Source organism: Pectinophora gossypiella, chromosome 27, assembly GCF_024362695.1.
Source record: "Pectinophora gossypiella chromosome 27, ilPecGoss1.1, whole genome shotgun sequence".
NCBI lineage: Eukaryota > Metazoa > Arthropoda > Insecta > Lepidoptera > Gelechiidae > Pectinophora > Pectinophora gossypiella.
The window spans coordinates 6,468,025-6,589,920 of record NC_065430.1 but is presented as its reverse complement, the minus strand read 5'-3'; the positions used below and the strand labels follow the sequence as shown (position 1 = coordinate 6,589,920).

Sequence of the window (121,896 nt, the reverse complement as noted above, 5' to 3'; positions counted from 1 at the left end):
GGACTTTTGCAATGAAGACTAAAGTCGCTCGAATTTGTGCAAATTTTTTTGACGTTTTTAATAAGTACCTAAGTATGTTGTTTTTTGGCAGCCTTTATTTCTTAAAAAGGATCGCTTCTGAGAATAAAGAAGTCTGTATAGGCTCACGTATGACGGAGTCTGAACCTCTTCTAAACCACTCCCGGTATCCTTAACGGGATGGGCAGAGCCATCTTCTTCTAACGTGTGGGTTGTGAGGTGAATCACCAGCCTGGTGTCACGGTTATTATTGAGCCGCCAAAGGCCCCTGACATGGCTCATGTAGCGACTACTTACTTACATCAGTATGTAGTAGCCTTCCGAAGCACGGATCGTTTTATTTTAGAACAATCAGGCGATCAGTCTGTAATGTCCTAACTAAACTAGGGATCACAAAAGTGTTTTTTGTGATATGTCCCAACCGAGATTCAAACCTGGGACCTCCGGTTCGTGAGCCCAACGCTCAACCACTAGGCCACAGAGGCCGTTAAGCCATAACACCGCAGTTACTTCTTGTTATCCTTGGGATGAAAACCGTACTCGCTTACATTCCTGACTCCAAAAACTAAAGATTAAAGTCAATCCTCGTTCTAACTTCTATTAACATTTAAACTACTTACCCACAAAAAGTAATTTGTGCTGAAAGAGCCTAGCAGTTTGCAAAGGCTTCCCTCCAAATCTTTCACTATCTTCGTTTCTTCCGACCTAGTGACGGATTTCTTTAGCGCCAATAATGAGAGGCGTCTGTCTTATCGTGGTAAAAAAAATATACTGAAGCGAACATGTAAAGTAGGTACTTCCTTTGTAGGTGGGTATTTAAGAAAAATAAAGAGCATACAAACAAAGGTAGGGTAGAACTACGTCTTGCACTTTCCTAGGCTTTCTTTTCTGTCACTCGCACGCGGTCTCACTCCCGCTAGCAAATGACGATTCTATGGAACTCAGAAGTTGATAAGTGTAGATAGCATTCGCTGTTTATTAGGCCCTCTGCCGAGGTTTTCCTTGCAGCTTCTTTTCCCCGGCTATACAGGTTGTGAGAAGCTGCAGTAGTTTTAGGCGGATGATTCGTTCGTTATGTAAAAATTGGCGATTCAAAGTGTAACTATTTTACCTACTGAATAAAGACAGTTTTGAATTTGAATTGGTTGAATCCCTCAATATAATTTGCAAAGCGCGCGCAGTTTCTATGTCGCGGGGGATGGTATTACTAATTTATTAGTTTAAGTTATGTAATAAGGCAGTGTGTTTAATGAGGGTCCGTCCAGGCTACGTTCCTCAAAAACAATATAGATGGCGCTGTAGAGATTTTCCTTCGTTTAACTTTCTAATTTCATGGATAACAGGATATATTATGCATCTTTTAAAATCTTTGTTTTGGGTATAGATGACAACCCCAGTTCTGTTTTATGCCCTCTTCCCGTAATTATTCTGATAAAAATAAAGAGAAGCAATATAGGAAGCAACATAATAAGATCTAAATATCAAACAATTATTTTATATATACTTCTACTACTACATTGTACATACATACATAAACAGCCTATATATGTCCCACTGCTGGGCACAGGCCTCCCCTCAATGAACCGGAGGGGGTATGGAGCATACTCCACCACGCTGCTCCAATGCCGGTGTGGTGCTATAACATTGTATTTTTGAATAATTATGTACCTACCAGAGTAATGAGAAAATAGGTAAATATTACGGTAAATCTCGACAATAGCGCCATCTATATTATTTTTGGGGAACATATTCAAATTCAAATATATCTTTATTCAGTAGGTAACATAGTTACACTTTGAATCGTCAATTTTTACATAACGAACGTCTCATCCGCCTAAAACTACTGCAGCTTCTCACAACCTGTATAGCCGGGGAAAAGAAGCTGCAAGAAAAACCTCGGCACAGGGCCCTAGACGTTCTTTAAAAAAAATAAAAATAAACATAAAATATTGATATACAATTGAGTAATTTAGCTGCCTAATATCAGTTCTCAGACAGTTAATCCCATGCATTCATATCTTCTAAATAATCACTAACTTTATAATAACCTTTTTTGTAAAGTTTTTGTTTAACTACTGTCTTAAAGCAGTTGAAAGGCAAATTCTGAATGTCAATGGGAATCTTATTGTAAAAACGTATACATTGCCCCTTAAAAGATTTAGTAATCTTATGTAATCGACTGACTTGTAAAGCAAGTTTATTTTTATTCCGGGTATTAACAATATGCCGATCGCTATTTTTTGCAAATAATCCTATATGTTTTTTTACATATATTAAGTTTTCAAAGATATATTGTGATGTAAAATATTAATTTCATATTTTCATAGACTGGAAAGTCCCTGTTATTGAAAGAAAACAAGAGTACTATTTAGAAATAGTATTTATTAATTAAGAGACCTAAATCTAGGAACATAAATAAGTCTTTGGTGCTATCATAAACCATATTCACAAACACGTGAGATTATACGACCCGACTGTCCTTAAAACGAAGAACCATCCTCATTATAAGCACAAAAAATACTTGAAAGACAACATATTTAGGAATAAAATAATATCAATGCTTCATTCACAACTTCTTATACAAACAGTATGTCAACTAGATACCCAAAAGATGATTATTTGGTTGGACTCTCTCACAAAGGTTGGTAGTATAATTGAATACGTATTATTCGATTTATTCGTCGCACGGTGAGCGACGTAAGGCTGTTAAGCTATTACTTTTATTAATTCTTCTTTTAAAATCTAGGTTTCTCCTAGCTGTCACACTGCATGTATATGCACCCCGACTCCTGCAGACGCCTCCTAATTTTATTTTAAGTTATACCCGTCATTTTCTTATCCGACGAAAAGGAAAGGGACGGATGAATGAAAACTGTTAATTTGAAAATGCATGAGTGAATTAATGAATAACCCGGGCGAATAAAATAGACATCTCGTTGATATATAACCCGTTCGACGTGTGGTGTTATCTTAATTCATCATCACCAGCCCATTAACGTCCCCACTGCTGGGGCACGGGCCTTCCCTATGGATGGATAGGGAGATCGGGCCTTAAACCACAACGCGGGTAAAGTGCGGATTGGTGGTTATTAACGACTGCTAATGCAGCTGGGAACCAACGGCTTAACGTGCCTTCCGAAGCACGGAGGAGCTCGAGATAAAAACTTTTTTTTGTGGTAACCCATCCTATTGCGAAAGTTGCTAACTTCAACAATCGCCGACCGAGCGCGTTTACCGCTGCGCCACCGAGCTCCTCAATTATGTCGGGTAATTTGGCCAATGTAAAATTTTAGCAGGGCTTTTTAAAATTGACGTGTGTTCCATAAATTTTATGCTTGTCGAATAAGAAAATGACAGGTATAACTTAAAATAAATTTAGGTGGTGTGTACTGGAATGAGCACCACTGTGCCCTTATCCTACCATTTGGACCTTTTGATAAACAGCCCTCAAATGTTCCGTCAAAGGAGTGCTGTCCGTCTCCATATGCAAAATTATTTCCAACGTACTCTCATCAATCAGCTTAATCACCCTTTTAAACTTCTTAACGTAGGGAGGTTTTGCAAATGAAATTCTTGAAACATTAACGGTTTCTAAGACAATGGTTTTGTTTTCGGGATCGAAACGGCCTTCTTCGAGGGAAGTGAGGCCGAAGTTGTGGCTGACGACGAACGCTAGATCATTTGAGCCCGGCTTGATGCGGAGGAAGCCACGCTCTTGGTGCATTGGGGTTTGCTTCTCAGGGTTGCGGGACGTTGAGACGAAGTTGAACATTGGCTGACCTGCAAGTTATCCATAATACTGATTTGTATTATTGTGCTTAATTACAAATTATTGTTTAACGTGTGTGAATGTTTTGGAATATAAAGCCATTTATTAGGTACCTAGTGTGGGATTTATTTAGACTCCTTAATTGAATTCATGCAAGGGTGGAAGGTAAGAGGGAAACCACTGCCCTATTTTTCCCTAAAAAGTAGCATGGAGAATGCTACACCAGGACGAAATATACGATCCCATCGACCCGATTATTTATTTATATTACTCTAGCCATACAAGCAGCCAATCAGCTCGCGACACCAAACACTTCAGGACCCCGATACCGACTCCGCCGGCGTGGTCGACGATTTCCCTCAATCAGCGGTTATCGCTAACGACACCCTGAGCCGAGCTTTGCGCCCGACAGGGCACCTTCAGGCCTGTTGTCTTAAATTTTGTACCGGGTGAGAGCCCATCAGCACTTCCCATTTGTCCGGCCAAAAATTAATGTAATTTGCGGCAAAACTACACTACCTACGTCACATAAAAAGAAAATGCTACTCTGACAAGAGTGTGGCTCTTAAATTAGTGATGTGGGTGAATCAAATTCATGTTTAACTTAGGTCTGTGGCCACTCATGCTAATAGCTGGATCTGTTTAACATACCCCCTGAGGTAATGGGAGAATTTCTTTTTTAGAATATAAAATAAAAATAGTTCTCAAGAACTTGTTACTAAATACATTACTAGGCCATTGCCAAGATGTCACAAAGTAATAAAATACCAATTTATTTTTTCCTTGTTATTTTTTATTTTCAAAATTTCATTGAAGAAAAACATAAATTGTACAGAAATAATTAACTTTTGTTCCTTGCAGTAACCTACAAAGTTCAGCGTCCAACTCACAACTAACAAAAAACAACCACTGCATTATCAAATCGAATAAGAAACCCAAATCAGCACATATAATAAGAAAAACTTATTAAAAAATAGTGAAACAAACTAAATCTCGTACCTATGCAAGCGAACTCCAGATCCTCATGATAATGGAAGTCAGGGATGTTGGGATACCTCCCCTGCCCATCCTTGGTGGTCCATCTACCGGCCAGCCACCCTAAAGGCTTCAGGGCATCATGAAGTGGGACCGACGGCATACCTTCCATTTTCGCCTAAAATATCTGTAAAATCACTTCAATTATTAAAAAAAATACCAGTACTCGAGTATTATGGAGCCGGTGCTGCTAAAAATTAACGGAATAGAGAAAGTTTTCGAATAAATTCCTTGGGAGAAAGCAAGAAATACTTGAAATATTTTATTTTGAGGTTATGTTTTCAAGTTGACATTGACGTTTTTTTGACGCATTTCAGGTTTGGATATTTGTGGTTTAGTCATTACCTGCCAGTTTTTAAGATTTTGTCCATTTAAAGAGTTTCGATTGTGAAATTATTTCATGATTCGGCATCAGATCGGAGGACTCCAGGGGACCAGGAGGCTCGTATTGCTCTATGTTCGACATTCAACCGCGGAGGTCCGGGTTGCTCTATGCATTCAACTGAACTTGGGAGTTATTTAACCGACTCCAATAAAGAGGAGGTTTTTAGTATTCTGTAACCATTACAACAGCTCAGGTGAAAATTGCACATTCATACATAAACAGCCTATATACGTCCCACTGCTGGGCACATGCCTCGCCTCAATTAACCTGAGAGGGTATGGAGCATACTCCACCACGCTGCTCCACTGCGGGTTGGTGGAGGTATTTGGGCTAGTAGCCGGGACCAACGGCTTAGCGTGCCTTCCGAAGCACGGAATCATCTTACTTTTTCGGACAATCAGGTGATTCAAGTCTGCAATATCCTTGCCAAACAAAGGACAGGCTCACAGTGATGTCGACAATGTCCCCACCGGTAATCATACCCGAACCTCCAGATCGTGCGCACAACGCTCTAACCACCAGACCACCGAGGCTGTTCGTGAAAACTACACTTAAGATAAATTAATAACTCTTTGGTGCAAGTCCGGTACGGTCACGAGCATTAATATGTATACACTTTGGTACCATGTCACATTAACTTTTTTAACAAATTGAACTGTAAGTCTCACTAAATGTCAAATATGTTAGTGCGACAGAGTCCTAAAGTGGGTATATTATATTGTTCATGACTGTACTGGGGTTCGAATGGGCGCGGCACTCATTGGCTGGCTTGTTTTAGGCTTAGATAGGATTTATTGAAACACCGACATATAATCAATTATTTATTGCTTTTAATTATCTCCAAAACCTTATTTACCTCTTAGATTCACATTTATATTAAAATTATGCGAAATCACATCAATATAATTAGTAATTACACTATTAAGGCATAAGAAAACAATTGGACTATTTGCAACCAACATTAGTGAGGACAATAACAAAAGTATAGTTAGTAACAATTCGAGAGATTTTATTTTTAATTTAACCGACTTCAAAAAAAGAAGGAGGTTCACAATTTGTCTGTATGTATAATATTTGTTTTATATATAAGTATATTTAAGTATATTTTGAAACTATTTTATTTTAAAGGGTAGTTCTTTGATCACCCATTACTGTGAACTCAAAAAGTATCGTAGAATCTATGTTCTTTTTTTTTTGCAAAGATTAAAACTTATGTATGTCACGAACTTACGTAAATTCTAACTGGATATTTAAAATAAGATCAAAAATTCCAGGATATTTTTGTGCTAACGATGATAAGATTGACTACCGGTGTCCGAAGAACTACCCTAAACAAAATGTAAGGGTGTGGATGAGTTTCAGAGCACGGCATAACAAAATATAATCAAGTATCAAGAAAACCAGCTACAGAGAGAACTTTGGAAAGAAAAAAGTAACAAAAGCCACTCAAAATTTCTGAGCTCAAAATTGGTATCTATAGACGGCGCCTCAACCTTAACTCGAGTCTACTCGAGTAAGACATGTCATTTTCGTATTATTATGTTGGCAATATGATATGCTCGGCTCCAGTGAGTAAAGTCCTCAAGTCGAGGGCGTAAATCTCAAATTTAAATACCGAAATTCTCAGAGTAGGCCGAGTCGAGAGTCGAGTGGAGGAAGAGTTGAGTGAACAAACGCCCGTACGGCTATCTGTACGTACATGTACGGTCACGAGCATTAATATGTATACACTTTGGTACCATGTCACATTAACTTTTTTGACAAATTGAACTGTAAGTCTCACTAAATGTCAAATATGTTAGTGCGACAGAGTCCTAAAGTGGGTACATTATATTGCTCATGACTGTACGGGGTGTAAGTGACATCGTAACGAATACTGAGTGATTGGTGGGTGATTCAGCTAATGATTCTTAGTTATATATAATAACAGGTGGAATTTTCCGTCCCAAAAGTATGAATTGATAATAATTTGAATCATCCCCGTCAGTATTTAGTAGGTACAGTGGCACTAACACCTTGTACGTGAAAACGTTCTTATAGCATTGGTATCAACACGTAGCATTAAGCACTAAATTATAGATATCTTTTGTATTCTAAACATCATTTTAATCCACGAAAATTTCATCTAAATAAGACACATTCACGTACTTATTATATTAGTTTTAAAATTTATACATTACACTATTATTTATTCTGTGACATTACCAAATTAACACTTGGTACCTACAGTCCGTTTCAAAAGTAAGCCGACCAAAATATTTTTTTTAAAGTAAACTTATTTTTTTTAAGAGTGTTTTGTTCATTTAGATCAGCAGCAATTCCTAAAGTGGGTTCCGCAGAACCCAAAATTGCGCACAGCTGGTCTTAATGTAAAATAGAGTGGGTGTTGAACAGGGGACAGCAGTTCTTATACAAAATGCCTATGCTCTTATGCCTTTCAAACCTTTCTTCTATTCCGTGGTTACGCCTACCAATTTGCTATTAGTGTACAACATTCCGATCGCGCATTTGCTCGTCGCATAGGGTTGCATGGTTTGGTTAGTATAAGAACCGCTTTTAATAGAAAACATTAGATGTCACATTTATGGACAAAAAGCAGTAGCCTGATTATGATTTCATCAGTCTTAAACATGTATTGTCAACGACACCACGATAACGATAACGGCAACATGTATTGCCTCCGATTTTAATATTTATTTATTATTATACCGTTTCGGCCTTTTTTGTTTTTAATAATATTTTTTCTATTTATCTTATTATTATTTTTTATATGTTATTGCACTAAGTAATTGTAAGCGGATTATAGCGCCGAGACAAACCCGTGAGGGGTTTAGCGGTGTTATTTTATTCTTTTTTGTAAATTTTTCGTTGTATTCAATAATTAAAATAAAAAATAAAAAAAAATACCGCACCAGTGTGGTGTCGTTTACATTTTTTTTAAGTAACCACAGCACTGCCAACTAGTGATCGACAATCGTTATGTTTTAATAATTAAAAAGTAATGTAGCTAAAATTTGGCGACCTTAAGGGATTCGCAAGACAAAATTAATCATACCGCAACTTCATAAAAAAGCAAAATAAAATAATTATAGGTAAGTACCCAATATTACACAACAACCATCTATTCATTATTTTCATCACATATTTTTTTAATCTCATTTGCAATGTTTGCTGTAATTTGTGAGAAATTAACATCATGATAGCATTAACATCATGATAGATTGCGTCAAAAGAGACATGAGCTCATTTGGGATTTACCACGAGGCATGGGAGGAGCTCGCCGATGATCGAGACCTGTGGAAGAAGCGTGTGCTCGGTGGACGCGACACTCATGACCACACCTGGTTTGACACACTGGCGAGCAGGAGAATCAAACGCCATCAAACCAACAACAATCCACCAGTTGGAGCCTTCTCCTGCAGAGTGTGCGGTAGAGTTTGCCGCTCTAGGGTTGGCTTGCACAGCCATGAAAGAAAGTGCATTTCTTCGAGGCAATGACGTCATAAATCGTCTAAAACAGACGTATAAGGCCAATGATGATGATGATGATGATAGCATTAGTTTGTTTTTGGTTTAGTACTTTGTCACCCTGTTTTGTATTAGAACTTCATTATTGTGGTGTGATTACTGATTACCTAAAAAAAAATTGTAAACGACACCACAGTGGTGTGTTTCGTAGTGACGTTGACAATACATGAGTCTTAAATCTTACATAATAACTTAATTTTCAAACGGACTCTAGGAATTTTACCCTTAGACGAAGTAATGAGGCTTTCTTGCAGTGATGCCGTACTCCTGTAGTGCGGGGACCAGGTCGTCCATTGTCATGACGTACTTCTTCTCCTTTGGTCCCTTTGGGTTTTTGGAGCTCTGGGTTATCTGACTTGACGTACGCATCTTGCAATGCTGCAGGGCATCGTTGGCTATGTCCGACAAGAACTTCTGGGAGGCGAGAGCTATGAGGCGAATGAGTCTGGAATATAGAAGGTAGCTGGTCGGTATTCATGCATGAAAAGAGAAGCTACAAATGGACGCTGTTAAACAATCACATATTCTCGCCTTATAGTGGAAACCATCTTATCGTGTGGGTTGTGAGGTGGAATACCAACCTCATCAACCCTGGTGTCAGGGCTATTACTGAGTCGCCAAAGGCCCCTGACATGGCTCATGTTACGACTACATACTTCAGTAACGGCCTTCCGAAACAAAAACCATGTAAGAAGCCTTTTTCCAGAAGGAAAATCACATTTGGATGTGACTTTTGCGACGATAGTTTCAATGTAGGTAAAATTGTGTAGTCTATTTTTACCCTGATTGAAATAAATTGTCAGAAATCAAGGAATTGAAATAAATTGTCAGAAGAGTTTATGGATTATGTTTATGATAATCCTTACGATTATCCGGCGCGGAAATATATCAGAGACGCTCAAAACCCTTTGGAATGTTACGACGAAGAACAATTTCAAAAACGCTTTCGATTTAGGAAAGATACCGTTGTTCATATGATATTGCCACTGATTGGATTGCAATCAAATGTAACCAACAAAGGGTTACCTTTACCACCCATATTGCAACTACTCATAGCGTTAAGATTTTATGCTACAGGAAACTTCCAGGTAAGTTAGCCATTCAAGCATTTATATAATTACTTATCTACAGTTATAAAAAATATTTACCAAACTATTTCTGTTTCAACAGATTGTTTGCGGAGACCTGCATAAGATCAGTCAGCCAGTTGTATCTAAAATCGTGGCTAAGCTATCGAAAATATTAGCAATGAAAGTAGTTGAGTTTATCAAGTTCCCTGGAGCACACGAGAGAGCCAACGTGAAGAGAGCATTTTACCAACGTGCTCAATTCCCAGGGGTAATCGGGTGCATTGACTGCACTCACGTACCAATTAAAAATCCGAGTCGGGAAAATGGAGAACTTTTCAGAAATAGAAAAGGTGAGTTCTCTATAAATGTACAACTAATATGCGGGCCACAAATGTTGATTTACGACATTGTGGCGAGGTGGCCAGGATCTGCCCATGATTCCCGCATATTCAGCAACAGCCGTTGTAGTATGCGCTTTGAAGAAGGGGATTTAGTAGGTGCTGGCATACTTTTAGGGGACAGTGGATATGCACAGTCATCTTACACGTATACTCCCGTGCTAAATCCACAAACACCAGATCAGGAGTGCTACAACAGATCCCATATCAGTACTAGAAATATTATAGAAAGGCTGAATGGTGTCCTGAAAAGAAGATTTGCTTGTTTAAGCAGGAAGCTTCAGAACAAAATAAAAAATGTCCCTAACATCATCGTGGCATGTGCTGTATTGCACAATATCAGTGTTAACACTAACCAAGAAATGCCAGAACCCTTGAGGTCAAGGATAGACCCACCAACACCTGTTCCAGACAATGAACGAGGTAGTATTATAAGAGCTAGTTTTATCGCAAGACATTTTAGTTAAGTATAATTTTGTTATGTTAGTTATGTTTCCTCAGCAAAAAGAACGCCTTTTGTACCACTTGCTTCTTGTATTTAAATAATAAAGAGTTACTGTATTGTATTATGTACTAGTTTAGTTTCTATCTAGATGTTAGATATGTATTAAATACCTATAATATTATGTTATAATTCATATAGAAAAAGTTCTTAGAAATATTCTTTAAGATTCCATTATTTGTATCATAGTTAAAATTAGTTATTGCTCCAAATACAAGGGATATGCTCAATAAAAAAAATGTAATAAAAACTATCAATTTATTTCTTTCTTTCCCTAGAAAGATGCAGCTCTGCTAGCTCTCGCTTAGCCCGGCTGCATAGCAGCAACTCCTGCGCACTTTCCTTTTCAAGGCGAGCTTTATGATATGTCTCCTCAGCTGCCTTTACGAGCCACTCCCGCTCTGCTATCCTCAATTTATGTAGCTCCTCCTCCCTGTCCACTATCACCTGATATCTATCCTTTCGCAAGGTGAACTCCTGATTAATTACATGAGCCCGAATGTTCTTTGAAGCTGAAACGTAACAAGAAGATATGTTAAAACGCACGAAAGTTCACAGGCTTAATAAACACAGTTACTTATAATAGAAATATTTTTTAACCGATTCTTTTTACTATGAAGTGAATACGTTTAACTGGCTAATATAAAAAAAGGTCACCACAAGTGCTGACAGATGGCCATCACATTCACAGATGTGAATGTAAACAAAAGATAAGAAAGCTGTAAAAACTTTTGTGGACGGAGTTGGGTCGCGCAAGATCAGCATGGGGTTTCTAGGAATTTGTTACCCAAAATACATTAGAAATTATTTTAGTTACTTATAAAGCAGATTTTGTTCAACAATATTGCTATAATAAGAATACCTTGAGTTTGAGAAGGTGCTCCATAATCATGTTCTCTCAATCCAGTTGATGGTCGACGAGGTAGCTCTACTTGTGCCACAGGAACAGACTCTACAAATAAAAAATTCCAAATATGTTACTTAAATAAGGTTACATAAGTGTTCATTAAACACACCTCTTTCTTAAAATCTTTAAAATCTTCACACTGGTTTAGATTACTTGTAATAATAATCAAGCCTATAGTTTTGTTTAAATGTACTAGATAATCAACTTAAGAAAATATCTAAGAAAATACCTTGAATTAGAGAAGGTGGGTCATAATCGGAGAGACGAGACCCGGCTGATGGACGATATTGATTATCCATTATTTCAATATCAACTTCCACAGGAATAGCTTCTGCAAAAAAGGCAAAACATAATGTATTCTGCAAAAAAAAAATATGTTGTTTATTGTGTTAGAAATGGCAAAAAATATAGCTTAACTATTATACTTTGTATTTGGGATGGTCCTTCGCCAGGTGAGGTATTAGCGGGTCAACTGTCAACTGTCATCACGCGCGGAAGTGCTGTTGAAGTTTAAGTGTTTTTCCAGACTAAAAGTGACTTTTTCGTTATAAAAATAGTGCTGAAGTGTAACTCTAGTTCGCGAACATCAGAACTAGTATTATCTCGCCAAATTGCACTCTGCATCGGACACAAACTAGTGAAATCTAAAATCAAATATCACTGTTAAATTAATATACCCTCAATTTTTTAATTTTTTTTTTTCGCGTCAACGGCATGTTATTGTGACAACTTGTGATAGTGTTACCATAATGAAATCCTGATTTCCACCAAAATTAGTCGAAATTATGACGGGAGGTGCACCTTCTGCTCAAAACAATTCGACTAGCGCAAACACAAGTCAGCGTATATTAACGCAACAAATATTCCACCCTGCCCTATTCATCAGGCAACAATCTTCACAGACGGAGTCCCCTGCAGGAAATGAAGACAAAAACAATGATGCATCACCAACTACATCACACAAACAAACTAGTCTCCAACTTAATCCGCCGTCATGGCAAAGAGTTCCGGGTCGCAATTATCCCAAACGCAAACGTGTAGCTACCTCACCACCTCAAATGGATACAGCCGACACATCTAACCGTTTTGATGGCCTCCCTGTTGATCAGCCAGAAGCCGACACGCCGTCCATCCCTAAGCCCATCAGCAAGCCTCCACCCATAGTCTTGTACGGTATAGAAGACGTGAATGAACTCTCATCACTCATTGAAACTGTCAGTGACAAGGACAACTTCAAGTTCAGGATTGTTAACAAAAATCTGCTGCGAATTCTCGTGAACACGGCTGAAGAATACAAAAAGATAATAACTCTTATTCGTGAGCGTGGAATAATTGGACATACCTTCACCCGCAAAGATGAAAAATGCTTCAGGATCGTAATTAAAAATCTGCACCATACCACTCCCCATAGCTCAATAGTGGAAGAGATTGAAGCTACTGGGAACAAGGTCCGAGGCGAAATCATAAATGCTCGCTATGGTCCAGACCGCAAGCCAACATCTACGTTCTTTGTCAACATTGAACCAAGTCCAAACAACAAACTGGTTAAGAGTATCAAATTCATTTTTCACCAGGCGATAAAAATAGAAGATCCCCGAAAGGCCAAGACTATAGTCCAGTGCCAGAGATGCCAACAATATGGCCATTCTAAAAACAACTGCATGCGCCCTTACCGCTGTGTCAAATGTGGAGAGAGTCACAAAACGTCAGATTGCGCCAAGAAAGATAGGAATACTCCAGCCAAATGTGCTTTGTGCTCGCTGGACCACCCAGCAAACTACAAAGGCTGTGAAGTCTATAAGGAAATACAAGCCAGAAAGAATCGCAACCTTCATCCAATAACGATCCAACCGCTCCAAGGTACCCACAAAGTTCCTGTACAGAACATCTCACCACCTCAACGCGTAGCCGACCGGAACCCCATCACCCAACACGCCAAATCCGACCACGTGACGTATGCTTCCGTAACCAAAGGACTCTCACAACAGCCTTTTAGTAATATTGAGTTAATATTACTAAAACAAAGTGAAAAAATCGACTACTTATTACAACAATTAGGAACACTCTTGAGTCTCCTGACAACACTCATCTCAAAGCAATCCCCATGACCTCACTACGAATAGCAACTTGGAACATCAATGGCCTTGCCTCAAACCTCCATGAACTCCAGATTTTCATAACCACCAACAAACTTGATATAGTTCTTATCTCAGAATCCCATGCCAATGCTAAGAACCCAATTAGTCTATCAGGTTTTTACATATACACCACCCCTCATCCTGATGGCACGTCTCATGCTGGTTCGGCAATTGTCATCAAAAGAAACATAGCCCACAGTGTACTAGAACCATACGCAACACCCCACATCCAAGCAACGACTATATTAGTTGAAGACACCGCCGGCCCTTTCAAGGTCTCGGCGATATACTGTCCACCGAGCTACAAGATTGATGAGATTAAATTCACCAAATACTTTAAATCTCTCGGCGACAAGTTCATCAGCGGCGGTGACTGGAACGCCAAAAACACAAGCTGGGGTTCCCGAATCTGTACTACTCGGGGCCGTCAACTTAAACAAAGCATTGATAAAAATTGCCTTTGTGCCATTTCGACTGGCGAAGCTACCCATTGGCCAACAGATGTCAATAAGCTACCCGATCTACTAGACTTCTTCATAACAAAAAACATAAGCAAGAAGTACGTACACATCGAAGTAAGCTATGACGGTTCCTCAGACCACACTCCCGTACTCCTTACTTTGAGCTCGACGGTTCTAGTACGTAAACGCAACATTGAACAACTTTTCAACCACAAGACAGACTGGAGCTCCTTCCGAGACTACTTGGACTCTCATCTGGATCTAACAATGCCAATGAAAACTCCAGGTGATGTTGAGCAAGCTAGTATATACATAACAAATCTTCTCCAGATCGCAGTGTGGGTTAGTACTCCAGAACTGAGTGCTCGGGAAACTACTACAACCGTGCCGGTAGAGATAAAAGAAAAACTTTTGGAGAAACGCAGGCTCAGACGTGTTTGGCAATCATCGCGCTACCCCAGAGACAAATCCAAACTTAATCAAGCTATCAAAGAGCTCAAACTATTACTCCGGGAGGCAGAAAATGACACCGTCAAGTCCATACTCGAACAAACCTCTACTTCTGGTAAAGGCGAATTCTCTCTATGGAAAACGGCTAAAAGCGGTGACAAGCCCCAACAAAGTTTTCCACCTATAAAAGCCGGTACGTCCTGGGCCCGCACGGATTTTGAGAAAGCTCAAGCATTCGGATCCCATCTTGCTAACGTATTCACGCCTAATAAATCAACAGAGCCCGATGTTGACCTAGATGCCATACTTAGCCAAGATTTACAACTATGCCTACCCGTAAAGCCGTGTTCGCCCTCGGAACTTGCCAGGATAATCTCTTCAATGGACTCGTATAAAGCACCAGGCTTTGATCTTATAACTCCAAAAGTATTGAAGGAAAGTACTAGAAAATGCCTTGTTTTCCTTACTACTCTAGTAAACGCAACCTTAAGGATCAACTATTTTCCAGCGATTTGGAAGGTATCTCAAATTATAATGATCCACAAGCCAGGGAAGCCTCCAAACGACGTCTCATCTTATAGGCCCATAAGCCTTACTCCGGTTCTGTCTAAACTATGGGAAAAAGTATTCTTGTCACGGCTAAAAGTCTACTTAGCAGAGACAGACATCATACCATCCCACCAATTCGGATTTCGTGAGAACCACTCCACAGTTGAGCAGGTCCACCGAGTCTACAACACCATTCGGCGGAGCTTCGAGGACAAAGAATATTGCTCAGCAGCCTTCCTGGACGTGCAGCAAGCATTTGACAAAGTGTGGCACAAAGGCCTGTTATGTAAAATCAAAACTCTACTTCCGCACGCTGTATTCCCTATTCTGCAGTGCTACCTTACAGATAGGATATTCCAAGTAAAGCATGGAGATGCTAGATCTGACTTTCACCATAGTCTTGCAGGAGTACCTCAAGGTTCGGTGCTTGGCCCAGTGTTGTACAATATCTTCACATGCGACATACCCCAATGCCCAGAAATCACAGTGGCCACCTTCGCTGATGACGCGGCATTCCTTGCCTGTAACAAAAATGCTACTACCGCATCCTCACAACTGCAAAAACAACTGGATGAGACACACAAATGGTTAAGGAAATGGCGCATCAAAGCTAGTGCCCCCAAATCCCACCACATAACATTTTCACTTAGACAGGGAGATTGTCCGGCTGTGAAACTTGGTCCTGACACTCTGCCTCACTCTTCTAGCGTTAAATACCTTGGTTTCCACTTAGACCGGCGGCTTACTTGGAAAATGCATATCAAAGCCAAAAGAGATGCAGTTAACAACAAATTCCGTAGCTTGCTGTGGTTGCTGGGGCGGCAGTCAGCTTTATCTTTGAACAATAAACTAATGATTTACACTGCAATATTGAAACCAATCTGGCTCTATGGAATCGCCCTATGGTCTACCGCCAGCAAATCCAATATACTAAGTCTGCAGAGGGTTCAGAACAATATCTTGAAGACTATATGCGCGGCGCCCTGGTTTATTCGAAACTCAGAGGTACATCAATACCTAGACATGCCAACGATCACAGAAGAAATTGAAAAGTACAACAAAAGGCATAAGGAACGGTTGAGTAACCATCCAAATCCCTTAGCAACTATGCTGTTGGAAGCTAGCAACAGGGTGAAGAGGCTCAAAAGGAAGGATGTTCTTGGGCGCTGAGTACTATGGAAGATGGTGGCATTGGTTGCTTTACTTCTAACTAATCAATTCACACACCAAATCTGATTAAAGTCTTGCGACTGATTGTAGATATTTAAAAGGAAAAAAAAAAAAAAAAAAAAAAAAAAAAAAAACTTCCACAGGAATAGCTTCTGCAAAAAAGGCAAAACATAATGTATTCTGCAAAAAAAAAATATGTTGTTTATTGTGTTAGAAATGGCAAAAAATATAGCTTAACTATTATACTTTGTATTTGGGATGGTCCTTCGCCAGGTGAGGTATTAGCGGGTGCTGCAGGGGCTGCAGGTGCAGGGAGATCGGGTACTGGGGCTAACATGTTGTGGTCCAACACCATATCTGGAATGAAAATGTTATCAATTGCTATAATTTTTACTTGCAAGAGCCACTCGGTGAAATTCTATTAACTTTCAACTGAACATAGAAAAGAAATATCAATAAAAACTATTTAGTAAGTGGAATAAGGTATGTATGTATATCCTGATAACTCACCACTATCACTATCAAACACGCCTTGTAGCTCTATATTTGTGGCATCCAAAAGAGCAGCATCAATAGCCTCCTGGGAGCCTTGAGAGGTACTAGCTGCATACAACCCACCTCCGGTCCTCATGCGTTCCCTTCCAAATTCAAATGAAAAAAAGAGAAGCTTAAAAATAACATTACTTACAGCATTGCACTGTGTTTTGTAACAATAGTAAATAATTAAATATTTACTTTTAAGAAAGTATATGATATTTTACCTTTTTTCTTGTGCTAGAAATTGTTTTCTTCTGGTTTTTAAATTGTCCCAACATTTTTTTAATTGTGCCTCTGTTCGCTAAAAGAAATCAAAGGTTTGTTTGTAAGTTTAATCAAAATCAGGAATGATATTAATATTATGTGCTACATTTAGGTACTTACTTTACTATTGGTCTCAATGGAGTTAAATTCTTGTGTAAGGCGTACCCAAGCCATTTTTTTTACATTTGCATTTCCAGCCCCAATAGTTGCAACAGAATTTAATTTATATTTCAAAACTAATTCCTGCAGACACACTTTTTCGTGTTCAGTAAAAGTTTGTCTTGTTGATCCGCTCGACATTTTGACTTGATAAACACTTTTACAAATCTAATAAACACTTTCACACTCCACAAAGTAGTTTGGGACGGATGATAACTTGCTCAGTGCAAAGTAGTCTGAAATTTGTGTTTGAAATAAACAAAGCCGGTACCGCGAAATCAACTGTCAAAGTCGATTTGACAATTTGTTTGACGTTTAAATGTTCCCATAAACTACAAACGTGACCACAGCCAACAGAATTCTATCATGCTGCCAACAAAATAATACGAAAACAATGACGTCATACCTCCACTCTTCCTCGCTGGAGGAAACCTCCGTTAAGGTTGAGGTGTCAACTAAGAATACCGATTTCAAGGAGATTTTGAGAATCCCTTAAGGTGGCCTTGGCTGAGGACCGAGTGAAGGCAGTTTTGAGTAAACATCTTAGAATACGGGTGTTAGACTTTAGAGCCCATTTTTTTTTGTTTCAATGTTATTTTTTTCAAGTTCCCCTTCAGCTCATCTACTCATAGTAACACAAACGAATGTTTACTGATTGCAGATATAACTCATAGAAAGAAAAAAAATAAATAAAAAAATAACATTTTGATACCCCAACTGGCTGCAGTGAAAATCAACGCCATAGCCTAGCCACAGCTAGACATTTGGCGAGCTGGAGTCATTTTGGCATTAATCATAATCATTATTAGGTAATTAAATAAACTCATTTATTAATAAAAATTTAGTCTAATTACACATAGATACAAAATGATAATACAATGATTTTTAAATTAATCCAACTACAATGAATTAACGTCTATGTGCACATGCGTCATGTTCAAATAATCCACCTTGTGTCATTCCCGGCTCAAAGGTGCCCATCTTTAGGTAATTTAATTAGAAATGATAATTAACTAAAAGCAGTGGAGGAGGCATTTACCAACTGGCAAACAGATAGTAGATTACAGAACAATAGAAAAATGCAAATATGTGACTGTTTAATGGAACATCTGATTAAAAATAATGTTAATTTATGTTTATCCAAATAATTATTTATCTTTTTTTTTTCTTATACCAACTTTCAGAGCATCTTCTTCTTATCCTTTTATCACCTGTTGGGATGTACGACTTGAATAACAGATCCATTCCTTGCTATCTTATTTTAACTTGTTCCCATGACATGCCGAGATTTTTAATTCCCGGTCAACCGAGCGTCACCAGATCTCAATGGGCCGGGAGGCAAAAGGGGGCCCTTTTGCTTACAGAATAAGGTGGAAATAAATCTGTCAGTATCTCACCTAGGATCCTGTGACTCGAACCCAGAAGAGTTCAAGTAGTGTGCCACAACAGAGTCGGGAATGGAAGGGTTGTAGTTTTCCAGCTGAAGGAGGAAGTCGCTGAGTGCGTGTCCAGCCAGACCGTCCTCGTCCATACTGCCCGCCGGGGAGCTCAACCGGCTCATCACCTGCCTGCAATCATCACACACTTCAAATGTACTTTTTCCTCCTTCTGGCTTCCGCGGTTAACGATGCGCCAATGACAAATCTTGGGTGATCTTGAGTCTTGAAAAATCTTTGACTTTATTTGGTATAATGGTATAAGTTTATGCATAACTACCTACACTTCACAAGTTTATTATACTTTCAACATCAGCTCATCTTTAACGAGTTTTCACTTACACATGTAAAAAAATGTGATTAGTGTAACTTCTAAAAGTTTTCCTAAAAAAATAACCACGGAAGAAAGTGCAACCTTTGTTAGTTTGTTGACACCTTGACAGCGTTACTATTGTTCATTTTAAGTTAAATGTTATTATTAGTTACTATGCTTACATTTATCTCACACGTAGCGTGAAGCAAACTCCTGTATTTCACTTCACTTATCAATTTTAGATTAATGGAAGTATTTCTATTGTTTGTTTTTAAAAAAATAACACGAGACTATACAAACATGCGAGTAACTGACTGACTTTACGACTACAATTGGTCTTTGACTATAATTATAATACAAATACAATAGTAGGTACCACAGCAACTTCAGTCAAAAGTACTTTTTAAACATACACACTAGTTATTTAAATAAGCAAAAGCGAGATAACGCTATATTGATTTCATCATTTTTGTTCCATCCTATTATTTAGTAGTGTTTTATTGCCATCGAAATAAACGCAATTACAATCTGCGTTTTCTTTTTACAAATGTAAAGCTAGCTTTTTAAATATAATATGATATAATTGAAAATCTGTTAAGCGTATAATAATGTAAAAAAGTAAATTAAATTAATTTTAAGCAGTGCTTTTAAAATTATAATTAAAATGAAGCAGATATATAAGTTGTCCATAATAAATAGTCAAACATAACATCAATACTCGGTTTAGTATTGATTTGTACAAACGAAACGCGACATTTGCACGTCATCTGTGTGTTGCCATTAAACAAACCCTACCCGTATTCTCAGTACTTTTTTAAGGGAACGAAGATATTTTGACCATAATTATTTAAACAAAAGTCTATTTATGTCATGAGATTTATTTTCTTAATTTAAATACATTTTTATGTCTCGGCAGCTATATAGTCTGTAGTCGGTATTGTTGTATGAATTGCAAATATATTTGAGCTATCTATTGTTATTTATTTCAATCAAGCTTGTTTTTGTTAGAAAATTGTTTGGTTATAATTTTAATAAATAATAAAAATATTTGATTTTTAAATAAATTAATCAAGTTTGGGGACAATACAATTATTTGTCTGGGCACCCTGGCCTCGTGGTGTTTTTGGCTATGTTGGCAACATTTGCCCCTTCCTTCCTTCTTTTGCGCCGCTCCTCCGGGCAGAACTGTGAGAACGTGATCGATCGAATTTCTAAAAAGGCACACTCCTTACCCCTGTGCTCCCGAGATCACGAAACAACCGCATATCTCCTGATAATAAAATCGGGAGTTCGTGTTTCGTGATTTTAATCATTCCGCGTGTGAACAAGTAGATTCCCTTAGCCGCGAGGCAATTACCCAGTGAAGAGCACACGTAATCGAACAAAATGCCGGAAAAAAATCTCGCTGATCCGGTCGCGTTCGCGAAGGATTTCCTCGCCGGTGGTATCTCGGCCGCCGTGTCCAAGACCGCGGTGGCTCCCATCGAGCGCGTGAAACTGCTTCTGCAGGTGCAGCACGTCAGCAAGCAGATCTCCGCGGACCAGCGCTACAAGGGTATCGTCGATGCCTTCGTCCGCATTCCCAAGGAGCAGGGCCCCCTGTCCTTCTGGCGTGGTAACCTCGCCAACGTCATCAGGTATTTCCCTACCCAGGCGCTCAACTTCGCCTTCAAGGACAAGTACAAGCAGGTGTTCCTCGGTGGCGTAGACAAGCACACGCAGTTCTGGCGCTACTTCGCTGGTAACTTGGCCTCGGGCGGCGCCGCCGGAGCCACCTCCCTCTGCTTCGTGTACCCACTCGACTTCGCCCGTACCCGCCTCGCCGCCGACGTCGGCAAGGGAGACGGCCAGCGCGAGTTCTCCGGACTGGGTAACTGCCTGTCCAAGATCTTCAAGACCGACGGCCTGATTGGTCTGTACAGAGGCTTCGGAGTGTCCGTGCAGGGTATCATTATCTACCGCGCGTCCTACTTCGGCTTCTACGACACAGCCCGCGGCATGTTGCCCGACGCCAAGAACACACCCCTGGTCATCAGCTGGGCCATCGCGCAGACTGTCACCACCGTCGCCGGTATCATCTCGTATCCCTTCGACACGGTCCGTAGGCGCATGATGATGCAGTCTGGCCGCGCCAAGGCTGACATCCTCTACAAGAACACGCTCCACTGCTGGGCGACCATCGCCAAGACTGAGGGCACATCCGCCTTCTTCAAGGGCGCCTTCTCCAACGTGCTCAGAGGCACCGGTGGTGCGTTCGTACTCGTCTTATACGATGAGATCAAGAACCTCCTCTAAACTGTATAATATTGTAAGATTGTTACCGTAACAACATAAAAAAATCGTGATCGAATCACCACAAAATAGCCGCTCCCCCTGAAATCATGTATTATTAGAAGACGAAAAACGAACCTAGTAACTTATTTTTAGTTAAATAAAGCGTTATACATTGATTCCAATATGTATTTTCATTAAAAGTTGTGTTACATAATGACTCCACCTAGTGTGACTAAACTTAACAGAACGGTGATTAGATCAAAGATTTCATCAAAGTCAAGTTCAGTGTGTGTTTAAAAAGCGAATTCCATCAAAAGTTTTCTAATTCTGACACTTTTTTTAGTGATAACTCGTGTGGCCAGTGACAGGTTATGTAATGCCCTCATTTTATTCAACTCATTTAGGCCAAGGTTAAAGTGGGATAAATGAAATAAACTTGCTGTAAAACACATTAAAATGGACAGAAATCTTTGATGTGATCGACTGTGTGCTATTTCTAAGTGATATAATGAGAGTTAACTTCAAGGCAATGTGTAGAATCAATACCCAGCCCATCTGTGGCAGTGGATCAGACCTTGTACTTTGTAGTGTATTCTGAAGATTATTTATGTAATGCTCATGTTGGAAATGCTGTGAATTGTTAATATAAAATCATGTGATTATTGAAGCTGTTATGTAACAATGCAGTATGTTGTGGGTGCGTGCTTGGTAGATAATAATTTTCAAATTGTTTCACTGTAGTCCGACCTCACCAAACTAAGCTGGTAGCACAGTGCTTTCTTGTTAATTGGAAGGAGTATGCATGGACATCTGTGAACATCTATTGTTAGCTCGGAGTGATTTTTTCTTAAGGAAAAATTCATGTGGAACGAGTGATAATATAGTAAAATGTTAAAATTAATCTGTGGTTTTCTTTCTTTATTATTTGACTTACTAGTGATACAGTCTCTACCTCAAAATTATGTATAACATTCTCTCATACATTGCCATGGAGTAAGCTAATTTTTTGAATGGAATTTTCATTCTTATTCTCCTTTGCCATTTGTATTCATATTTTTATGAATAAAATTACTTTTTTTTCATAATACAGATTAAAACAACTTTTTAGATGAAAACTCCATTCAAATTTATTTTAGGTTAGAAAGCAAAGGTCATGCGGTGCAGACGTGACGTGACGTGAGCTTGCGCTAAGTGACGTCACGAGATATCAATGAACCTGCAATAGAGGCAAGTATGTGAGTAAGTATAATAACTGGACAAATCCAGTTTCTAAAGATAAGCCATGAAGAGGGATATAACCGTTTAAAGAGACTGTTCGACTTAATTAGGTCGTTTGGTGGTTCGATGACTAACGTTTAATTTTTTCTGAAACATTCTTGACTGGTAAGTCAATTTAAAGGCTATCCCTAGCGTTATTTCGGGTTCACAGGGTCCGCTTACTTAACCTGAAGATTTAACAGGTCCGGTCTTTTACAGAAAGGACTGCCTGGCAACCCGCGAAGGGAAAACCTGTCCAAGGGACAGCCATTTCTCGGAGATGTTTTCCTTCACCGCTGAGCACGTGATAAACGTTTAGGCCCGTGTTGGGAAGTCAATTACGAAAATGTAATTCATTGGTTTCCTAATTATGCTACTTACTACATAGGTCAGTGATCCCGTATTTATAAGCTAGCACTAAATAAGTAGGTAACCTACCCAGAAAGCGGTATGATCTATGTCATCAAATTTTACGATGACGATGAGCTACTAAATGAGTTCATACCTGGTGTAGTAGGGCAATGTTCATACATAATCGAACACATCCGTTTAAAAAAAAACAACATCGTTTCCAAGCCGGTCTAATTGAGAACTCCACGTGGTTAGCAACAAGATTTTATAACGGCGAGTAGAAATTGTATGACTCATATCATTCATTATTATGTGAATTCAGTTAGGAAGTGGGTATTTACCACAGACATTTAATACTGTATGAAATGTCTGTTGTATTTACATAGTTTATGCGTAGCAATTAATTATTACTAGGGCACAATTTTATTATTCATCATCACCAGCCCATTAACGTCCCCACTGCTGGGGCACGGGCCTTACCTATGGATGCCCACCACGCGGGCCCAGTGCGGATTGGTGGTTATTAACGACTGCTTATGCAGCCGGGACCAACGGCTTAACGTGCCTTCCGAAGCACGGAGGAGTTCGAGATGAAAACTTTTTTTTTTGTGGTCATCCATCCTATGACCGGCCTTTGCGAAAGTTGCTTAACTTCAACAATCGCAGACCGAGCGCGTAAACCGCTGCGCCACCGAGCTCCTCAATTTTATTATTATTAAGGTATTATTATACGTATATATAGCTGTATCTATAAGTAATGAGTTAAAACAAAAGAAAACAGCCTTTAAGTATACGTCCTACTGCTGGGCACAGGCTTACCAATCAACTGTAGGGGATATGAAGCATACTCCACCACGCTGCCCCACTGCGGGTTGCGATTGAATCAGGACAAAATAAATATAAATTATTCATTCATTACTAGGTTAGGTATGTTAGTTACCGTTATTCATACAAAAGACATCAACGAGCGCCTTCTTTTTCATGTACCATAACACAGATAATTACCCATAATAGGTGAAGTACTGTCAATTCAATGTTTAATGTAGTACAATTTAATTCATAATTCATAATCATTTATTTGCAATAAAAATGTAATATGTAGTACTTATTATAGGTATGTCCTTATACATGATCCCCTCAGACGATGAGAAGACGCCCTGAGCAAATTAAAATTAAAATTCAAAAATATCTTTATTCCGTAGGTAACATAGTTAAACTTCAACCCGCAGTGGAGCAGCGTGGTGGAGTATGCTCCATACCCCCTCCGGTTGATTGAGGGGAGGCCTGTGCCCAGCAGTGGGACGTATATAGGCTGTTTATATATAGTTACACTTTGAATCGTCATTTTTTACATAACGAACGTCTCATTCGACTAAAACTACTGCAGCTTCTCACATCCTGTATAGCCGGGGAAAAGAAGCTGCAAGAAAAACCTCGGCACAGGGCCCTAGACGTTCTTTAAAAAAATGCAGCCGAGGTTCGCACCCAACTGGACACCCTGTTGCCTTAAAATTTTCTTGTGAATGTGGGTTTCCTCACGATGTTTTCCTTCACCGCTGAACACGTGATAAACATTTAAGAACCAAACATGAAGTCGAAAATCATTGGTTTAGGTCGGTTTTGGGATTCGATCGTACGACCTCATAGTGGGAGTCAAGCATTCTTGCAACTGGGCTCTCGTACCTAGTGGTACGTTGATTGTATCATATTATCTCTGGTTATGGCCCGTGCGATCTGGTTGCTGCCACTTGAGTCGGGTCGCGGTGATTAGAAGTCTGCGAGTGAACCTGTGTCATACTTGTTATATGACGCTTTATTATCATGTAAGAACTTCGCAGGTACTTACCTAGTTATTCCACACAGTTTGATGTAGTAACTTACAGTATACGTCACGGGTTTTATCTTTAAGGTATATTGGCGCTCTACGCATAGGTAATGGCCCCGATTCCTGCAGACACTTCTTAATTTTATTTTAAGTTATAAGTACCCGTCATTTTCTTATTATAAGAAAATCAGGTATGCTCAAAAGTGACAGTTAGCATTTCAAGGTTAGCCCAGCTGACGTCATCCTACCCTGTGTTGCCATTTCGTAAAAAATAAATTACCCACGTACAATATTTTTAATTCAAAGAATATTGACGTTTAAGCGATTAAAAACAAAAAGAAACCCTTTAGGTGTTGGTGCACGGTACATCAATAATTGGGTTAAGTAGGACATTACAGGCTGATCACCTGATTGTCCAAAATTAAGATGATCCGTGCTTCGAAAGGCACGTTAACCCGTTGGTCCCGGTTATTACTAGTAAGTTACACTAGTAAATGTAAATACGTAGTCGTTACATAATGATGTCAGGGGCCTATGGCGGCTCAATAGTGACCCTGACAGCAGAGTTGATGGGGTTGGTTATCCACCTCACAACCCACACGATAGAAGAAAAAAAAAATCATACAGTACAGCATTTGCACAAATTAATAATTACATTAGTGCAGTTTTCACTAACACATTTGAGTCGACCGTTATAGGCGGCGATTCGACTCACCAGTCACCACCTATCGCGTTGGTCTAATAGAAAGCTCAGTGAGGCGTGGGTACATAATTCATCTTGCGATGGATGTGCCTTTGACTACCCCCATGGGGAATTTTATTACCCGTCACTGTCAGTTGTCAATGAACCTTTTTTAAGTGACAGCCTATGGAAATCTTTCATACAGACGTAGTAATAGGCCTAATGGCGGGAAAAAACATTTAATTTTTTTATAACGATTTGACGCAACCGAAACATCTGAAACTTTTTTATGTACATGAAAAAGATTATTCCTACTCATAGAAAAATATTCAAGTATTTTTAATTTTTTCATCCATTCCCCATTGGGGTATACCTACTTAGTCACTTTCAACAGTTAAGTACACTATAATTATCTGTCCTCATTCTTAACCCCGATACCGCTCCCGCCGCCATGGTCGACGATTTCCCTCATTCAGCGCTTATCGCTATCGACCCACTAGGGTCGATTAATCCTTTCAAATATTCTTCCTCTCAGACGACGCCCTGAGCCCAGGTTCGCGCCCAACTGGGCACCCTCAGGCCTGTTGTAAACGTTGTACCGGGTGAGAGCCTTCAGCGCTCCCCATTTGTCCGGCCAAGTAGGTAATGCCATCTGCGGCAAATCTACAATAAGTCACGTCAAAAAAAAATGTCCTCATTCCTCAGAACAATAACTAAAGCATAGAAGGAAGGCTAAAATAGCAACAGAACTCTATAATTCTGCTCTACTTTATCTTACGGAACCGGCGTAATGTTAGACAAAGACGCATATACAAAAATTGTTTCGTAATTTCGTAGGTTGTCACAAGTTTTTCATTGCCTAGTGTTGGGTTTCACTTTAGTAATATGTCGATAAAATTAAATTTACTTACAATTAATGTCGATAAATTTTTTTTACAAGATTTCTTTTTGTAGGATGCAATTATCTTCTTCTTGATGAAAGGAGACTCTGTCTCTGATAGGTAAGTATCTAACCATTTTTGGATTATATTGTCTGGTTTATATTAGTTTGGAGCTGCAGCTCACATTCAGGAAGGAAAGAAAATAGCCAACTGTTATCGTTTCATCGGTAAGTATTTTGTAATATTCGAATTTATTTATGATGTCATCCGCCGTGCACTGGTGTCGATCGACGTGCCGTGCAAATTGGAACCGCCGCCGCCGGGTCTAAGCCGCACAGACGGTAAGAGGCCCGATGGGGTCACGCCATAGACATAGAAAAGAGTATGGACTGGAAATACCCACAGAAAAAACGTGCCACTCTGTAAACATAAAATGGCGGTCTTTACTAGGGCTACAAGCTGTTTCAATACTAGGATTACCATACTCGTACCTACTAGATATAGCATTATACTTTAAAAAATACGGCATACAAGTATTCATAAGAGAACAGAAAGGGAAAGTAAAAGGTAGGTAGGTGGTGTACTGTATCTTTCGTGTAAAACTTGTAAGTATTGTATGTTGTGTGCAATAAAGTATATTTGTATTTGTAAAGGAAGGTTTAGTCAAGATTTATCTAAGTCGCTTACACAAATCTATAACATTCATTACATTCTTTATTGGGCGCAGTTCGTATCAACCTGGAGTGTTGGAGTAGGAGTAAATAAGAACAGGAGGTAAAATGAAATATAAATTAGATCGTAAATCTGTTCATTTTCATTAGCAAGTATTTATTTCACACGTTATTAATTATGTACATTATATTTACAATAAATACAAATTTATTAATTTCTAAACAGTGTCAATTTGCTTAGAAACTGTCTTTGTGACACCCTGTCACATTGTTTTTTTTTTCATTAAGTCGTTTGATCTTGAGGCGGGACTTGTTCAGCTTTTCTTTTAAATTTTTCATCTCGTCTTCTTGAACTGACTGAAATAAAGTTTAATAATAATGTTAAAATAGTATATGTACAAAATAATCTATAAAAATAAAAGTAAAATATATCTGATTTAAGTGCATTGTGCAGCTGGTTGAATTATACACTCTATATATGTATATCATATTAAAAATATAAAAAAAGAAAATTATTTGATATACCTTTTCATGTAAATCCAGTCGACACTTTTGGATTTAATATCTGAAATCAAAGATAATAATAATTTACTTATATAAAACGTGTACAACTCATAATTGTTTAGACATAAAACAACTACAGACTTAGTATATACTAAGTTTATTAAGTACATAATAATATGTAGTTGAATGATAGATAGTATAAACGTGTTGTGATAACATGATACAAATATCTTATCTATCTATCCAGCAGTGAGATGATGCAGGCTAGGCTGAAATTTAAATTTAAACACCATTTCATCTGTCTGATCTATAATGTTCAATGTAGGAATAGCATCGTCTCGAAGACGCCTCCACTTTGAATTAGGAACACACATAAATGAATCCGCAGTAAAATGTTTCGAGCAAATACGGCTGTACTTATTTGGAATCCAATTTCGTCTATTAATGCGAATTATCCATTCTTTCTCTTTGTTATCGTCTACAGGAAATCTAAAAATTAAAAGTATCGATAATTTTAGTACATCACTATGGACAATCAACATAACCTCAAATCAATTCCGTATTCATCGATGAAACGTATAATATAATGGATATCTCAAATATTTTATGCTACAAATCTATTCAGCAAAACATATTACTTTCCTAAAATTGTTCAGCAGTTCACATTTCACTAGAAAATTACAAAAAACTTACCGATGAAACGACAGAAGTTGTTGGCTATTTTCTTTTCTTCCTGAATGTGAGCTGCAGCCCCATACCATACAAGACATAATGTCACACAGTCGAGACACTCAATTATTTGATATAAATAAAAGTTTCTTTCCATTTATTTGGAAAAATATTGTTAAATTATCACTTAAAACAATCTGAACACAAGACACTCGTAAACACAGTTGACGCGACCGTGTCAAATAGTTCGGTAAATATAAGTAAAATCTTCTTATGTATGTTACTATGTATTTGGCCGAGTTAAAATGAGTCCAATAGGTCCAAATGACATTTCATGTTGTGACAACCTCGGAAAAAATGAAGCAAAGAGCGAATCATTTGTCCTTTTCTCACTCATAGTTTGTGTCGTAAGCTAGAAGAGAGCCGGTTTATAGTTTCTGAATTCTTATTTTAGCCTTCCTTCTATGCTTTAGTTATTGTTCTGAGCCTCATTCTCAGCAGGATCTTTGTCAAGGTTAAACCATAAATAACGTCACCATAAAATAGTTTGGAGAGGTTATATATAACTCTTTAGCTGTAACAGAGATAATTTTGGAGGGAGACACCATGGCCGAACGGCCGAGTCAGAGTGATCCGTCTATTTATATATCACATTTATCTATAGCTATCTGTTACCTTGTCAGGCGGAACAGCTGACTACTGACGTTTCAGGAAGAGGTTACGTAAGGTGCTAGAGAGATTTATACGCATCGATGTAGGTATAATAATGAAGGATAATTAGATGTTGTTGGGGGATTGAAGGGTAATTAGTTTACAACTATTATGTTTGTTGTCTACTTTCTGTATTTTATAACTGTTGGTTTTCCCTAAATAAAATAAAATACTTAAATAAAATTCTATGGAATGAAAAAACAATCGTGTGACGTCATCAATAAAATTCATCGTAAGATTATTACTTAACTCATAATTAAGTAAGTCAAAATTGGAAAATATGTATTAAAATATGAGATTATATTTACACTGGCGTTTGTCTGGATTTATTTCTAGATTAGCATTTTTTTTTTATTTATTTATTTTATTTGGGAAAGCAACAGCCTTAGTCTAATTATTTACATTATATGGTTGTTAGTAATACACATACAGAGGCCAATTATAGCTATCCACGTGTTATAAACATTATACCAATAGGGAGGGTATGTGAAATGACTGTGTGGGGGTGTGTTTTGTGTACCTATGTGTGAAAGAGGGTGAGGGTGTGTGTATGTGCGCGAGGATGTATATGTGTTATATGATTTTATGATTTATCTTTGATCCAGCCAAATAGTCAAACGTCAAATACGTCTACAACATAAGACCTTTAACTCTTTAACTTTGTGTTCTTGCAAATAAATGGTTGATTATGATTACTACCCCAAACATCATAAAAAAAATCACTTTGTGAGGTTAAGACATTACAGGATGATCACCTGATTGTCCGAAAATAAGATGATCCGTGCTTCGGAAGGCACGTTAAGCCGTTGGTCCCGGTTACTACTTTACTGATGCAAGTAGTCGTTACATGAGCCATGTCAGGGGCCTTTGGCCGCTCAATAGTAACCCTGACACCAGGGTGGATGGGGTTGGTAATCCACTTCACAACCCACACGATAGAATAAGACTACCGCAGTACTTCATCATCATCAATTTAAGAGCCACGCTCTTGTCGGTGTAGCATTTTCCATTCCAGTCTATCAAAGGCCGATTCCTTGACTTCCCTATAAGACACGACGTTAACCTTTTCTTTAATCTGTTCCATGTAAGCTCTTCTTGGTCTTCCCCATTGTGTCTCTTTCCCATAGTACTTACCGGAAACAAATTACTTATCGCTTAGACACGCTATTGAGTATCTATCTATACTATTCTATACCCACTATGTATTCGTATAATCTGCAGAAGGCCATTTACAAGGGATAAGACAGCATTAACGTCGCAGCGTGGTCTTTGATTACTTGTGGCTCTGCCCACCCCATTAGGGATTACGGGCGTGAGTTTATGTATGTGTATGTAAGACAGCATTAAGTTTTCGCGTGACCCTCACCCAGTCAATGTATGGCTTACCCCAATAAAGCATTTAGGTATATAGAGCAGCGCCCTCGATGTAACAAAATCATAGAATAATAATTCCTACTACGTATAGAAGTAGGTATAGAAATACGTATAGAAAATTAGATGGTGTTTACTGGATTCAGCACCAGTAAGAACTAGATTTTTATTAAAGTAATTTGGTATTATATTATAATGTATGTAAGTACTTACACCATTAACACATGTTTATGGAACACGATGTTCGTGTGTCACCCAACAGGGTCCACATAATACCAGCGTCGTGGTTCACGCCGCGACTTGTGCTGAGTGAGGCCCTTTTATCTCAAGACGTCCACCACCACCTTATGATCATTTCGACTAACATCCGTCTTGCTTTTTTGTAATTGTTTTAGTGGACATATGATGTTGTTGTCTTTTTTTGTGTGTGTGGCGTCCTTTCATAATAAACTATTTCTATTCTATTCTATTTTTGTTCAGAGTGTCCTGTGTGTGATATACTTACTTAATACTAGTCGCGTCCACCCACCTACTTCCGCAGTCGCTTGGCGGCCTTGTCGCTTCAATCGATCTGTCTGGCTGTATGATATAACTAGGCTATGCTGCAGGAACACTGAGTTGTGGTTTGGTGGCGAAAATGCGTTAACTTTACTGCTTTTTTACGTTTTTAGAAGTCATGTGCGAGTTTTTTTTTGTGACTTATTGTAGATTTGCCGCAGATGGCATATTTAACTACTTGGCCGGACAAATGGGCAGCGCTGAAGGCTCTCACCCGGTACAACAGTTGAGACAACAGGCCTGAGGGTGCCCAGTTGGGCGCGAACCTCGGCTCAGGGCGTCGTCTGAGAGGAAAAATATTTGAAATAATTAATCCACCCTAGTGCGAGAGTTAATAACCACATTGAAGTTTGGGGATTTTTCAGACTTGTAATAGCAGAGAAAATATAGGTCGTAGTGGTAAATACGTATATTTCGTATGATAGTTTTTGCTAAGACAAAAGTACAAAAGAAGGTACGGTCACGAGCATTAATATGTATACACTTTGGTACCATGTCATATTAAGTCTTTTGATAAATTGAACTGTAAGTCCCACTAAATGTCAAATATGTTAGTGCGACAGAGTCCTAAAGTGGGTACATTATATTGCTAATGACTGTACTTACATAAGTCAGTATAAAAACATTAGTGTTTGTGAAGAGATCGTATACCATCTCGCTTCTCTAGTTTAGTTTATTACTGTGGTTGCTATGGTGTTGTTTGTACTTTGACATGTGCTTCTATTAAAATTGTCCTATTTTATAATGCTTGCATATTACTTATTCACATTATAAAAATTTAATATGGTAGCAGAGCGTGGTTCTAAAAAAAAATCCACTTGAACAGTGAACAGTGCTAAAAGCAAAAAGTATACCTACCAAAATGTCGGTCATAAAAATTGAGCCTTTGAACAAGGACAACTACGACACCTGGGTTATTCAAGCTGAAGCAGTACTGGTTCGTAACAAATTGTGGAAATATGTTGAAACGTCCTTAACTGAGAGTTCCGCCGCTGCAGATCAGACGGGAGACAAACAGGCTAAATCCGAACTTATCCTAATGATCGCTCCCTCTGAACTAAAGCAAATTAAAAATTGTAAAACTGCGAAAGAACTCTGGGATAAACTAAAAAGTATATACGCAAGCGAAGGACCCGCAAGAAAAGCATCCTTGCTTAAACAGTTGATTTTGACAAAACTCGAAGATCAGGATGTGCGATCTCATGTCAACAAATTTATGGACATTGTTGGTAAACTTGCCGACATGGACATCAACATACATGAAGACCTATTGTCGATAATGTTGTTATACAGCCTCTCTCCAGACTATGAGAACTTTAGGATTGCTATTGAGTCACGCGACGTTCTCCCTAAGCCCGAATTGCTTAAAATCAAAATAATTGAAGAAGGCGAAGCCCGCCGTTGCCAAACGACCAATACACCTGAGTCCTCACTACATGAAGAAGACGCACTCTATGCTTCTTGCAAAATCTGTAAGAAAAAGGGACGCCACATCTTCCAGAAAAAGACGCACAAGATCTGCTCTAACTGCTGGAAGAGAAATAAAGAAACAGACCCTAAATCTAAAAGCTCCTACTACGCCGAAGAGTGCTTCCTCACTTCATATAATAGCGACCAGAACGACTGGGTACTTGACAGTGGCTGTACCTCTCACATGACATTTCAACACGGGTACTTCGAAAACTTAACTACAGTTTCAAGAAAACTTAACTTTGCCTCAGATGAGCACTCTACTGAAATTAAAGGTCAGGGCAGAGTAACACTGAAAACCAAACACAGTACGATCAATCTTGAAAACACTCTATATGTACCGTCACTTAGCAAAAATCTACTCTCAGTGACCAAGATGACAAAACATGGAGCTTCTGTAACCTTTGAAAAAGAGAAAGCGTTCGTACGCAATAAGACTGGAGATCTTGTTATGACTGCAGACAAATGTCAAAACAGCGGACTCTACTATGTCAAGTCGCAAAGCATTGAACGAAATTACGCAGCTACGTCTGAAACAACTGCAAACGATGGGAAGAAAAACTCCTTACTGGAATGGCACAAAAAGCTTGGACATATGAACTACAAAGACCTCCGTCTAGCGCTCAACAACGAGACATTGGTAGGATTAAACTTTGAAAAAACAGAGTCACTGTCTGACTGCGATGCATGTATTCAAGCAAAAATGACGCGCATTCCAAGCCCTCCACAAAGAACAACTCCTCGAACAACTGAACGTTTGGAGATCGTTCATAGCGACGTGTGTGGCCCTATTACTCCTTCCAACGGAAAGAACTGCTACTTCGTCACTTTTATAGACGATTACAGCAGATATGGACGCGTATACTTAATGAAAAACAAATCCGAAGTCCTAAATCACTTCAAATCTTATAAACACGAAATGGAAACATTTACTGGAAATAAAATCAAGCACTTGCAAACTGATAACGGGACTGAATACATTAACAGTAAATTTCAAGCCTATCTACAAGAGAGTGGGATAGCAAGACGCTTATCCGCGCCCTACACTCCACACCAAAATGGAATCGCGGAACGCAAAAATCGCACTCTACCAGAAATAATGGCCGCTAGTGAGACTGCACAAGAAATACTGTGGCTGAATGCTCTATTTAAGGATTTGGATTTGATCTCTTTGATCCCCCTAGAAAAGCCTATACTTTATTTGGATAACGAATCGGCTGTAAAACTAACCCATAATCCAAAATACGAGTATCACAAGCGTACCAAACACATTAAGCTCAAACATTTATTTGTACGCGAGTGTGTCACCAATGGAGAATTGGTAGTGAAGCAAGTACCGTCCGCATTACAATTGGCAGATATGCTCACTAAGCCACTGTATGGTCCAAGACTAGAAGAGCTGAGTGGAAAAATTGGTCTTAAAAGAATTTCCAAATAGATTTTCAAATTCTTAAAAGTTCGGAGGCTGTGAAGAGATCGTATACCATCTCGCTTCTCTAGTTTAGTTTATTACTGTGGTTGCTATGGTGTTGTTTGTACTTTGACATGTGCTTCTATTAAAATTGTCCTATTTTATAATGCTTGCATATTACTTATTCACATTATAAAAATTTAATAGTGTTCTTATTGTAGATTACAACAAAGAGTTTTAACATTCAGAACTTGAGGCAGAACGAGGTTCAGTACGATCTACTCTGAACCGGCGTGCGTTTATGAAACGATTGATGAATGTGGAGGAAGCAAGATTAGTGTGTCAGGATCAGGATCGAAGCAAATTTAATTCCATAGTCTCTGCTTACCCCGGTGGGTAATAGACGTGAGTTTATGTTTGAGGCACAACGATCTTTTGAGATTATAAATTTATAACGCGTCTACAGACCTAAAAGAAGAAGAGAAGAAAAGTAGAAGAAGAGGTCGAGAGACTCACTTTGAGGTCGAAGTTTCATAAATGATTATCACATGCTCAGCAGTGAAGGAAAACATCGTGAGGAAACCCACATTGCCGAGAAATGCAGTATCGAAGGTATGTGACCTAACCTGTATTGGGCTGGGTTTCCCTTCGCGGGTTGGAAGGTCAGACAGACAGTCGCTTCTGTAAAAAACCGGACCTGTCAAATCTTCAGGTTAGGTTAGCGGACCTTGTGAAAAACGGGACAATGCTAGGGAGTTGATGAAGTACCTAATCAAAAATCAAGCATCACTTACCCGTACCACTCTACCAAGAAGACTTTTTAACCAGTCTTACTGTAGATTATCCTCAGATGTAGTTCACAACTGGTCATCACATTTCAAGACGATTTACACAAATAATTCACATCACGTAGTTTCCAGGATTTGTGCCCGGTTGATGGCAATAGGTTCGTCCCCTATTACATGGGACTTAAACATAGCTAGCGAGGAGTGAGTGTATATACTAGACACCTTTGCCTGACCCTACTACAGGACTTGTTGTTTATAAAGTGTTCAAGAGGCACTTTTTCTTATAGCTGAGAGGGGAAAGGCCTGTTCGCTCTGAAGAAGTATTCGGCAGGCGGTCCTGTGCTAAAGGACTCAACACTAATTTAAAAGCCACGCGCTTGTCGGTGTAGCATTCTCCATGCTACTTTTTAGGGGAAATAGATCAGTGGTTTCCCTTTTGCCTTCCTATGTACTCTGTCTGACGCGAGTAGGATGGCGCCCAGAGTAGCGCTAAAGGACTAACTGCAAAACGGTACTTTACCGGCGGATAACTGATAAAGTGAGCTAGAACTATTATTACCTACTTACACCATCGTCATCCATCATTCTCCATGTTTACTCTTTCCGTAAGCATAGTATAAATAATACTACTACGTATGGAAGGGACTCTCTCCGCCCAGCACCAATAAGAGATTGGAGCGACCTTGATTTATTACCCAAACCTTTAAGGAATACGAAGAAACAGCTGGCGAAGATTTTTTTTTTTGACGTGACTTATTGTAGATTTGCCGCAGATGGCATTAACTACTTGGCCGGACAAATGGGGAGCGCTGAAGGCTCTCACCCGATACAACGTTTAAGACAACAGGCCTGAGGGTGCCCAGTTGGGCGCGAACCTCGGCTCAGGGCGTCGTCTGAGAGGAAAAATGTTTGAAAGAATTAATCGACCCTAGTGGGTCGATAGCGATAAGCGCTGAATGAGGTAAATCGTCGACCCCGCCGGCGGGGTCGGTATCGGGGTCCTGAAGAGCTGGCGAAGAGTTCTGTACGGCAAAACATGTGTTCCTCTTCCATTTTCAGATGGAAATTTCCACTTGATACCAACTCACAGTAATGAGTTGAATTATCCCTCTCAGTATTCGTTACGATGTCACTTACACCCCATACAAGTAGCCATACAAGTAGGCATGGGTGTTAGTGACAACGTAACGAATACTGAAGGGGATGATACAGACCATGATTCCGAGTTGATATCAAGTGTAATTTTCCGTCGGAAGATTCATGAAAATAGTGTTTTTTAAATTAATTTCATTTAAGTACATACTTTTGCGACAGAAATTTCGCACTTGATATCAACTCAGAATCATGGCCCCAAAAAATAAAAAATATCCCGGTGGGGACATATTTCAAAGACAGGATTACAGGCTGATCACCTGAGTGTTCGAAAGTAAGATGATCCGTGCTTCGGAAGGCACGTTAAGCCGTTGGTCCCGGTTACTACTTACTGATGTAAGTATGTAGTCGTTACATGAGCCATGTCAGGGGCCTTTGGCTCAATAATAACCCTGACACCAGGGTTGATGTGGTTGGTATTCCACCTCACAACCCACACGATAAGAAGAAGAAGAATACCAAATGCCTCCACACAACCCGCAGTGGAGCAAATTGCTGTATTCATGTGTTATGTCTGATTGTTGTAATTTAGTTCTGTGCAATAAAGTATATTTGATTTGATTTGATTTGATTTGGAGCAGTGTGGTAGAGTATGCTCCAAACCCCTCAGGTTGATGGATGGGAGGCCTGTGCTCAGGCCTGTGGACGTATATAGGCTATTTATGTTATGTATGAATGTACCTAGTTAGAAAGACCCGAATCTCCCTGTGGGTTTTACGACTTATCTGAGAATGTAGCAGCTGAATTCACACAGTTCAGCACAGAAGTATGGCGATTATATCATAAATACCTACACAAAGGCTTTATCAATAACGCGCCTCAGTGCCTCAGTGACATCGTAGATATAATTATATCGCCAGTCGCTAAGTGAATGAGGCATTTACGTCACAAACTCACGACACGACAGACGGGGCGCGTTATGTAACGTGGACCGAACATTGCGAAGACAAAATCTTGACGTTATCTAACTGTAGATAGCTTGCAACTATGCTCGACTGGGAATGAATAAAAAACATACATCATAGAACGCGTTCGAGAGAGGGATTGTATCATTTTTTACGCATATGGGTTATTATTGAGCCGCCATAGGCCCCTGACATGACATCAGCCGGATTCAACTGACTATTCTGAGTTAATATCAAGTAGAATTTTCCATCTGAAAATGGAAGAGGAACACATGTTTTGTCGACCACACCTAGAGTGGGATAAGGGCAGGAGGATGATGATAATACTTGGTACCAACCCCCAAGTACTTGGTACCATACCCCAAGTACTTGGTACCATACCCCAAGTACTTGGTACCATACCCCAAGTACTTGGTACCAAACCCCAAGTACTTGGTACCATACCCCATGTACTTGGTACCAAACCCCAAGTACTTGGTACCAAACCCCAAGTACTTGGTACCATACCCCAAGTAATTGGTACCATACCCCAAGTACTTGGTACCAAACCCCAAGTACTTGGTACCATACCCCAAGTACTTGGTACCATACCCCAAGTAGTAGGATTTGCTGCGGTCTGCTTTCGTGCTATATCGATTTGGGGCTGCACTGCGCGTGTGCTTTGGCGGCTGTCCGGCTTACAGCGGAAAGATTAGCGAGTAAGTGATAATAAATACAATACAGTACACAATACTTTATTGCACAAAATAAAGGAATTATGGCGTTGACAGCCCTGCGACTCCCACAATTAACGTCTCGAGATATCGAGTAGATACGCACCATCCCGATGGCCTCCCGTTGATGAATGAGTAGCTGGGTACTAGTAAGTAATAATTAGCTACTATGAACTTGACTGTGTCAGTTACTTAGTGTTTTAACTTATTCAAAAAAAAAAAAAGAAAAAAAATATAATTTTATTGAATTTTATTTTATTTTTGATTTATAAAGAATTTTGAAAAACAAATTCCTATCGAGCTTCGATCCGACGTCATCCCCCCTCGGTCTAATGGCCATAAGCCGCTAAGGAGTAACGAGGAGAGCGCGCAATGTGTCTCACTCACACTAACGCGTAAGGTTAAAATGAGATTTTTGTATGGAGTGTCCAGGGTGAGCTGTTACATAACCTAATGTATAGCTTCAATCCTCGGATTGCTGCCGATGTCACCTCGGTGTCAGCCTAAAGGTCAGCGAAACTAAAAGTGGCACTGGAATTTACTCGTACAATTGGCATCGGCAATGAACGTGTTAAATCTTCAATTCTAACTAGGGAATGCAATCCCGACTCGAGATCGGAAATTCGAGATCCCGCACTCGCCGCGATCGGGCTTGATATCTCCAATCCCGCGGGATCTCGAAGTTTTCGGAATCTCGTTTAGTTCGTAAAAACATGTCTGTGATAGTGTGGTTAATTAAAACAAAATATTTTTTGAAAGAAAACAAAAGTCTTTGTTCTTTAATATTACTAACTAAATAATTCAGTTTTCTTTGGAAATCAGCATAATCAAAACAGAAAGTATAACTCAAGATTCGCCCAATCCCGTAAATCTCGAACGGGATCTCGTTATATTTTGCTTCGGGATTCCGAAAAATTAGACGAGATTCCGCGAGATCGGGATTGTATTCCCTAATTCTAACACAATTAACACCCAGATCGTATGCCGACGATATATTTTCGTATCCTCTCATATAGTGACATAACCGACCTTCGCATCATCAGTCAGCTCAAGAGAAAAATCCAATATTTTGGTCACCTTTACATAACACTTGTGTTTTAATTTCGGGTTGACCCGAGGGTCGACCTTGCGCCAGATATGTACTGTGCGTAGAGCAGTTGGAGGGACGCCAATAATGGCACTACATACACGCGGGTGAGGGGTCTGGTTGAGTGGTGGCGGGGAGCGAGAAGCGACGCGGTAAGCTGAGGCGGGTAGCGGCCTCACAAGAATTCGATACGCAGCATAGCCGGCGCGCGGGATTTTGTATGTAACCGTTAACAAAATACTCACCCGGCCCCCTTTTCCCTTCTGCTTCGACACTGTATGCTTCAAACTGAATTGAAGATTTTTTTTAAGAATTTATAGAATAGAGACCACATTAAGGGTTAAAAAGGCCACATTAAGTTAAGCATGCCATCTAAGAAAGCAATATTGTTATTTGGCATTAGTTGACATTGCGCCCTTACTTTTATATGTGCAAATGTCAAATTACAATATTGCTTTTTTGATGAATTGTTTAAATGTGGTTTTTAACCCTCCCCACCCCCTCCCTTTACTCATTTGCGTTCTTCTGCATTTGTAATAAGCATTATTGTGCGTGATATTTCTTATCAGTTTTTTTCAACTATCGCTCGTCGTCAAACACTTATCGCTAACACTTGGACAGTCGCCGGACAATCACAATCACCGTCTTACCTTTACGTAACGCAGCGGCCACATGACTGGGATGTAGACACATGTATTACTTTTGCCATACACCTTATAGGCGCCCGTTTTTTTCCCCGGTAGTTGATGGGTTGAAATTTTTGGAACGAAAATAAAACGTTTTTTTAAGGTTAGCTGTTTCTGGCGACGCGCCTGTTGGTATGTTGGCGTAGGTTACGTTATAACTATTACTTAGTATCTTTATTGGAGCGAAATTAGCTTAAAGTATGCGTGTTTATGGTAAGTATGTAAATCTCCTTTCTTACGTTGAAAAAATGTTGGTGAGTCTACCATAGAATAAAGAAGAATAGGGTATTTCACTGGGTCAAAGATAAATTATAAAATGTTAATCCATAAATAGAAAAAATCAATCTCATTTTACTTTTCGAGTTATTTTCGAATTTTATTCATGAATTTAATAATTTTGGATTTTCTATTAAAAAAGTTCTTTATGTCACAAACAAACTGCCGGAAGACAAACGAGCCTATTCTCAAATAAAAAAATGTGGGAACTGTTGGCAATGGAAGCGCAGACATCCAGCCAGTGCCAATACCATTCTGTCTTTTACATAATGTATCAGATTGACCTCGATATAAAACTGACATAAGTAACTTTTAAACTAGTCTCCTCGAATCGATCCGGGTTCGATTCCCTATGGGGACAATGTCAAAATCACTTTGTGAGACTGTCCTTTGCTTGGTAAGGACGTTGCAGGCTGAATCAACTGATTGTTTGAAAAAGTAAGATGATTCCGTGCTTCAGAAGTTACGTATGCCGGTGGTCCCGGGCTACTAGCCCTGATAGGGTCTTCACTACCCGCAGTGGAACAGCGTGGTGCAGTATGTTCGATACCCCCTCCGGTGACTGAGGGGAGGTTCATCTCAGCCCAGCAGTGGGCCGTATGTAGACTATCAATTAACTTTTTTATTATTATGTTTGTCATTTCCATATCTCAGGCAGGACTATGGAGTCCCGGACTTTTGGAAGGCGTGCGTGGGGCCGAAGCCAACACGTAGAGGCCCCTTAAGACAATTTAATCTAAATGTGATGTGACACCAACCGGCGATTATCCCTGTATACACTATGGGAGTGCACCCAAAGACAATCCCCGGTTCGTGTAGGACTATTGCAGATTATGGGAACAAAGGGAACTTATTATTATTTATTCTACGTCTTACCCCGGACACTTCATAATGGATCATAAGTGATTATCACGTGCTCAGCGGTGAAGGAAAACATAGTGTGGAAACCCACATTCCCGAGAAATGCATTTTCGGAGGTATGTGAACTAATCTATATTGGGCTGGTATTCCCTTCGCGGGATGGAAGGTCAGACAGGCAGTCGCTTCTGTAAAAAACCGGACCTGTCAAATCTTCAGGTAAGGTGAGCGGACCCTGTGAGAATCGGGATAATGCTAGGGGGATGAAGACTGGTGCCTTGGTTACTTTAGAAGTCTTAGGGTGGTATTATAAATCTCAGCTTCGAGACTGCCCTCAAGATCATGTCACTTTTTTTTATTATTATAAACAATTGCAAAGTACATTATTATGTTTAGTACAGTACATCACAAACTTAAAAAGTTTTACCGTGCACTGCAGATTCGTCGATTATAATAGGTAACAGATTAACAAATTATAACAATAACAAGATGAGGTACATATGTGAAAGTTCTTATATAAAAACAAGGACTTGGGCATGAGATTGAGAGCTAAGTAATGTTTTGTTTTGCCTCTAACTTACAAGAAATGAAGCGAACATGTGTTGTCGCGCCGCACTTGACGTTAGCGCACACATACCGCCATAGACAGTTGGTCGGTGCCACGCGTGCAGCTGGGTATAGGTACGTCTTATAGATGTGCAGTACAATGAAACAAAGTTGGCCAAATAACCTTCATAGAAACTGTACTGAACGCGACTTGTATGTAGGTGTGTGTCATTGTCCGAAAGGAAGATGATTCTGGACTTCGGAAGGTACGTAAAGCCGTTGGTACCGGGCTACTAGCCCTGACACCTCCACTACCAGCAGTGGAGGCAGTGGAGCAGCGTGGTGGAGTATCCTCCATACTCCCTTCGGTTGATCGAGGGGAGGCCTGTGTCCAGCAGTCTTCTATCGTGTGGGTTGCGAGGTGGAGTGCCAACCTCATCAACCTTGGCGTCAGGGTTACTCCAAAGGTCCCTTACATGGCTCATGTAACGACTATTTACTTACACCAGTAAGTAGTAACCGGGACCAGGATTAATCTTACTTTCGGACAGTCTGATGATCAGCCAGTAATGTGCCCAGCAGTGGGACGTATATAGGCTGTTTATTTATATTTTTCTGTATGGTATTGTCTGCGTGGAGACTAAATGTGTATAAGTGAGTGCATACGACACACGTGTTTGAAGTTGGCAAGCTATTACTACTATTATGTCAAGGACACTACCTTCTCATGATTGCCGCTATTCATATCCAACTATTCTATGGATGCGGACTTCCTACCAACCTTTTGGACAATAATACATTTAATGCATCGATCAGTAACTGTTAGCGTTTAGTAAGCTAAACAAATCAAATATACTTTATTGCACACAAAAAAAACAAGTATAAGATTTTTTTTAAAACGACAACCATAAACAACCCAGGGGGGTTAAAAAGGCCATATCGAAGCAATTCATCTAAAAACCAGACGCTTCAACTAAGTACGCAATGCAATCAAATGTCAATTTTTTTAGATGAATTGCTTTGAAGTGTCCATTGTAACTCCCTAGTTTTTGATTTGACCAAAGGTTTCATAAGGCCTCCAGTATCTATTATGCTCTATATTTTCCTGTTTGGGTAGATAAATTGATATTTCTGTTTATTTGAGTAGATATATTGAGTATAAAAATTAACGTCTTCTTCTATGGTGTGGGTTCTGAAGTGGATTACAAACGTCATCAACCCTGGTATCAGGGTTATTAGTGAGCCGCCAAAGGCCCCTGACATGGCTCATGAAACGACTACGTAATTACTAAGTAGTGTGAAAATGATGATTGTAATGCATTTGCTTGGAATAAAGAGGGTTTACTTACTCGTTACTATATAATAAAATAAAATCAACTAATGAACTCACATGATTTTATTGAAATAAATATTTTATCTACATATATTACTTTATACAATTCGCACTGATAAAATACTTTGCGATAGTTAACGATTCTTTTACACAAGATTGGAATGATACATATTTCGAACACTTATTCTTACAATCGGATAATTAAGTTCTTTTTCGAGCAAAATTCATTCATTATAGTACGCTAAATACTGTCCACTTTTACTGTTCTATTTTAAAAGCAAAAGACTAAGATCGTTGGCGTGAAAATGGCGCCAAATGGATACGTAGGTACTTGGCTTTGTTATTAGAATATCTTGTAATAAATCCACAGCTGTGCGGGAATTCATTATTCGGAACTGAGTTGCATTTAATAATATTTTATTTTTGACACGCGATCAACCATTTTCAGTTTTTTAATATGCCGCCATCTTTAATTAAGCGTCTGCCTATGAAGGGTTAGATAACCTCAAAAAGTTTTTTTTTGTTTTTAAAAACAAAAACATGGAACAAGGAAGAGAATACAGATTAGGCAGTAACATTAAATTCTTAACAAATTAACTAACTTCGCGACGACCTTACCATTCGACTCTTCAGTTGGTGATGGGGTTGCCCTGTAACAAAAAAATACGTTGAGGAGAAATAAACCTTTACCTTTAAGTAGCTTCATTTGGTTTGTTACACAGACGACGTCGAGCCTTTAAACAGACTGAAAGACCGAACCAACCAAGGTATAAGAATACCAGGTATCCTCAAAAGTGACAGCTAACATTTCAAGGTTAGCCCAGCTGACGTTATCCCGCCCTGCGTTGCCATTTCATAAAAAATAAATTACCCACGTCCAATGTTTTTATATTTACTTTGCAAGGAAATTTAGAACTTTTAGTAAAAGATTTACTTACAGTTCTAATGATTTTTATATGTGACATGTAATAGTAATTAAATACATTAGTCAGTAATTCACTAACAATAAAATTTACGTCCTTGGAATGTTGGAGATACCAATTTAATGGTAACACAGTGGTAACTCTTACGTCATGAATGGGCTAGCAATGGCGGCTTGTCATAGGATTGAGCATAGCTGTTTTCTTATACCATGGAACCAACGTTCGTCCTCTCGTGGCCTTGATCGTAGTCCCCTACGCTGCCAGTGCCGAGCTAAATATACGCGACCGTAGCCGCGCCCGCGCGCCGTCAACATCGTTTCGTAATAGGAACAAAGTCAACTCGTTAGGTAACAACGACAAGTGTACTACGAGTACAAAAAGAACATAGCTTAACGTAGCGTCACGCCCTGTAACCCCGAAGGGGGTAGGCAGAGGTGTATAGTACTAAGGAATGCGAGATCTCGTCTAATAAAAAAAATAAATTAATATCAATTTTATTATTTTTTTAATTTTTTTTTTCTTCGTATCAACAGTGGCTACAAGTTGTCTTTGATTACTTGTGGCTCTGCCCACCCCATTAGGGATTACGGGCGTGAGTTTATGTATGTATGTATGTATTTAATTTTTTTTAATCAGTTCAATTTTTTTTATTTTTTTGAAAAAAAAAAATATTAATTCGGAATCAATCCCGAAGCAGAATATGATGAGATCCCATTCGAGATTGACGGGATTGGGCGAATCTCCTCGAGTTATACCTTTTGTTTTGATTATGCTGATTTCCAAACAAAACTTAATTATTTAGTTAGTAATATTGAAGAATAAAGGTTTATGTTTTATTTCAAAGAATATTTTGTTTTAATTAACCTCACTATCACAAACAAGCAGTTTTTATCGTTTTCAGCCATCCTAACTTAACATTTTTTTATGAACTAGACGAGATCCCGAATTCGGTATCTCACGAGATTGATATTTCCAATCCCGAGGGATCTCGAATTTGCGATCTCGAGTCGGGATTGCATTTCCTATATGGTACACCCACTCTTCGTCAAGAGACCGCGATAGCTCTTGTTCGGAGAATGCGTGACGTATCGCAGGTCCGGTTTTAATGTATATGTGTGTCGTAGGTTTCACCTAAATAAACTTTTTTATTATTATTTTTTTTAAACAACTGAATTCGACTTTATGATTGCATTCATGTTTCGATCATAGATAATTGGGTCGTGTACTAGGTTCAAGACAAATCATGAAATTCTGATTACTAAATAAAGACACATCTGAAACTAATTAAAAACATTTTCTTTTTTCTTTTTAATGTATTTATGAATTCAAGAAAAACGTAACAATAAGTCCGACATTTTATCACGTTTTTCTATGACGTCACAGTGTGCTTTTTCATACAAGTTCCATAGTCATTTCGTGTTTTGACGTTTAGTAAAAAGTAACTGATTCGACTAGTTGGGTACAGGAGGATTAAAATGACCACATCGGAACAATTCATCTAAGAAAGCAATATTACAATTTGACATTTGCGCATGTAAAAGTAAGTGCGCAATTCAAACAAATGTCAAATTGCAATATTGCTTCCTTAGATGAATTGCTTCGATGTGGCCATTTTAACCCCCCCGTACCCAATCAGCCATTTCTCTGAAAGGTTTTCTCGCGATGCTGCCCTTCATCAGTAAGCACGTGATAGACATTATTATCCAAAAATGAATCAAGTCTTCAAGTATTTATCATAATTTCATCAGTTTCACGGATTCCGCTTGTTACCGTTACCACTGATAGCGATAACGCTATCTCGCATGTGATTTGTGTCAGTGTTACATTCCATTGTCATTTAACGTAGGTATGTATTTAGTCGCTATCATCTTACTAATATTATAATGAACTAGCGACATAAACTAGGAAAAAATGAAATTATTTACGACATCACATTAAAAACCTCAAAAATAACAGTATTTCTCCACAATTTATTGGATGTTATTATACATATAAACCTTCCTCTTGAATCACTCTATCTATTAAAAAAAAAACGCATCAAAATCCGTTGCGTTGTTTTAAAGATTTAAGCGTACACAGGGATATAGGGACAGAAAAAGCGACTTTGTTTTATAATATGTAGTGATGTGAAAGTTAAACGCAGCTTATGCATCAGAATAACACACAGGCTTTAACTACAATCGCTATCGACCCACTAGGGTTGATTAATTCTTTCAAATATTTTTCCTCTCAGACGACGCCCTGAGCCGAGGTTCGCGCCCAACTGGGCACCCTCAGGCCTGTTGTCTTAAACGTTGTACCGGGTGAGAGCCTTCAGCGCTCCCCATTTGTCCGGCCAAGTAGTTAATGCCATCTGCGGCAAATCTACAATAAGTCACGTCAAAAAAAAAAAAAAAATTTAACTACAATCACTTGGTCACATCAGGTAGGTGTAATAAGCCCCTAAAGTAAGACCCAGAGGGGGTGAGCTCGACACCCGATACATATTTGTGCGGGGCGGTGGGTTACCTTTATATAACGGCCTCCGTGGTCCTGTGGTTAAGCGTTGTGCTCACGATCCGGAGGACCAGGGTTCGAATCCCGGTGGGGACAATTGTAATTGTAATTGTAAAAATGTTTATTTTTCATAAGAAATACAGAAAATATTAGTACAATAAAAACCCCACAAAACCAATTCCTCGGTTTGTCTGTGGGAGTGGAGTTCGCTTAATGTTTAAGATACTTAAAGTTAACTTATAGCTAAGAGATCTTTTGCATGAGATGTTTAAATAAAGATTTTCTAAATTTATTTATATTGCACTCCTGACGTATCAAATCACTTTGTGATCCCTAGTTTGCTTAGGACGTTACAAGCTGATCACCTGATTGTCCCAAAAGTAAGATAATCCATGCTTCGGAAGGCATGTTAAGCCATTGGTCCCGGTTATAACTTACTGATTACTAAGTTAGTAGTGGTTACATGAGTCATGTCAGGGGCATATGGCGGTTCAGTAATAACCCTGACACCAGGGTTGATGGGGTTGGTAATCCACCTCACGATCCATACGATAGAAGAAGAAGATTTATATTAAATTCTGTAAAGAGGATAGATTAGACTCTCCCGCGCATTCTTGAACTGCAGATAATGCTTTGACCTACACCTTAACTATATATTACATATAGTTAACTATTATAACTTAAAGATAATATATACAGGATGTTAGTGACAACGTAACGAATACTGAGGGTGATGATTAAGTTCATGATTCTGAGTTGATATCAAGTGGAATTTTCCGCCGCAAAATTCATGTTCTTTTTGCGTTTTTTTTCTGAAATTATTTTCAATTCTATACTTTTGGGATGAAAAATTCTACTTGATATTCAGAATAATGAGCTGATACCTATATACCTCTCAATGTTCGTTACGATGTCACTAATACCCTGTACAAGTACGTATGGGTGTTAGTGACATCGTAACGAATACTGAGGGGGATGATTCAGACCATCATTTTGAGTTGAATTTCCTGTCGGAAAATCCATAAAAAAAACTTTAGTGTTTTTGTTTTTATTCTCTTCAATTCCATACTTTTGCGACGGAAAATTCCAATTGATATCAACCCATGGTGTGAATCGTCCCTCAAAGTTTTTGTTACAATGTTCTAAATTTACTAATTGCATCTTCAGAAATAAAAATATTCTAAGTTTACACAAGACAAGGTACGGTTATAAATTGAAAATACTACTATCAAGTCGTTCAGAAAAATATTAAAATCATTTCTCCTAAGCAGTATTTTTGCTAAGGAATGTTTGTAAGGTATGTTTGTTTATTTTTTGACTGTGTCGAGAAAACAACTTCTGTAACAAATTTTCTTTCAAATATTCTTCCACTGAGACGACGCCCTGAGCCGAGGTTCGCGCCCAACTGGGCACCCTCAGACCTGTTGTCTTAAATTTTGTACCGGGTGAGAGCCCTTAGCGCTCTCCATTTGTCCGGCCATTAATGCCATCTGCGGCAAATCTACATTAAGTCACGTCAAAAAAAAAATTAACAAATTGCATTAAAAAAAGAACTTTAAAAATATGTCATTAACACCCTGTATATCATACGAGTAGTCACAACCACAGTTCATAGATCCGACACGAGTATTAGAAGAAAACAACATTAAATCTAACGTTCTATTAAGGGGGATGAACTGGGGAAGTCTTTGGAAAAGGTTTAGTACGATCGGCGATCTACTGTGAACCGGCGTACGTCGCTATAAGATTGTACTGTCATGAGCCATATAATGTTAGGACTCTGTCGCACTAACACATTTGACATTTAGTGAGACTTACAGTTCAATTTGTCAAAAAAGTTAATGTGACATGGTACCAAAGTGTATACATATTAATGCTCGTGACCGTATGTTCCATGGAGTACACTATGTTAGTGCACTGGAATGATAGCGATGTAGTCTACACGTGTGAGGCCCGCCACGTTGTGCAATAGGCTAGTTTCCAACTAGTCAAATCAGTTACTTTTTACTAAACGTAAAAACATGAAATTACTAAAGAATTTGTATGAAAAAGCACACTGTGACGTCATAGAAAAACGTGATAAAATGTCGGACTTAATACGTTTTTCTTGATTAAAATACATAATCAATGGTGCTAATTCCTGTAAATACCATCTAATTTTATTTTAAGTTATATCTGTCATTTTCTTATCCGCCGAAAAGGAAAGGGACGGGTAATCGACAAGCATAAAATTTATGGAACACACGTCAATTTTAAGCACAAATCTAAACCAACCGTCTAAAAATTTTACGTCAGTCAATAACCCGACACATTAATTTACTCATTCTTCCTAAAATTAAGAGCTGTGAATCATCCGTCCCTTTCCTTTTCGACGGATATGAAAATGAAGGATATAACTTAAAATAAAATTAGGCGGTGTCTGCAGGAATCGGGGCCAAAATAGATGGCGCTGTACAGATTTTTCTTCGCTTCTTCTTCTTTGCGAGTCGATGGCGATCGATACTAAATTTTTGCTGACCTTGCTGCTTAACCTTCTAATTTCATGGATAACATAACAATATGGACAACAGACATATACATCTTTTGTCTTTGCTTTTGGGTATAAATGATGACCCTATTTATTACACCCAGGCACAATTACATACATGTCCTTACTTATGTTAAATGGAATTATTGATTGAATTACACACACATCTTCCACCCCTTTTTATTCTGATCAAAATAAAGAGAAGCAATATAGGTAACTCGCTCGAGATCGTGGTTACCATGGTTACGCCCCGCCGATTTGCTATTAGACTACACGATCTGGTCGACAAACGGGAGTAACCATGGTAACCCGTGACCTTGACGCATATAGCCTGCCAGACAGGTAGGTGTAATTAGCCCTTAAGGAGTAAAGGGGAGCGCACAGACTGCGTCTCGCTCGCACTTACGTGTTAGACGGTACACGGTTCGAAACAGGGACACAACGCGCGTCAAACCACGCGTCCTCCGAAAACCGACATAAAAACTCAACTTTATAAAACTTAGCAAAGTCCAAGGGTTCAAAAGAAAAAAAAACTGAACAGACAGCTGTTATTAAAAAAAATGGGCTTCCACAGGTAAACGGCATTACAAAAGGTGTGTTCTTATGCTACAAACCAGGTACCATTTGCTGAGACAAAAAATATACCTAACATTCATGGTAAAATCCGACAGAGGGTATTAAGAAGCGCTGGTCAAGTTGGAATCATGGTATAAGAAGATCGGGTATGCTCAATCCTATAACAAGCCGCCATTGCTAGCCCTTTGATGACGTAAGTGTTACCATTAAATTGGTATCTCCAACATTCCATGGACGTATTATTGAAAATTAAGTAAATTACTCGAGTGACTGAATGTATTTAATTAATATTACATACATAAACACTCTATATACGTCCCACTGCTGGGCACAGGCCTCCCCTCATTCAACCGGAGGGGGTATGGAGCATACTCCACCACGCTGCTCCAATTGGAAGACAGAACGAAGTTCGCATTTCAACTTCAACTTTATGGTTGTATGGCAACCGGCCGTCATAGAGTAGAGACAACCATTACTGCCAATGTCAAGTACAGAATTCGCATTTAGTATCCTCTGAGCCTTCCTTCTAAATTCCTGTTCCTCTAAATTCTTTTTATTATTATGAAATGATTTATTTTTTAAATTTATTTAGCTTTGGCGACAAGGCCATCAGCTTAAAAAGAAACGTTAGTTACAATCCATTTACAATCTCATAAACAATACATTCATGAAACTTATGTTTAAATAAAAAAGAAAAGCGAATATAGCCATCAACTTAAAAAAAAAAGAAAAGTAACTTAGTCTAAAATGAAATATTTCCTGGTTTTGTTGGCAGCAAATACGCAAACTACGTCATGCCAAAACGGAAAAAAAATTCTTGTCATAAAAATAAGAGGCAAGACAAAAGATAGACATAACAACTTTTTATAAAAGCATAGCTAACAGATCGATTGTACCAAAAATTCCATCTCTGACGCAGGAATCAATGTCCGACTCAAATCTACAAAGGTCACGTCAAAAAAAAACTGTAGATGGTCAGGTTGGCAGAGGAATACCTAGAAGGACTTACGTTGACCAAATTGGAGATGTCTTTGGAAAAGGTTCAGTATGATCTACTGTGAACCGGCGTGCGTGTATGAAACGTGTGTTAGGATCGAAGCAAATCCAATTCCATGGTCTCTGCTTACCTTGGTGGGAAATAGGCGTGAGTTTATGTATGTATGTATGTATCTCCCCTATCCCTATATCCATCCACATTCTTGAACTTGTACCCCTGACTACCCCAATTGGCATATAGTTGTGATCTTATGTTATGCTTGTAATACCGTGAGCATTCTCCGCTCACTCGAGAAACAATAATGACCGTTGCGTCTGCCCGCTATCGGAGGCATTCAGAGCGGTTCACGTGATTGCGATATTTATAGCCGACACTACGTAGAGATTGGTGCTAATTCCTGTAAATACCATCTAATTTTATTTTAAGTTATATCTGTCCTTTTCTTATCCGCCGAAAAGGAAAGGGACGGGTAATCGACAAGCATAAAATTTATGGAACACACGTCAATTTTAAGCACAAATCTAAACCAACCGTCTAAAAATTTTACGTCAGTCAATAACCCGACACATTAATTTACTCATTCTTCCTAAAATTAAGAGCTGTGAATCATCCGTCCCTTTCCTTTTCGACGGATACGAAAATGACGGATATAACCTAAAATAAAATTAGGCGGTGTCTGCAGGAATCGGGGCCATTGTATGCATGCTCCATACTATACTACACTATGATAGTGCATTGGAATGATTGCGATGTACTATACACGTGCGAGGCCCGCCACGATGCGCAATAGGCTGGTTTCCAACTAGTCAAATCAGACACTTTTAACTAAGTACACGTATAAAGACGAAATTATGGTAACGGTATTCAAATTCAAAAATATCTTTTTTCAGTAGCAGCGTTGCCAGACGTCCCGATTTTGAAATCAAAATTTAATGTCCCGCGCGGGACAGGCTCAGTCCCGCTTTTCGGGAATAACTCGACCGTGCGTGCAACGTACTGAGAAAGCGCGGGCGGATGGCACAGACAAGTGTGTAATAAATAAAACTAATAAAACTTTAATAATTAAGTTCGAATAAATATTTTTTTTAAATTTTGATTTCCGTTTTTTTTATTCAGAAGACGAATAGAAGATCAATTATTGAACTATAGGGTAAATCTGATTAAAAATATCGTATTTTATTAAAATACATCGTATCAACAGTGGCTGCAAGTTGTCTTTGATTACTTGTGGCTCTGCCCACCCCATTAGGGATAACGGGCGTGAGTTTTTGTATGTATGTATGTATTAAAATACATTTACTGTGGATATTTTTGTTATCTATTGTCACGTAAACGTAATTTGAACTCAAATTAAAAGATAAATACTTAATCAAAAACTTTGTCCCGCTTTCGAAGGAAGAATCCCGCTTTTTTCATTTCACTCAAAAAGTTCAAAACTCCCGGCAACGCTGTTCAGTAGGTAACATAGTTACACTTTGAATCGTCAATTTTACATAACGACCGTCTCATCCGCCTAAAACTACTGCAGCTTCTCATCACCTGTACAGCCGGGGAAAAGAAGCTGCAAGAAAAACCACGGCACAGGGTCCCAGACGTTCTTTAAAAAAAAAAAAAAGTTGATGGAGGCATTTGGGCTAGTGACCCGGGACCAACGGCTTAACGTGCCTTCCGAAGCACGGTATCATCTTACATTTTCAGACAACCAGGTGATTCAGTCTGCACTGTCATAGCCAAACAAAGGACAATCTCACAAAGTGATTTTCGACAGTGGGACATCGAGAATCAAACCCGGACCTCCAAATCCTAAAAAGCAATTCATCTAAAAACAATATTGCTATTTCACATTTATACGCATAAAAGCAAGTGGCCTTTTTAAACACTCTAATGGCAAAAATCAATACATAAAAAATATCATTGGCTGTTTTCCTTGACTTGAGGTCATTTAGTAAACAAAAAAACGAGTCTTGATTTGCCTTCGTCTACTTTAGAAATAAAATAAAATTTAACAAAACGTATGAAATAAAAGTGGCGTGAAGTTATGTATATGAGTACCTATGAACTATTCCTAGAGAACTATTCCTGATAATAACAATTTTATCCTATTGTCCAACCCACACGACAGAAAAGATCCTATTGTTTTGAGGTGTTGCACTAATAATCTAGACTAGACATACATAAATTCACGCTTATTTCCCACCGGGGTAAGCAGAGACTATGGAACTTCATTGTTTGAGGTTTACGTGGTTATTATCATAATTTTATTAAAAATGGCGAATCGATCTTAACGCGGTAAGAACCTTATTATGTGTTTTAATTGTGGAATTTCAATTTATGGAACTATCCACATAGGGTACTTAAATATATTTTGTTTACATAAATAGCCTATATACGTCTCAATACTGGGCACAGGCGTCCCCTCAATCAACCGGAGGGGGTATGGAGCATACTCCACCACGCTGCTCCAATGCAGGTTGGTGGAGGTATATTTTGTTTATAAAATAATAAAAGTACTGTCCTGTTCTATGAAGAAATAATTCTCTTTGAACAAATAAATCAATTAAAACAGAAGCAATCTCTTTCAGAAGTAGATATTAGGACAGCCCCAGATATTCCATATAAAATCTCAACCTTACCGTGTGTGTGTGCGAGCGAGACCGAATGTCTGCGCGCTCCCTTAATCCTTAACGACATATCGCTTAAATAGCCTGAAGTGGCCCTTATCGAGGGGATAAGGTTAGTCATGGTATAAGAAAATCAGGTATGCTCAATCCTACGACAAGCCGCTATATGACATTGCTAGCCCTTGATGACATAAGTGTCACCACTGTGCTACCATTAAATTGGTAGCTCCAACATTCCAAGGACGTAAATTTTGTTATTGAAAATTAAGTGTATTTAATTTGTCACATACAAAAATCATTAAAACTGTACGTAAGTCTCGTACTAAAAGTGCATAATTTCCTCGCAAAGTAAATTCAAATTCATGACTAATATAGTTTTTAAGTGACTGAACGGAGAGCCGAAGTTGGCCAAATGAATACATATCTCAGATAGCAATGAGTTTTATTCATAAAGGTGAATCTTACCCAAGTGCGGGATATCCAAATGAGGGTCTCGTTGTTGAGTCTAGGCCCGATGAGCGGGTTCATCTGCACCATGTACGCGCACAGCCAGCTGGAACGTACATACAATATCTAGTTAGAAGATCTGCTTTCACTTATAAACTTTATCCCGATGTCACATAACATAACCTCACAACTAATGGTTGATGGGGTTGGTAATCCACCTCATAAACCACACGATAGAAGAAGAACTATATCCCAGTTGTGGTAGTCACATGTACATGCATTTCAAGATGAACTAAGTATCCACACCTCACACAGTCATCTCTTAGACCAACTTGATAGGTGGTGAGACATAACACCATCTATAATGGTTGAGTCAACTGTGTTAGTGAAAATGAATCCTAATTTAGTTATGAAATAAAAGGCCTATTATAAGATTATAAGACTTGACAAACTAACTTTCTAGATTGCCATTATCAGTCCAATAGACTAACCAAGTGAGTGAAAAAGAATTGAAAACTATTGTTGTAGTTTTAAAATGGATATAGGTACCTTAAAATATATAATATGAGTTAATATTTGACTGTAGTCATAATATATGAGTTAATTATGTTTAATGTCTTGGGGATAAGACTGCAAAGAGCAACAGAATCTAAATCTGACTAAGAATGAAATAGAAATAGCTAGAAGAGACCTTTATGTTGTAAAGATGCACTACACAGGGGATTTAACACATTCAAGGACAGAACGTCTAATGACGTTCCAATTTCAAGTTGACATACTACCTATTATGAACCATCAATGACCCATGGCCTCTGTCCGTGAAAGGGTTAACAGTCTTTTATTTATTTTTTAAATTGTAAGTTTGTTTTGCGATTTTAGTTAAATAAATGGCATTGAAATTGAATGTTAAATATCTTGAGGACATGACTGCAAAAAGGAAGAGAATACTAAATATCATTATAATGCCAACAGTAACTTTATGAAGAAGACATGCCTACTCTCTACCATTTTAACTATACCATTTTTATTGCAAATAAATGCATTATGGGAATTGAGTAGAAATCTTATTACATGTTTTAGGACATTATCAACAACTTAATTACTAAAAAGGATCTAGTTCAAGGGTAAGAGACTACGTTGTAATCGTTCTACATCCCTAATAGTTTTATAAGAGAATTTTATGATCAAGTAAGGGTCGCTTCAACTCGCTTCTAGTGCATGACTATATGGTATGACTAATACACATAGAAAGAAAGGAATACTTACAACAACCAGCACGTAGCTGCTGTTAACATTAACACGACCTGGATGATGCTGGAATGAAGGAGGAAACACAGTTTAATACATGGAAATTCCAAAAAATGTTGGTGCAACAAGGTGAAGTACAACTTACCCTCTGTTAGGTCCTTTAGGCGCAAAGAAAGGGCAAATGATACCAACTACGCCCCATAGGACGGTGAAAACAGCGATTGGAACGGCTGAATAACCCATCTTGAGATTAAATATACGATATTTTCGTAATTTGTTCTATCTCAAACAAAACATCAGCTGCCCCAAGATGGAGGACTAGTTCGTAAGATTGGCAGCATTGGGTAGTCATATGACATCTCTACGTTTTGTTGCTTCTAAAACAAATTAAAACCATAGCAACTAAATGCAAGAAAAAAACTAAATACATTTTGCTTATGTTTTTTTTAATATTACGTGTTTACCTTCAAAAAACATCACTCTCACATGATTATTATATTGTTTTAAACATTAAAATAATTTCACAACATTAAACTTGTAATTGGTACATATTCAAGCACAAACAAAACGTATCCTTTAAAAAACTGATATGGTTGCGCCATCTAGTATCGAGTAGCGAAAATGATTTAAAATTGTCAAAATGGATAGATGTCGCTACCGAATTGGAATACCGAAGACAAAGACCATCCTTGACCGAAGAAGATTATATAAATCTTATAATCTCCTTTACTTAATTTCTGGCAGTTCAAAAGAAAATAAAATTGACAAATATTATCAAATTACCGGTTAGTAATATGCCAATATTTTGGCATAGTTTTGGTTGTAAAATTATAGTATTTTAAAAACAATGGACCCAAAAATGTAGAAATCGAAATTATTGTTCTGATGTCAGGTCAAGTGAATGTAGACTATGCCGTCATTCTTATCTGGCTAACGATCTGTTCCCTTTACACAAGTCTTTTGGCCATCACTGCTTTCTGTGTAGTATTTGTTCTGTAAGTACATGATATTATTTATATAGCTAGTTATTTAATACCTTAATACATCTGGTGGGCGGTAGATTTTCAAATAAAAGCATAGCTGGAGCGGAGCTATTCACATATATATTTATTCAAAATAGCGTTCTAGAGTTTTTCAATAGTTCTGTTGTATTTTAAGTAGGAAATACTTTCATACCTTATTTTAATATTGTTAAATTACGCGCTAAAAGGAAAGGTCTCAAATCCCAGACATCTAGAACCTAAAATTATTAATGGTAATTGGCAACACTGAATTAAAAAAGTTTGAATTCAAATAAACGTCAAACGGATTTTGAATGAGAAATGCCGTTGTTGTGTTTATTTTGAAAGGAATTTATAGAAAAGCGAGTTAATTGAAGCAAGAATAGGTTTTTATTAAGATAATGGAGTTATTAGTTATTGCTTGAGGTTGTTTACTTTGAAGTTGTTTAAAAATGGACGATACACAACTCAGCAAAGCTTCGGACGCTGGGGCAAAGTAAGTTGTTTTTATTTCAACACTGAAACAGCAGAAACACGTCTGTTTTATCTCTGAGGAAACAGGAGATTTTTTTGTTCAGCTGTCCCAGATAAGTTGCGGTCCCGGGTTCGAATCCCGGACATATCACAAAAAACACTTTGTGATATAATGCCTAGTTTGGGATCACGACATTCAATAAAGTCGGTACGGTACAGTAATATAGTTAATAATGACAAAAAATAGTCTAAATTACACACTTGTACACAAATCAAATACCGCATTTCTAGTACACAATGTAGAAGGAAAGAAGTATTGATTATTCCAGGACACCACATAATGTTAAGAGTTGACAGTTAGAGCTTAAATTCTTCAGAACTAACATTTATGAAACATTTACATAGACAATCGCTTGTGTAGTCATATTATTATATTATTTTAATTTTTCCTTTAAATTTTAACCTCGTAAGGCCGAGATTTCCAGATACAATAGTTAAACAATGGGTTTTGGATTTTAAAAGGACATTCGGTCTTACGACTTTAGGTTAATAGCTATGAATGTTATTTTTATTCTTAACTTCACATAAGCTAGTTTTTATTTATTTATTTGTACACAATGAAACAGACACAAGAAACATACAAAGAAAACAGATAGTACAGGCAAGTTTTTGTTTTTTTTTTGTTTATTGACATTTGAATATTATTGTATTGGGAGATATGTAATAATAATATTTTGGTCTGTGTAAGATGAAATAAATGTCTTGTGTCAATGTTATTTACTGATTCATCAAAGTTATTTATTAATAGAGGCATCCCTTTGGGACCAAAAAGACCTCACCCAGCATAAGTAGTTTCTTTGATGTTAAATGAGGCATGAACATGTTTTAATATAAATACTTACAAATACTTATATATTTATAATAAAATCAAAATATCATATTTCATATCATTTCAGCTTACGCATAAATCAACTTAACAGATGATGTTCCAAATGCTTTATGTAGTTTGTTATTAATTAAATAAAACTTTTATTGTCTTGTCTTCCAGGGTTGATGAGGTTGGTAATCCACCTCACAACCCACACAATAAGAAGTAGATTGTCTTGCATTGTTTTGGCAATATTCTAATGTTGCCAAAATATAGCCAGCATACATGCTTATGTATGCTAGGTAGTCTCCCAAGAGAAAGGCATCATAGCCTCAAACAAAAGAGACAGGTGTCATAGCCAGACACAATAGATAAAAGCATCATAGCCTGAAACAAATGAAGAAAGGTACACTGAAAAAACATAAGCACATTGAGAAAGGAAACATTGGTCTAACAGAAAGCTTGGTGAGGCATGGGCACTTAGTTCATCTTCCAAAAGATGTTCAAATTTAAATTCGAAAATATCTTTATTCAGTAACTGACATAGGGCTCTAGACGTTCTTAACAAAATACATTTGATTGTGCCAATGAGGAACTTTCCCCAAAAAAATATACATGGTCTTCTTCTATCGTGTGGATTGTGAGGTGGATTACCAACCCCATCAACCCTGGTGTCAGGGTTACTATTGAGCCGCCAAAGGCCCCTGACATGGCTCATGTAACGACTACTAACTTACACCAGTAAGTAGTAACATATACATGGTGTTGTACAGATTTAATATGATTTTTTCAGTACTGGTGTACATAATTATTTAAAAGTATCATGTAATGGCATCATCATTGGCCACAAGATCTTGACAGGATCTCTTGATGTATAAAAAATATTGTTGTTTGATATTTGGTTCAGATATAGTATAGAATTATGGTGCTACCTATATTGCTTCTCTTTATTTTGATCAGAATAATATTAGGTGGAAGATCTCTAGTGCCTGGGTGTAATAGCAAGGCTCATCATTTATACCCAAAAACAAAGATAAAACATGCGTATGTCTGTTATCCATGAAATTAGAAGGTTAAACGAAGGAAAATCTGTACAGCGCCATCTATATTTTTTTGGGGAAAGTAGTCGGGAAAGTCCCTCATTGGGATACCTAATGAGCTTATGTTTTACATTGTTTTAAGTTTACGCGGTTCAAGGTTCATGGGTGCCATGATCATGGCACTTGCAACAGTGTCGAAATATTGGGAGTCTCATATCCCTGCTTTGAACGCGGTAAGAACAGGTTATTATGTGTTTTAATTGTTAGCTTACGTTGTATTGTTATGTATATTTCCAGAAGGAAACGCAGATCGTCGATTCTGAAAAGCCAGCGTCCGCCGCGCGCGCCGTTCTCGGAGCTCGAGTTCAACGTCGCCACCCCCACTGACACCGGCAAGAGCCGCCGCGTCAGCTTCTCTCGCAGGACCGGGGTCGCGTGAGTGCTTACAATGTTGCTTGTTACTATTATCTATTCTCTTTATATATACGGTACAAAAAAAAAAAACAATTAACGAACTCCTCTGTGCTTCGGAAGGCACGTTAAGCCGTTGGTCCCGGCTGCATTAGCAGTCGTTAATAACCATCAATCCGCACTGGGCCCGCGTGATGGTTTAAGGCCCGATCTCCATAGGGAAGGCCTGTGCCCCAGCAGTGGGGACGATAATGGGCTGATGATGATGATGATATACGGTTCATATTTGGGTCTTCAGAAAGAAACATTATTAGGACACCGCAGACACGGATTACAAACTTTATACATTATAATGACATCACATCAATAGACAAATAATGCACATATATTTTCTATATAGGAACATGGAAAACGAACACAGAAACTTATACCTAAATTAAATGTGTGATCTTTAGACTATAAGCTGCTCAGTTCAATGGTTTGTTGCCAAAAATAATATTATTTTTTATTTTCCAGGGAATTCGTAACAAATGAAGCCACTACAACATGGAAAAACTTTTATGAAGAGCACAACAAAACCTTAGAGTCGTCTGGAAACGACTCGGAGGTGAATCCGCCGCGGCAGTCGGTCGGCTGTCTCGGGAAGAGAATATTCGACCAGCAGTTTCAAGAAGTAGAAGCCGTAGACTACACGTGCAACCTGAATGATGGCCGCGGCGTCGAGACGTCCATCAACAACGTCAACTTTGAACTAGCCCTAGAATGCTCGGCAGACGAACGTAAACCCCACCAGAATTTTGAGCTAAGCGAGTTCACGGAGCAACAAAGCAGGCTGTTTGGCGATGACCTCGCTGTCTCAGGGGTAGGGGAGATTTCGGACAAAATCAATGTCAACTTCTCCGTAATGCAACAAGTCGGCGACGACCTTGACGAAATACAAAAGGATTTAGAACAACACGCTAAAGAAAAGAATGTTGTGTGCGCTGGCCCCACGGATAGGAACAATCTATCTGAATATATAGAAGTTGATCTCAACACTACACACGCTGCGATGAAAGCTGAAGAATCAGACATGTCTATAACTGACACAATTCACAGTCCGAAAGTTAATGTTTCCAGAACAAATGTTTCTACGCATAATGAGAAATCGATGAATTTAGATTGGGTTGCTGATAAAGAGAATATTTTGGTCAATCCTTACGTTGCGCCAAAAGAGACTGATAACTTCGCCATTAATGAAGAACCGGATAAAGTGTTGGTGTTTGATGGAAAAAGATTGACTATACAGTCTGATAAAGAACCGTTATCTGACTACCGCAAGACGCTATTACCAAATACAGATAAAGAGAAAACTCCACAGAGGAAAACAATAGTGCTAAATGTGGATGACGATTTGCCGAATTTCGTTGATAACCCGCACGTATCTATGTCGCATCACTCTAGAAATATGAGCGTGGCCAACAACACCGTATTTGGGAATGACGGAGACCTGTCTATGACGCAACCCTTAGCTGCCAAGCTGGAGACCAATACAGAAAAACGAAAAACCATTCTCTTTGAAGATGCCATGAACGACATATCCGTAACCCAAGCGCTACCCACCAACATAATGCAGGAGAAAGTAGAGAAAAGGAGGACCATCGTTTTTGACAGTGACGGCGCTGATATATCGGTCACGCAGGCCGTGCCTTCTAACTTGCTTATTACTGAAAAAGATTCGCACGATAAAGCTGCTCTTGAGAAGCGAAAGACTATTGTCTACGAAGACGACGATGGCAATATTTCGATTACACAAGCTCTTCCCACTAACGTTATCTTGAGCGAACGTAACGAAGTTATTCCTGTTAAAAGAAAAACTATAGTTTTCGAGACTGACGCAGGCAATATATCGGTAACCCAGGTTGTGCCGTCCACCATTATTTTGACCGACAGACCTGAATCTATCGTGTTTACCGAAAAGACCGGCAACATATCCATCACCCAAGCCGTTTCCTCCAATTTGATTCTAGTTGAGAAACCCAAGTCGCCTGAAAAACTAAGTTCAAAAGACAGCAAACATACTCCTTTGCAGAAATGTGAAAGTCTTATCGAGCGCGTTGTAAGACAAGAATACGAAATTATCGAGAAGAGCGTTATGTACGACCAAGAGGTAGACATATCTGTTACCCAAGCTGTACATTCAAACTTAATTTTATCGGAGAAAAGGAAAAGTATCGTCTATGACGATGGAGACATCTCTATGACTCAAGCAGTGCCTTCTAACTTGCTTCTAACCGAGGAACGATCTGAAAAATGCAAGACTGTTATCTACGAAGACGACACTGCTGATATATCTATGACTCAAGCCATTCCAAACGTAATACTATCTGAAAACACCCAAGATTCCAGTAACATTATTGAACGATTCATTGACAAAGTCGAGCCTTCAAGTGAAAAACGAAAAACAATCGTTTATGAAGAGGATGAGGGCGATGTTTCAATGACGCTAGCGGTGCCAGCGGGTGCTATTCTGATCGATACCGACAATATGTCTGATAAATCGAACTCTACTAAAGACGCTGGCGAAACTACGCCGACATCGTCCGGATCGACGGTGTTGCAGGAAGCAGAGAGAGTGGATTCCAACGAAGCGGACATTTCAGTGACCGGATCCGATGACGTCATGGAGGACGTGCAGATAAAACCAACGCCTTTATGCAAAGATAACGTCAAAGTATGCGTCTCCGAGAGCGACAGCCGCTCGTCCTACGAGAACTTAGTGCAAAGACACAGAAGAGATTCCATCAAACCTATTCCACAGGATATTATGGCTTTAGAGAAGAAATTGCTAAGCGTGTCCAACTATAAGAACGCTACCTTAGAAGCTTCTCATTTGCAAGATGTCCTGGTATACCAAACATCGACCAACCCTGCCCCTATAAAACCGAGTAGAAACGACCAGAAAGAATTTCTAACAGAAATATCTTCCTCGTCAGCGATCGCCGGACAAACAGACACCGATAATAATATGAAACAGTCTTTGGTCGATATACCACCGACATCGGCCACAGAAACTGAGTCCACTGTGACTTCCAGTCCGCAGAAATTACAGTCGCCCAAATCATTAACTCCTAGATCTGAACCTTCTGACCCTAACCGCGTGACGTCAGGACCCCATTCCCAGTCTGATATCGGCTACGGCCTCATAGAGTCAGCTTCAGCCGTGTCCGAAATTCGAAGCACGATACAAAAATCGATCCTAAACGATCTTCTTGATATGCGGGACGGGTTGGACGGGGATGGCATCGACGACAAAAGCGTCACGGCCAAAATACCATCAGAAACCAAACCCGAAATGGTCAACCCTGATACTTCGGAAGACAGTCTATTTTTCATCATGAAAGACAGCACAGATGAAACTGAGAAGTCTGATGAGGAAAAAAGCGTTATCACGAAGAACCTCGCGAATCACAAATTGGCTGTAATGAAGAAAAAGGCTCATCTCGTAGACACATCGCCTCTGCAGATCGAATTTAAGAACTGCATGGAGGATATTGGAAAGAAGCTTATTGAGCTACAACAAAGGGGCGAATCTGGTAGCCCGCCGCACAACAGACACTTCGAAAGGGTCTTCAGCTCTGACGTAGACTCTAACAACAGCAGGCGCAAGAGCTACAAAGACGTGGACTCTACGAAAGATATACTAGACATGCTGTCGCAGTTCACAGACAAAGAAGAGGAGCAAGACCCCATAGAACCTATTAAAGTGAAGGGTCGCCCCGCTCTGGAAGACAAGACGGAGTCGCGGCGAATGAGCACCATACCGCGCAGACAGTCTGTCGTGCTCAGCAGGGAGGATATGCTCAGCAACATCTCGATGGCACAAGCGGTGCTACAGAAGTCGCACAACGCTCACAGCGACAGCGAAACTGACAACGTGTCGTCAACAGAAAAGAGCCAATCGCCCACAAAGACCCCCCGCTCGAGCCCCGAAGTGGTGAAGACTCTTCGCTTCGAAGACGACGAGTCCAGCGACACTAGTACCAAGTTCGAAATGGGCCTCACCACGCCGCTGAAGAAAACCGCCTTCGGTGAAACTTCCTATATGATTGCGGAGAGGAAGAGAAACGACAGTAAGCCTAACGTTATACCTACCTATTTAAAAGATGTTTCCGACGGCATAAAGGCTCTGATGAGTGACTTGGTGAAGCCAATGGCGGACGTGATGCCGTTCGACACGGGGCTGGACAAAGACAGCACACTTAAGCGGAACGTGTCGACTTGCAGCACGCAGATACAAGCCAATCTGATAACGTCCAGCCAGATCGACCTCGACCCCGAGCCGCACTCCAACCCTGAGTCGCTGATGACGCTCTCGGGCAACAAGAAGTTGAAGGGTATCATCAAACCTTACTATGGCAATCCTTCCGCGTCAGAGCCTGGTACCACGTCGGAAAGGTCTTTTGAAGTAGACTGGAGGACTTCTTCCGATCATCATCCGAACCATTACGACAACTTGGCTGGGAGGGAGGAGCTCGATTTATACGCGCCGCTCCGCCCCTACCACGCGGACAGGGCCGTCGACGCGACCGTGCCTGGTCGAGTGATCGTGTTTGACCCGCGCAACCCCCTCAACAACGTGTTACTCGCACCCATAGATATGCAACAGGCCCATAGATACGATCCCACCGGACACAGCTCCGACGATATCGACAACCACAGGCCTCCTAATGACATCGACCGATCAAAACTGGGTAACTTCGCCCAAGTGTCATTCAAAGACGAGGGATCCGAAGCTGACGAAAAGGCCCCCAATAATTACACAACTTATAACGTTCCGTCAATAATACCGAACTTTGTCACGCAGAACGACGCGTGCGTTAAGAAGACGTCAGATGAGAGCTACGCGGACGACAAGCCAGTATCCGTAGACCACTCAGTGGAGACGCTCAATGAGATGAAAGACGAAGAGGTCAATACAGTCATAGTGATGAAGGACAACAAGAGGCTGTTGGAGGAGAGCTCGTCGCTCACGCTGGTCGACGACACGGAGCAGTGCGAGCGGGTGGCGCCCTACTTCGGGGAGCTGGACTCCGGCACCTCGAAGAACGCCTCGCCCAGCCCCACGGTGAGGAGCTCCCGGTCGTCGACCGCGTCGCCCGTCGAAGTGATCTACACACAGTCGAACAAGTTAGACTCGGACCTCAACTCCGAGGACGAGGTCAGAAAGGTCTTGGAGAATAGAAAGAAAAGGAAACACGAGAAGCATAAGTATTGCCAGCTCGCCGACTTGGACGTGACTCCTAAACCGTGCTCGAAGATGTCTAAAATCTCGACCAGTCCGCTGAACGCCCGGCAGCGCTCGCCGGAGAACCTACGCTACCCGGACTCCCGAACGGAGAGCGACACCAAGTCGTACAAGAGAGACACGAAGAGGAGGTCCCAGACGCTAGTCCCGGTGAAGCCGAAGCGAGCGATCGACAAGTCTCCGCACAAGAGTCCCAAACACAAAAAGCCAGGCACCACTATAACCGTACAGCGGCTCATAACAGAGTACCACATCACCGATATGGATAAGGATGTGATAAACACGCAGATTTTGGATGCTATTAGCAACAGAGAGGGCGAGAATGTGATGCAGACGATGAGGTCGATAGTGAGCTCGCCGGCTGGCAAGGATAGAGTGGACGAGGAAGCGGGGGAGGAGATGGGGGACGCGCGGAGCTGTGCCGGTGAGTTGTCGAAAGAGCGGGCGCTGCCGATGGACTGGCAGTCGGGGCTGGTCCACGACCTGTCGCGGAGCTCCGTGCCCGACAGAGAGCTGGGCATCGACGTGGTCGAGAAGATTGACATGCTGCCTTTCATGGGGTGAGTTGGTTTGTAATCAGTTTTAGTTCTTCTTCCTTCTTCTAATCCTTTTATCCCCTGTTGCGATACAGGGCTTGAATAACAGATTTACACTCCTCGCTATCTTTTGTAGCCTCTGTAGAGGTCTGAAGAGTTTTCTACAGTCGGTCAACTAAGCGTCGCCAGGTCTCTTTGGGACCCCTTTTGCGTTTTCCACGCGCACACCAGGTCAGAGCTCGTCGGAACGGGTGTTTCACAGGTCTTCTAAGGACAAGATCACCGCCATTTCCGTGTGCGGATATCGGCCAATACAGTTTTAAATGTAGCAGTAGTTAAATGTAAAAATAATCTCTAAAATTATATTTATATCCCGTGCGAATAGAGTAGACAAATCAGGGTTGCACACCAGCGTTTTGTCTAAATGATAAAATAAATATTTTAGGGGGTTCCTATAGAAATAACGCCATTTTTTGCCAATTTCGGAATGGAAACCTCCGTGCGCGAGTCCGCTGCGCACGTGGCCGGTTTTTTTTATATATAGAGTGTTAGTGACATCGTAACGAAAACTTTGAGGGATGATTCAGACCATGATTCTGAGTCGATATCAAGTGGAATTTTTCGTTGCAAAAGTATGCAGCTGAAATTCTAATCTAATCTAGCCTAAAGATCCCACTGCTGGGTAAAGGCCTCCCCTTCCTCTTTCATTTTTCGCGGTCCTGTGCACTCTCCGTCCAGTCCCTCCGGCAAGCGCCCAAGTCGTCACGCCATCTCTTTCGGAAATTAATTAAAAAAAAACGCTATTAGTTTTCCCTCTCAATATTCGTTACGATGTCACTAACCTGTATAGAGCTGGGGGGTTAAAATGGGGGCAATTTGACATTTGCGCATATAAAAGTAAGTGCGCAATGCAAACAAATGTCAAATAGCAATATTGCTTTGTTAGATGAATTGCTTCGATGTGGCCATTTTAACCCCCCTGTTGGTCATCATCATCTATCATCAATTTAAGAGCCACGCTCTGGTCGGTGTAGCATTTTCCTTTCCAGTCTATCAAAGGCCAATTCCTTGACTTCCCTATAAGACACGACGTTAACCTTTTCTTTAATCTGTTCCATGTAAGCTCTTCTTGGTCTTCCCCTTCTAGCTTTCCTTCTGATGTTTTTAATAAATTCGTCGTGTCTTATTAGGTTTCCAATCATCTTGCCTCTACTGTCCTCAATCATCATCAGCCCATTAACGTCCTCACTGCTGGGACACGGGCCTTGCCTATGGATGGACAGGGAGATCGGGCCTTAAACCATCACGCGGGGTCCTCAATAATTCTCAGTATTTGTCTCTTTTCCCTTACTCTTGCTAGCACTTCCTCATTTGTAATCCTTTCTGTCCAACTTATTCTTTCCATCCTCCTCCAACACCACCTAAAAAAAAAAGAAAAAAATAATAAAAAAGTTTATTTAGGTAAAGCACCTGTAGGTAAACACCCCCCCCCCCCCCCCCCTGGTAGGTCACCTGTTGGTGATCTAGAAACAAATACTAAGGTGAGTCCAACCCGCAGCCGCGAGTGCGAGTGGGAGTCGTCGAGCGAGGAGGGCTGGTCGTTCAGGCTGCTGCACGGGCGGCTGCGGCTGGTGGTGCGCCTGGCCGCCGCGCCGCCCGCCGCCGCCTGGCGCGCCACGCGGCCCGACACGCCCGTCGCCGCGCTGCTGCTCGAGGTCACCAGGCAAGGTGAGCGACCTCCTGACCCCAATTTAGTCATGCAGGACTAACGACTTATCGTGCCAGGTAAACTTACTGATGTAAGTAAGTAGTCGTTACATGAGTCATGTCAGGGGCCTTTGGCGGCTCAATAGTAACCCTGACACCAGTGTTAACGAGGTTGGTACTCCACCTCTCACCTCACAACCCACAAGACAGAAAAACTAAGCCGTATTGCCGTCTATTGACGTCGAGCCAACTGTCTTAGTGAGAAGTTTACCGGTATTCAAACCGGCACTCTCCGTTTGAAAAGCAAGACTTGAAATTAAAAGTTGAGTACGGTACGGTCATGAGTACTGATATGTATACACTTTGAAACCATGTCACATTAACTTTTTTGGCAAATTAAACCGTCATCATCATCATCACCAACCCATTAACGTCCCCACTGCTGGGGCACGGGCCTTCCCCATGGATGGATAGGGAGATCGGGCCTTAAACCACCACGTGGGCCCGGTGCGTATTGGTGGTTATTAACGACTGCTAATGCAGCCGGGACCAACGGCTTAACGTGCCTTCCGAAGCACGGAGGAGCTCGAGATGAAAACTTTTTTTCGTGGTCACCCATCCTATGACCGGCCTTTGCGAAAGTGGCTTAACTTCAACAATCGCAGACCGAGCGCGTTAACCGCTGCGCCACCGAGCTCCTCAAATTAAACCGTGAGTCTCATTAAATGTCAAATATGATAGTGCGACAGGGTTCTAAAGTGGGTACACGATAATGCTCATGACTGTACACTCATGACATTGAGTAAACATGTCATTGTGAACCTTTCTAGATAAAAAGAACGAGGTGGCGGCGCTGTGCGTGCGGTTCGCGGCGGAGGCCATGCGCTACCTGGTGGGGCGCGGCGTGTCGCGCGCGGCCGAGGTGCCGGCGCTGCTGCGGCGCTGCGCCGGCGTGGCGCGCGTGGCGCTGCGCTGGGGCCGCGCCATGCACGACGCGTGGACGCACCTGGCGTACACGCTCAGCGGCGACGGACTGCTGACGCTCAAGGTCGCTAACTTATTTATCTATTCATTTATACAGCTAATGTATATGTGTTTATGTTGTAAATGTATATGTGTGTCGTAGGTTTTACCTAAATAGACTGTCCTTTGTTTGGTAAGGACTTTTCAGGCTTGAATCACTTGATTGTCCGAAAAAGTAAGATGATTCCGTGCTTCGGAGGGCACGTTAAGCCGTTGGTCCCGGCTATTAGCCGTAAAAACACCTCCACCAACCCGCATTGGAGCAGCGTGGTGGAGTACGCTCCATACCCCCTCCGGTTGATTGAAGGGAGGCCTGTGCCCAGCAGTGGGACGTATATAGGCTGCTTATGTTATGTTATGTATTTTATTTAGGTAGGTATACCAACAGTACACATAGTAGACATACAAAGTGACATATCGGTGCTAATTCCTGGAAATACCATCTAATTTTATTTTAAATTATATCTGTCATTTTTTTATCCGCCGAAAAGGAAAGGGACGCGTAATCGACAAGCATAAAATTTATGGAACACACGTCAATTTTAAGTACAAATCTAAAACAACCGTCTAAAAATTTTACATTGGCCAATAACCCGACTGAATTAAGTTGACAGCACACGTCAAACGGTTTGCATACCAGCGATATACCTTTTTGATTCGCCCGGGTTATTCATTCATTTACTCATTCTTCCTAAAATTAAGAGCTGTCAATCATTCTTTTTCGACGGATAAGAAAATGACAGGTATAACTTAAAGTAGAATTAAGAGGTGTCTGCAGGAATCGGGGCCAATATTACAAAATATTGGTGCAAATTATTAATTAAACATTTAAGTAGAAGTCCTGATGAAACTACCATAGAAGTTCCAGTGTATGCATGGGGGTACCTTTTAGCACGTAGGTATTTTGCGAAATTCAACCAGAAATTGTGGTTAATTATCTATAGCATTTTGTTCTCATTGAAATTACACTGTTTTTGATTGTAACCATTTGTTACGGGGTTTTATAAAATTAAGGGGAATTAACAAATTATATAATAATTAATATTTCATATCTTCTTCTTTGCGAGTCGATGGCGATCGATACTAATTTATTGCTGACCAATAAGATACTTATATTTCATATAAGAATTCATAAAGAAGTTTTTTTACTAAATATCTAATTAAATATATATTTACATCTGAAAAAACAAAATAATGCACAATATATCAAATAATTAAAAAATCAAAATACCTACTTAATTAAACATTGTAGCAGGGATCCCTGCATAGTCATACAGACCCCCCCCCCCGCGCCCTTGCCTCGCCTCACCCGGCGCAGATCCCCATGACACTCACCTTAAGGTTATAATTTTTTATTTCCGTTTATTTATAATTAATATACTTATCTAAAAAGTTTGCGAACCCCTACCTTACACTATTGACACTGAACATCTACCCACAGGTGGCGAACATCCCTCTCCGCTCAGTGTGGGAAGTGACGATGAAGATCGAGCTGGTGGTGTCAGACGCGCGCGAGGTCCCGTGGCCGCGCGCGTCGGAGCTGCGCGTGAGCAGCGTCGTGTCCGACATATGTGTGCCGCCCGACGAGCTGCAGCGCGTCACCAGCCGGCTGCGGCACGACTGGGGACACGCGCCACGGACGCTCTGGTCAGTATACTCTAGGGTCACGAGTACTAATGTATACAGGGTGTTAGTGACATCGTAACGAATACTCAGGGGGATGATTCAGACCATGATACTGAGTTAATATCAAGTGGAATTTTTCGTCGCAAAATTCATGATTTTTGTTTTAGTTTTTTTTAAATAATTATCAATTCTATACTTATGCACTGGAAAATTCCACTTGATATAAAGTCAGAATAATGAGCTGAATAATTCCTCTCAATATTTGTTAGTTGATATCAACTCAGAATCATGGTCTGCATCCCATGGTCTGGTCCCCTTAGTATTCGTTACGATGTCACTAACACCCTGCGTCCTTTTCTGTGGAAAAATGTCAGCTATAACTTAAAAAATAAAATGGCTGTAGCACCAGTATGTTAATGATTGTTATTTTCTCTCTTGCAGGAAAGTGTTCAAGTACCTTAAGAATAAAATACGAGACGACGACCTCGTCCTGGGCTTGTGACGTCAGACTCCGTCGAATGTCATAATATGGCCTCCAAGCACTACAAGGATGCCGAAGAAGATAACAGATAGGCAGGTCCTACAGGGTTGCTCCAAAGCACAAAAAGGAACATTATAATAAAGTACCGATTCCGGTTATCGGTATTTTTGCGGTGTTATTTTTTCCGTTACCGTTAGTACCGATTCTGGCAGAGACAAACAAAATTTAACTTGACATTTATAAAACTAAATCTGTCTCTTTTTTACTCATTAGTAAGCACATAAGAGAATATCACCAAAAAATACCGATACCGTTATTACCGGTTCTGACAGAAACTTAATTTAGCTTGACATCTGTAAAACTGTATCTGTCTCATTCTTACTCATTAGTAAGCACACCCCGGACACCTCACAAAAACCATAAAAATACCGTTACCGTTATGTGCCTGCCACAATCGGGAACAGCAAAAACATTAAACAATTCATCTAGAAAAGCAATATTGCTATTTGACATTTGTGTATATGCGCAAATGTCAAATTGCAATATCGCTATAATGTATGAACTGCTTCAATGTATTTTGTTGAGCGGTAGATACGTGTAGGTAAGTTTGACGTTTTACATTAAGTACGCGATTCATCGGGGCACGATGGGTCGGGATCGGACGGTAACACGATACACGGGGCCACGATTTCGCCATACATGTGCCGTTAGAGTGATTGTTCCCACTTTGGGAATGCTCTCGGCAGTAAAAAAGCGCCAAAGTTATGTAAAAAGAGTTTCATTACCTACCCTTTAAGCAGACAGGATCAGAGTACATGAAAGAACAATTTAAAAAGAAAAAAGCAGCCGGTCTCCTTAATACTAAGGAGACCGGCTTAATACTAAGGAGACCGGCTTAGTTTTGGAGGATTTGAGTTTTTCCAACATCACTGTACAGTCATGAGCAATATCATGTACCCACTTTAGGACTCTGTCGCACTAACATATTTGACATTTAGTGAGACTTACAGTTCAATTTGTCAAAAAAGTTAATGTGACATGGTACTAAAGTGTATACATAATAATAATGCTCGTGACAGTACGCGACGCATCGTGCCTGCGTGATAAATTGCGTTATGTTATAGGGCCTTAACATTGCAACAATATAGAAAAAAAATGAGAATAATGATGACGAAATTGAACGGTTTTTCTTAAAATTACTTTTTTTTCCTAATTTTTTATTTCATTTTTTATCTGTTCCCTTTCGTTGTCGTTTTTGCTCTAACAGTGGTCCATTATTAAAGATAAATTCCCCAAAAAGACTGTTTAAATATCGTTCTAAGTTTAAAAAAATAGTTTCTATAATCATAATTTTTTATAGTAAACGAGAAAAAGCCATTAAATTTTTAAAACCATTTAAAAGTGGAATGTATTTTTTGAAATTTTGTAAGTTAGCACTGAACCGAAGGCTCGATTGTTAGCTAGAGCTTTCTTACGTAGAACGGTCGTGCGAAGCCACGTATAATACGTTTGTCATATCCCAGTTATTATGGTTTTGATAAATACAGACTATTGTGTACACTTGTGTTTTATTTAGATGTAGCATGATTAGAATGAAAGCTGGACAGATATAGTACATCGCCTAGTGCGAGAGACGTAAGATTCTCTTTTGAACAAACCTCGGAACAAAATAAAGGAGAAATGTAACGAAACGCCATCAATTGTATAGTTCTATTATTATTATTTGCATTTGAGAGGGTTCGAAGGGGAACTGATGTAGCCTGAATGGCCACTGTGACCTAGCTAGATCTATTGTGACCAAATCCCTAATATTTAAAACTCCGCTAGACCAATCCGTTCGATTAGATCGAGCGTCTTTTTTTGGAGGAAGCTCCATGACCTGGGGATCCGTTATTTGGCCCCCAGTGCTCGGCTTCTATGTATGAGAGCCTCACAGCTGCACAGCAGGTGTAAGTGCGTCTCATCCTCCTATATCCTCGTAAGGCCCAGATGCCTTTTAAAATCCAAATCCCATTGTTTAACTATTGTGTCTGGAAATCCGGGCCTTACGACTTAAACAGAATCTGCATAAAGGGGACTCGGTCAGCTCCATTCTATGTTGGTGCTTGTTGAGTCCGTGAGGGCCCTTATTAAGATCCCTAGTAAGAGTAAGAACCTCCGATGAAAATTTCTAAGAATAAGGTCTAATCAGTTGCTTTGAGTGATTCAGGCCAACTGAATTAGACCAAAATTCTACTTTATAGCTTATTACGAAAGAACAAAAACTACTGCCGATTCGATTTTTCGCAATGTAGTTAAAGAAACATGTACTTAGGTTTTTAATAATTTTAATAATTTATTTTCTATAAAAACAAACTTGTAAATGTGTTTTTTGTTGTGACAATCTAAATAATTTAGAGAAAAAAGTAGGCTTACCTACTGGAAAACAAAACAGAATAGTAGTTTTCGGAAAGTACAGAGTAAATTAGACCACACAAGTGGGGTGGTAAGTACCATTCTGTCTTTTTGAGAATCTGTCCTTATGATAATAAATCATATTTCATTAACAGCGTGTGTCGGAATGTTTCTTCATTATTTGTATTTTCCAAAGAGCAATTTCTTTTTTGACGTCACTTGTTGTATATTTGCCCCAGGGACCTTGGCTGCGTTTCCATTGTGCGTTAGGTGAGGGAGAGAGTGACAGAGCGTCCTCGTTTTTCGCTCTCTCGAACGCTGTGATCGGTCAAATCCGCATCTCCGCTCTTCTCCGCCCATCTCCGCGTCAGTAGAAACCCGGCCTTAACCCTTTCCGTAGTTAAAATACTCTCCTAACAGGCTGTATAAAGCTGGTATTGGGCGTGCCTTGTACCCACTGTCCGCGGATCTTCATCCTCGAGGCACACAACAGCACGCGAGGCGTTGTCGCCAGCGCGCGCCCTATCTTCGTGATGCTGTTGAAAACCTCTGAAGGACGGACTATCTGTTAAAAGACGTTGACATTGAAAGTCGTACTTACATATATATATATATATATATATGGTGTTAGTGACATCGTAACGAAAACTGAGGGATGATTCAGACCATGATTTTGAGTTGATATCAAGTGGAATTTTCCGTCGCAAAAGTATGGAACAGAAAATAATTAAAAAGAAATATCAACTCAGAATCATGGTCTGAACCATCCCGCTCAGTACTCGTTACGGTGTCACTAACACCTACTTGTATGGCTGGTATGGGGTGTAAGTGACATCGTAACGAATACTGAGAGGGACCAAGTGGAATTTTCCATCGCAAAAGTATAGAATTGAAAATAATTAAAAACAATGCTGCATTAGCAATAACTTACTCTTCCAAAAACCACATTCTTCAAGTCAAACTGCGGCAGTGGTTTGAACGTAATGTTGAACACGCCGCATATCTCATTGTCTGACGTCACTCGCATAGACAGTAAACCTGAAACATATCAGGGGGGTTAAAATGGCCACATTTCGACGTGGCCTTTTTTTTAACGTTCCTCTCAGATGACGCCCTGAGCCGAGGTTTGCGCCCAACTGGGCACCCTCAGGGCTAATTAGATAGATTTGCCGCAGATGGCATTAACTACTTGGGCGGACAAATGGGGAGCGCTGAAGGCTCTCACCCGGTTCAACGTTTAAGACAACAGATGGGCGCGAACCTTGGCTCAGGGCGTCGTCTGAGAGGAAAAATATTTGAAAGAATTAAACCACAGAATTAAACCTAGCGGGTCGATAGCGATAAGCGCTGATTGAGGGAAATTGTCGACCACGCCGGCGGGGTCGGTATCGGGAACTTGAAGTGTTTGGTGTCGCGAGCTGATTGGCTGCCTCTATGGCTAGAGTAATCGGGTCGTCGGGATCGTATATTACGTCCTTCGGACGCCGATACTTTTCAGTGCCGTCCCTAAGCGGGATGTATTGGGAAGCCGCAACTACCACGGGATTTGGGTGGTGCGGGGCAGAATCGAAAAAACTTTTTGAAGCAGACATCACACAATTCACACGAGAGAAGAGAAACAGAAGAATAGGAACATTACCGGGCATTGAATGCGAGAAGTGGTAGTTCTCAGCGCCGATGGGGTACCGGCGACCACTCTGCAGGTAGCAGCCGAAGCCGTTGTCGTGCACCACGTCGCCACCCGCCCAGTACAGGTGCGGCACTTTCCTGAGACACGAGTAAACCATGGACACCCCGCTTTAAACGCAATACAAACAATCTTTTCGAAAGCCTGTTTATTGACCCTTCTCAATTTGCACAGGTTATCACTTCCTCAGGGGGCATCACTAATAGGCACCTTATTATTTCAATGATTTAATGAGGGCCTTTCAGGTTACGTTCGCCAAAATCAATGTAGATGGCGCTGTACAGACTTAACTGCTGCTTGATACTTGGATAGAATGATGTTGCTAAGTACCTATATTTCTTCTCTTTATTTTGATCAGAATAATAATAGGTGGAAGATGTGCCTGGGTGTAATAAAAAGGGTAATCATTTATACCCAAAACAGAGACAAAAAAGAAAATCTGTACAGCGCCATCTATATTGTTTTTGAGGAACGAAGCCCGGAAAGTCTCTCATTACGTAAAATTTCAGAAAGCAAAACCATTGAACATTAATAATTTTATTTACATAACAAACAAAATACAAAACTAGAAAAAATAAATGACATTCAAAAATCAGTTTCTTTGCCTCGAAGTCGAAGGTGCGGTCGAACGCTCGCGTCTTTCTTCAGAAAATTGGTTGACAGCGAGACAGTACTTCTCGGAGTGATACGTCCTAGATATCTGAGACAGCAGGGGACTTCCGTGAGGAGAGTTCAGCCATAAAGAAGCGCTGCCCGTCTGCCCCACCATCGCTATGAACGCAATCAGCATCCTGGTATTCAGCAAGCCTCTTTGAATCTGCGGCTGTTTCAGCAGAGTTTGAAGGATCAGCCCATCCGGCAATCCACTGATCAGTTCAAAAATACTCGACCCTCTCTCCCCTATCAACCAGGACGCAGCCGCTGGTACGTTGCAGCCGGTAGTCCTCAACGCCTTATCGGCATCTTCGAACGAAAACCCGAGGTCTTTCAAAGCGGTTATCGCTTCTGGGTTCGGAGGTTCGGCGATCTTCGCGCGCCACGCTTTGAACTTCTCCAGAAACTTCTGCAGGTGCTCAGCGCGGCGGTACAAATCCCCTTCGGCGTCTTGTTTAGTTGCAGTAGACACATTGTCGGAGCCAAGGTCTGTACGGTTCAATCTAGCTGCGATTTCCTCTGGAGTTATGACCTGGATAACTGGAGGCATTGCTCTGTGCACTGGTTCATCTAATGCGGCAGATAGTTGTCCCAGAGTGTTCTCATAATTCCTACCAGCGGCTGCCAGTCTTGCTCCCGCTTCTATCAGGGATATTAGAATCTTCCTGAGCTCGTAGGACAACTCGTTAGTCGACAATAAAGACTGCAGGTTTGGCTGACGCATGGCGTTCGTAGGAGTGGGTAGGGAAGCGGTGGCAGCTGCAATGGTGCCTTGTAAGGGAGCTCTGACCGCTCCCAAGTCCCACAGAGTCCCAGCATCAGGCACCCTCCTTTCGACCAGCAGAAGCTCTTCTTGCATCATGACTTGTTCTTGGCCCAGGGTTAGGAAGTCATGGAGCGTGGTCATGTCGAACACGCGCACGATTTTGTACCGACTGGAACCATTCTCGCCGTTCGGGTAGAAATTATCTATCGCACGGTTCTTCACCTCTTCAATGAGCGTGTCTTCGGTGAAGTAAGCGGTGAACATCAACCCTTCAGGGCTGACTACTTTGACGAGGATCTCGTTGGAACCATTCGCCCCAGAATCCGCGACTAACATTCTGCAGTTTGGGGTACAACTCTATGACGTGCAGCTGGTATAGACATATGAGAGTGAGCAGGCTTGTGAAGAGTCCGATGAATATTAAAATCAATTTTAACATGATTTATGTGACATTTTCGGGGGTGATTGACAGTGATTGACGTAATTTTGACAAGGAAGTGATTAAGAGGGGTTTGTTTTTATATGATTTTAGAAAGGAGATTTTAGGGTTTAATTAAGTAGAATCTCTTTGAACAATTAGTCATGGCAATGATTGCTACTTGTCAACCTAGTCAAATGAGATACTTTTTTTACGACGCGTCAAAACGAAAGTTTTCTTTGGAGTTTGTATGGAAATACTGTCCTGTGACGTCATCAATAAAATCATTGTTACTTACTTAATTGATAAATAAAGTTCGAAAATAAGTCAAAAAGTAAAATGTCATTGATTTCTGATCATCTTAGATGATTGATCAACACTGTAGCGTAAAATGCACGCACCGGCCAGAATTCCCGGTATTACAAAACATAAACATAAACGTGTGTGTGTGTGTGTGAAAGACAGCGATCACCCCAGCCCTCCGATTAGTTATCTTGGGATCGGATGTAAAGAGTCCACTGGATGATCGCTGCCGTTCGTGTGAATGCGTGTGTGTTAGATGTTTTGAGTGGATTCTGTAATACGCTTATTTAAACCATGTTTGAAGTAAATTTTAGATAGCAAAAAGGGGTCACAATACGCAGTTATTAACAGAAAAGGAATTTTCACTAAGTAGTAGTTGTTACCTGTAAACGGCTTCGAGGTCCAGTGGTTGAGCGTTGTGCTCACGATCCAGAGGTCCCGGGTTCGAATCCCGGCAGGGACAAATCACATAAATCACTTTGAGATCCCTAGTTTGGTTAGAACATTACAGGCTGATCACCTGATTGTCCAAAAGTAAGATGATCCATGCTTCGGAGGGCACGTTGAGCCGTTGGTCCCGGTAACTATTGATGTAAGTACGTAGTCGTTACATGAGTCATGTCAGGGGCCTATGGCGGCTCAGTAATAACCCTGACACCAGGGTTGCTGGGGTTGGTAATCCACCTCACAACCCACAGGATAGAAGAAGATTACCTGTAAAAGTGTGTGCCAACGTAGGAGAACCCGCCCTCGTGTCCGACGAGCAGCTCGACGAACAAGCTCGCGGTGCGCGGGCACACGTCCGTAAACAGCTCCGCCTCCAGCTCGCCAATAGCTGCGCACCCTTCCACGCGCATTGTGAAGAATACTCTGCGAATTGTGGGTAAGTTGTTAAAGCGTAGACCATAGCTCTGTTTTGTTGATAAAATCCAGCCAATGGTGCTGTCATTTTCTTATCCACCGAAAAGGAAAGTTACGGATAATCGACAGGTATAAAAAAATGTAAAGGTTGCCTGGAAGAGATTGCTACTTAGCAATAAGGCCGCCTATTGTACTCATTTTATTTCTCTTTTGTTTTGTATTTTGTTTTTTCCTGTTTGTGCAATAAAGTATAAATTTGTTATGTTAATGTTATGTTAAAAGAATTGGTCTTTGATAGACAAGAATGGAGAATGCTACACCGACAAGAGCGTGACTCTTAAATTGATGATGCTTCGATGTGGCATTTTAACCCCCCAGAAAGAGAAAGAAGACTGTACCTCGGTCGCTTCACTCCCTCCGGCTTCACGAAGGCCGGATCTTCAATATCGTCCTGCGGTATCGGCGGGAACAACACGAACGGTTTTCGCGCGCGTTTTAGTATATCCACCCTGTTGCGCGCCCAGTCGCGTTGGAGAGACTCTGTTGGTACTACCTTGGGGCCCTGATGAAGGCATACCGTCTTCTATACAGGGTGTTAATGACCAGCCGAAGACATAATTACAATAGTTCTTATAACTTACATCTAAATAAATAAAGCATTGTTGCTATTTTTTTTTGACGTGACTTATTGTAGATTTGCCGCAGATGGCATTAACTACTTGGCCGGACAAATAGAGAGCGCTGCAGGCTCTCACCCGGTACAACGTTTAAAACAACAGGCCTGAGGGTGCCCAGTTGGGCGCGAACCTCGGCTCAGGACGTCGTCTGAGAGGAAAAATATTTGAAAGAATTAATCGACCCTAGTGGGTCGATAGCGATAAGCGCTGATTGAGGGAAGTCGTCGACCACGCCGGCGGGGTCGGTATCGGGGAAGCATTGTTGCAATTCGCCATTTCCGCATATAAAATTAAACAAATGTCAAATAGCAATGGCTTTCTTAGATGAATTGCTTCTATGTGGCCATTTTATCCCCCCTTATCTCTATCTGTGTTTATATTTGTATATTATAAGCTAATACGTTAACGGCCTCGGTGGTCCAGTGGTTTGAGCGTTGGGCTTACGATCCGGAGGTCCCGGGTTCAAATCCCGGTGGGGACTTATCACGATGTGATCCCTAGTTCGGTTAGGACATTACAGGCTGATCACCTGATTGTCCGAAAGTAAGATGATCCGTGCTTCGGAAGGCACGTTAAGCCGTTGGTCCCATTTGGGCTTTTGGCGGCTCAAAAGTAACCCTGACACCAGGATTGATGAGGTTGGTCATCCACCTCACATCCTATGAGAGAAAAGAAGAAGAAGCTAGGTTACACTTACTTGAGTAACAAGGCGTTTGTGCAAGAGTTTGTTCTCGAAGCGCACGTGTTTGCTGAACGCGACGCGGTTGTAGTAAAAGTGACGGAATGGCTGCGGCTCCACTCTCCACCAGCAGTCCACACGACCCTGGACATACACATATCTAGGAAGTGAGTAGAACGGAACGTAAGATTGATAGAAAGGAAGAGAGAATACGATGACAGACATTCTTCTTCAAAAAGACAAACAGCAAAGACTTGTCACTCAGATACATCAGCACGGGTCGAACTTAGGGTCGATATGCATATTAATTTATTCATTGCAAAATCACACGCAGTTAGGTGTTATATACATGGTATTAGGTACATGTAAGGGCACAGCAACGTAAGAGGTGACAGTAGCTTCATTATGACAATATTATGAAGTAACATAGAAAATTATGAATTACTTAATCAAGTTAAAGGTATTATACACATGCAAAATTTTATGAATTACTTAAACAAGTTAAAGGTATTATACACATGCAAAATTATTACCTGATGTATACAGCACGATTCGTAATGACCCTCGAAAACAACTTGTAGACATGGCTCAGAAGCGAGATAGGTCTGTAGTTCCTCAGTAGGGCTTTATCACCTTTCTTGAAGAACAAGATCACCTCGCTTCCGCTCCATGCCCTCGGCGTTTTGCCCTGAAATATGACGGAATTGAAGAGCCTTTGGAGGACTTTAAGTATTGGCGTTCCGCCCGCTCTCAATAGTTCTGCTGTGATTCCGTCATCTCCTGCCGCTTTGTTGTTTTTGAGTTGTTTGAGGGCCATCCTAATCTCGTACAGGCTGACGTCCGGGAATCGTCTCGCTTGCAGGTTTGACGACTTCCAGCCTCCCGAACAAGCCGGTTTCCGAAAAGGCTTTAGCACCATAGACCACATCCATACGCTGCGGCAGGTTATACAGAAGACCGAAGAGTATAATCTGCCACTTTGCTTGGCGTTTGTGGACTATGAGAAAGCCTTTGATTCGATCGAGACCTGGGCTGTGTTGCAGTCTCTTCAGAGGTGCCAAGTGGACCATAGGTACATCGAAGTGCTAAGGGACCTCTACCAAAATGCCACTATGTCAGTTCGAGTACAGAACCAGAGCTCTAATCCGATCCAACTGCAGCGAGGAGTGAGACAGGGAGATGTCATCTCTCCGAAACTGTTCACTGCTGCATTGGAGGATATTTTTAAGCTTCTGGACTGGAAAGGATTTGGCATCAACATCAACGGCGAGTACCTGACGCACCTTCGATTTGCCGATGATATAGTCCTAATGGCTGAGACCCTGGAAGACCTGAACACCATGCTCGAGCATCTCAGTAACGCATCCCAACGAGTGGGTCTTAGCATGAACATGGCAAAGACAAAAATTATGTCCAACGACCATGTCGCACCCACTCCAGTTCAGGTTGGGAACGTTACACTCGAAGTTGTAGACCAGTACATTTACCTAGGACAAATAATCCAGTTAGGTAAGTCCAACTTCGAGAAAGAGATCTCTCGTCGGATCCAACTCGGATGGGCAGCGTTCGGGAAGCTGCGGAATATCTTCTCGTCCAGAATACCTCAGTGTCTCAAGACGAAAGTCTTTGACCAGTGCGTGTTGCCAGTGATGACCTACGGCAGTGAGACGTGGCCGCTTACTATGGGTCTCGTGAGGAGGCTCGGTGTCGCTCAGCGGGCAATGGAGAGAGCTATGCTCGGTATTTCCCTGCTGGATCGAATCAGAAATGAGGAGATCCGCAGGAGAACTAAAGCCACCGACATAGCTCGGAGAATTGCAAAGCTGAAGTGGCAGTGGGCAGGACACATAGCGAGGAGAACCGATGGCCGATGGGGCGGAAAGGTTCTGGAGTGGCGACCACGTGTCGGACGACGCTCAGTGGGTAGGCCCGCTACAAGGTGGACCGACGATCTGGTGAAGGTCGCGGGAAGCCGCTGGATGCGGGCAGCGCAGGACCGATCGTCGTGGAGATCCTTGGGGGAGGCCTATGCCCAGCAGTGGGCGTCATACGGCTGATGATGATGATGATGATGTATACAGCACAGCACAGTCATTCCAAGGATGCAAATTTTATTAAGTACTTATTGAAAATTAAGTGAATTACTGACTAATGTATTTAATTACTTACTATTATTTGTCACATAAGTATACAAAAATCATTAAAACTGTACGTAAATCTTTTACTAAAAGTACAAAATTTCTTTGCAAAGTAAATTAGAAACATTGGACGTGGTTAATTAATTTTTTACGAAATGGCAACGCAGGGTCGGATGACGTCAGCTGGGCTAACCTTGAAATGCTAGCTGTCAGTTTTGTCTTCTTATACCATGATATTGCGTTGGTTTGAGATGACTAACTCACGCGAGCATAGTGCGTCTTCTTGAAGGCGATCAGCAATTGCAGGTTGTCGTACTGGGTCCTGAGGTGGCGCGCACGCCAGTCGGGGACCTTGATGTACAGCGGGCGCGCGGAGTAGCGTGGCGGAGAGCTGTCCACTTTGGCTCGAGCCCCCGGGTACTGCGGGGGGAGGAAACTGAGTTGTCATAGTCATAGTTATTTATTGATAATAATAAGGCCCGATCTCCCTATCCATCCATAGGGAAGGCCCGTGCCCCAGCAGTGGGGACGTTTAATAGGCTGGTGATGATGAATAATAATTACACGTCACAGATATTACAAAATTCAATTACATTCAACAAACAAACAGAGTACATTCGCGTGCCGAGCATCGTGTCCTCGTCTGTCACCTCTGCAACTGTACAACTCTCTATTGTTGAACTCATAAAGAGCAGTCTGGTATATTAGTAAGCACTGAAACGTCATTATTTTAAATTTTATAAAGTAAGGACGCGCAGGCACGTTGCTACGAACATGCGCAATAATTCGCACGGCTAGATTTTGTATACGAAAAGCACGCATTGAGCTGCGTTGAGTTGTTGAGTTGCGGCGCATTGGCGCTTCTGCACTGTAAAGTAGTCTTCTTCTTCTTGTCGTTTCGATGGCATTAGATTTCTTCAGCCCAGTATACTGGGCTGTAGTGAAATGTAAATAAATAATTAATAAAATAAATAAAATTTTACATGCCTGACGGTGCCTAGGTCGCAAACCTCGGATGCCGTCTCCCGCCAAGTAGTTAATGCCATCCGGCCAAGTAGTTAATGCCATCTGCGGCAAACCTACAATAATTCACGTCAAAAAAAAGATGCCGTCGAAGCTGACGCTTACGATTAAGAGATTCGGCTAGAGTGGCCATATTATTATTTTTTTGAAGTGATTTTAATGCAGTTTTCACTAACAGGGGGCTTAGCATCATAAGCATGCTTATGATTAATTTGTTGTAAAAGTCGACTGCATTCACTTCAATAGATGGTCTAGATGTGTACTACATACCATCACTGGAAAGGCAAAATTAAGACCATCATATTGAGAAAAACTATTAAAACTTTTTAAAAGAAGAAATAATCACTTAAGGTAGGTAAGTGCGACACCACATTAACAAATATAAAACGTATAAAGTAAGTAAAATATTTATTTCCCCTACAAATAACATTATACTATTTGTAGAGGCTGGAGCCTAAACTAGGATACCCTGTGTTATAGGTCTCCAGGCCTCCACCTCCAGGAATACCACGGAATAACACGTAAGTAAATTAAACAACTCACATTTCTTGTTCGATTAATGCTTCTATTGTACCTTGAATGTGATATATTAACAATTAGGAAACTTTATGTTCTATATACAGTTCTCAAAAGACATCAATCTGTTAAACCAGATCCCTCATATCTATTGAAAAGAATAAAAAGCAAAGTTATACAGGCTGCTAGGGTGAAAACTAGTTTTGCGAGACGACAATATGATAGACAATCTGCACACTTATATAACCAACTCAATGAAAAACTAGAAATCTACTTCTTATCTAAATTCGAATGTAGAAAAAAGATTACTGCATGGCTCAAATTATTAGATTATAAGGAAATAGAAAAGCTTTTCGAATACTTGGTATAACACTTATCCCTAATTAGTATTAGTGTAGAGGACCTAATTACTGTCCTTGACACACACATACACACACACAAACACACATACACACACGTTTGTTTTCATATTTTCTTTATTGTTTACTTATAATACGATGTAGGTATACTTCAGGCTTTTGGTACCAACAAGTACTTATGGATAAGGAGGAGCGTGACCTTCTGACACAGGTGTTTCACACTTACTAGGAGGTCACAACTGCAAATATTATTATGTACCATCTCTGTTCTATTTTTTTTTATTTTAATGCTTCGGTCAACCGTTCGTCGGTAAAAGAGGTTCGATACAAAGTTGACTCGAAAGAATGATCATGCGTTAAAAAGGGTTTCGAAAAATATTTCAGTCGAATAAGCATTCATCGAACTACTGACATTCGAACTAAAGTTACAAATCCCCCGTTGTGAGGGTAGTTACTTATAAAAAAAATCAGTCTTTGCACGACACACGTGTATCATTTAGCTCTCCTAATAATCATCACTACATGGTGGGGTTCGAACGCACACTCCCTCTCGGGAACCAGAGATTAATAAAAATAACTTACACAAGAAAGTACTTACTTACAAATAAATAGACAGTAAACATTACGGAAAATTGTAATTGAGTGTATGGACTGGTCGTAAATGGTGGTGGTTAAAGAACATTTTTCTAATTTAGATGACGTCAATGTAGGATTATGTCTAGCAATAGGTACATATCATATGCAGGCCGTGTGGCCTGCTTTTTTAGGACATTTTGGCGCAAATTTTCTTCTAATTATTTGTGGCTCTGCCTATTCCATATGGTCTTTCAGAGTAAGTTTTTGTATGTAGGTAACTTACCGGACATCGAGGCCTGTGTCGTTTCTTCTTTTCCTTTACAATATCAGCAATCGTTTCACTATCCGGCGGAGGTGACTTCGGCTTTGTACTTAACGAATGTTCAGATAATACCAATACTGACTGCGCTTTCTTCAGTATATTATCTAAAAGAGTCATCTTCAACGGGAATTTGTATAATTAAATCAAAATAAATCTCTCAATGCTGTTAAAAACATAATTATAGTGATTGATTGGGTTTTAAAATCTAGGTGGCCCGGTTTCGCCGCGTAAACACGAAAAAATGTTAAGTCTATGGTTTTGGAATGGGATCAGCGCCATCTATTATCGAGTAGCTGAAGTTTCATTATTTGAAAAGTCTGAGAATTTTTTTTTTAGATTATTGCAAATCTTACAAATATAACTGCCAGTGTCGCAGTAACAGAAAATAGAATGAGGAATAGAAGAACCGTTTTCTTTTTTAAAAAAATGAAAAACTGTTCTGGGCAAAGAACACGCTGTACGCAAGTCAATAGAATTACTTTATAAATCGCATAGCGTAGGTCCATATATTGCAACGAGCGCGATATATACCGCAGCATGCTACCAGGGCAGTAGGAGAAACTGCGGGTTGTCTTGTTTCTGTCCACTCCGATACACGCGTGATTGCCTATATCATAGAATAAAGAATAATACTAAGATTAGAAGGTAACTCTTCGCCCCGCAGCAATGCGTATGGGGCGCCGACCTCACCCCCTTTGGGACTCACTTTAGCCGTATTGTTCCTTATTCTATGTTGTAGCCTTAAACTCCTAAGGAGTAAGGGAGAGCGCGGAGCATGTGTCTCGCTCGTACTTACGCCTTAGTACGTAGTATTATTCCTTATTCTATGGCGTTCGCAGCGATAAACGCGCTTGGTCTGCGATTGTTGAAGTTAAGCAACTTTCGCAAAGGCCGGTTATAGGATGGGTGACCACAAAAAAGTTTTCTTCTCGAGCTGGCTGCATTAGCAGTCGTTAATAACCACCAATCCGCACTGGGCCCGCGTGGTGGTCTAAGGCCCGATCTCCCTATCCATCCATAGGGAAGGCCTGTGCCCCAACAGTGGGGACGTTAATGGGCTGATGATGATAAGGCAGCACACATCAAGAACGTCATTTCTGTATGGAGTATCAAGGTGTGCGGTATAATATGTGTAAATAAAAGAATAGTCTTTTTACAAAATCACTTTATTCAAAATATTATTCGCACTGCTATATAACTTGTGCATAAATAAGCGATTAATATTAAATTTCATATAATACTGAGCTTAAAGTTGTAAACAATAAAAATCACTGGAATGCGACTAGCATAGTTAGAGTAATATATTAAATTAATTTTAACAAACTAAAGAGAGAGAAACAAATCTAAAATAATCTCAAATTCATTCATTGAGATACTCGAGGAGAGTAGTTTTGTGGAAAATTACATTATAAAGTGCTTTAATGCATATACATTCTTTATTTTTGAACGGTGTTAGGTACCTACCAGACCTATAGAATGTCGATCGACGGAATCTATCGAAGTTGATCGACTGTCTGCTTTGACTTGACAGTGGTAACAATAAAATATGAAACATATCGGATACGGTAGTTCATCATTTCACGATAACTATCGTTTTTTTATTAAAATCATTTATAAATAATTGCTGGTGAATGAGGACTAATCGACGTTCCCCACGTTTTTTTTTATTTTAATAAATTTAATTATAATACTATTTTTTTTTTATGTGATTTAAGTGCAATAAAGAGTTTTCGTATTGTGTTGTATTATGTTTAATTATGTTATATGTTGATATATAATAGTATTTTATGCAACAGTTGTATAAGAAGGGTCAAAAAATGCGAGTGGCGTGAGTTGCGATGTGAGCCTTGGCGAACATCGCAATAAGAGACGCCACGAGCATTTTTTGACCTAGTTATACAACGTTGCATACAATACTTTTTCTACGACGACGTCATTTTTCCTTTTTATTTTATTCTTTTTAGTGTTTTGAAACGAAACACAAAAATTTTCCAATTTATTTTCCAACGCGCGGGAAAATGGCGGCAAATGTATACTTTTTTTTTATAGTATATCTATGGCACCAAACAAAGTAAAGGTGCCAGTTTCCAGGTCAAAAAAAACAACAACAATGCTTTTTTGGCGACATTATAGTACAGTTACACTTTGTAAACAATGCTTTTATAGGCCATAGAGCGTACACTTTTTCAAAGAGTTTAATTATGTATGTACTTATATTAGACTTTTTGGTTATTTAAATGCCAGATTAAAGTAGAGGAGTAGAAAAAGTATAGAATGATATTGCTACCAATATTGCTTCTCTTTATTTTGATCAGAATAATAATGGATGGAAGTTGTAATTGTTAATGAAAAGGGTCATCATTTATACCCAAAGATAAAAGATGCATATGTCTGTTCCTCCATGAACTAAAGAAGTTTAAACGAAGAAAAAGCTTAACAACGCCATCTATTGTATTTTGGGGTAACGCCGATTGGAAAGTCTCTCATCGCTCCAATGTGACGTTTTAGCAGTATCTTAGTCCGTCTACTGCCGTTGCCGCAGCGCGGTGTGCGGGCGCGGCACGGCCGAGGTGTGCGGGCGCGCGAGGCGCGTGGCGCGGCCGCTCACCGCCGAGTACGACAGGTAGCGCTCCGACAGGTCGGGGGGCTCCGGCTGGGGACACAGTGGCATACTCAATTGGGTATTTTACTGGCTCAAATATGCTAAAAATCAGGGATATTATGGATATGAAATCAATCAATCAATAATACTTTATTGCACAACAACATATAATATATACGAATACAACATAAGCACAACAGGCTAAACAGAAATTTCTGCCAGGCAACCTTGGGTTGAAAGATTATGCTCCACCATACCAACATAACTAAAAAAAATCAAAATGAAATTTCGGATACGGATTGGATTTAAGAATGATTATTATACCGGATACGGTTACGGATAATAAATTATTTCGGATTATCCCTTAGTTTCGAATAAATTCGGTTACGGATATTATTTTTTTCAAATCAAATCAAATATACTTTATTGCACAGAACTATATTTAAACACTCAGACATAACACATGAATACAGTACAATTTGACAACAAATCTAGAAATATAAGCCAGACTAAGATGCCCTAAAATGAGTCTCATTTTGCTATTCGACTTGTTTCGAATTTGATTAATGAATTATGTAACAATGAGCACGATGATAGACTGCTTTTAATGATGACGTCCTAGGACAGTATTTCCATACAAACTTGATACAAACTCGTTATCGAATAACGTTGGCAGACTTCGCCCAACGTTCCAAGTATAATGAGATGTCGAGCGAAGTCTGTTTGACACATGTGGGGCATTTTTGTGACACGTGGGGCATGTTTCACACATAGGGGGCAAACATGTTTGACACATGTCGTGTAGTGGACAAGGCTAACCTAACCTAACATGACTTTAATTTTTTTTAAACTCCAGAGCTTATTATAGATTATAATGTTCACACGTACATGTTTAGCATGTGTGGCGGGCGGATGCTGCGCGGGCGCCGCCATGTTGTTCCCGGTGTACGCGACGCACTTCACCTGCCACTCGCCCAGCTGCTCGTTCCAGTGCACGTACTGGGAGATCAGCGCCTGGACACAGATATATTCATGTACTTAAGTTATAAGTATAACTCCAAAATAATCACTGGTCTAACATAAACCTCGGCCAGATGTGGTGGGTACTTAGTTCATCTTGCGATGGATGAGGGACCTTCAGGCTCATCACTAATTTAAGAGCCACGCTCTTGTCGGTGTAGCATTCTAAATACATACATAAACTCACACCTATTTCCAACACAGCCCTGTTCGAACGCCACCTACACTGTAGTTCCACAGGTCACCACAGAATTTGACTGTAACCTACATACATACATAGATCATACACTAAGCAGATACTATAGAATTCCATTTGCTTCGATCCTGACACACTTCTCTTGCTTCCTCCACATTCATCAATCGCATCACGCACGTCAGTTCAGAGTAGATCGTACTAAATAAACCTTTTCTAAGAACATCTCCAATTTGGTCAATGTAAGTCCTTCTAGGTCTAGCATTCTCCATGCTACTTTTATGGAAACATAGATCATTGGTTTCCCTCTTGCCTTCCGCCCAGCAGTACTCTGTCTGACGCGATTGGGATGGCGCCCAGAGTAGTCTATTACAAAGCCGTACTATAATACCGACAGTTACTGCTGCCCTCTGTCAGGTTCCAGGTTACAGCCCCTGTGACTTGCCCCTTCCGTCATGCATTGCCGTACCGATGGCTCCCATTTCCGCCTCTGCAACCGTTGAGGTCTTCATCCGTATCCCTGGGCAGCGGTTCTACGTTATACCCCGTAGGTCTGGGTCCCTATTCGAACTCAGCCACCATCTCACTCCGGCCTACGGAAGTAAGAGGCACCCACCCCCGCGGCAAGGACGCGCCGAACAGGAATTGCCCCAATGGAGGGCAGAGAAGGTGACTCTGTTCCTCCTGGGGCGGGGTTAATGGTCTTGTATGAAACCAAAACCAAAGGCTTTCAGGCTACGTTCCCCAAACAAAATATAGCTGGCGCTGTACAGATTTGTCTTCGTTTAACCTTGTGATTTCATGGGGATTTCTGCGTTACCTGGTACTCCTTGGGTATGTACGAGTCGAGCACGAGGTCGGCCAGCTGTATCTCCCTCTTGAGGGCCCGCACGCTGTCCAGGATGCCTTCCATCTCCCGCTGCTGCTCCCGCTGTTGGTCCGCCAGCTCGGTCTTCGCGGAGTTGAGCAGCTGCACCGCGCGTTTCAGCTTCCTCGTCTTAGCTGCGTTCTCTTCTTGGAGGCTAGAGTAGCGCTCTTCTAGGTCGAGACGTTCGGCCTGGAATGGTGGAGTATAGCATAACATAACATCACGCCTATATCACCCAAGGTGCAGGCAGAGGTGTACAGTCGTGAGCAAATATAATGTACCCACTTTAGGACTCTGTCGCACAAATATATTTGACATTTAGTGAGACTTACAGTTCAATTTGTCAAAAAAGTTAATGTGACATGGTACCAAAGTGTATACATATTAATGCTCGTGACCGTACAGTGTATTAGCCAGCCACGGAATAGAAGAAAGAAGTTGGAAAAGCGCATTTTGTATGAGAACCGCTGTCGCCGGTTCAACCCCGCTCTCTTTTACTACTCCCGCAAACAGATAACTACGATAGCTCTACTGCTTCTCAAATTCCATAGCCACTTTACCGGCAATGTATATTTAATGCGGTACGCTGCAATATTATCATTACTTGTCGTAAGATACTGCATACAAAAGTATTTTTTTGATAAAAAACCGATCATATTAAGGTTTTTAGCGCTCCTGTGATAAGACTCGAACTTAGTTACGATTTTTTGAGTTAGGAAACTCACAAAGAATCTTTACATGATGAGGGCCCGATGGTGTAATGGTTAACACGCTCGTCCTGGCTTGGTTAGAGCTGCGGGTTCGAATACTAGCTTAGCTAACTTAGTTTTCTATCTAGCCAGCAAATGGAACTCCACAGTCTGTTTGCTCCGGTGGGAAATAGGTTTATGTATGTATGTATGAAAGTCGATATTTGATTTTTGCATCGACTTTTTAATATACTATCACGGAGCTCCGTGCGTCGCAGTTTGCGGACGAGTCGAGTGCAAAGTTGAAGTATGAACTGTTTGCTCATACTTGTATGGCGCGCGTTTCAGGCTTACTGGGCCCTTCCAGCATCTCTTCTGTTCCGTGTAGCCAGCTATGTTCCATGTAATAGGAGGCAAGCATATTGCCATAAACATACATACATAACACATACATACATAAACGGCCTATGTACGTCCCACTGCTGGGCACAGGCCTCCCCTCAATCAACCGGAGGGGGTATGGAGTATACTCCACCACGCTGCTCCAATGCGGGTTGGTGCAGGTGTTTTTACGGCTAATAGCCGGGACCAACGGCTTAACGTGCCCTCCGAAGGACGGAATCATCTTACTTTTTTAAGAATAAGAATAAAATAAATTTATTGCCAGTCAATCAAGTGATTCAAGCCTGAAAAGTCTTTACCAAACAAAGGACAGTCTCACAAAGTGATTTCGACAATGTCCCCATCTGGAATCGAACCCGGACCTCCAGATCGTGAGGCTCTAACCACTAGACCACGGAGGCTGTCAACATTCATAAACTCACGCGTATTTAAAAACTATGGTCACTTCATTCTACTGCAAATGTTAAAATGTATGTTTGTTTGGATTTGTCAATGAAATGTGGCCAATTATTGGTCAGCAAAAATTTTGTATCGATCGCCATCGACTCGCAAAGAAGAAGAATGAAATGTATGCGACAAGGTTCTACGCGTTACCTCCTTCTTCTGCAGGTGTTCTTGTAGCCGCAGCTCGATGAGACGCCGCTGTTCCAGCTCGCGCGTCGCTTGCTCCAACAAGCGCCGCTGGGTGTCAGCCTTGTCTAGCAAGTTCTCGCCGCCGACGAGGACCTTAGACTCGAGGCGTTGGAGTTTGTCCTTCAGTTCTTCTTGCTGTTTCCTATTGAAAATAGTTAGTTAAAAGGTCATTTTGTATGTCTTTTACGTACGCGCGAACATACACAAGCATGGAAGCGTTCTTGTGTCTCAAAATTGACTCAACGAAGGAGTTAAAATAGGCCAATTCGTCAAAAAAAGCGATATTGCAATTTGACTTATGCTCACATAAAAGTAAGTGCGTAATGCACACAAATGTCAAATAGCAATATTGTTTCTTTAGATGAATTGCTTTGATGTGGCCATTTTATAAGAGGTATGCTCAAAAGTGACAGCTAACATTTCAAGGTTAGCCCAGCTGACGTCATCCCACACTACGTTGCCATTTCATTAAAATAAATTACCCACGACCAATATTTTTATTTACTTTTCAAGGCAATTTTGAACTTTTAGTACAAGATTTGGGTGAATCTCAAAATTTCAAGTTTGGTGGCGAAATTTCATATTATTTTTCGTGAAAAATTGGGTTCCGACATGAAAAAGATCCAAAAGGATCCTCGGTTCCGACATGAAAAAGGAATTTTTCAATTCCCAATTTTCCCAATTTCCCCAATTTTTCACGTAAAAATTATATGACAGTCGCCACCAAACTTGACGCATTTTGATATTCACCCATTTACTTACAAGTAATAGTAATTAAATAAATTAGACAGCACTTCACTTTTTCAATAATAAAATTTACGTCTTTGGAATGTTGGAGATATCAATTTAATGGTAACGCTTACGTCATCAATGGCGCGGCTTTTCATAGGATTGAGCATACCTGGTTTTCTTATACCATGAATGTGGCTTTTTAACCAGGCCTGTTTAGCGGCGAGGGTGCGCTTCCGCCAAAGAATGTTGTCGTGGTATCGAACAGAGCATAGTAACCCGCCAGCCAAAAGTTAGTAGTGTGACTAGGGATCGACGATCCAACGGTGTCATGTTGGAAATTGTATATATGCGTCGCGCTGTGCAAACTTCGTTAGCGCGTTTCAGGCCTGCATTTGAATCATGTGCGCGCCATCTGTTGCATGTGCGCGGAACTAGCTAGTCAACCAGTTGGATCCGCCACAGGGGCTTCAAAATCATACCGCCTTTATTGCTGTGGTATAAAGATTTAAATAGGCGAGCGCTATTTGTCATTTACCGATATCTCAACTAATTTACAACATCCCTTTTACCTTATTGTTATCTTGTGAAAGTTTTAAATTATGTTATTCTTGTCTTCTTTCTGTGTGACGTACTTTTATAATAAACAATGTATATTATTTTCTACAATACTTACTTGGTTCTTTGCAGTTCAGCCTTCTTCTCCTCCAGAACCTTGCGGGCCTGGTGAGCCTTCTCACGGTTGAGCTTCTCCTGCAAATAAAAGATAATAGGGTATTTCACTGGCTCAAAGATAAAATATAAAATGCTAATCTAGAAATAGAATCCAGTCTAAGATGATCAAAAATCCATCTCATTTCACTCTTAGACTTATATACCTGTTTCATGTTGCAACTGACAAGTTCTGATATGCTACATGACATGATATATTTTCGAACGTGACTTCAAAGCGAGCGATTCAAAAATAAGGCCTGTTGTATATGAGGAGCTCGGTGGCGCTGCGGTAAACGCGCTCGGTCTGCGATTGTTGAAGTTAAGCAACTTTCGCAACGGCCGGTCATAGGATGGGTGACCACAAAAAAAAAGTTTCCATCTCGAGCTCCTCCGTGCTTCGGAAGGCACGTTAAGCCGTTGGTCCCGGCTGCATTAGCAGTCGTTAATAACTGGGCCCGCGTGATGGTTTAAGGCCCGATCTCCCTATCCATCCATAGGGAAGGCCAGTGCGCCAGCAGTGGGGACGTTATGGGCTGATGATGATGATGTATATGATAAACACCATCTGTTGGATATGGGCGGAAGCAGTTGGTCAACTAGGTGGGTCCGCCACATTATTGTCATAGAATAAGGAATAATACAGAACGGCAACTCTCCGCTCCCGACCGGCGGCTGAGTTAGGTTTACCTCACCCTCCTCGGTTTCAATTTTTTGGTCTTCAATCGTGTTGACGTCAGACATCACACACACAGATGCGTGTGTACGATAACAATGTGTCTGTGTAAAACGAGGTGTTTTAGAATAGAATAGAATAACTTTATTCCCAAAACAGCGAAGGTTACAAAAGCATTTACATAAATTAAGATTAACAATTTCGACTGGTCGACTTGGCGGTAGGAATTAGAAGTAACCTTATATACTATTTAGAAAAACTCTTTAGAATAGAATGGAATAGAATAACTATTCCTAGAACAGTGAAGGTTACAAAAGTACTTACATAAAGTTAGATTAACAATGGCCCCGATTCCTGCAGACACCTCCTAATTTTATTTTAATGTCAATTTATGACTAGTAGCTAACACTGCCCAGGGAAATGGGACTGACTCAGCATATTGTCGCTAAGAGTATGGTACGAGTACCCACTCTCACCAACACTGATATTCTGCCAGTACCCAAATTACGCTTATCAATTGGTAATAAATGAATTGAACGTGCCAACAAAAAACCGTGCCGTGAATTGTTTAAAAACGAAAAAAAAAATAAGTAAAGTTAACAAAGTATAATATGAAAATTAGTAGTATGCCAAGGGGTTAAATCATAATTGATAGTGTACGGTCTAATACCGAACATATTTTATGCGGACGCGGCAACCTACTTTCTACCGCTCCATGCGGTTCATAATGTAATATAATTAGTGTGCAATAAACCTTTAAGGTAACAATACGTATGTGTTTCCTTTAAACTTAACTTTCGTGCACTCGACTTTATAACTTCAACTAACTTTAAGGTGTATGAGCTGTAAACTGCGGCCCGTACGGTCACGAGCATTAATATGTATACACTTTGGTACCACGTCACATTAACTTTTTTGACGAATTGAACTGTAAGTCTCACTAAATGTCAAATATGTTAATGCGACAGAGTCCTAAAGTGGGTACATTATATTGCTCATGACTGTACAGATAGTATAAATAAAAATATAAAAGCAAATATGTATGAAGTGTCCGTGGTGTGTCATTGTGTACCTTCTCCTCTCGTCGCAGCCGGCGGCGCTGCTTCTTCTCCTCGGGGTCGAGGTCGTCCACCTCGGGCTCCGTCAGCGTGTCGTCAGACAACTCCTCGCTGCCTTCCTCCTCCTCTTCACATTCTTCTTCTAGTTCTAAAACAAGACACGAGCACTACAAAAATACAAGAACATTACACATAAAACTTAAATACCTATTTAATGACTTGATCTAGTGATTATATCTATTGCAGATGTGCACAACATTTGCACTTAATATGCATTGCATACAGTTCAGATAACAATATGTTGTATGTCATTATGTGTAACGTTATGTTACGTGTTGTGTTACACGTTGTGTTATGTATCATGTTACGCGTTATGTTATGTTACGTGTTGTATTATATGTTATGTTATGTGTTGAGTTATATTACGTGTTGTGTGTAATGTTATGTGTTGTGTTACGCGTTGTGTTATGTGTTATTTTATGTGTTTTGTTATGTTAACTGATCCTGATTTATTACCATTGGCGGCCTCCTCGAGCTGCTTCTTGAGCTGGTCGATCTCCTGCTGGAAGCGGGTCAGCAGCGCGTCGCCAGGCTCGCTGTTCACGTGGGTCTTGTTCTCGATGTTCTTAGCTCGGTTGGCGTAGCGGAGCGTGCTGATAGTTTCCACATAGTTGGTGTCCGCCGGCCCGATGGTCGCTATCTTTTATGAGGAAAGGCAAATAACACACATACATACATAAACTCACGCCTATTTCCCACCAGGGTAACGAGAGACTATGAAATTCCATTAGCTTTAACTTTGATCCTGACAGACTTCTCTTGCTTCCTCCACATTCGTCAATCGTTTCACACACGCACGCCGATTCAGAGTAGATCGTACTGAACCTTTTCTAAGGACATCTCCAATTTGGTCAACGTACGTCCATCTAGGTCTTCCTAAATAAAATTATTAAGCTGCTTTAAGCGGATGAGACTTTCGACAAAAATACTTTCAAAAACTAAAAGTGAGCAAACGCGGCCTTATCGCTGAAGGGCTGATTGCCTTTAGACAACCTTCGATAGGGGATAAAATATATATGCATATATCATCATCATCATCAGCCCACTGACGTCCCTACTGCTGGGGCTCGGGCCTTCCCTATGGATGGATAGGGAGATCGGGCCTTAAACCATCACGCGGGCCCAGTGCGGATTGATGGTTATTAACGACTGCTAATGCAGCCGGGACCAACGGCTTAACGTGCCTTCCGGAGCACGGAGGAGCTCGAGATGAAAACTTTTTTTTTGTGGTCACCCATCCTGTGACTGGCCTTTGCGAAAGTTGCTTAACTTCAACAATCGCAGATCGAGCGCGTTTACCGCTGCGCCACCGAGCTCCTCAATGCATATATAGACTTCAGTATTTTTTTTAGTTTTATGTAGGCATATCCGCGTTAAGACAAATATCGCAAATGGCACTACCTATCCCGATAACTGGTTATGTTACGAGCTCGCTCACCATGACAGTCTTGGAGTTGCCGCCAAGCGAGTCCTGCAGCAGTCTCGTCAGTTTCGAGTTGCGGTAGGGGATGTGCGTCGACTTGCCGTCCACCAGCGCCGAGATCACGTTACCCAACACTGACAGCGACTGGTTGATCTTGGTCGCTTCCTTGAGGCGGGTGCCTGTTGCTTGCGTCTTGCTTTGACGTTCAGAACCCTGTACGAGAGAATGAGATATCATAGAAATAGAAATGTTTTATTGCGACCATGTGTTCGTACAAATTGTGGTGTTATAAAAATACAGAAGTAAGTATTATCGTATCAACATGGACCCGGTAAGGGCACTGCAACTGGTAGAGAGGACAACATACTTAATTATTAGTCAGTGGTACAACTTGTATTTATTATACTTACTATATTTTAACAATATATTTTAAGTATTGTTTTATATGTTTATTATGATTTAATTTATAAAATATTATTAAAATTTATTCATCTTAGTTTATCATTTATGTATTCATTGACTGTGTAATAGCTTTTAGTAATAAGTAGTAAGTAGCTTTAGTTGTTTTATAAAAGAATTAACGTTGGTTTCATTTTTAATAGTATCCGGAAGGTGGTTATATATTTTGTTTGACATAACTAGTGGGCTATTGGTGTGCAGTGCTAGACGGGAGGTGGGTAGCATCAGTCTGTCTTTATATCTTAAGGAGTGACCAGTGGACATATCGCCTCGTCGTTTAAAAAAATATTCTCGGTAATGATAAATATCGCTAAGGATAAATTCAAAATTCGCAATATTCGCATCTTCTTCTATCGTGTGGGTTGTGAGGTGGAATACCAGCCTCATCAACCCTGTTGTCAAGGTCACTATTGAGCCGCCAAAGGCCCCTGACATGGCTCATGTAACGACTACTTACATCAGTAAGTAGTAACCGGGAACAACTGCTTAACGTGCCTTCCGATGCACGGATCATCTTACTTTCGGACAATCAAGTCAACAAAGGACAACAAAGTGATTTTTGTGACATGTCCCCACAGGGATTTGAACCCGGGGCCTCCGGATCGTGAGCCCGACGCACAAACCACATTATTCGATAAGCGTAACTTGGGTACTGGCAGAATATCAGTGTTGGTGAGAGTGGGTACTCGTACCATACTCTTAGCAACAATATGCTGAGTCAGTCCCATTTCCCTGGGCAGTGTTAGCTACTAGTCATAAATTGACATTAAAATAAAATTAGGAGGTGTCTGCAGGAATCGGGGCCATTGTTAATCTAACTTTAAGTAAGTACTTTTGTAACCTTCACTGTTCTAGGAATAGTTATTCTATTCCATTCTATTCTAAAGAGTTTTTCTAAATAGTATATAAGGTTCCTTCTTATTCCTACCGCCAAGTCGACCAGGTGCAGCTAGCCCATCTTGTTGTCGGCGTCTCGCTTGCTGTTCTCCACGGTGAATGAAATGTTGCTTTTACTGAAGAAGCGACCTTTTTAAAGCATAAGGTTCTTATTCTTACCGCCAAGTCGACCAACTGCAGCTTACCCATCTTGTTGTTGGCGCCTCGCTTGCTGTTCTCCACAGTGAATGAAATGTTGCTTTTACTGAAGAAGCGGCCTTTGTAAATCGTATATAAGGTTGTTACTCCTACCGCCAAGTCGACCAGGTGCAGCTAGCCCATCTTGTTGTCGGCGTCTCGCTTGCTGTTCTCCACGGTGAATGAAATGTTGCTTTTACTGAAGAAGCGACCTTTTTAAAGCATAAGGTTCTTATTCTTACCGCCAAGTCGACCAGCTGCAGCTTACCCATCTTGTTGTTGGCGCCTCGCTTGCTGTTCTCCACAGTGAATGAAATGTTGCTTTTACTGAAGAAGCGGCCTTTGTAAAGCGTATATAAGGTTGTTACTCCTACCGCCAAGTCGACCAGGTGCAGCTAGCCCATCTTGTTGTCGGCGCCTCGCTTGCTGTTCTCCACGGTGAATGAAATGTTGTTTTTACTGAAGAAGCGACCTTTTCAAAGCATAAGGTTCTTATTCTTACCGCCAAGTCGACCAGGTGCAGCTAGCCCATCTTGTTGTCGGCGGCTCGCTTGCTGTTCTCCACGGTGAATGAAATGTTGCTTTTACTGAAGAAGCGACCTTTTTAAAGCATAAGGTTCTTATTCTTACCGCCAAGTCGACCAGCTGCAGCTTACCCATCTTGTTGTTGGCGCCTCGCTTGCTGTTCTCCACAGTGAATGAAATGTTGCTTTTACTGAAGAAGCGGCCTTTGTAAAGCGTATATAAGGTTGTTACTCCTACCGCCAAGTCGACCAGGTGCAGCTAGCCCATCTTGTTGTCGGCGCCTCGCTTGCTGTTCTCCACGGTGAATGAAATGTTGCTTTTACTGAAGAAGCGACCTTTTCAAAGCATAAGGTTCTTATTCTTACCGCCAAGTCGACCAGGTGCAGCTAGCCCATCTTGTTGTCGGCGGCTCGCTTGCTGTTCTCCACGGTGAATGAAATGTTGCTTTTACTGAAGAAGCGACCTTTTCAAAGCATAAGGTTCTTATTCTTACCGCCAAGTCGACCAGGTGCAGCTAGCCCATCTTGTTGTCGGCGGCTCGCTTGCTGTTCTCCACGGTGAATGAAATGTTGCTTTTACTGAAGAAGCGACCTTTTCAAAGCATAAGGTTCTTATTCTTACCGCCAAGTCGACCAGGTGCAGCTAGCCCATCTTGTTGTCGGCGGCTCGCTTGCTGTTCTCCACGGTGAATGAAATGTTGCTTTTACTGAAGAAGTGACCTTTTCAAAGCATAAGGTTCTTATTCTTACCGCCAAGTCGACCAGGTGCAGCTTGCCCATCTTGACGTGCGTCTTGTTGTCGACGCCTCGCTTGCTGCTCTCCACGGTGATGGAGAAGATGGCGTGTGAGCGCGAGCTCTCCGTGTTCATGGCGGTCGCGCCGATGTGCCGATTCTTGTTCCCCACACCCATTATCTTCTCGAGTTCGTCCGCGTTGTGCACCACGTAGCCTGGACGGGACGAGAAAACCATCAAAGAAGGATTTTTTTTTTATTTATTTAGGATAACAACAGCGCCTTAAGCTTAAAAAGTTACATTAATGTTGTACTTATGAGGCCAATTACAGGTATCCACTATTGTAAAGTTGATAATAAGATGTGTAAAGTTGAAAATAAAATTATACGTACACAGAGTTAATGTAATTTTGTTTTTTTTTCTTATTACTAAGCACAGAAGGTGCAGCAAGGTGTTATTAAAGATTGAATGTTCCTTTAATTATAAATTATTTAATATTAATATTCGCACGCTGTATGGTTGAGTGAGTGATGAATTTACTTTATTGATATAATGTATATTTAAGATCTTTTGTACCACTCTAGAGCGAATAAATTTCATTTCATTTCAGAGGTACTGTTTTTCCTTGTCAGTGTGATGATATAAAAATTGTGTTGTTAGCCATAGAGGCAGCCAATCAGCTCGCGACACCAAACACTTCAGGATCCAAACATGAATTCGAAAAACGATTTCGAAAATCATAGGTTGCAGCAGGCCCGTGCTGGATTCGAACCTGCGACCTCACAGTGAGAGTCAAGCGTTCTTCCAACTGGGTTACCAAGGCTATAATAATATTGCGTCAGAATATGTCCTAATAAAAATCGGCCTAACAGCTGATAAGCTGATATACGCTATACGCACAGTTCTGTCGTATCGCTAACCCACTTAGATACTCTATCTAACACGCCTCGTAGATACGACAAACAGGGGTTTTATCAAATGCTAATAATTTTACACGGATGTCTAACATAATACAGGATGTTAGGAACATCGTAACGAAAACTTGACGAGGGATGATATCAAGTGGAATTTTCCGTCGCAAAAGTATGCAACAGAAAATAAACTTAATAAAACCATGAATTTTCCGACAGGAAAATCTACTTGATATCAACTCGGAGTCATGGTCTGAATGATCACACTCAGTATTTTCACACTCAGTAATTTGTTACGATGTCACTAACACCCTTTATACTTGTATGGCTACTTGTATGTACTTCTACTTGTAAGTGACATCGTAAGAATCGTAACAAATATTAAGGGGGGATGATTCAGCTCATTATTCTGAGTTGATATCAAGTGGAATTTTCCATCGCAAAAGTATGAAGTAGAAATGAAAAAAAAATTAAAAAAGCACAAAAAATATATGAATTTTGCGACGGAAAATTCCACTTTATATTAACTAATAAGTTCATAACCATGGTCTGAATCATTCCCCTCAGTATTCATTACGATGTCACTAACACCCTGTATACATTACATTACAAACATACACCAAACATACATTGACCAAATAACCAAATCAAATCAAATATACTTTATTGCACAGAACTAAATTTCAACAATCAGACATAACACAGGAATACAGTACAATTTGGGCTGGGCTGGGTTTTTTGTTTGTTTAAAAAACCCAGCCCAACTGGTAAAACTGGTAAATAACCCAGTTAAGTTACAAGCCCTTGCTTACCAGTAAGGTCTTTAACGAAGACGCCGATGTCTGGCCGCTCTTTGACCTCGAGGCTCTGGTGCGGGTTGTTGCCCAGCAGGTCGCGCACCTCCTCGTTGTAGATCTCCAGGTACGTCACGCACACCAGGAACCTGGAGTACAAGAACATTCCAAAATAAATGAAAGAAAGAAGAAAGTTCAAACGAGTACGATCACGAGCACTAATATGTATACACTTTGATACCATGTCACATTAACTTTTTTGACAAATCAATCCGTAAGTCTTATTAAATGTCAACTATGGTAGTGCGACAGGGTTCTAAAGAGGGTACATGACTGGTAGGTAACAATTACAAATAAAGCCCTGACTCCTAAACTATTTATTTTATAGTTTACTTTAAAAGAAAATATTCAAACTAAAATGTCTATCACTAAAATGCACAAAGTTCCTAAACTCCTAAACTAGTATAACTGTATTTCAAGAGCCAGTGGTCCCGATTCCTGTAAACACCATCTAATTTTATTTTAAATTATACCTGTCATTTTCTTATACGCTGAAAAAGAAAGGCACGGGCAATCGACAGGCATAAAATTTATGGAACACACGTCAATTTTAAGCAGAAATCTAAAACAACCGTCTAAAAATTTTACATCGGCCAATAACCCGACAGAGTTAAGTAGTTAGTAGGTTATTCATAAAAAATAATTTGTTGACAATCATCCGTCCCTTTCCTATTCGTTTTCGATGTGCAATAAAGTATTATTGATTAATTGATTGAGTATTACTTTTGATCTTGTAAACTTTGGGAGGCGAGCTACTTTGGCCTAATAAAGTGTATAAGTAACGTCATTAAGTGAGGCTTATATAAAATACAGACAGGATAGGACAGGAGTCCTAATATGGCTTTGTAATAGACTACTCTGGGCGCCATCCCACTTGCGTCAGACAAAAGTACTGCGGGGCGGAAGGCAAGAGAGAAACCACTGCTCTATTTTTCCCTAAAAAAGTAGCATGGAAAATGTTGCACCGACAAGAGCGTGGCTCTTAAATTGATGATGATGATATAAAATACCCACAGTATGTAATATTAGTTTTTCTCTCTCTCTCTCTCTCTTTATTTAAGAGCTGCGCTCTTGTCGGTGGAGTAATCGCCTTCAATACTCCATAGATAGGGCGTGTAGAACGGTGGTTGCCCCAATCGCTTTCCGTACCACAGTACACCGACCAATTTCTCAATCGGTGATGTTCTAGCTAGAGCCCTACCAGAATTCATTTCCTCGGCCTCCAACCAGTACTGATACCGCAGTGCTGCCCGGTATCAGGGGTGCGCTTTTGAAGTAGCGGCGCCTACTCGCTACGTCACAAGATCGTCATAGAACCTCAGTAGCATTTTATAGGTTAGCCCGTCCCAGTGGGCTACCCACTACGTTCTGCTAATCCTGTCGCTGTTTGGTCGGGGACTGCTTATTTTTATATTTGCAGCTAACCATCATATCTGATGGCCGTTCCACTATCCGCCACCTGTGTAATATTAGTTTAAATAAAGAATTTCCAGAAACAAAATAAAAGCTGGCGCTTACTTCTCATCGTCATTGGCCTTGGCGATGTGGCTGAAGATGTGCGCGAAAGAGTTGGGTATGATTCCGCGCAGCTCGGGCGCAGTGTTGCTGCCGGCCATGGTGTAAGTCTTCCCGGTGCCGGTCTGGCCGTACGCGAAGATCGTGCCGTTGTAGCCCTTCAGCACCTGCTCCACGATCGGGCTTGCCGTCTGGACGTAGATGTCCATCTGGGGGAGAGAAGGGACTTTTGTATACGTCGTATTTTTGTGGACTTACGATGACCAAATTGGAGAGGCCCTTAGAAAAGGTTCAATACGATCTACTCTGAACCGGCGTGCGTGTATGAAGCGATTGACGAATGTGGAGGAAGCAAGAGAAGTGTGTCAGGATCGAAGCAAATGGAATTCTATAGTCTCTGCTTACCCCGGTGGGAAATAGGCGTGAGTTTATGTATGTATGTATGTTATGTCGTATTTTTGTATCGTGTGGTTTGTGAGGTGGCTTCATCATCATCAGCCCATTAACGTCCCCACTGCTGGGGCACGGGCCTTCCCTATGGATGGATAGGCAGATCGGCCCTTAAACCATCACGCGGGCCCAGTGCGGATTGATGGTTATTAACGACTGCTAATGCAGCCGGGACCAACGGCTTAACGTGCCTTCCGAAGCACGGAGGAGCTCGAGATGAAAACTTTTTTTTTGTGCTCACCCATCCTATGACCGGCCTTTGCGAAAGTTGCTTTACTTCAACAATCGCAGATCGAGCGCGTTAACCGCTGCGCCACCGAGCTCCTCATGAGCTCGTGAGGTGGCCTATCAGTTAGTATACAGCCATTACAGGACAATGTCCTCCGTGGTCCAGTGGTTGAGTGTTGTGTTCACGATCCGAAGGTCCCGGGTTCGAATCCCGGTGGGAAAATCACAAAAAACTTTGGATCGGACATTACAGGCTGATCACACTGTCCGAATGTAAGATGAGCCTTGCTTCGGAAGGCATGTTAAGTACGTAGTTGCTACACAAGCTATGTCAGGGGCCTTTGGCGGCTCAATACATGTTGACGAGGAGCTTGGGCGCAGAGCGAAATTTGCGTAACTCTTCTTTCTGTAACTCATTTGACTAAATGGAAATCCCAATCAAATAATCTACCCAGCATACATAATAAATGCATGGAACGAGCAAACTGACCTAGAAAGTGGCTCAAGAGTACATCGTGACCTAAATGTGGGGGTGACCTCATTCAGGGATGGTGCAGTGTACCCGGCTGCGGACAAATGGGAGCGTAATGGTTCATTAGGCCGTATACAGAAAGAAAGCTGGAAACTTATGAGCGCTTCAGCGCTGGTGACCCGCAGGAGAATATATGAACGCGCGCCGATAAGCACTGAACGGTGCCAAAAAGTTAGTAGAAGTAAAAAAAGGCTATTAGCTGTAAAATACCGACACAAACCCGCGTCACCGCGCCGCCCTGTGGGCAGCGTGGTGGAGTATGCTCCATACCCTCTCCGGTTGATTGAGGGGATGCCTATGTCCAGCATTATATATAAAAAAAATTGAAACAAAATAAAAAAAAGAGAGACCGAGACAGAGCTCATCATTATCATCATCTCCCTAGCATCATCCCGTTTCTCACAGGGTCCGCTTACCTAACATTTTTTACAGAAGCGACTGCCTGTCTGACCTTCCAACCCGCGAAGGGAAAACCAGCCCAATACAGGTTAGGTCAGAGATCAGAGAGAGATAATAATAAAAAAATGTAGACTGCTAAAAAGTACTCATACATCAGCTATAGAAAGTTTTAAACTAGTCAGCTCCCTGACCTAAATAGTGGATTGACCTAGGAAGCAGATGGAATGATGCATTTCAGACACGCCCAGGCGTATTTTAGTTAGGATTGTACATACATACATAAACTCACGCCTATTTCCCACCGAGGTCTTCTTCTTATCGTGTGCGTTATGAGGTGGAATACTAGCCTCATCAACCCTGGTGTCAGCGTTATGATTAAGCCGCCAAATGCCCCTGATATGACTCATGTAACAATTACTCACTTACATCAGTAAATAGTAACCCTTTAACGTGCCTTCCGAAGCACGGATCATCTTACTTTCGGACAATCAGGTGATCAGCCTGTAATATCCTAACCGAACTGGGGATCACAAAGTGAAATTTGTGATATCTCCCCACCAGAATTCGAACCCGGGGCCTCCGGATCGACAGTCCAACGCTCAACCACTGGACCACAGAGGCCGTTTTTCCCACCGGGGTAAACAGAAACTATGAAATTCCATTTGCTTCGATCCTAACACATTTCTCTTGCTTCCTCCACATTCATCAATCGCTTCATACACGCACGCCGGTTCAGAGTAGATCGTATTGAACCTTTTCTAAGGACATCTCCAATTTGGTCAATGTAAGTCCTTTTAGGTCTTCCTCTGCCAGCCCTACCACCAACCTTCGCTTTATATACCGCTTTCGTTTTTGTCTCTTTTGTCGCTTTTTTAGTCATGTCCTAAGATGTATATAATTATGGTGAAAAATAATGAATGGCCCCGATTCCTGCAGACACTTGCTAATTTTATTTTGTTATACCTGTCATTTTCTTATCCTCCGAAAAAGAAGGCGACGGATGATGGACAATCTTGATTTTTGCGACGGAAAATTCCAATTGATATTGTTAGATATATAGAGGGTAGTTTGAATACTTTTGGCCGATGGCTGCGCTCCGCGGCTCGTTAGCAAATTAGTCGAATAAATCATATGAATGCGAGAGGTTGTCTCCATTCTCCATTCCATTCTACCTTCTCCATCCACTCTCCGTATGGACTCCCTCCTATGTGCAGGAATAACAGATATCAACTCAAGAGTCATGGTCAGAATCATCGCCCTCAGTATTTGTTACGTTGTCACTAACACCCTGTATTTTCAAACGTGACTCGAAGCTGAGCGATTCAAAAATATGACCCAGAATAGTGTAAGAAGCGCATGCTATATTTTTATTGCATTTTCCCCGGCTATACAGGTTGTGAGAAGCTGCAGTAGTTTTAGGCGGATGAGACGTTCGTTATGTAAAAATTGACGATTCAAAGTGTAACTATGTTATCTAGTGAACAAAGATGTTTTTGAATTTGAATTGAATATAAATATAAAGCTATAAATATACTAACAGCCTCTGTGGTCTAGTGGTTAGAGAATTAGGCTCACGATCTGGAGGTCCGGGTTCGATTGCCGATGGGGACATTGTCGAAATCACTTTGTGAGGCTGTCCTTTGTTTCGTAAGGACTTTTCAGGTTTGGATCATCTGATTATCCGAAAAAGTAAGACGATTCCGTGCTTCGGAGGGCACGTTAAGCCGTTGGTCCCGGCTATTAGCCGTAAAAACACCTCCACTAACCCGCAGTGGAGCAGCGTGGTGGAGTATGCTCCATACCACCCCTCCGGTTGATTGAGGGGAGGCCTGTGCCCAGTAGTGGGACGTATATAGGCTGTTTATGTATAAATATAAAGAGTATGGACAGCATAATGGCGGCGCCGCCGCCGCCCTGTGACCTATTTGTGGAGGTGACCTACATCGGAGATGGAGTGATGCAGATTCAGTCGACAGGATATTCAGGATTCCGCGTTGGTCTTAGCTATTAAATATTCTAATACCTAAATAAAATACTTTTTTTACATTGTGTTAGAATTGCCAGGATGGAAAGGATGGATAGTATAAGTTGGACTGAAAGAGTTACTATTGAGGAACTGCTAGTAAGAGAAAAAAAACAAATATTCTTCTTCTATCGTGTGGGTTGTGAGGTGGATTATCAACCTCATCAACCCTGGTGTTAGGGTTATTATTGAGCCGCCAAAGGCCCTTGACATGATCGACTAGGTACTTACATCAGTCAGTAGCAACCGGGACCAACGACTTAACGCAACACGAGGCAAATATTGAGAGTTATTGAGGACAGAAGAGGCAAGATGATGTTGCCTAAAATAATGAAAGTTACTTTCTTTCTTTTAACATTTTAATCTTCTTCTATCGTGTGGGTTGTGAGGTGGAGTACCAACCTCATCAACCCTGGTGTCAGGGTTCTCCGTGGTCCAGTGGTTGAGCGTTGGGGTCACGAAACGGAGGTCCTGGGTTCGAATCCCGGTGGGGACATATCACAAATATTACTTTGTGGTCCCTAGTTTGGTTAGGACATTACTGGCTGATCACCTAATTGTCCGATAGTAAGATGATCCGTGCTTCGGAAGGCACGTTAAACCGTCGGTCTCGATTGCTATTGATGTAAATAAGTAGTCGCTACACGAGCCATGTCAAGGGCCTTTGGCGGCTAAATAATAACCCTGACACCAGGGTTGATGAGGTTGGTAATCGACCTCACAACCCACACGCGATAGAAGAACTTAAACTAACATAAGCTCACGACCATATCCCAATTGGGGTAGTCAGAGGTACATCAATTGCAAGTTAGCTTATAGGTTCATCATCATCATCAGCCCATTAACGTCCCCACTGCTGGGGCACGGGCCTTCCCTATGGATGGATAGGGAGATCGGGCCTTAAACCATCACGCGGGCCCAGTGCGGATTGGTGGTTATTAACGACTGCTAATGCAGCCGGGACCAACGGCTTAACGTGCCTTCCGAAGCACGAAGGAGCTCGAGATGAAAACTTTGTGTGGTCACCCATCCTATGACCGGCCTTTGCGAAAGTTGCTTAACTTCAACAATCGCGCGCGTTTACCGCTGCGCCAACGAGCTCCTCGCTTATAGGTTAGTAACATTTTAATTAAAGCTGCAGTCTATTGGGAGGACATAATAAAATACTACACAGAGGCGGCTCTCGACCTAAATACGGAATTGACCTGATTCCGGGGGGCGAATTGGACGGGCCGCATACAGTTTCGTCGGACGGCGTATCGATCCAGTTCTGGAAGTAGGGCGATGCAGAGAAACACAATGAATGGGAGACTTTCCAGGCCACGTTCCCCGAAAGAAATATAGATAGCGCTGTACAGATTTAACGTGATAATTACCTATTTTCTTTACTACCTGCTCGGGTACATCATTAATCAAACAAATAATATAATTGTTGCTTGATATTTGGATCAGCGATTGTTGAAGTTAAGCAACTTTCGCAAAGGCCGGTCATATATGACCACAAAAAAGTTTTCATCTCGAGCTCCTCCGTGCTTCGGAAAGCACGTTAAGCCGTTGGTCCCGGCTGCATTAGCAGTCGTTAATAACCATCAATCCGCACTGGGCCCGCGTGATGGTTTAAGGCCCGATCTCCCTATCCATCCATAGATAGGGAAGGCCCGTGCCCCAGCAGCGGGGACGTTAATGGGCTGTTGATGATGATTTGGATCAGATATTTTACATTCCGAGAAATGCGTTTTGAAGGTATGCGACCTAACGTGCAATGTGCTGGTTATCCTTCGTGGGTTGGAATTACATACAGGCAGTCGCTTCTACATCAGGGGGGTTAAAATGGCCACATCGAAGCAATTCATCTAAGAAAGCAATATTGCAATTTGACATTTGCGCATATATAAAAGTAAGTGCGCAATGCAAACAAATGTCAAATAGCAACATTGCTTTCTTAGATGAATTGCTTCGATGTGGCCATTTTACCCCCCCTGATGTAGAAGCGATGTTACCTGATGTTACCCAACCTAAAGGTTTGACAGGCGAATCCTGTAAACACGGGATAACGCTAGGGCGGCGATTTACTTTTGTTTCGCTATATCTTAGTTGTTTTTTAACATAGCGCTCTCTTACAATACATAATGTACCCACTTTAGGACTCTGTCGCACTAACATATTTGACATTTAGTGAGACTTACAGTTCAATGTGTCAAAAAAGTTAAAGTGACATGGTACCAAAGTGTATACATATTAATGCTCGTGACCGTACTGGTAATGTTTATAGAACCTGCCCGTGATACTTAGCGTTTTTTGTTCGTACCTAAGTGGGAAACTACCCTATTCAATTCAAATTCAAAAATATCTTTATTCAGTAGGTAACATAGTTACACTTTGAATCGTCAATTTTTACATAACGAACGTCTCATCCGCCTAAAACTACTGCAGCTTCTCACAACCTGTATAGCCGGGGAAAAGAAGCTGCAAGAAAAACCTCGGCACAGGGCCCTAGACGTTCTTTAAAAAATAAAAATAAACATAAAATATTGGTATACAATTGAGTAATTTAGCTGCCTTATATCAGTTCTCAGACAGTTAATCCCATGCATTCATATCTTCTAAATAATCACTAACTTTATAATAACCTTTTTTGTAAAGTTTTTGTTTAACTACTGTCTTAAAACAGTTGAAAGGCAATTTCTGAATGTCAATGGGAATCTTATTGTAAAAACGTATACATTGCCCCTTAAAAGATTTAGTGATCTTATGTAATCGAATAGTAATTTTATGTATTCTAAAAGTATACCTAAGATCAATTCCAAGAAGGGTGAAACTCATTTAATAATAAAACAAAAACATCCTCCGGAAACAGCAACTCTTATAAAATACATCTGAATTACATTTTGAACAGGTCTACTTTCAAAAACAGTCCAAACTAAATTGCATTCAAGAATCAAACTTGAGTGAATCCATCTTTTATCCAGGCCAACTCAAAATATAGGTCAACCGCTCGCTATTTTCAGATTAAACATATGTACATTAAGTTATAAAATCCAACATAGCCGTGTTCGAACGCAACATAGATTGTAGTTCCACAGGTTCGAATCTACCACTGAATTTGACTGCGTAACTTAGATACATACATCATACATACATAAACTCACGCCTATTTCCTATTTAGTAAGCAGAGACTATAGAATTCCATTTGCTTCGATCCCGACACTTCATACACGCACGCCGGTTCAGAGTAGATCGTATAAAACCTTTTCTAAGGAGCCTGTCTGAGCTTCCAACTCGCGAAGGAAAAACAGATAAGCGTGTTCACGTGTTAAAATCTTCAGTTTGGGAATTCCATAATTTATTTTTGACCTAGAAAACTACTCAATTATTGATTCAAGGGTTCAAGGTCGATATTATTTATTCAGAGACAACTAGCTAGTGTTTCCTCAGTAACAAAGTCGATAGAAAATGACGCAGTGGTCTTCGGTGGAACCAGAATAGCATATCTTCAGATAGTGAACACCACTGAAGCGCCTTTAGAAAAATAACATTCACGTTGGTCTATCAGAAAGTCTCACTTTGAGGTCACATTTCGAATACAACACAGGTCTAAACCAATGATTGTCGAATGTGTTTTCGAATTCATATTTGGATCATAAATGATTATCACGTGCTCAGCGGTGAAGGAAAACATTATCCCGTTTTTCACAGTCCTGATAACCTGAAGATTTGACAGGTCCGGTTTTTTTTTTATAGAAGCGACTGCCTATCTGCCCAATACAGGTTAGGTCACATACCTATGAAAATGCGTTTCTCGGGAATGTGAGTTTCCTCACGATATATTCCTTTACCGCATAGTGCTATGCGATAATCATTTAAGTATGATACAAACATGAATTCGAAAACAAACCATGTTTTTAGGCCTGTGCTGGATTCGAACCTGCGACCTCAAAGTGAGAGTCAAGCGTTTTATAAACTGGCCTACCAGGGCTCTAGGGCGCGGTTATCTGTTTGCAATAGTAGTAGTAAAAGAGAGTGGGGTTGAACCGGCGACAGCGGTTCTCATGCGCGTTAGAGCCTTTCCAACCGCTTTCTTCTATTTCTTGTGTTTAATTTAAAATAAAATTGGATGGTGTGTACTGGTATCACCATTGCTGACGACTCAAAGTGTAAATAGGTGAAGGTTACTTAATAGTACCTTAATGTTATAACCGCATTACGACAGCTCGTCGACGATAATCTCATTGAAACCGTTAATATTGTTTGAACTGTTTACTTCACACAACCACATTGAGCAAAATGTGGTTTAATTTTAGGCGAAATCATAGAATATGGAATAATACTACGTATAGAACGGCAACTCTCCGCTCTCCACCAGCGGATGAGCTAGGTTTACCTCACCCACCATCGAACATAGTTTAGACTTGAATCGAATGGCATCAGACGTCACACACACAGATGCACGTGTACGATAACGTCAATGTGTAGTGTCTGTGTAAAACGAGGTGTTTTGTATTAAGTGTGTGGCTAAATGCATCATTTTATCCTTATATTCGTACTTAGTAATTGACGGGCTCTGTAGTCCAATGGTTGAGCGTTATGCTCACGATCCAGAGGCCCCGGGTTCGATCCGGTGGGGACATACCACTGAAATCACTTTGTGATACCTAGTTAGGACATTACAGGCTGATCCCCTGATAGTCCGAAGCCGTTGGTCCCGGTTACTACTTACTTATATAAGTATGTAGTCGTTACGTAAGCCACGTCAGAGGCCTTTGGCGACTCAATAATAACCCTGACGCCAGGGCGGATTAGGCTGGTAATCCACCTAACAACCCACACGATAAGAAGAAGTAATGAATACGAAACTTTCTGAGCAGGGAAACCCCAAAGTGGCCATCATAATGAGCCGTTACTTTAGGTACAATTATTTGTACAAAATCGACGGTTTAGCGTATCTTCTCAAAGCCTGTGCCCTTACCAAAACTTACAGGCCTTGTATTACAAGAAGTTTTCTTGTAAAAAAATCATTATTACAAGAATGCGTTTATCACAACTGACTTAACCTGTACTGGGTTCGTTTTCCCTTCGCGGGTTGAAGGTCAGACAGGCAGTCGCTTCTGTAAAAAACCGGACCTGTCAAATCTTGAGGTTAGGTAAGCGGACCCTGTGAAAACGGGATAGCGGTAGGGAGATTATGATAATGTAAAACTAAAAAAATAAACTACGCATATAAATTACATGTTACAAGTGTCAATATTTATTTCACAAGTATATTTTACAATCCCGCTACTTTTTTTTAACGTAATTTACAAGTACTTGTGAGTAACTTGTAGCTTGTGAACGTGTAGACTTGGAAGTTTTGATAAACACGGCACTGGTCTTTGTTAACCCCTTATTGCATGAATTATGAAGATTGTAAATAAAAAAATATTTTTTTGCGAAAATGTGTTTATTTATCTATTATTTGAAAAAAAATACAAGACAATATTTTTTATAGTTATTATTTATAAAAATAAATTGAAGAGCCATATTTGGCTTCGTATGTGTTTAAGCAAAAATCGTATGGGCCATATATGGCTTCGTATGCGTAGCGTTTACATTTTGTGGAAATCTCTAAAACAATTGCGCTTGTCATTGTAGCATAAAAAAACTACGCACTTTTCACAATTTGATATATCTACGTAGCTTTGAGCAGAATTGATATAATTGACGTTGATTTTTTACCCAAATAGAAAAATGATCGACACCGTCAGTGCATATAGAAGTCAATGGCAGATCTTGATACCTGGTTGGTGCTTTTCGAGGTTTATTGGCATGCTATTTGGAGTTTCAGCTGGACTAGATGGAGTTCCGGCTCTTGACGTTATCGGCGTACTAAGAAGGCTGGCTGGGTGTCCCTGTCTTGCGCATATGTTCTGAAACTGCAAGCTTGAAATCAAACAGTGCCATGTAACTGTCGCTGTTTACATAACATGCTTTTTTATTGGGGAACGTGACGTAGTAAGTTCGTACTCCGGTCAGAATCGGAAACAAGCTCATCTTCACTCAAAAAACCATCACCAGGGATAGGATTTACATGCTTTGAAGAACCATAAAACCGTGCACAGTCCATATCTGAAGAAATGATAAAAAGCTTTTTTGCATTTGTATACCTTTGAGTGCATATAAAGCCAGATATGACAAGACAGCAATTTAGCGGGAACGCATACCAAGCCATATATGGATTTTACAAAAAAAGGGTCATAAATCAAATAAATATAAATGAACATACAAAAAAACTTACTGTTGGTATGGTCGAAGATACAATGAGCATATAACTATTTTTACTGAAGATCTGAAACGTCGATAAACTATTATTTTTCATTGATCAAAACTTCACTGCACTTCTTGCATTTCACTTGCTGGGCGCCTTGCATTATAACTTCAAATACTTTTAACATTTATGACTTACCGTAGACAAAAAAATATGTTTTGCTTCACAATAGAACACTAATTATTATAAAGTTTATTTTATTTTATTTCGATGTTTCCTTTATATAGAAAAAAAATCATAAAGTTTAGAGGCCATAAATGGCTTCGCATGCGGTAAGGGGTTAAACATCGTTGATTTTACAAATACCTCCACCAACCCGCAGTGGAGCAGTGTGGTGGAGTATGCTCGATACCCCCTCCGGGTAATTGAGGGGAGGCCTGTGCCCAGCAATGGGACGCATATAGATTGTTTTTTTTTAAGTAATTGTTTTTACCTTATTAAACATTTAATCGACCCGTTAAAAATAGTTTGTTAGTTCAATCGTATTTTCGATCCACCTTGTATCTCCTCAAATTCTGTCCACCCCCATCCAATACTGTGGCGCGATAAAATTTTCATTTGCCGTCACGCCCTTCCGAAGCAGTTGCGACGCAAGGAGGCCACTGGGGCTGCGCAGTGGGCTGCGCAGTAGACCACTATTGATTGAGGGGTCGACTGCAAGTCTGTCCATTACAAGTTATATCATTCTCTTGTGAAATTGGATGGACGCGATATTTAATACAGACAGGGTGTTAGTGACATCGTAACGAATACTGAGCGGGATGATTCAGACCATGATTCCGAGTTAATATCAACTGGAATTTTCAGTCGCAAAATTCATGTTTTTTTTGTGTTTTTTTTTTTTAATTAAATTACATATTTTCAATTCTCTTTTGGGTGAATAAGTTCTAGGAACAAGTTACCTCGTAGCTAGAACTATCCTTTTTCATGTCTGAACCCATTTTTCACGAAAAATGGCACATTTTGATATTCACCCTTTTGCTGTGGAAAATTCCACTTGATATCAACTCCGAATCAGTCTGAATCATCTGTCAAAGTTTTCGTTTTCGTTACGACGTCACTAACCTGCATAACTCGCGCAAGTTTGTTTTATTTTAAATAATAGGATTACGGAAATGGTATATAAAGCGAAGGTTGGTGTAGGGCTGGCAGAGGAAGACATTAGAAGGACGTACATTGACCAAATTGGAGATGTCTTTAGAAAAGGTTCAATACGATCTACTCTGAACCGGCGTGCGTGTATGAAACGATTGATAAATGTGGAAGAAGCAAGAGAAGTGTGTCAGGATCGAAGCAAATGGAATTCTATAGTCGTGAGATGAACTAAGTACCCACACGTTACTGAGCTTTCTGTTAGACCAACGTGATAGTTATTAGATACCGACCCCGCCGGCGTGGTCGACGATTTCCCTCAATCAGGGCTTATCGCTATCGACCCGCTAGGGTCGATTAATTCTTTCAAATATTTTTCCTCTCAGACGACGCCCTGAGCCGAGGTTCGCGCCCAACTGGCCACCCTCAGGCCTGTTGTCTTAAACGTTGTACAGGGTGAGAGCCTTCAGCGCTCCCCATTTGTCCGACCAAGTAGTTAATGCTATCTGCGGCAAATCTACAATAAGTCACGTCAAAAAAGGCCTTTCCAACCTCTTTCTTCTATTCCGTGATGTTTTTATAAAGCACCTAAACCGACAGCAGTGCAGGTCATCTACGTATCACGTAATCAGGGACTTTCCAGGCTACGTTCACCTAATATCAATACAGATGGCTGTATGGGACATACCTAATAGTCTACCATTTATGGTCAGTCACATCTCTAGCGCGAGCAAGCCAACGCGTCTCAATGTTTGGATCATGTAATTAAATTAATATCCTAAGTAATACAGTTCATTCAATTGTTTGTGTGGGGTTTTATTGAAATTACCAGCACTCCCTACAATGGCGTTGTACAGATATAACGTGATAACTACCCATTTTCTCGTTACTCGAGTACATAATTATTCCAAAATACAATGTAATGGCAGAATATACAAAAATAACTGTTACTCGGTATTTGGCCCTTATTATGTATAGAATTACGTTTTTATATTGCAACCTATATTGTTTCTCTTTATTTTGATCAGAATAATAATTGGAGATGTAATTGTGCCTGGGTGTAATAAAAAGGGTCATCATTTATACCCAAAAAAAATCGGATCATAAACGACGAAGTTATCCGCGAACTTAAAAAAAAATATACGGTCGAATTGAGAAACTCCTTTTTTTGAAGTCGGTAAAAAAAACAAAGATAAAAGATGCATATCTCTGTTATCCATGAAAATAGAGGGTTGAACAAATGAAAAACAGTACAGCGCCATCTATTATTGTTTTTCAGGAATGTAGTGTGGAAGCCCCTCGTTACAGACATTTGGTACATTTTCGCGCAGCAACAGACTCCGCCGTGCCGCCAATCGATAGACACGGCAGCATCGCGTCCCGTTTTTGAATTTTGTTATGTCGTTACTTTATAGTCAAAACATCGTAAGCATGTTTTTCCAAAATCACATTTCAAGTCTTCATTCAGTAGGTAACTATGAAAGGAAAGGTTAACCTTTCCTTGAAACATTCTAGATCTAATCGCGGTATGTACGCCTTCCTCTTCCAACCCGAATAAATAATCAAATCAAAATCAAACATTTATTTCAGACATGATTATCCATATTACATTAATAAAATTAATTACACACTTAAAAAAAAAATCAAAATTAAAATAATGTAGAAACATTTACAAATTTAAATATATTTAGTCTCATCCGCCTTAAACTACTGCAGCGTCTCAACCTGTATAGCCGGGGAAAGGAAGCTGCAAGAAAAACCTCGGTACAGGGCCCTACAAATACTATGACGAAGCCTGTGGTGGATGCCTCGTCCTGTTTTGTTTTTTTTTTTTGTAATATTATTACCTAATAATCCTTAACTTGATTTATATAATGCAATAATTTATGCAATATTTGCCGCGTATGCCATTTACTGATGGGCCGGACAAATGGGGATAATGTCGCGGACGGAAAGGTATAATAAATAATAAATAAATAAATTGTTTATTTCAAAATATTGTACAGCTTACTTACTTAACATACACATTTACAATTTTACATGGTTTTACATTGTTTCTAAAATATAATAAACCATCGTATCCTAAGCTAAGTTCTTACTTGAGACTTGTGTTATAGGATACGAAGATCTATAAATATTACGTATTTGACGTGACTTATTGTATATTTGCCGCAGATGGCAACTAACTACTTGGCCGGACAAATGGGGAGCGCTGAAGGCTCTCCCCCGGTACTATGTTTAAGACAACAGGCCTGAGGGTGCTCAGTTGGGCGCGAACCTCAGCTTAGGGCGGCGTCTCAGAGGAAAAATATTTGAAAGAATTAATCGACCCTAGAGGGTCGATAGCGATAAGCGCTGAATGAAGGAAATCGTTAATCACGCCGGCGGGGTCGGTATCGGGGTCCTGAAGTGTTTGGTGTCGCGAGCTGATTGGCCGCCTCTATGGCTAGAGTAATCGGGTCGTCGGGATCGTATATTACGTCCTTTGTTCGACGAGAAAAGCTTGGGATGTAATGAATGGAAATTCAAATGAATGTAAATTAATATCCAGGAATGGTCAACGCGATAACCCGGGGCTTTGCATAATGTGCTTACAGCCCCCGCTACAGGGCCGCTATCTACATACCCGCGATAAATAACAAGGGCTTCGATAAATATAAGTAACAAAAAGAATCCGACGCAAATATCACAGATAAACTATGGCGAGGGTCAATTTTATTTACAATATTTTTAATTCTACGTCATTTCGTAGGGGTATATAAAATGTACGCATAGGCCTATCAAGGGAGGAGACGATTGTTGGGGTCTGCGGTTGGTCGTATTCAAAGATGTAGTTGAAAGTTATAGCAAAATATTTATTTTCTTGCACACGACATACATGTTACTTCTTGATGGCGTTGAAGGAGGAAGAGAGAGCGATTTTAAAGTTGCCACAATAAAAAAATAAAAAAAGATATTGTTGGTGTTGCCAACGATTAACTTAAATAATATTACACAGTCGCCTGTGTTCGCTCGACCATTATAGACGGCGATACGACTCACCACCTATCAGTGGTCTAACAGAAAACTCAGTCTCTTCTTCTATCGTGAGGGTTGTGAGAAGAATTACCAACCTCATCAACCCTGGTGTCAGGGTTATTAATGAGCCGCCAAAGGCCCCTGACATGGCTCATGTAACGACTACTTACAGTAAGTAGTAACCGGGACCAACGTCTTAACGCGCCTTCCGAAGCACGTCATCTTACTTTTTGGACAATCAAGGGATCAGCCTGTAATGTCCTAACCAAACTAGGGATCACAAAGTGATTTTTGTGATATGTCCCCACCGGGATTCGACCCCGAGACCTCCGGATCGTGAGCCCAACGCTCAACCACTGGACCACGGAGGCCGTTAGAAAACTCAGTGAGGTGTGGGTACTTAGGTCATCTTGTGATGGTTGTACCTCTGACTACCCCAATGGTATAGAACGGCAACTCTCCGCTCCCCACCAGCGGCTGAGCTAGGTCTACCTCACCCCCTCGGTCTTACTTTAGTCTTCAATCGTATGGCGTCAGACGTCACACACACAGATGCGCGTGTACGATAACATCAATGTTTAGTGTCTGTGTAAAACGAGGCGTTTTGTATCAAGTGTCTTGGGTGTGACAGAACCAAGAACATATTGAATAAAATACATAATATACTCAGAACATTATAGTATAAAAGAAAAACAAAATGTTATTTTAATACATCTTAATACAATTAAGTTATACACAAAATAAATAATTGTATAATCTACAACTTAGTACAATAAAACAATACAATAAACAATTCAAAAAATTTTTAACAAAAAAAAACCGACTTCAAACGCAAAACTAAAAAGCAATAAATAAATTTACTTGGCACAAAGTAATTAGTACGTATTTTCAATTAGTTAATTAATTTTATAAATCTGAAGCCGGTGCCAAGGAAATGCTACAACGAAGTACCGATTCATATATTTTTCAATACTGATTGTTTTGCAATTTTTTGTTTGACATTGTTTTGTAATTGCTTTGATATAGGTATTAAACAATATTGTGTGTACATAGTAATTTGATATTGTAGTAGGGTTGTTGTAGCATTTACTTGGCACCGACTTCAGATTTATAAAATTAATTAACTAATTGAAAATACGTACTAATTACTTTGTGCGAAGTAAATTTATTTATTGCTTTTTAGTTTTGCGTTTGAAGTCGGTTTTTTTTTGTTAAAAATTTTATTTTATTTTACGATTTTAAGTGATGGTTAGACCGAGCAAGGATGCAGAGACAGACAAATTTTCTGATATAAATTGATATATATTAATACATGATTAGTAGTGATCACAATTATTATTGATGAACATGTTTATACACACACACACACTCACACACGCGCGCACACACACACACACACACACACACATACACACACATGTGGTTGTCAGTGGAAGCTGCTATCATACACACTCACGCATACATATAGATACAGTAGATTTCGCGTGGTTCGCTCGCTGCTAAAGCAGCTCGCGTGTCCTGTTTATTCGAAACTGTCCCTCTTCGTATGGCGGCCATCTTGTTTTTCCGCCATTTTGTTTTTTTTCACCGGCGACAGAATTTGACCATGATTTAAATGGGTGTCGTGGAAACAAACAAAATCCAGGTGCAATAGGTTTGCCAGGCCGTAGAATGTCTCCCTGATTGGGAGCAGTTTTCAAAGATGACGTTCCGATCACACCCCTATACATCATTTTTACCCCCAAGACATTTTCTGGAAAAACAAAATTTTGTATGGCGGCCATCTTGTTTTTCCGCCATTTTTTTTTTCACACGCTATGGAATTTGACCAAGATTTAAATAAGTGCTCTGAAAGAAATATTGCTTCACGTGCGATAGTTTTGCCAGGCCGTAGAGTATTTCTCTGATGCGGAGCAATTTTTGGTGACCAGAAAGTATTTCCGTACTCTACATGACGTTTTGAGTAAGCGCCCCATACATTATTTTTACCCAAAGGGGCTTCTTCCAAAATCGACAAAATTTTGTATGGCGGCCATCTTGTTTTTCCGCCATTTTGTTTTTTTGCACCGGCGATTGAATTTGATCAAGATTTAAATACGTTTCGTGAAAGAAAAATTGCTCCAGGTTGTATAGTTTTGCCAGGCCATAGGGTGTCTCCCTGATGCTGACCAGTTTTCGAAGGTCGGGAAGTTTTCCCGAAGCCTAAAGATCGATCCGATTAATATGACTTTACAAACGCACTAGTCGCTCCTACGATTTTTGAAAATTCCCCTCGATTTCTCTGGTCTTCCATCATCAGATCCTGACTTCCTTGACATGGGACCCCCTTGGGTATATCTCCTTTCAAACAAAAAAAGAATTATCAAAATCGGTTCATATACGACGAAGATATGCCCGAACAAACATAAAAAAAAAAAAAAATATACGGTCGAATTGAGAACCTCCTCCTTTTTTGAAGTCGGTAAAAAACTAAAACACACAATAACGGGTTCTTACCGCGTTTAAATCAGGGATATGAGGCTCCCGATATTTCGACACTGTTGCAAGTCGCATATCCCTGATTTAAACGCGGTAAGAACCCGTTACTATGTGTTTTAATTGTGATAATAACCGCGTAAATCTAAAACAATGTATAATTCAAAAACTATAATAGGGCAGTTTCAAGTTTCCAACTACTCAAATCAGTTACTTTTTACTAAATGTCAAAATACGAAATTACTATGGAATCCCGTTGGGATAGGCAGTACTCATGGAACTCCACTTACTAAGATCCTGACACACCTTCGCCTCTTCCACTCCCATCAAAGATATCATGCATGCTCGCCGGTCTAGAGTACTCTTAACCTTTCCTTAAAACATTCTAGATCTAATCCCCCTAAATAAAGATATTTTTGAATTGAATTTGAATCGCGGTACGTACGCCTTCATCTTCCAACCCGAATAAATAATGTACAAACATAAACAAATTGAAATATATTTTTATTAAATAGTTAACAATAACATAGTTACAAACGTCTCAACCGTCTAAAACTACTGCAGCTTCTCACAACCTGTATAGCCGGATAAAAGCAAACACAATTTGCACCCCAGTTACCTATGAGTGAATTATACAGGGCGTTAGTGATATCGTAACGAAAACTTTGAAGGGGATGATTCAGACCATGATTCTGAGTTGATATCAAGTGGAAAAAAAAAAACTAAATTTTCTCATACGGAAATTCCACTTGACATTTAACTCAGAATCATGGTCTGAATAATTCCCCTCAGTATTCGTTACGATGTCACCAACATCCTGAATATAAGTAATATCCGTGAGTTTAATTATACAACCAAATAAACAATAACTAAAACTACAAAACACAAAGTGCAATAAATAATACAATATATTATAATACAATATTTTACAATACAATATATAAATAGGTAGTCTTCTCTGTGGATATAAGGCGCAGCATTCTACATGCACTGAGCATTACTGTGTAATGTCTTGCAGCGCGGTAACGCAACGCAAGATGCATCCAGAATGTTATGCCAAGTACTGGTACCTAAATGGAGTATGGATGGTGCAATACAATATACAATAAAGTGAAAATGAGGTGAGAGAAAAAATACACAAATAAGGTAGATTCAGTTACAATAGAGATAGTATACATTTAAAACACATAATAACGGGTTCTTACCGCGTTTGTAACAATGTAGTATACATTTTCTTATTCATTCTAAATGTATCCTGTAACAACACATTTTTACATCTTTTCTTTCTCGTTATAATCTGGGAGTCTTCAAGGCTAGAGTGAATAGGCATTTGCTAGGTAAACGTGATCCATCCTAGACCACATTCTCACTTACCATCAGGTGAGATTGTGGTCAAACGCGAGCCTATTTTATTTATAAAAATATATATATATTAAAAGATTTCAGTGCGTTTCACCACGATCCCGGCTGGTATTAAGCAGCAATGTGGTCTAAGCTGAAGCACGAAAACTCAAATAGCCTTGAAATCCCCTAAATTGGGTAGTTTTCTAGGTCAAGATAAATTGTGAAATTCTGATTACTAAATAAAGACAGATCGAAAATTGACAAAAACCGTTTTTTTTATTAAACTTTTTTATAAATTTTATTAACGAAAAATGTAATAATAAATGCGAAATTGTGTTACTTTTTCTATGACGTCACAGGTTGCTTTTTCATACAAATTCCATAGTGATTTCGTGTCGTGAGTTGACTAATTAAAACACATAACGGGTTTTTACCGGCGTTTAAAGCAGGGAAATGAGATTTGACTAGTTGGAAACTAGCCTATTGCGTTAATCGGGGAACAATAACGCAGGGAGTGAGTTCTATTCTTTCCATATTTATTAAAAAAAAATACTTCTTACTATATTTAAAGTAAAACAGATTATAATATATAGAGGTACAGATCTGTATAGTAACAGTGAGGTAATAGTACATATGACGGGCGAGTCAATTGAGTGCGCGTTTCAATAAAGTGATGATTGCATCCACTCAGAGACATTAGTTCTCTTGACTTTTATACCGCCAAGGCTATGCCACCTATAACGGGCATATTTCGTGCTTTTATGTAAGGATGCCTGTCTGCCGTCGTCTGTTTTTCCAACTCGTTATAATCTGGGAGTCTTCAAGGCTGTGAATAGGCATTTGCTAGGCAAGCGTGATCCACCTTATACCACGTCATCACTAACCATCAGGTGAGATTGTGGTCGATTGAGCCTATTTTAATTAAAAAACAAAAAAGAATTGGGTAGTTTCCTAGGTCAAAAATAAACTATGAAATGTAAATTACTACAACATAACATAAGTTCATAACATCGTAGAAAGGAAACTACAAGAGAAGGATAAGAAAATGACAGGTATAACTTAAAGTAAAATTGAGGAGGTGTCTGCAGGAATCGGGGCCATTGTTAATAAAAAAAAATATGGATCTAGGTCTGAAATAAAAATAACATTTCCTAATTCTTGTCATATAAATAAATACTGAATCTACCTTAGAAATAATCCAAAATAGCATCACGTACATTCTTGGAAATGTTCTTCTTTTCCAGATCCTTCTAGAAAGTTCCATGGTGTCATCGCGCCGCACCCACCCACCATTCGACAAGACTGAAGGTACGACAAGCCGCCAGTCAAGACGAACAGCGGACGGGTACATAGCAGTGGGATTCTTCTTTCTTCACGAAAGTACTTGTTTCTTCTGGACAGTTCTTATTTCTTCTGGACAGTTCTTATTTCTTCTGGACAGTTCTTATTTTTTCTCGACAGTTCTTGATTCTTCTTGACACTTCTTTTCTTCTAGATTCTAGAGAATTTTACTTACTTGTATCTGCTGGCTGCTGGCGAAAATAGTCACTGATTCTTTCATGTGGTTTGATTTTAGAATAAAGACAGTTGATTTTGATGTAGGATATATTACGGAGAAAAGGAGACAATGCCTGCGTTTGCGCATAACAAAACGTATTTCAAAAAAGGAACGCATTAGCCACAGTACAAGATTGATATGTACATTTACAGACATTATTTGAATGCTCCTATTTTTTTTAAATAAAGAAATACATACATAAACTTCACGCCCATGTCCAGTTGGAGTAGGCACAGACCACGGAACTCTACTTCCTACGATCCTGACACACCATTTTCTCACCTTCAACTCTCATCAAAGACTTCATGCATAACCACCGGTTTAGAGTACTCTGGACCTAAATCTTTAAAACTACGCAACGGATTTTGATGCGGTTTTTTCTAATAGATAGAGTGATTCAATAGGAAGGTTTATAGTGGAGAAGTACTGTTATTTTTGAGGTTTTTAATGTGATATCGTAATTTTTTTTTCCTCAGCATTGCACCCGAGTGGCAGGTCGCTAGTTTATAATAATTAAGTTGTTTTAATTCTAAAGTAAATGACATAAATAGTCACAATAGATAAGTATAGGCTCAGGCTACTTATCAAGATTGCACGAATGAACCGGATGTGTCAAATATTTGTGTACGCCTGACTAGTGATAAGTGATTGCGAATTTGGTTCGCATATACAGGGTGTTAGTGACATCGTAACGAACACTTTGAGGGATGATTCAGACCATGATTCTCAGTTGATATCAAGTGGAATATTCCGCCGCAAAAAAGAAATTCCGACACGAAATTCCACTTGATATTAACTCAGAATCATGAGCTGAATCATCCCCCTCAGTATTCGGTACGATGTCACAAACACCCTGTATATATTGATATAACTATAACATAGGACATGTTAGTCGCATGCACCCTGAGCGGTGGGCACGGTCACGCATTGGGTGCCTCATGACGGGTACAGTCATGAGCAATATCATGTACCCACTTTACAACCCTGTCGCACTATCATATTTGACATTTAATGAGACATGGTTTCAAAGTGTATACATATTAGTGCTCGTGACCGTACAGGCGTTGTGAAGACGTGAAGTGAAGAGATGGCGTGACGACGTGGACGCTTGCCGGAGTGACTGGCACAGGACCGCGAAAAATGGAAAGAGGAAGGGGAGGCCTTTGCCCAGCAGTGGGATCTTGTAGGCTAGATTATATTAGAATCATACATTCATTGGTCCGGGCCTACAATTCAGCGAGCTGTAACTCACCTGGCTAGTGCTGGTATCGAAGACAGCATCGTAGGCGTACACGCGCGGTGGCTCGGGTGGCGTCGCGTTGTGGCGCGTGACAGCCACCGTGTTGTTGACAGGGTCGCACGAAACGCAGGCGTACGCGCCGTCCAGCTTCTCCCGCGCGTCCATGGGGCGCACACGCACCACCACGCGGACATTCTCCACTGTTGGTGCGGTTAGCTCCGCGTCCTAAGGAGGTATGAGAGGTTTAGTACCGAGGCAACTTGTACAGCTCAGGGTATGCCCACTTTAGAACCCTGTCGCACTATCATCGTTGACATTGAATGAGACTTATGGTTTAATTTGTCAAAAAAGTTAATGTGACACGGTATCATATTAGTACTTGTGACCGTACTTAAAGAAAGATAAGAAAGAAAACATAACATAATCAGCTTGTATATGTCTCCCCTCAATCAACTACAGAAACAAAGAACGAAAAAGAATGAAGAAAGATAGAAGAAGAAAGTTTGTTTTTTTAAGAAAGATATGTTTATTATGTAAAAACGCCACATAGACAATATCAAACAGAACATACACTAAAAAAATAAATAAATTAATAAAAAAAAAGTCTAATTTCTACAACATATAAAAAAATATAAGATAAATTAGTAACTTAAAAATCTACTGATAGGTAGATGACCAAAACCATGATTTTTTTAATAAGAGTGTTCAAAGAGCTCCTCTAATGGATATTTGCAGCACCAGAAGTATTATTGTTGGAGCCTTATGTCTTGCTGACTAAAATGCATTTTGCATTGAATTGCATTAGCGCCAGTGCCTGTCATGATCATAAGCTAGATATTACTGCACATAAAACACAAAAAAAAAACTAAAAGAAATACCTACAAAATGCGACCTATTTGCTAGCAATTTCGTGTCAAATTTGAAAATGTTTGAATGTAGTACAAACTGCAGATTGTCTAAGATAATTTAATTAAGACAGCAATTAATCATGTAATGAAAATGTCGAGTCATGTAAATTTTTTCTATTACAAAATGGTGGAAAATCTAATAAAAAACAAAATCTCTACATACAAACTCTTTTCATTTCTTTCACAATTTTTTTTAGAATCTATACATACAAACTGTATTCACAATATCTCACACACACATTTTGTGCAATTTATATTATGTTATATAATTTTCTACTATATCTTTGCTCCATGCCTTTTTTGTGCTGATTTAGCAATTCAAGGATAAATTGAAGAACAGGAACAGGAAGTGACTAAGCTCTTGATAATCATGTCAATGCCAAATACATAATGAGGTTTTTATACATTGATGTTTTTTAATAAAATAGTATAAGTTTTGTTTTGTTATTTACATCATCATTTAAAACAGAAAGCTCGGTGAGGTGAGAGTACTTATAGTACATCTGGCGTTGGATGTACCTCTGACTACCCCAATTTGGATATAATCTTGAGCTTTAAGTTCACATTATTTAATAATGGCTGTTTATCATGGAATGGGTATTTTATAATTATTTTTATTTTATTTTATCTGCAGCCATTTTAGGGTTTTGTATTGTATGAAATTCATCTTTATCAGTGTTTGACTAGAATCCAATATTTATTGAATGAAATGTTTTTCCTGTTTTAATTTAGGAGCTTTAATTATTAATGTAATATATAATTTTGTGGTTAATAATTATCTATAGAATATTATTTAAATTCTTAAATTGTAAACGGCAAAAATGTGGCTTTTAAAATTATTTTAAAGTCTAAATGAGTGTTTTATAAAATACCTACAGTATTTATATACAAATTTATATTTTTAATTTATTTTGTCCACAAGACAGGCAAAGGGAACACAGCCCATAGAGCCACACAAACAAATAAATTACATCCAAAGAAATCCAATAAGATTTATTATTCAGAAAATATACCATAGATAATTTTTAACAATCCTTCATGTTTAAATTTTATTGTTCTTGCTCATTTGAAATTCTATTGTACGTTTTGTAACAAAGATACCACACAAAGGAAATGTTGAAATTGAAACTAACTAGACGGTAACTCCATGACCTTGCAGCTATACTTAGCACTTCTAACACTCATTCCGCAATACACAATCGCACAATTCAATAAAATATTGCAAAAATCGTAAAGTCGATAGCAAAATCAGTAAAAATCAACTATTATAAACACTTCTAACGCTCTATGTAAATGGGTTACGACTAAAACGAATAGAATAGAAACTCAAGGTTTGTCGAGTGCGTAGTTAGCCGCGGCGGCTGCGTCGCATGACCCTGAACGAAATTACAACCACGTACTCATGACTCATATCTAGGAAAAGATTACGATCCAAACGCGCCCACTATTTGCAACAATTTCA

At 40.2% G+C, this 121,896-nt stretch overlaps 8 protein-coding genes and 1 long non-coding RNA gene across 14 annotated transcripts in view; 2 read left to right on the top strand and 7 right to left on the bottom strand.

Annotated features, from left to right (window-relative positions):
• Positions 1-2,383: 2,383 nt before the first annotated feature.
• Positions 2,384-5,132, bottom strand: LOC126378992 (peroxynitrite isomerase THAP4-like). The gene is made up of 2 exons (XM_050027568.1): positions 4,787-5,132; positions 2,384-3,798 (listed from the first exon to the last, which is right to left on the bottom strand). The coding sequence occupies exons 1-2, from the start codon at positions 4,932-4,934 to the stop codon at positions 3,431-3,433; spliced, it is 516 nt and encodes a 171-aa protein (XP_049883525.1). The 5' UTR covers positions 4,935-5,132; the 3' UTR covers positions 2,384-3,430.
• An 883-nt stretch (positions 5,133-6,015) lies between these two features.
• LOC126379015 (transcription initiation factor TFIID subunit 10-like) lies at positions 6,016-19,435 on the bottom strand. 3 transcript variants are annotated; one of them, XM_050027594.1, is made up of 3 exons: positions 19,272-19,435; positions 18,738-18,908; positions 6,016-9,180 (listed from the first exon to the last, which is right to left on the bottom strand). In XM_050027594.1, coding segments are annotated over exons 1-3 (393 nt in total). In that variant the 5' UTR covers positions 19,274-19,435; the 3' UTR covers positions 6,016-8,960. The 3 variants fall into 3 exon arrangements, with proteins under 3 accessions (XP_049883551.1, XP_049883552.1, XP_049883553.1); XM_050027595.1 differs by lacking the exon at positions 19,272-19,435 and adding an exon at positions 19,119-19,201; XM_050027596.1 differs by lacking the exon at positions 19,272-19,435 and adding an exon at positions 19,061-19,164.
• LOC126378952 (uncharacterized) lies at positions 10,950-17,903 on the bottom strand. Its single transcript, XM_050027502.1, has 7 exons — positions 17,302-17,903; positions 17,142-17,218; positions 16,891-17,018; positions 16,627-16,737; positions 11,842-11,943; positions 11,568-11,657; positions 10,950-11,217 (listed from the first exon to the last, which is right to left on the bottom strand). Exons 1-7 carry the CDS (start codon positions 17,479-17,481, stop codon positions 10,964-10,966), a joined length of 942 nt encoding a protein of 313 aa, XP_049883459.1. The 5' UTR covers positions 17,482-17,903; the 3' UTR covers positions 10,950-10,963.
• Positions 19,436-20,238: 803 nt separating the features above from the next.
• On the top strand, positions 20,239-21,545 carry LOC126378959 (ADP,ATP carrier protein). The gene has a single exon (XM_050027510.1). The coding sequence runs from the start codon at positions 20,476-20,478 to the stop codon at positions 21,382-21,384; it is 909 nt and encodes a 302-aa protein (XP_049883467.1). The 5' UTR covers positions 20,239-20,475; the 3' UTR covers positions 21,385-21,545.
• Positions 21,546-42,116: 20,571 nt separating this feature from the next.
• LOC126379027 (V-type proton ATPase subunit e 2-like) lies at positions 42,117-54,219 on the bottom strand. Its single transcript, XM_050027614.1, has 4 exons — positions 54,049-54,219; positions 53,922-53,969; positions 52,674-52,761; positions 42,117-42,718 (listed from the first exon to the last, which is right to left on the bottom strand). The coding sequence occupies exons 1-4, from the start codon at positions 54,144-54,146 to the stop codon at positions 42,698-42,700; spliced, it is 255 nt and encodes an 84-aa protein (XP_049883571.1). The 5' UTR covers positions 54,147-54,219; the 3' UTR covers positions 42,117-42,697.
• A 569-nt stretch (positions 54,220-54,788) lies between these two features.
• Positions 54,789-68,483, top strand: LOC126378802 (uncharacterized). Of its 2 annotated transcripts, none has more exons than XM_050027200.1 (7): positions 54,789-54,898; positions 57,584-57,721; positions 58,214-63,544; positions 65,079-65,248; positions 66,058-66,275; positions 67,692-67,897; positions 68,318-68,483. In XM_050027200.1, the coding sequence occupies exons 1-7, from the start codon at positions 54,789-54,791 to the stop codon at positions 68,376-68,378; spliced, it is 6,234 nt and encodes a 2,077-aa protein (XP_049883157.1). In that variant the 3' UTR covers positions 68,379-68,483. The 2 variants fall into 2 exon arrangements, with proteins under 2 accessions (XP_049883157.1, XP_049883158.1); XM_050027201.1 differs by lacking the exon at positions 54,789-54,898 and adding an exon at positions 55,215-55,400.
• Positions 68,484-70,861: 2,378 nt separating this feature from the next.
• Positions 70,862-81,847, bottom strand: LOC126378759 (uncharacterized). The gene is made up of 8 exons (XM_050027141.1): positions 81,692-81,847; positions 79,199-79,354; positions 76,815-76,940; positions 75,839-76,002; positions 75,294-75,449; positions 72,391-72,518; positions 71,683-71,789; positions 70,862-71,316 (listed from the first exon to the last, which is right to left on the bottom strand). The coding sequence occupies exons 1-8, from the start codon at positions 81,845-81,847 to the stop codon at positions 71,152-71,154; spliced, it is 1,158 nt and encodes a 385-aa protein (XP_049883098.1). The 3' UTR covers positions 70,862-71,151.
• A 2,148-nt stretch (positions 81,848-83,995) lies between these two features.
• Positions 83,996-121,896, bottom strand: part of LOC126378852 (kinesin-like protein KIF3A) — a 38,206-nt gene continuing 305 nt past the window's right edge. Inside the window, exons 1-13 of one of the 2 annotated variants that reach the window (XM_050027316.1) lie at positions 121,568-121,767; positions 119,539-119,751; positions 98,870-99,075; positions 97,310-97,440; positions 95,602-95,801; positions 92,810-93,007; positions 91,828-92,011; positions 91,326-91,459; positions 89,543-89,619; positions 88,099-88,279; positions 86,366-86,602; positions 85,221-85,346; positions 83,996-84,383 (exon numbers count right to left, since the gene is read on the bottom strand). In XM_050027316.1, the coding sequence (XP_049883273.1) occupies positions 84,255-84,383; positions 85,221-85,346; positions 86,366-86,602; positions 88,099-88,279; positions 89,543-89,619; positions 91,326-91,459; positions 91,828-92,011; positions 92,810-93,007; positions 95,602-95,801; positions 97,310-97,440; positions 98,870-99,075; positions 119,539-119,691 (1,956 nt within the window). In that variant the 5' untranslated portion in view covers positions 119,692-119,751; positions 121,568-121,767 and the 3' untranslated portion in view covers positions 83,996-84,254. Of the gene's footprint in view, positions 84,384-85,220; positions 85,347-86,365; positions 86,603-88,098; positions 88,280-89,542; positions 89,620-91,325; positions 91,460-91,827; positions 92,012-92,809; positions 93,008-95,601; positions 95,802-97,309; positions 97,441-98,869; positions 99,076-119,538; positions 119,752-121,567; positions 121,768-121,896 lie in introns of those variants that run through there. The other variant, XM_050027315.1, reaches the window with a different exon arrangement.
• LOC126379057 (uncharacterized) lies at positions 94,226-95,272 on the bottom strand. 2 transcript variants are annotated; one of them, XR_007568237.1, is made up of 3 exons: positions 95,188-95,272; positions 94,800-94,927; positions 94,226-94,279 (listed from the first exon to the last, which is right to left on the bottom strand). It is a non-coding gene; the product is annotated as an uncharacterized LOC126379057 (long non-coding RNA). The 2 variants fall into 2 exon arrangements; XR_007568236.1 differs by lacking the exon at positions 94,226-94,279 and adding an exon at positions 94,484-94,539.

What these genes read in the sequence shown, in the direction of transcription:
- LOC126378952 (XM_050027502.1), bottom strand. Translation starts at nt 17,481, where the DNA reads ATGTCGAGCGGATCAACAAGACAAACTTTTACTGAACACGAAAAAGTG. An exon ending in AGGACCATCCCAAATACAAA is followed by an intron (nt 11,944 to 16,626) that starts GTATAATAGTTA and finishes CCTTTTTTGCAG; the next exon opens with AAGCTATTCCTGTGGAAGTT. An exon ending in AGCACCTTCTCAAACTCAAG is followed by an intron (nt 11,218 to 11,567) that starts GTATTCTTATTA and finishes GTTACGTTTCAG; the next exon opens with CTTCAAAGAACATTCGGGCT.
- LOC126379027 (XM_050027614.1), bottom strand. Translation starts at nt 54,146, where the DNA reads ATGGGTTATTCAGCCGTTCCAATCGCTGTTTTCACCGTCCTATGGGGC. An exon ending in CCTAAAGGACCTAACAGAGG is followed by an intron (nt 53,970 to 54,048) that starts GTAAGTTGTACT and finishes CCTTCATTCCAG; the next exon opens with CATCATCCAGGTCGTGTTAA. An exon ending in TTTGGATATCCCGCACTTGG is followed by an intron (nt 42,719 to 52,673) that starts GTAAGATTCACC and finishes TTTTTGTTACAG; the next exon opens with GGCAACCCCATCACCAACTG.
- LOC126378992 (XM_050027568.1), bottom strand. Translation starts at nt 4,934, where the DNA reads ATGGAAGGTATGCCGTCGGTCCCACTTCATGATGCCCTGAAGCCTTTA. An exon ending in TCTGGAGTTCGCTTGCATAG is followed by an intron (nt 3,799 to 4,786) that starts GTACGAGATTTA and finishes GATAACTTGCAG; the next exon opens with GTCAGCCAATGTTCAACTTC.
- LOC126378802 (XM_050027200.1), top strand. Translation starts at nt 54,789, where the DNA reads ATGTCAGGTCAAGTGAATGTAGACTATGCCGTCATTCTTATCTGGCTA. An exon ending in GACATGCTGCCTTTCATGGG is followed by an intron (nt 63,545 to 65,078) that starts GTGAGTTGGTTT and finishes TCCAACCCGCAG; the next exon opens with CCGCGAGTGCGAGTGGGAGT. An exon ending in CACGCGCCACGGACGCTCTG is followed by an intron (nt 67,898 to 68,317) that starts GTCAGTATACTC and finishes TCTCTCTTGCAG; the next exon opens with GAAAGTGTTCAAGTACCTTA.
- LOC126378759 (XM_050027141.1), bottom strand. Translation starts at nt 81,847, where the DNA reads ATGACTCTTTTAGATAATATACTGAAGAAAGCGCAGTCAGTATTGGTA. An exon ending in ACAAACGCCTTGTTACTCAA is followed by an intron (nt 76,003 to 76,814) that starts GTAAGTGTAACC and finishes TGCCTTCATCAG; the next exon opens with GGCCCCAAGGTAGTACCAAC. An exon ending in GAGGGAGTGAAGCGACCGAG is followed by an intron (nt 75,450 to 75,838) that starts GTACAGTCTTCT and finishes CACAATTCGCAG; the next exon opens with AGTATTCTTCACAATGCGCG.
- LOC126378959 (XM_050027510.1), top strand. Translation starts at nt 20,476, where the DNA reads ATGCCGGAAAAAAATCTCGCTGATCCGGTCGCGTTCGCGAAGGATTTC.
- LOC126379015 (XM_050027594.1), bottom strand. An exon ending in TTCGAGTCACAGGATCCTAG is followed by an intron (nt 9,181 to 18,737) that starts GTGAGATACTGA and finishes TCTATATTCCAG; the next exon opens with ACTCATTCGCCTCATAGCTC.